Source organism: Carcharhinus amblyrhynchos, chromosome 1, assembly GCF_965287045.1.
Source record: "Carcharhinus amblyrhynchos chromosome 1, sCarAmb.v2.hapA, whole genome shotgun sequence".
In the NCBI taxonomy this organism is placed as follows: domain Eukaryota; kingdom Metazoa; phylum Chordata; class Chondrichthyes; order Carcharhiniformes; family Carcharhinidae; genus Carcharhinus; species Carcharhinus amblyrhynchos.
The window spans coordinates 111,819,491-111,963,669 of record NC_137324.1 but is presented as its reverse complement, the minus strand read 5'-3'; the positions used below and the strand labels follow the sequence as shown (position 1 = coordinate 111,963,669).

General features: G+C 41.9%; 1 protein-coding gene across 3 annotated transcripts; it reads right to left on the bottom strand.

Moving 5' to 3' along the window:
• Nucleotides 1-30,105: 30,105 nt before the first annotated feature.
• rasgef1ba (RasGEF domain family, member 1Ba) lies at nucleotides 30,106-93,727 on the bottom strand. 3 transcript variants are annotated; one of them, XM_080198882.1, is made up of 14 exons: nucleotides 93,528-93,727; nucleotides 73,190-73,372; nucleotides 68,818-68,940; nucleotides 68,067-68,204; nucleotides 58,362-58,574; nucleotides 57,213-57,287; nucleotides 49,108-49,203; nucleotides 48,851-48,953; nucleotides 46,253-46,332; nucleotides 42,961-43,056; nucleotides 40,224-40,319; nucleotides 38,554-38,677; nucleotides 34,832-34,904; nucleotides 30,106-32,919 (listed from the first exon to the last, which is right to left on the bottom strand). In XM_080198882.1, the coding sequence occupies exons 2-14, from the start codon at nucleotides 73,364-73,366 to the stop codon at nucleotides 32,895-32,897; spliced, it is 1,419 nt and encodes a 472-aa protein (XP_080055008.1). In that variant the 5' UTR covers nucleotides 73,367-73,372; nucleotides 93,528-93,727; the 3' UTR covers nucleotides 30,106-32,894. The 3 variants fall into 3 exon arrangements, with proteins under 3 accessions (XP_080055008.1, XP_080055017.1, XP_080054999.1); XM_080198891.1 differs by lacking the exon at nucleotides 93,528-93,727 and adding an exon at nucleotides 83,666-83,731; XM_080198873.1 differs by lacking the exon at nucleotides 93,528-93,727 and having other exon boundaries at nucleotides 73,190-73,378.
• Between the last annotated feature and the right edge of the window lie 50,452 nt (nucleotides 93,728-144,179).

The following is a 144,179-nucleotide window of genomic DNA, read 5'->3' as shown; positions in this document are numbered from 1 at the left end:
ATGATTGTTTTACATGCCACATGCCATAGTGGCATGGTGGTTGGCGCCACTGCCTCACAGCGCCATGGACATGTGTTCGATTCCTGGCTTGTGTCACTATCTGTGTGGAGTTTGTGCATTCTCCCCATGTCTGCATGGGTTTCCTCCGGGTGCTCCCGTTTCCTCCCACAGTACAAAAGACATGCTGGTTATGTGCATTGACCATGATAAATCCTCCCTTGGTGTGCCCAAACAGGCACCGAAGTGTGACGACTAGGGGATTTTCACAGTAACTTCATTGCAGCGTTATTGTAAGCCTACTTGTGACACAAATAAAAATAAACTAAACATGTAGTCAAATACATGTACTCTTTGCCCTGTAACTATTGATCTCCTGCCTGATTCCTAGATATAACATGTGACCCTAGCCACAGTTACTCTTCAACCCACCACATCACCCTCTGCCCCGTGGAACTGAATGTCCAAGTTCCATCTTCCTGAGAAGCCCCACTGCCCTCCCACCCCTACCCCCATCTGACTCATTCTGACAACCCCAAGAATCTACTCCTTATACCCATTCCAACAACCCTCAGACCACTTCATCTGCCATTGCTGAATCCTTACCTTCCCAACCTACCAGTTCCCACTGTCCTCTTTAACTGCCACCATCCCTTCCGATTACCAATTCCCACTGAATGCCCTCAGGACTCAGCAATTGATATCACAGACCACACTCCTCTGAACCCCTTTCCCTCCATACCCAACATGCACATGCCCCCTATGCCAGTTCACACTTACACAACCATCCCCTCCACCCACATTCCAGCACAGCCCTTCCAACCCTGCTGCTACACACCACCTCACCCTTTCCATGAAGGATGGGGGGAGGGATGTTCTGGCTGGACCTTCATCTGCATCACATTAACGGGATGCAAAACAGTTTCATGCTAAATTCTGGTGGGAATGGTGACTTGCCTCAATGGGTAGGAATGCACATTTTCAATGTCATCTTACATCAGTAGGAAACCAATTTCTAATTTCTGCTGCATTGTGTACCCAATCTGCCCACTCAACATTAAACCTGCCATAATGGGGAACTGGAAAATTCTGCCTTTAGCACTGCTGTAAGTCTCACATCCAGATATCACAGCTTGCACACATACTGTTGGCTATTTAACCATGATAGCCACTTCACCCTTCACATTGCAGTGACACACTTTGCCACCAGTCTTGCAGGATAAGGTATGGCATTTAATTGTCTGTGGTCAGGAATGACTGCATGGTCTCACCACATGGAGGAAACATTGCTTGCTATCGTTGGAGCAGCCATCTTTGAGGCTGGGGCCAGTGGTGAGCTGAATCCGTAAAGATGATAGTATCCCCAAACCTGATCCAACTTCTCATATCACATCTCCCCTTCACCCGACAATCTTTTCTGATTTACAAATTGTGTAAGACTGCCTCCCTTACATTCTGTGGCCCCTAACCATCATCCTATCCTTGAACCTTTCTCCTTTCAGATACCTTGAACTGCAATCTGGACAGGCAATGGCTGAAGAGTAAGAGATGGAAGAATAGGAAGACGTTGATGAAAAAGAAACATTGACATTCCGTCGTTGGCTTTGGGTACAAACAACACCTAAACCCAGAGTACTCAATTTCCAAGCTTTAATGTGCCAAGTATTGCCAGGTGTCCTGCTGATTCATACAGAAAATGCAATAGTTATAGTTAATTACAGCAAATGAGAAATGAGCAACTTTTTAATCCTTTATTTACATACATATCCACCAATCATAGCATAGCTTTTTGCCTTTTCTCATCCAATAGAAAACTGTCTCCTTCATTAGCATAACATATCCCCATATCTTGCTCCTTGGTATTTTGTATGGGAATATCTTATTTTCCATCCTCTGGTGAAGGCTGGGAAGGGGATGTTTACAGGACTTACACAAGGTGAAGATTAGCTGTTTATCCTGAATACACAAGCACTGGTTTCACTGAAGGCCTCGTATGTTAATAAGCATTTTCCATTACTTGGCAGAGTTTTTTGATAATTATGGAACCTTAACTTTCACAACTCTTTGTAACCTAACTTCCACAATTCACTGTCACATTGAGTCAGATACTGGGTGGGATCTTGCAGTTCCAGCCTGGAAGGATCCAGAAGCAATAAGATTCAGGGTTATCTTAATCTCTGCAGACTCTGGCAATGGTGTCCGTCCCCTATTCTGAGGGGCAGCAGCTGGGAGATTTCAGCGAAAGCATTCACAGTGATGTGGAGACATCTGGCAGGCTGTCCCTCATTGAGATTTGGGTAGAAGGATTGCTCCATGAACACACTGTCCTCCCGGAAAGGGCCCTTCTCCCTTCACCTCTTTGGGTCTCTGTCAGTGGCTTGTCCTGCTGTGTGCAGCCTCCACTCTCTCACTGTGCTGACAAGAGGAAACAAACTATTGCAGTCATGCCTGGGAGCAAACTCTTTGTGCAAAATTCTTGGACAACCTACTTCAACACTTGCCTCATCATCCACTGTGGTTTTTAACAACTTTTAGTAACTTTTAAAACCACCGAATGCATCTACAATTGCAGCAACCGCTCATTGAAATCAATCGGTAACAAATGTCATAGTGATTAATGATCTCTCTAAATGAATGTGATTGAAGGGTGGGTCCTGCTGCTCAATGTACACTCAGCTGTTCAACGTGAAAAGAGGATGTTAGCTGGAGTGTAGTGCTACAGAATGGCAGCACTGTTATCGAATCTGTGACACTTGAATAGAAATAATGTGCAGGGGCACAGGGAAAAGACAGGGCAATAGCACAAGATCATAGGCCAGAACTCTACCACTTTCGCCTGCCACGGAATCAGCGCGGGCGAAGGCATGACAATGGAAATCACTGTTGACCCTGGGCAGGAATTTCTGGTCTCGCTTAAGTAAGGCTGTAAAATCCTGCCCATGATGCTCGATTGGAGAGCTAGCACAGACACAATGGGCTGAATGGCTTCCTTCTGCTCTGTAACGATTCTGTGATTACATACTGATTGACATTACCGCCTGCATGCTTTGCATAATTCTGGTGGACACTCCCAGTACGCATTCGTGCACCAACAAGGCAACTGGTATGGTTAGTGCCAGAAGTGTGGACACCTTTATGGAGTCAAAATAGGACTCGGAGTATCAAAGAAATGGGGCTAAAGAGCTGAACCTTACAGCCAAATTTTCTTGTGTGTATTGACTCTTATAAAGTATAAGTGTTTTTAAAGCTTGATCTTATTTGTATTTTTTGCTCCATTATACAACCACTTGATGGCGAGAGAGAGCTCAGTATCACCTTGTATATTATTGGCTCAAAAACACATTTAGAAGCAATTTTTAAACTTGTAATTTTGTCAGCACAAAGAATATTTTTATTGCAAACTATTTTGAAAAAAAAAAGTAACATAATCTCAGCACAATGCTCTCTACTTTAGTTGGTTTGCTTGTGATTAATCCTAAACACAACAGGGGGGATTCTCCAGGCGCGCTCGCCTGAAAACCAGAGATTCCCACCCGACCTCTATGAACCTTTACATGGTCCTCCTCTCCCCACCCTCCATTGAATTCCAGCTGTGCACGGGATGGGAGAATTCCGGCCAACATTATTGAAATATCTTTACAGGTTTTGTGGAACTGAATGGGTAGCAATATTCGGCTTAACCTTTATAAATTGCTGATTAGATCTTATAATGTCCAATTCTGGATACTCAGCTTTAGGAAGGATGTCAAGACCTTGTGGTGGTTATTGTGGAGAATTACCAGATCTAAACCAGTGATGAGGAACTTCAGTTACATGGAGAATCTGAAGGAACTGTAATTCTGTAATTAGAATAGAACAGGTCAAAGGGAAATGTAATGATTATGAATTATTTTGATTTCATAAAAAAGAAACTGCTTCTACTAGCAGGAGGGACGGTAACCAAAGAACACGGGAGTGATTTGTAGTTTTATTCCCACTTGAAATAGGAAAACATGTGGCCTAAATAGTTTTACAAAGATTTCCCTCTACTGAATTATCATTTAGATTGGACTCAGCTTTCCAAACTACTGGGGCGGCACTGTGACACAGTGGTTAGCACTGCTACCTCACAGAGTAAGGGGCCCAGGTTCAATTCCTAGCTTGGGCCACAGTCGGTGTGGAGTTTGCACATTCACCTCATGTCTCCTCCGGTTTTCTCCTAGTGTCCAAAGATATGCAGGTTAGTAGATTGGCCATGCTAAATTGCCCTTTAGCATCAGGGAGACTAGCTAGGGTAAATGCATAGGATTATGGAGATAGGGCCTGAGTGAATTGTGGCTGTGCAGGCACAATGGGCTGAATGGCCTTCTTTTGCACTGTAGGATTCTATGATTTATTTACACTTTGGAAACCTTCTTTAAACTTTGGTAAGAACATCTTTCGTGTGTGTGTGTGTGTGTGTGTGTGTGTGTGGACTATTCTATCTTTCTTCAAAGATGCCTCACAGCATCAGGGACCCGAATTCGATTGCTGGCTTGAGTCACTGTCTGTGCGGAGATAGCACATTCTCCCCATGTCTGTATGAGTTTCCTCCCCTTAGAGTGGGAGGTGCTTCAGTTTCCTCCCACTCTAAAAGACATGCTGGTTAGGTGCATTGTTCATGCTAAATTCTCCCTCAGTGCATCCAAACAGTCTCTGGAGTGTGGCAACCAGGGGATTTCACGGTAACTTCATTGCAGTGTTAATGTAAGCCTACTTGTGACACTAATAAATAAACTTTAAACTTAAAAAAAATTAATTCAGTGTACTAACTGCTGAGGTCACTGTTACACCTTGATACACTACTATCTCATTACCGTAACCATCAACCCATTATTCTACAGGGATGCACCATTAGTTTTATGCAATGTGTTACGATCTGGAATGCTTTGCCTGAAAGACTGGTGGAAGCAGAGGTAATGATAACTTCCATGACGGCACAGGTGGTTAGCACTGCTGCCTCAGCGCCATAGACCAGATTTCGATTCCCAGCTTGGGTCACTGTCTATGCGGAATCTGCACATTCTCCCCGTGTCTGCATGGGTTTCCTCCAAGTCCTCTGGTTTGCTTTCACAGACCTAAAGACGTGCTGGTTGGACACATGCTAAATTCTCCCTCAGTGTACCTGAACAGGCGCCAGAGTGTGGCGACTAAGGAAATTTCACAGTAACTCCATTGCAGTGTTAATGTAAACCTACTTGTGACACTAATAAATAAACTACAAACTTTCAGAAAGAAATTCATATACTTCAAACACAAACTAAATTGTGCAGCTACGGGGTGGGGCGAGAGGAGGGCACGGCACTGATTAATAACTGACATATTAATGAAATGCTTCATTTTGAATTGTAAGATTCTATAAAGAATATTATCAAAAAGGATGAGAGATAATTCAAAAAAATGCTTTTGCTCCAAGGAAGTAACTTCTAAGTTTGCCTTCTGGTGGTGCAGAAGGAAGTGATGTATTCATGCTTGAGAAGCAATGGTTGTTTCCAGTGTAGTGACATTGTGATGAATATAAATTTAGACTGACCCACACTGTACAGTGTGCGTCCCATTGTAATCTTTCTAAATATTTCATCACCTAACAGCATAGAGGGTAATACTTTGACAATCTGATGCTCATTTGCTTTAAAGTTATGTATAATTTAAGAGTGCCGTAGGCTTGTTGGGTTGAGTCGAGGAAGCAGTGACCTGCATCAAAAGCACGTTCAGAATCCTTAACATTATGTGACATCTCAAAGCAAATCCTACAGCAAGTGCACCCAAATTCCACAGCGAGAAAATATAGATTGTTTGGTGGGGCTATGTGAATGAGGGTTTGTTATTGTGTGTATGATACTGAATTAAAGTTTTTTTAAAGTTTGAAGTTATTTATTATTGTAACAAGTAGGTTTACATTAACACTGCAATGAAGTTACTGTGAAAATCCCCTTGACGCCACACTCTGGCGCCTGTTCAGATACACTGAGGGAGAATTTAGCATGGCCAGTGTACCTAACCAGCACATCTTTGGGACTGTGGGACGAAACCAGAGCATATGGAGAAAACTTCCGCAGACACAGGGAGAACATGCAGATTCCACATAAATAGTGACCCAAGCTGGGAATCGAACCTGGGTCCCTGATGCTGTGAGGCAGTAGTGCTAACCATTGTGCCACCATGCACCACATAGTAGGCAGTGCAGTTGGACTAAGTGCATACTCAATTCTAACCCACATCATTGTGAAGCGTTACACTACAGTACAACAGAGCTATCACAATAAGACTTGAAATACTTAGTTGGTAAAAGGTAGAGTGCAATGCTCCAGCTGAACACTAAAGTCTAAAAATTGGCCCATGTCATTTTTTGGGGACAGATATTATGATCTGCCTGCTGCCTATTTGTGGAGGTAGGCAGCTCACACATTTGCCATTGCCTCCTCATTTACCTGTTTGTATTCTTGGAGTTAAGTAGGGCCTGAACACTCAACAGAAGGCTGGGCAGCATAGACCAGATGATGCTGTCAGCCTGCTCATCCTAAAGGCAGTCTGGTCCTTTTACAGTGAAGCTGAACTGAATCCCAAGAAGCAGCTGCATAATGCCGTGGCTGTGATTTGAAGAAGGAGACTGTAACATCTGGTCAGAAAGAGGCCTCCCGAGTTCAAGGATGCAGTAAAAGAGCTCTTAGTCATATTGATGGGAAAGAGGAGAAGCACCATAGTTCCACAGTGGGAGCTGGGGAAGGTGGGGGGGTCGGGATTAGGGGGTGGGTTAGTGGGTGCAGGCAGTGGGCAGGAGGCCCTCAGGGACCATGGTGAGCAGCTGTCAGCAGCACCAAAATAATTCCCATGACCACACGTGGATGGTCAAAGTTAATGAGTGCCACTCCACAGGACACCTCATACCTACTGCTGCACTAGCCACCACACCACTCAATGTACCACATCTCCATCACATTCTTCTTTAGCGGCTGCAGTAATCACCAAGCCACGTAATAGTTTTTGTAGGAGCTCAATAGAGCTTCTGAGCCCTCCACTGAATGTTATGGAGGGCAGTCTTCAATGAAGTGTGTCACCACAGCTACATCGAGGTTCCCTGTAAGGTCCCACTTGTGCTGATTTGCTGCATAAGGCCTTAGCCAGTGTGGTTGAGCAGTGCATAATGTTGGCACCCAACCTCTCACCCACTTAACAGCACTCTCTGACACTTAGAATTCATGCCTAACATCCAGATACTCCACCTTTTCTTCATACACCTTCAATACTACCAGCCTTATAACAACCTCTTGGTGCTTTCGTATAGATCCAGCTAGTCAGCCAAACATAGTGCAACACCATCACTGACATTCTGTCCCCTCCCTTGCAGGACAAGATGACACACAATAGGAGAGGGCAGAGTAGAATCCATAGAAGTGAAGGACCCCAGCCTCTCCTGAACCCAATGGAGGAGATGACTCACAGCATCTAGAGATTGAACAGGATTTAATTGCATCCAGCATTGCTGAGAACATTGAGGGTGATAGTATGCTCAGGTCTTATGCTCCTTATCAACTCCCTGCACACTGTCATCCAGCACACAAAGGAAGATAGTGACAGCGAGAGAGACTGCTGCTCAGCCATGTTTTATGTGGAGTGATATCCCTCAAGTTGTAAGCTTCTGGCAACAGACTATAGAGATCTGTTCCAGGAAACATCTCGCTATGGGAGCAGCTGGAAGTCTGCTTTGTGCACCTTAGGTGCGTGAAGAGAAACAGCAACCACTGGTGACCATGTCTTTAGTTGCCGATGCCCCACACTTGAGAATACTGTCCCTCCATCTCACTTTTCTACTTTAAAACACTCCTTAACACCAACCTCTTTGACCAATGTTTGGTCATCTGACCTAATAGCTCCTTATGTGGTTTAGTGTCACACTTTGCACTTAATGCTTCTGTGAAGCACCTTGGAACATTTCATTATGTTAAAGGCACTATATAAATGTACGTCGATGTTTTCTGGCATCCAGTTTCTCAGTATGCAGCATCATCAGTGTTCTCCTGTACGTGGTCTGATTGAGGTCTTCATCTGAATCCCCTGCAGCAGAACTCATCTGTGACCTTGTCGTCCGGGTAGTTGGTATATGAACTACCCTGTCCCCAGCCTGGCTCATGCCCAGAGACTCACCATGTGTTAATTCTGATTCTGTCTTACCCTATAAGGTCCATGTCATCTTAGTATTGAGCTGGTGGCTGCTAATGTGAGACTGTGCTTCTTCATCAGCTCCTCCTCCTGCCTCTGCAAAGGCTGTCCAGGAGCTGAAATACTCAACCTGAAGGGAATAATTGGGATGAGGAAAGGTTGGAAGTTGGGAAGATAGGGTGGAAAGTAAGAGTTACTTGGTGACACCATCTTTATCTTCCACTTGGTGTTACATTGCAGGATACTGCTAAGGAGGGAGTTGAACAGGAAAATAAGGCTGTCACCCACCTTCATCCTAGAGAGCATCACTTCTACCAAATGCCATGGGTAGCATTACCCCAATCCCAAATACAGAACACCATCTCCTCCAGCTAGCTCAGCGATGGTGTTGTGGAGCCCCCCAGTCTGTGTTATACCTCTTCCTGGTATTAAGGACAAACTTCACCTGCCAGTAAGAGGGCACAAAGGATGCCAGCAGTAATTGTGTTGCAAAAATATTTGGGTAATGTTTGAGTAACTGGAGTGCAAGTGGGAACTGACGGATGTGATGCTGGCAACAGTGGTAGGTGTGTGTGGATGAAGTGGACTATGTAGATGTTAAATATGAGTCCTGTGAGTTGCTGGGTGAGCAATGGGGGTATGGTGCATTGAGCAGTGTGGCAGGTTGTTGTAGGTATGAGATGTGCTGTGATCACCTTGGCCACTCATGTATTTTTTTCCTGCATTTCTACCACATTTATGGCAGACTCTAAGCACTTACCTCCTGGGTGACATGTTCCCATTCACTCATCAGGTCTTGCCTCGAGGGCTTCCTTCTGCCTGAGGGAAAGTTGTCTCCCTTCTGGACTCCACTGTGGTGTCTAGAGCTACTAAAGCAGCATCACTAAACCAGGGACCCTCTCCTGTGCCTAGTGAATCATCCATGAAGTGTTGAGCCATGTTTTCCAGTGTGTGTGGGCTGTCTCTAATAGACAGTGAGCCTAAAAAGGAGCAGGCTGCCTGGATTACATGATTGGCAAATAACACTGCCAGGCCCTCCTGCTGAGAGAGGCAACAGGCAGTTTTGGGATCAGAAGTATAGCATGGGAACAGCACGGCAGTTGCTCCACCAATGCCGTAATGAAGGGAATAAGGTGGATATGCCAAGATTGCATCATACTGACCTTGACTGCAACAAACATGAGCAGGTTGTAAGCAACAGTCATGCTTGACAAATAGGGCACATGAATTTCTAGCTGTTCAGAATGATAGTACTTCATGTCCAATGATAATATTATTTAAGTTGGAACATAAAAGCTTACCAGAAAGAAAATAAATCCCCACAAGTTAAAGAAAATCTGTTAACTGAATCAAATTTATTTAGAACTGCATATCCATCTATCACATCTTGGGCTAAGGACTGTCTTTGATGTGCTAAAAGAAATTGAAGGTTACATTTTCCACCTTTTTTTTCATATTTCAATTCCTGTATGTTTGATGTCACTTCAAAGACATACTCCAGGATATGTCTGTTTAATTGCCTTATCTTAGAATGGGCTCAGGTGGACATTTGTGATTCATCAGAACATACAGCAGTAATTAACAGTGATTTTTGTACCAGATAAAACTCACTTCCTTTGTGCATAGCTACAGATTGGATCAGCAATAAAAGGATCTCTTCAATGTTATGGACCTGTGTGGAATTCTAGGAGAGAGCTGCATTGGTCTGCATCCACTGAAGAATATTAACCACCAGACAGAGCAAAGAGTTCGGGTATTTGTGTTTGGATAGACACTGAGATGATAATGACAAATGTGAAAATCCTAGTCTGAACAGGCCCAAAAAGGCTGCATTTCTATTTCAAAAGGCATGTTCCAGTGATTTCTTTTTTCAAAATAATCCCCAAAACATTGGCCAGGATAAAGGCAAGCCAATAAATGTGACTTTGGTTTCTTCAAAGAACTTTCTCCTCAGACAAAAAAACGTTCATTAGTGAAGTATAATTAACTGAATTAAATCTTTCGTGGAGTGTGTTACCCGGAATAAAATTGCCAATATTAAGACGCGCAGATTCTTTGGCATGTGGCTCAAAAGCTTAGCCTTTGTCAAATAAAACTTTAGTTGTTGATATTCTAAAAATTTACCTGAAGCGCGTCAGACCAAAATGTGCCAAGCGTCACAGGAACTGGGAGAAGACGAACAATCTTTTGGCAGGTGATTCCCTCGCTCTGGCAGACAGCAAGAGTGACTTTAATGATTTCTTGCTGTAATAACAACAGAGAACAATCTTGACTTCAGTGCTCCCAGAAGTCATGCAATGTCTGTGTTTGTAAAGGTTATAGCAGCGTTATTCTTTATTGCCCCAGGCCCCTCTCTGATAAATGAAAGACACATCTGGTATCAGTTAAGCTTCCACATTGCATCGTATGTCTCAGGCGACGACGGCTATTGTTAAGCAAACAAGTAATTATACTGGTTTCCAGTGACCAGCTCAGCAGAGGCAGCATGTCAATAAAGAGTTCTAGCAGATGGCAGCCTTTGAGAATTTTCTGTCACCAAATAATGGCACATTGCTATGAGAGTTTCTGTTTATGTTGACCTTTTTGCAGGACGCAGGTCTATGCTATGAATATGCAATCACTGCATCGTCTGAAGTAAATCAGTCGAATAAAGCCTGTAGCACGTTTGACTTTGCTGTAATTCTGCATTCCAGCAATTTGACACACGCACTCCCGGGGGTCAAATGGCAGGACAAAGTAGCCATTGCTACAATTCTGGCACAGGAAAATACCATCAGCCTTGAGAGGTTGACAAATGGAAGAACAGTTACAACTGGGTCAAACTTGCAGTCAGAATAGATGAGCAAAGGTGCCCAAAATGCATCTTTTTCAATGGACTCCAAGAGTCAGGCAACATAAATAGTTGAGCAACATGCACATGTTTAACTGCAGAGGGCAAGTGAAGGACAAGAAGTGTGCTATCGTGAATCAATCAGGCTGGAAAGCTGCTGTCACTAACTACTAAACCCAATGTGCGCTGGGAGAAAATAGAAGCATAATCTCTTTTCATATTAAGTATCTATCTCCCCAGTCCTTCATGTGTGCACATATAACAGCAGAATGCAAATACAAACAGGATCTGAAATGTTCCCAAAATTCACATGAAGCTGTATGGGGTACGTAAGGACAGAGAGAAATTAACTAAGATTGATGTGTCGAGGAGAATAGTTACTCAATAGGTTTGGGGGAAATGGAAGTGTAAGCTCACTATAATAATGACACATAGCTGATTGGCTTAAGGGTTAAAGACTTGATTCATCTTAACGCAGTCTTGAAGGGCCTTTTGTTTGTCATAGTCATGTGATAATCAGAACACATGGGTACTGGCACGTAGGCACATGTGTAAGAATATATAAACACGTACAGCAAACTTTGCTCATTGAATCATCTCTTTTGAGTTGTATTCCAGTGTGCAACCTGACTGAGGTGGCTAAAGAGGGCACAGATTCAGAAAAGATGCCACAATTTCACATGATCTGGCCTTAGACTCTTCTTCAATCGAGAAAGTCAAGAAGGGACAGAGTCCACAGCAGAGTGCCTGCCACTATGGAGAGAAATGGCAGTCAGTGGCATCTGTCTCACTCCCAAGACTGTAAACCATCACCATAATAAGTTCAATGACCTAACAGGCTAGATAACAATCTGGTCACTATCATTTTTCTTCCCTGGACATGCTGGACACCAATATATTACTTAACTTCTAAAATTAATAACTGTGCAACTAACCCTTCATAATACATTATAGTTGGGGTAACAGGGTACACAAACTCAGGATCTTAAAGTATGACTACCTATTGAACTTACTGGCAGTTACTTACGATGTACACCCCAAAACCTATTCCTCTACTGGATCAAATTGGTTTAGTTTACATAACTCTTACATTAGCTCCCTCTCAGCATTTGACACAGGTTTCTCAACTGTTAGCCATTATCTAATTTACTCTATCTTGCTAGCAGAGAAAATGAGCACAATTCCCACAAGAGGTAGGCCACTTTTAAAGGGCAACCCTGATCTAAAACACCTCATGTCCTTGGAGGAGGAAGCACATGGTCTGCTTACTAGCATTCTGCTCTTACCGTGAGAGATGGTGAGCTGGGATCATAATGCCGGGCCAGATTAATGACTGGTCACCATCTGTCACTGTGGCATCACTGTGAAGAACCACATAACAAAAGCTTCCACCTCCTTCATTGTTACTTTAATCCCAAGGAGATAATGCTCAGTTTTACTTTGTATCATTGATTCCTGTATACCTACCAGAGCAAGGGGAGAAAGATGATAACAATGATGATAAATAGGCGGAACAGAGACGAACCTCCTCCTTGTGAACTATGAATTAAAAAAAGCTTTAATTCTCTGCAGATCAGGGAGTATCCATGGAGAGAAACACAGTTAATGTTTCAAGTTGACATGACCTTTCTTTGAAAGTTCAGTTGAAAGGCCATTGATCTGAAACATCTGAAACAACGTAGATATATATGACCATTCAATCAAAATCACTGTATCCATACAATTCCTACATTGCAGATGGAGGCATTCAGCCCATCGAGTCTGCACTGACTCTCCAACAGATCATCTAACTTACCCCCATGACCTCACACATTTACCTCAGTAATCCCCCTAATCTACATATGTTTCGACACTAAGGGGCAATTTATCATGGCCAATCCACCTAAGCTGCACCTCCCTGGATTGACGAAGAAACTAGAGCAGCTGGAGGAAACCCATGCAGATGTGGGGAAAACATGCAAGCTCTACATAGGCAGTTACCCAAGGCCAGAATTGAACCGGGTTTCCCAGCGCTGTGAGGCAGCAGTGCTAACCACTATGCCATTGTGCCGCAATAAGGATGGTGTGTAATTTGGAGGGAAACTTGGAGGTAATGGTGTTCCTATATCCTTATAAATGGTGGAAGTTGCAAGTTTTGGAGGTACTTTTGAAGATGCTTTGGTGAATTGTTGCAGAACGTCTTATAGATGGTGGACACTGCAGCAAGAGTGTGACACTGGCAGAGGGAGCAAACATTTAAGATGGTGAATGCAATGCCAATCAAGTGGTCTCCTTTGTTTTGACTTTGATCTCTAAATTTGATTCACCCATCTCCCTGGGCTGCTGCCTACACTGGCTCCTGGTTCAATGGCTCTCAATTTTAAGATTCTCATCCTTGTTTTAAATCCATTCATAGGTTGGGATTTTCTATTCCAGTTTGCGGTGGGCTGGTTTGGTGGTACAGGTGGAAAATATTATGAGAAGGTCTTAGACACATTTCCCACTGGAGTAAATTCAGGATGCAATAATTTCCTCCCCCCATCAGTGGCGGGCCATGTTTCCCATTGTTCAACATTGGGGAGGTCATTATACAGTCATGTGGCACTCAGAACTCCAGAGCATCAAGCTGTAAATTATATGAACCATAAGGGCTACCACTCACTGAATGTGCTCTTGGTTTCTGACCATCCTGTATCTGTCTGCACAATTCCCAGAGAGTGTGCATAGCTCCTACATTCTGAGCTGTTCTCATACCCCTGAAATCTTCTGGGATCCACAGACGCTGCAGGGACAAGGCCTACCCACTGAGGACATGGCTGATGATGCCTGCACAGAGTGCAGCATTGGCAAGATACGATAAGCCTCCTGCAGCAACCCACACCCTTGTCGAGCAAGCCATAGTGATGCTGAAGGTGAGATTCCAATGCCCGGTGCAATCTGGGGGAGCCCTGCAGTACAATCCACTGAGGGTGTCGCGCATTGTCATGGCCTACTGCACTTTGTACAACCTGGTGCTGCAACAGGGAAAGGAACTACTGCCAAAGGAGGAGATGGAGAAATGGCATGTCTCCTCCAATGAGGAGGATGTTGAGGGGATGAGGCTGAGGAGGTCCTCCAGGGTGAGGATGTTGGTCATGAGATTATGGCGATGTCCAGATGAGGCAGACAGGCTCACATCTGATTGATGGCAGTCCACATACCCTCTGTGATAAGGTTCTTGTTATGGAAACACAGTGGATAGATATAGCCCCTATGTTCCAGGAGGATGATGATGGCAGACAGCGGGGGCAGTCCATAGATTCTCACTGAGCTTCTGTGAATGTCTGACTTCTCCTGACCCTATGGCATCCTTTGTGAGCTGAACTCTTGAAGACCGTGTCACCAGAAACAGAAGTTTATGGGATGGGGGGTCAGCAGCATCTCAAAAGTGCAGAGAAAGCACTGGGAGAATGACCAAATTCTGTTACATCAACCAAGCGCCTTCTGGCAGACATTATAATTCCCATCGAGATACAAACATGACTGATGTGTTCAGTCTCAGTGGAAGAATGGCATCAAGGTTGAACAAAGCAAGGAAGAAAGAAAACTGAACTGAGAACCTTGCTCTTATCTTAAGCAGGAATCAAGTTTTCACTTCAGACTGACAGGAACACTGCTCAGCATAGCAAGGGGCCACAGGAAGGGTGAAATTAACAGAAGCTTATTTACAAAAGTGAACATCATGTCCAAGGATGCCCACACGTGTGCCACATTGTGCAATTACAACTTCTTAATCTTCCTTACCTACCGTCACGCCTTAGTGCATCCCCAATAGCAGAGATGGAGGCAGTCTGCTTGCTGCTGTACCCTGTTGTCTGTGATGATCTTCGCAGGCATCCTTTGGAGGGTCAAGACATGGAGAACCCCAGCCTGCTTTCAGGATCCTTCTGTTTGGCAGTGCCACTCTTTTCGGCCTTTGGAGCTGAAGTGGTCACAGGAAGAGGGGATTTGGGTTGGCAGGACACTCCCAGAGTGAATGGATACCCTGGGTGTGAATCAGCTGAACCTCCACCCTATTTGCACTATGGACCCCTGGCTGCTTCCTTGAGAAGGAGCTTGGACCAAGGCCTTTATGGCAGCTGCCATCCTAACAGTGTTGACTTGGTACTAGCGCTTAATATAAAAAAGGATAGCAAGAGTTTTTATAAATATATAAAAAGGAAGAGGCTGGCTAGGGTGAATGTTGGTCCTTTAGAGGATGAGAAAGGGGACCTAGTGGTAGGGGATGGGGATATGGCTAAGGTATTGAATAACTTTTTTGTTTCTGTCTTCACGGAGGAGGACGTGAATAATTTGCCGGGTGTTAGCGATGGAAAGGTGGTAGGACTGGAGGGTCTTAATGACATTACTGTTACTAGAGAGGCGGTGCTCGACAGACTGGAGGGGCTGATTGTGGACAAGTCCCCAGGACCGGATGGAATGCATCCGAGGGTTCTGAAAGAAATGGCGGAAGTGATAGTGGATGCCTTGGTGGTTATTTTCCAAACGTCGCTGGATTCCGGGGAAGTGCCGGATGATTGGAAAACGGCTAATGTTACGCCGTTGTTTAAGAAGGGTGCCAGGCAAAAGGCGGGGAATTATAGGCCGGTTAGTTTAACGTCTGTGGTAGGTAAAATGTTAGAATCTGTCATTAAGGAGGAAATTGCGAGGCATCTTGAAGGGAATTGCTTGATAGAGCAGACGCAGCACGGTTTCGTTAAAGGGAAGTCGTGTCTGACAAATTTACTGGAGTTCTATGAGGATGTGTCTAGGGCGGTGGATAGAGGAGAGCCGGTGGATGTGGTCTTTCTAGATTTTCAGAAGGCGTTTGACAAAGTGCCTCACAAGAGGTTATTGCAGAAGGTCGAGGGACATGGAGTTGGGGGTAGGGTGTTAGCGTGGATAGAGGATTGGTTGTCAAATAGGAGGCAGAGAGTTGGCGTCAACGGGTGCTATTCGGATTGGCGGATGGTGACTAGTGGAGTGCCCCAGGGGTCGGTGCTGGGGCCTCAGCTTTTTACCATTTATATAGATGATCTGGAGGAGGGAACTGAGTGTAGAGTGTCGAAATTTGCTGATGACACCAAGATTGGGGGAACGGCAAATTGTGCGGAGGGTGTGGAGAGTCTACAGAAGGATCTAGATAGGCTGGGCGAATGGGCCAGGAAATGGCAAATGGAATTTAATGTTGGCAAGTGTGAGGTGGTCCACTTTGGTAGGAAGAATGGTAGGAAGGACTATTACTTACGGGGCGAAAAACTGCAGCAGGCGACGGTGCAGAGGGACCTCGGGGTCCTTGTGCATGAGTCGCAAAAACCCAGCTTGCAGGTGCAGCAGGTGGTCAGGAAGGCGAATGGGATGCTGGCCTTCATAGCGAGGGGGATTGAATATAAAAGTAGGGAGATCTTGCTGCAGCTGTATAGGGCATTGGTGAGGCCGCAGCTGGAGTACTGTGTGCAGTTTTGGGCGCCGCACCTGCGCAAAGATATTTTGGCCTTGGAGGGAGTGCAGAGGAGGTTTACTAGGCTGATACCGGAATTGAGGGGGTTGAGCTATGAGGAGAGGCTGAATAAACTGGGCTTGTACTCGTTAGAGTTTAGAAGAATGAGGGGAGATCTCATTGAGACGTATAAGATGATGAATGGGATGGATAGGATAGAGGTGGAAAGACTCTTCCCGCTCAAAAAAGACAGTAGGACTAGGGGGCACAGCCTCAAGATAAAAGGGGGACGGTTTAGAACGGAGTTGAGGAGGAACTTCTTCACTCAAAGGGTGGTGAATCTCTGGAATTCTCTGCCCGTTGAAGTGGTGGAGGCTGCCTCGCTAAATATTTTTAAGACGCGGGTTGATGGGTTTTTGATAAGAGAGGGGATTAAGGGTTATGGGGAGAGGGCAGGAAAGTGGAACTGAGCAGCGACAGATCAGCCATGATCTTATTGAATGGCGGGGCAGGCTCGAAGGGCTGGATGGCCTACTCCTGCTCCTATTTCTTATGGTCTTATGGTCTTATGGTACATTGGCTTTTGGTGCTATCACCTCAGTCTGAAAGTGGATGGATTTCTCCATCGAGTCTCACAAACTGAGGAGTGCACCAGACATCCTCTTCCCTACCTTGTCTTTGGTTGTGAGCCTGAGGCTACTCTAGAACTAGGTGCCACCGAGGTGTGTGCCTCTGTGTGTCACTGAGGAGGGTGAGGGTGTTTCTCCTATTTCGGGGTCTCAGAATTCCTCTTCCACGCTGCTGTCGGATCTGGCTCATGGACTGCTTTGGTTGCTTTTCAGATGTGCCTGGGAAAGAAAGGAGAGGTCATGGCAGGGGTCTGAGGAACAAGAGACATCGCTCTCAGGTTGGTTGTCTTGTGGATGTTGCAATGCTGGATTCTGACTTGGTTTATTGCCACCGAACGCACAGGAAAGAATCACACCCTCATTGGCCAGCTGGATGGCTCTCTTCTCAAAGTCCATGAGTTCTGGCATCTCTCCATCTGTCTGGGGTCTCTCCCTCTTGTGGGCCAGCTTGTCCTGCATGAAGGTAGGTGGAGAGAGTGTAAGCAGAGGATGCATAGCAGGGCAGATGATAAGGATGCCTGGCATGTGCATGGATGGTGAGTGGAACCAGTGAGAGGATGAGAACAAGACTCGCGGCGGAGATGAAAATGTGTGTGAGAAAGTGAGTGGTAGTGTCCCTTGAGCTGGCATTGAATGTGATGTGTGATGGGTCTGTGAGTGTTTGAGCTGTAAGCAACAAGAAGAGTGACTAACCCTAGCAGACCAGAGGAGATCATTCATCATGTTGTGGCACTGGATGGCTGTCTTTTACTGCAGGGTATTGGCACTACTGCCATCACCTCCCATATTGGATTGGTGACCTTACTCGCAGGTCTTTGCCCAGAGTGTGTGTATAGGACATCGTGGTGGGCTTCCTCTGTACCTAGCAGACATTCGAGTGGGTATTGGCGAATTTGGTGCAAAATGTTTCTGGATCTTGCAGTCATGATTTCCCAGTAAAATCTAAAGATGAACCATCCACACAATGCTCATGAAGAGAATTTTGGGTGTTTTGGTCTTATCTTTTGCATTCACATACTAGGCTCCACCATCGTTAAGAATAGGGATGTCGTAGAATCTTCTTCTCGCATTAGTTGTTGAGTTGTCCATCTCGGCTCATGCTTTATGTGGTAGGACTTCATGGCTTTGATCTGATCCATTTGTTGTGAGGTCACTTGGCTCTCTATGGCATGCTGCTTCTGTTGTTTAAAATGCATCCAATCCTCTATTGCAGCCACAGCAGGTTGCTGCCTTATTTTCAGCTATCCTAGTACTCTTGTGCACTCATAATTGGATCAGGGTTAGTCTCTTGGAAATTATAATGGTAGAATCAGAGCTATAGCTTATAGATGATATTAGAAGACAATTCTGTGCTGCTGATGGCTCACAAAGCCTCGTGGGTGGCCAGTTTTGAGCTTCTAGATCTGTTCTGAAACCTATTCCATTTAGAACAGTAATAATCCCGCATGACACAATGCAATGTGTCCCCAGAGTAAAGACAAATCTTTGCCTTTACATGACTGTGCAGTAGTGTCTCTAACTCATATATGATGAGGGATAAATGCATTTAAGACAGGGACAGTTGTGAGGAAGAGGTCAAATGGTTTTCTCATGACTAGGCTGCAGGCCCAGTCCAACCACAACTTACATTCAGGACTCAGGGGACAAGGTCAGTAGTGGAGCTACTGAACCACTCTTGGTGATAGACTTTAAAGACTTCTACCCAGAGTACATTCTATGCCTTTGCTACTCTCAGTGATTGTTAATGTCATGGTGTTCAACATGGAGAAGCTTGGATTCATCAACTGAGAAAAGATAGAAAGTTTCCTTCCCTAAAGGACAATAGTCAACTATTTGGATTTTTTATGATACTCTGATAGCTTCATGGTTATGATCATTGGTTACAGCTTTTCTTTCAAGGCTTATTTAATTTTTTTTAAAACATAATTCATTTTCATGCTAGTCTAAGTTAGGTCTGTATAATCAGAATGAAAAATGGTTGACAAAGGACGAGCCGTTGATGTCGTTGAGTTGTTTAAGAGTTACTTAGACAGGCACATGAGTGGGTTGGAGATGGAGGGATATAGGAGATTGTTTTCAATAAGGTTCAGTAGCCTTGGAAAGTCCCTGGGAATGTATAAGGATGTGGATGATACTAATGTTTTTCTCTTTTAATTCACAGGTGCTTTGGTCCGCCTTGTTGTCCAACGAGGGGCATACACGCAATGGGTTGTACGAGGGCTGCTCTTGGTTGTTTCGAGAATAGCCTTGTACTTCATGTCGTTAGTGTACGCTTAAACTGGACCAGATGCTGAGCAACACAACAGCTCAGTGACTATCACTGTTTGCTGTGCAGACACCTGGATTTGGGCCAGTGTCTGTGGGAGTTTGCGCATTCTCCCCGTGCTTGCGTGGGTTTTCTCCAGGTGCTCCGGTTTCCTCCCACACCCCAAAGATGTGCTATTAGGCTGATTGGTGTAATAAATTGCCCCTAAATTACTTTTCCCTCAATGTGGAATGCCATAAGCATAGATAAAGGTCATGGGTGGAGGGGGGACTGGTAGTGTTAAAATGGCGGCGTGGGCTCATTGGGCCGTAGGGCCTGTTTCCCAGGCTGTTTTGTTCTTTGTTCTTTGAACAGGAAAGTTAGTTGTTCTTTGCTCAGTAATGATTAAAGATTCTCCACTTTCATCAGGCTCAAAACTCTGGTTTTGCCAGCAAAAAATAATAGCTTTTGGTCAGACTGGAGGAAAATTCTAAAAAATAATAACTTGAAGTTCCGTGATACAATGAAATAAAGCAATTGGAAGTCAAATGGATGTCAGCATTTATTGTAACCTCCCCTTACATGAAAACATTTCTAAAAAAAACTTCAATCACATAAGTACACCACAAAGAATCTGTGAAAACCAATGCACTTCACAGAAATGTTTATGTTGGTCCAGCAATCCTTGAAATAGTAATGTTTACATTGGAAATTTTGCAAAATAATCTATCCTAACACAGGAAGATTCCATCTCTCCAAGAACATAAGATCAAAGGAAATAGGAACAGGTGTAGATCATACTGAACCCGCTCCTTCATTCAGTGCGATTATGACTAATCTTTGGTCTTCAGTATCATTATACCCTTCCTTAATTATGGAAACCAAAACATTGCACAGAGCTCTTGGTGTGGCCTTGCATGATGGTAGCAAGGATTCCATCGTTTTGTACTCCAATCTCCTTGCTAAGAAGGCCAACATGCTGAGATTAATTATAGTATTTACAACTACAAAACTTGAGTATTGCTGAAAAAATACATTTTGTCAAAGTTTTCATCTTGCACTCATCAGGACAATCGAATACCAATGTCAGGAGAAGCAATAAGTTTATATTGTATGAGAAAAGAATGCTGATTTAATGGCAAGTGGACTCTAATTGGTAAAGATATTGCCATGTAGGATGCATCAGTTAATGGTGATTGATAATTAACTGCTAAGCATTGTTTGAAAATTTAAACCGGGCACATTGATTCTGATTGGTTAACTCATTGCCCTTAGGAATTAACCAGCGAATGGCTATCACTTATTTTGTTTAGCTGAAGTACGCATGATGCATGTACATTTTTTTTTCCATGTATATTTATATCTATATTAATACATGTAGCTTCCAACAGATGCAAATGTGTAACACAGCGAGTCCAGCAGACATTCATAAATTGTTTGTCTGTGTAATTTTTAGCATACAGAGGAATTTTTGCAAATGTTGTCCAATCACTGAATCATATCTAATGCTGGACTTTGTGTTTGAGTTCTGCAAGCATGGGTTGGTTGCACCTTGCCCATTGCAAACAGCAAAAGGGAGACAATGGGCCCTATTTTGCCATTTTGATTCTAAGTGCTGGGTGGACCTGAAACTGGGAGTGTTCCAGATCCATCTTTTAGACCCATTCTGAGGCACCCCCATACACACTCTGCCTGCAAAAATATCAGCGAGTCCGAATCGCACTGCACAAGCTTGTAGGTGGGGCTTAACACACCCAAAACCCTGCAGCTCTGATCGGCATCTTCAACTGCGCACGTGCAGAAAAAAAAGATAGAATTCTGCTCCCCTGCCACATCCCTCCTGGGCCAGATAATGCCTCCCCCAGCCTGCACAGACATTGACCGACCCCCATGACATTACTGAACCCCTTATCCTCCCATTCCCCTGCCACCCAGACTGATTATGGGCCCCTCTCCCTCCTTATCCCCCCATTTATCTCAAGCAGAGTGATCCACCCTTCTCCTCCCCCAACCCCCACTGATCTCAGGCAGAGAGCCATCAGACGTAGGCACTTACCTCGTCAGTAACTGGGGCCAAACGGACTATTATGGAGCATGTCTGTGTCGCGCCAATTCCAGATGGGTGAATATGGTGGTAAAGGGGGATGTGCCGGTGAAGTTAGACATGCAGCCCACTAAGTCAATTTAAATATATGCAAATGCATTTAAATGGCCGTCACACCTGTTTTGGGTGTGGTCTCAATGACAGCCATTTTTAGGTCTTGGTAAAGGGGGAACCGGTGTGGAGGTGGGTGCGGATCACATTACTCGCCTCACGCTCGACTTTACCAAGTTTTCACAACCGAAAATGGGGCAATGTGATGGTAAAATCGGGCCCGATGACATCCATCCATGAGATGATAGTTCCTGAAATCACACCCAACTATCTTGGCACCCAGTGCCTGCGGCACGGAAAGTGACTGTCACCCTCAACTCTTCATGCCTCATGTTCCAAGTAAGATCCTATAGATAAAGCTTGTCACAGACCTACTCTGGTGAATACTTTCATGCATTTGAAAAAGGTTGAGGATAGCTGGGCAGAGAGAGCAAGAGGATTTTCAGCTATTGTGGGCTTCCCAAAGAGGATGGAGGTTTCTTCCCATTCAGAGCTCATGCCCCACGTGGACTCCAACATTCACCATGGCATACAAACACTCAGGAAACTTTGCCAGATCTGCAGGTACATCCCATTAAACAGCCAGCATTTGCTGCCTGGAGTTCAGCATCTTCCTGGTCTCCAACATTCCTCTGACTGTCAGAGGCCTGGGGACTCTCAATCTCTGACAGATGCTCAGGCAAACGTGACATGACTTCCTCAATATGTGCAGTCACCTGCACCAAAGCTCTCAACCTGATGAAGTGTGAGCATCTGAGGTGGTACAAGATGCAGAGCAAGGATGTGACACTATATCATCTAAGAGTCTTCCTCCTCTGATGTTAATGGAGGACAATACAGATCTTCTACTGGTCTGGAAGATATTCCATCTGATGGATGAGAAATAGTTTTAAAAATCCATAAGCATTAAAAGTTCAGAGTGGGTAGCTGCAGCTACATTCTGCAACTGGACGTAATATGATTCCAACTTTTACTGATGCAAGAACATAGCGGAGTCGTGGAAATAACCTTCAGATTTTAACTATTGCTCTCCTTTTCTGAGCTTCTCCACAATCAAAAGTGTACCTTTTTCACCCGTCCCCTTCTCTGAAACTGCAGCCTCTTCTCAACCAGAGTTGGAATATCTTGTTCAAGTTTGTACAGGACATTGGTAAGGCCACATTTGGAATACTGTGTGCAATTCTGGTTACCCTATTATAGAAAGGATATTATTAAACTAGAAAGAGTGCAGAAAAGATTTACTAGGGTGCTACCGGGACTTGGACTGGGTTATAAGGAGAGGCTGGGTAGACTGAGATTTTTTCTCTGGAGCATAGGAAGCTGAGAGGTGATCTTAGAGGTCTATAAAATATCAAGGGGCACAGATTAGCTAAGTTAGTCAATACCTTTTACCAAAGATAGGGAAGTCTAAAACTAGAGGGCATAGGTTTAAGGTGAGAGGGGAGAGATACAAAACTGTCCAGAGGGGCATTTTTTTTTCACACAGAGGGTGATGAATGTCTGGAACAAGCTGCCAGAGTTAGTAGTAGAGGCGGGTTTTTTGTCTTTTAAAAAACATTTAGATAGTTACATGGGTACATGGGTATAGAGGGATATAGACTAATGTGGGCAGTTGGGATTAGCTTAGGGATATTGAAAAAGGGGCAGCGTGGACAAGTTGGGCCGAAGGGCCTGTTTCCAAGCTGTAAATCTCTATGACTCTATAACCAATAGATCTCACTCAATGCATGAAGGCCATATGTTCTCCTCCATCAAAATCAGCACAGCCAGATTCGGGACACCACCACCATACAGTTTCCTTCCAGAGCAGATGATATGGCAAAGGTATACATCCTCTCCCCAGAGTTACTGGTCCAAATCCCTAACACATAGCAGGACTTCCCCCTCTAGGCATACCTGCCATCTTGCCTGGTCCGTTGTAGAGTGCAAGACAACCTGGTGACTGAAGGGTTAACCCCTTCCAGTGCCATCCAATGTGAACCCACACGAAACATTCATTCAAGATGCAAAGGTGTTTCCGTACTCAGACTTGCAGGGGCTGGTGTGAGAGATTGAGACAGCGTGGGGGGGGTGGGGGGGGTGGGGGGGGGTGTCGAAGTTGGGCCTACTTGGGAAGCCATATCAGAGGGCTGGCGACACAGGAATCGCGGGTCTGGCCAGCAATCGAGCTGGTCAGCAATTGGGAGGCCAGCAGACACGGGTCACAGAAAGTTATTGGGCAGCAGGATCAAGGAAAATCCAATGGCTTTTTATATATATATAAAGAATAAGGGAGAGGTTTGGCCCACTCAAAGACAGGGAATCTATGCGTGGAGCCACAGAAAATGGGTAAGGTATTAAATGAACACTTTGCATCAGTATTTACCAAAGGGAAGGACATGGTGGGTGATGAATCTGGGAAAGGGTGTGTAGATAGTTTGAGTCATGTTGAGATCAAGAAGGAGGAGGTATTGGGGTTCATGAGAAACATTCAGGTAAACAAGTCCCCAGGATGGGATGTACCCCAGAATCCTGAGAGAGGCAAGAGAGGAAGTTGCTGGGGCCTTGAGAGAAATCTTTGTATCCTCACTGGCCACAGGGGAGGCACCAGAGGATCGGAGAATAGCCAATGTTGTTCCTTTATTTGGGTAGCAAGAATATTTAGCAAGGTATTTACAGGCTGGTGAGCTTTACGTCAGTGATAGGGAAATTATTGGAGAGGATTCTTTGAGACAGTATTTATTCCCACTTGGAAATAAGTGGATGTATTAGTGAGAGACAACATGGTTTTGTAAAGGAGAGATCATGTCTCAGTAACTTGATCGAGTTTTTCAAGGAAGTAACGAAGATGATTGTTGAGGGTAGGGCAGTGGATGTTGTCTACATGGACTTCAGTAAGGCCTTTGACAAGGTCCCTCATGACAGATTGGTGCAAAAGGTAAAGTCGCATGGGAATCAGAAGTGAGCTGGCAAAATGGATACAGAACTGGCTCAGTCATAAAAATCATCGTGTGGAGATGTTGGACTGGGGTAAACACAGTAAGAAGTTTCATAACACCAGGTTAAAGTCCAACAGGTTTATTTGGTAGCAAAATCCACTAGCTTTCGGAGCGCTGCCCCTTCGTCAGGTGAGTGGGAGTTTTATTCACAGGCTACGGAGGCTGAAGGGAGAGCTGATAGAAGTCTACAAGATTATGAGGGCCATGGACAGAGTGGATAGTCAGAAGCTTTTTCCCAGGGTGGAAGAGTCAATTACTAGGGGGCATAGGTTTAAGGTGTGAGAGTCAAGGCTTAAAAGAGATTAATGAGGCAAGTTTTTTACACAGAGGATGGTGGGTGCCTGGAACTCACTGCTGGGGAGGTAGTGGAAGCTACAATAGTGAGTTTAAAGGGACATTTTGACAAATACATGAATAGGATGGGAATAGAAAGATATGGTCCCCCGAAGGATAGGGGGTTTTATTTCAGTCAGGCATTATGGTCAGTGCAGGCGTGGAGGGCCAGAGGAACTGTTTCTGTGCTGTAATTTTTGTTGCTCTTTGTTCTTTGTTCAAACAGCCAGTATCCATGACACCCCACAAATAAATGAATCTCACCCTCCCCATGAAGATCCCACTGGGGTCCACCCCTTGGCATAGGCTGGCATTGCCAGATTGGCACTGCCAGGGTGGAATAGGCATGATACTAACCTGGCAGTTTCAATCTGTGCCATGGGGCATTGCTAGGCCACTGCCTGGCCATGTCCCTCTCCCCTGGGAACTATCCTCACCAGTGTGCCCCATGGGGGTTTCCATGGCAGGTTCACATCTGGGTGAATCTGTTGTAAACTGTGCCAATGTGACTTTGAAAATACCAGGGGCTGGGGTCATTATCTGGTAAGGCAGCATGTTAATGGATTAAAATGCATTGAAAAGTATGTAATTCAGGTGGAACCTGATGATATCACTGGCGAGGGGCAGAGATAATCCAAAATCATAATCTTGCTGTCAAAATCTGTGATTCCAGATTTTGAGACCGCCACTGGAATTCCCATGGATAGCGAGTGGCTCAAGATCGCCCCCTACATCTTGCTGCTTGTGGCAACAGACTGCTTCAGTATCTGAAGAGTCTTGACTGGTACTGAACACTACAATTTTTAGTGAACATTCCCACTTCTGACCTTCCGATGAAGGAAAGGTCATATTGAAGCAGATAACTGGGTCTAATACAGCACCGTGAGGAGCTCCTGCAGCCAAGTCTTGGGGATGAGATGATTGGACTCATAACAACCATAACCATCTTTTTGTATGCAAGGTATGACTCCAACCAGTGGAGGGTATTACCCCAATTGCCATTAACTTAAATCTTGCTGGGGCTCCTTGATGCTACACTTGGTCAAATGCTGCCTTGATGTCAAAGGCAGTCACCCTTACCTCTGAAACTCAATTTAAGTATTTAAGAGATGTCCACAGTTAATGACAGATAGTTCACAAATTCCCCCGCAGCAGAGTTCCAGAGACAGATTACAAGTGCACAAGTGGAATAGCTAAACAGAAAACCAAAGTAACGGTTGCGGGTAGGTTGAAATAGCTTTTGAGAGTTAACAAGATTAGGACGTACCCTAATAAGAAACTAATATTAAGGTGGGTATAATCTGTCACCCATTTAAGGGATCATACGAAGAAAAATAGGTGTTGAAGAGGAAAGAAAAGTGACTTGCAAAAGGAATTGAAATGATGGGACAGATTAATGATTCAAATTCAGAGGTATGACGGTAATGTGATGATATCATCAAAACCAGAGATCATGGGCAGAGTTCTTGGGCCATGCTGGACTAAAAGCCAGAAATTCCCACCCAGTTGTCAATGGTGTTTCACACTGTCCGTAACCTGGACTAAAATTCCAGTGGCGGGTGAGATGGGAGAATTCTGGTCCATATTGGAGTCCAAAGAGTGTGGGCTTCAACAAATCTGCAAGTGTGAAGGGGGCATATTAATAATATTAAAATGTATTGAAATATATTTAAATCAGGTTCACAGAATGTGAACCTAATGATATTTATGTTTGGACCAAGAACTATAAGATGTGAAGCTGATTGGCCTGGCTGGAACTTATTCTTTCAGTCCCACAACATGAGGTTTGCCAGATTTAATGTTGCATCTCTAAAATCAAGTCACAGAAGGATTCATCTTTTTGGCAGTATCCATCTCCTGCTCTGCAGATCACTATGCGTGTTGGTTCCTCAGTGTAAATGGGAAAGATTAGCTTAGTGCGAGAATAAAGTAAATTTGTTTCATTCATTTCTGCTTCAAAAAAGTAGAATTACACAGAACCTACAGTACTGAGGGAAGCCATTCAACTCATCAAGCCTGCACTGACAACAATCCCACCCAAGTCCCATCCCTGTAGCCCCACAAATTGACAGTCCTAATCCCCTTGACACTAATGGGGAATTTATCATGGCCAATCAACCTATCCCACACATTTTTGGACTGTGGGAGGAAACCAGAGCATCCAGAGGAAACCCACACAGGCAATGTGCAAACTCCACACAGTCATCCAAGGCTGGAATTGAATCCAGGTCCCTAGCACTGAGGCAGCACAGCTAACCACTGTGCACCATGCCACTTTTAAATAGCCTCTTTTCCTTTCTTTTCTTTGCACAATTCCTTAAATGGGTGATAGATTAAATCAATCTTAGTGTTAGCTTCTTAAAAGGGCACTTCTTAACATTGTTAACTCTGAAAAGCTATTTCAACCTATCCAAGGCCATTACTATGGTTTTGCGTTTAACCATTCACTTATGCACTTGTCAGTCTGTGTGATCTGTCTCTGAAGCTCTGCAATGGAGTAATTTGTGAATTATGTGCCATTAACCATGGACATCTCATAAATATTTAACATAATTTATCATTGTGCCTATTTCCACTTCTTAACAAGAAATCAAAACTAGATTCATAAGCATCCATTGTCCTCTGCATTTGCTCTGTTTGTGTTGTTGAATTTATCACCACCGCAATTTGCTCTTCATGTCAGTTCATTTCATCTACTCATCAACCAACTCTATTATTCCTTTGTGAGTTATTCCATTCTACATTTATGAGCCAGTGTCAAGTCATACAGCCTCCGTGTTAACCTCCAGCTGTCAGTGCTGACATCGTTTTACCACAAGACCTCGATCTGCCCCATAGCTTTCAACAGGGCAATGAAAATCCTGTCTCTTTTCATCTTTTACAGATGGCATAGATTTTCCTTGCCACCTGAGCATTAAACATTGGCTAGGCAGAGCGCAAAAAGACTATATTCAGGAGAATAGGATGCCATTTACAGAACCCTTTTTCCTCCTTAAATTCAATTCCTAGCATTTGACCCTTCCTCACAAAGTGTCTATTAGCATTTTAGCTGATGAGGCTTAGAGGCAGATAATGAAACTGAGGATCTACCCCCTTTCACAAATCTAATCAGCATCTCCAATTCATACTTTGTTATATACTCCATCCTCTAATCTCCACTGGAATGTCCACTTGCTATTCCAACACTAGGGTTTGCTTTCCACGTTCATGCCATACCTTTTCTTCTGAATAACTCTCACAAAGATTCAATATCAATCAGTCCATCCAATCTCTTTCTTTCTGCCTACAATCTGGCTTTGCTTCTTTTCAATTTTTATGGTAGGATGGAATTGGTCTTATCTTTTATTTTCTCAGTTTTTAAGAATTGATTTGAAATTTAATCTGGCTCATTTCCCACCCCTCCCCACCACCCCCAACGCCACAAATATCAATTGTTGGGTAGGATTTTGTTGTCCATGGTAAGTAGAAGGCACAAGCTGTCCATTCTACTGTCATTATATTGGCATTTGCACCAGACACTCTTGCCCTCCAAGGAATGCAGCATCTTCAACACAGCATTTGGTATTTATCTGAACAGATTATTGTGACTCAGCCAAGCAAATGAAGATTGTGAATGATCAATAGGAAGCAGGAATTGCACTTGGAACAGCAAATTTGATGTTGAATCAGGTTTAGGAAATGAAATAAAGGTTGGGATTTTACATGTCGGTGGAGGCACGTTGCACTGGCTGGGTGTCAAGCCTGGCACAGGTGGCCATTCAAACCCCAACTGTATTTTGCAATCCTTCAGCATTGAATTGTCTGCAGTTGGGTCTTTCACCTTGTTAGGGGTTGAGGTTCAACACACCCTCCTCCCCCCAACCCAAAGAGTGAGAGCTAATCAGGTAACCAGCAGCTTTTCAGCACCATTGGGAATGGTGGCCAGTGCTAGGACTGCAAACAGCCAGGAACAATGGAGAAGGCCTCAAAATAAAGGCCAGTTTGTGGGGCTCACTGATGCCAGTCAGCCAGGTTCTGGAGAGGTGGAGGATATCGTTCATGGGGAGGTGACGGGAGAGGATTGGGGTGGGGGGGTTGGGGGGTGGTACTGGGGTCTTCTTTCAGTGGACACATGCTTTGCTTTTAGGGAGGAGCTCACTGTAGGTCGCAGAGTTCCCCAACAGGAGGCGTTCACCTGACGTCCACAGACTTCCAGGATGTACCTGGTGGTCTCACCATGTGGTGAAGTGCCAACTTGTCCCTGGTAAAATACCAGTAGCTGCAATTGGTCTAAGAGTTGACAAGCCGTCTGCCACTTTCTGTGCTGCTGGTAAAATGTCAGCTGCAGTAGGAAGGCACAACCGCCTTCTGGTCAGTTCCCTGGGACCTCCCTATTAAATTAGGCCCATTGTGGGAAGTGTTTATTTTAAATGACATGCAGGAACTGGAGGATTGAGTAAAATGCTCTGAACAAATTATTTAATCTATTTCTACTGTGTCCGTTTGACACCAGCACTGATCCTTCCACATTCAACATCTTATGTGAGCAAAACATGGTTATTTTTAATATTAGAAATCTCTGCGGTCAGAACACTTAACAACTTATGCGTTCATGTGATCCACTTTGACATAAATGCCCTGCATTCATTAAAGAACTTTAAAAGCAAAAATGCAACAGATGATGAAGTAATAGAAAATATCTTGGGATGAGCTGATACTTGATTCACAGCCAAGGCCAAAGTGCCAACAACACTATTTCAGCAAATCAAACCAGCTACTTACTTTCTCCGCTGCTGGCTGCAAAGGAATTTTCAGCCATTCAGCCTGCCTTAGAAATGTCGAAAAATAAAATCAGGAATAGGTTATTCGACACTTTGATCCTCATCTGCCATTCATTAAGATCATGGCTTAACATCCAACTCAATAGCCTGATCCTGCCTTCCCCAGGTATATTACATTTTCAAATCCAACATCAACCTAGTCCAAAGGTTGGACTGTCTCCCATAGTCCAAAGATGTGTGGGTTAGGTTGATTGGCCTTGCTAAAATTTCCCCTTAGTGTCCTGAGATGCATAGGTTAGAGGGATTAGCAGGTAAATATGTAGGGATGTAGGGGTAGGGCCTGGGTGGGATTGTGATCAGTGCAGACTCGATGGGCCAAATGGCCTCTTTCTGTACTGTAGAGTTTCTATGATTCTATGATTAACATGATAAATCACCTGCTGCAAATTCAATTTTTTAATGTCCAAATAGCTGTTTAGTAATAGCAAATGGTTGCTGTAACTAAGTGAGAATAAAAACACGCAGACACCTTTTCTGTGAACATTTGTATATAGAAGCCAGTTGTTTATTCCTTGTATTACGAGGGAACAAAGGCATTATTTTCCACTCCATCAAGTAGCTACAAATTGTATGAATATCTACTACTGACTGTCTCCTCCACACTCTGATAGCTAAGCTAGGATCAGCACCCTAATATACCACCAGTTGTAAAAAGAAACAAGAAGTCCAATTCCTTTATTATAGGTTTGATAGGAATCCATGAGCTACCATGACTAAAAGGACTTGTGAATAGATACTGAAATTGTTCTATAATGTATGATCTTGTCACTCTAAGAATGCAGGCTCAAAACAAAGGGATACTTCATTGAAGCACAAAATTGTTCATATGACATTTCAATCTGCTAGAATTCAGAATAAGTCAACTGAGGATTCACATATAAACCAAAATAAGTTACTTTAATTTTGGATCAGTACCTATCTGCTCCCTACGTAATGTGTTCAGACAATTCAACATAAAAACTGATCGCAATTCTTAACGTTGGTGTAGATATTTATGTTCATTTAATGTAACCTTGGCAGAAAATCTAACTCAGTGCTTTGTCCACAATATGCCAATAACATCAATTGGCGGCTCCAGCCTTTTGCTTAATCATAGCATTCCCAACTCCTCGAGTCAGAGTCAGGGTTTGGAGCCTATTCTAGGCAATCTAGTGCTTTGGATGCTAGATTGACATCCAGTGGTTTGTGACTTGCGCCACATAGTCTGTGAGTGCCTACCAAATTCCTGCCATGTAGGAATAATTGTGCCCATTGCCCTATGGATATACATATACAGTCATAAATACTCATTTGCTGGGCAGCATGGTGGCACAGTGGTTAGCACTTCTGCCTCACAGCTCCAGGGACTCAGGCTGCATTCCAGCCTTGCGTGGCTGTGTGGAGTTTGAACATTTTCCCCATGTCTACGTGGATTTCCTCTGGGTGTTCTGGTTTCGTCCCACACTCCAAAGATGTGCATGTTAGGCGCATTGGCCAAGCTAAATTGTCCTGAAATGTCCCAAGAAGTCTAGGTTAGATGAATTAACCACAATAAATGTATGGGATTACAGGATAGGACGGGAGAGAGGACCTAAGATAGATACTCTGTCAGAGAGTTGATGCAGACTCACTAAGCAGGATGGCACTAGAATGATCCTATGAAAAGCATTCTGTGCTGCTGCACAACATTGTCAAAGTCAGTATGCATGATCTTTCTCTATTACTTCAGTAATCTGTAGGTTGAGCTATGCCAAAGATCCAGTATAAAACAACTTCATTTCCACACTTGGTGAAAGAAGAAAACCTTCATTATTTACAAAAATTCCATTTGAATCACTTGATTTTTAAAAAAAAATCACTTCTAAGCAATCTTGACACTGAAAATACATTATAACGTACACATAAAAGTATAAATTATATACATACATAAGTTAACCACAATATTGTGACTGTTCTTATAATTTTTTTAAAAAAAGCACAAAAAGATAATGGCAGGACAAAATACCTGCAAAATATCAGCCTTCATTCAAATGGCTTACAAAAACATGTACATTATCTTGTCAATTCCATTAGTGAGTCACTAGCATCTAAACATTTCTGAACCACATCTTTTCTTTTACAGTCTTGTGATATTTTTCGTGATACATCTGGAATGAATATTCTTAAGTGCTTACATCTACTGAAAGCAAGTCAACAATGTCTAACAAAACAAGGTATTGCACAATCCTAACGTTGATGCAATTCACAGAAGAATGCATTTTGTAGGGGTGACTGACCACCTACAACTTTATCAACGAATCTGCAAGTCTTTCTGCAGATCAAGTCCCTGTGTTACTTCTGCTTATAAAGTACAATATTGTTCTTGTGTCAATCTTTTAGTGTAAGCATGTGAATACTACCAAACATTTAAAAGCAACTAAACTGCTCTTTAATTCTTACATATGGTACAATAATGCATTCTACCATTTCCGTTCTTTTGTGTTACTTTTAATCTTACTCCAAAGATGTGCAATTAGGTGGATTGGCCATGCTAAATTGCCCCGTAGTGTCCGAAGATGGTGTGGGTTGGGTGGATTGGCCTTGGCACAGGGTTATGAGGATGGGGCGAGCCTGATGGGATGCTCTTTCGGAGAGTTGGTGCAGATGTGATGGTTTGAATGGCCTCTTTCTGCATTGCACGGATTCTATGATTTGAATGTGTTAAAAGCCATTCAGAGGTGACTCAATGTGGAATGTTTCTAAAGTGTTCTATGTAAACAATTTAGTCACGGATATAACTTGCTTCTCATATCACACAAATCTATTGCATTCCAGTACTATATTTCGGTGGCCAATTTCATGAATGTCATTATATTAGCAATCCTTTTTCTTCCAGAATACTGAGTTGGCTAACCAGCAGCCAACTCAGGGTTCAGTTTTTATCAGTAGACCGGGTGGAAACTAGCACCAAGTTCTGAGTTTCTGTCTATGACTTTATGAAACAGCAGAGAATAACCAGCAGTAAAGCCCAGAGTGCAGTCGGCAACTTGAGAGTTAACACTGAGGTGTGCTAACATGAGCACACTCTCCAAGTTCAATTCATAACGTATTAGCTAATAACAAGCTGAATGAGAAAAAAAGACACATTTGATTCCAATCTGTGACCGATGATATATGGACATCCAATGTTTGTTTTGCTCCCACTGAGATGCATCCTCCTTAGTGTTGACACGGGAGTTCTAGACTACTGTATGTCCAAGTGTCTTGTCCTCAGAGGTCAGTTATTTCAATCAGCTTAGATCTGGGACCAAATACAGAGTGGTTTATATCCATGCTAAACCCTGGTTAGAAGTGCTGATCTGAAAAAAATATACATTGTTTTGACTGCATAATCAAATAATTGAATAGTGAAATAAGAACTTAGAGAAACAATAACAATTTTAAATTTGTGATCGCAGGAAACAGCAGAGTAATCTTGTCACCAGAAAGCTGTTCAAACTCTCCTCAGCAAATCGGATAGCAATTGAATATCTATCAGATTTAAAACAAAAGATTTCTGACAAGTTCTAAACAAGCCCATAAAAGTGCAATGTGACAAAGGCCTCACTTTCTACTTTCAGTAAATTTAGGTCATCCAAAATTCCCAGGCTGTGTTGTATGTGGCACAGTGATGCAATGGTTAGCACTGCTGTTTCACAACATGAGGGACCCAGGTTCAATTCACCCTTGAGGCAATGTCTGTGTGAAGTTTGCACTTTCTCCCCATGTCTGTGTGGATTTCCTCCAGATTCTCCAGTCTCCTCCTACAGTCCAAAATGTGCAGATTAGGCTAAATTGGCCTTTAGTGTCAGGGGACTAGCAGGGTAAATATGTGGGGTTGCTGGGATAGGATATGGGTAGGATTGTTGTCGGTGCAGGTTCAAAGGGCCGAATGGCCTCTTTCTGCATTGTAGCAATTCTATGATTTTGTAACACACACTAAGTCTCGTTCACCTATCACCCTAGTGCTCGCCCAGATACACAGAATCCTGATTAAGCAATGCCTTGTTTTTTAACTCTCATCCATGTTTTTAATTTGCTCCATGGATTCATCCCTTGTTCTAACATTAGGCTGGAGGAGATTACAGAGAGGGGAAGGGATCACAACCTCCCAGATATCTGTATTCCTCCAATTCAGCCCTGATGAGCATCCCTAATTTTAATTGCTGCACCCTTAGTAGCAATGCCTTTAGCTTCCATGGCAAATCCATCTAACCTACACATCTTTAGACAGGAAGGGGAAACTGATCATGGCCAACCACCTGACCTGCACACCTTTGGAAATCGGAACACCCGGAGGAAACCCATGCAGACATAGGGAGAACGTCCATACAGACAGTCACCCAAGGTTGGAATCGAACCCAAGTTCCCGGTGCTGTGAGGCAGCAGTGCTAACCACTGTGCCAAAAGTTTAGCTGTGGAATTCCATCCTTAAAGCTCATTGTCTATTGACTTATTTCTTCCTTTTAAAACCTAACTTTTTGGTCATCTGCTTTAACATTGCCTTATGTGGCATGGTGTCAAATTTTGTTTGATAATGCTCCCATTAAGTACCTTGGGTTGTTTTACATGTTTAAAGATGTTTTACTGTAACAAATTGTTGTGTATTTTCACAGAGTGGATCAACATTGCAATCTTGAATTACATGGCATGAAAGTGTTACACATCATGAAAACATGACATGTTGAAGCCAATGTGTTGGCAGATTAATATAAAAATAATACTGTTTTGTGAACTCGGGAGTAAGTATAGGGTATGAAGTTTACCCACTCCTGTTTAAAGTCTGGGTTTTTCTTCCACTGTTTTATTTTCATCAACAAACACATTACTGATAGTTACGAGCTTTCTGATGAAGCTCTGCACTAAATGCAGAGTGGAACGATCTTGGGCAGGCAGGACCCTTTGAGAATGCCTGCTCCATACCATTGCCGATAAAGGGATTAGTCTGCGTAAAATCCATTTGCAAAGTAAATGCTCGATTTCCTTTTGTTTTCAATTTTTCAATCTCAAGTATTTGCTCTGGTTTGGCAAACTTTCAGTGGAGATTTAAAATAAAAGCACACAATCACTAAGTAAACAGATCAAAAACACACTGATCCCATTGATCCTCAAACAAAAATAAGTAAAGGGAAATATGTAATTATCTAGGATTTATAGAGGGGTTTAAGTATAGGCTTCTCTTTGTAATTACCCACAGACTAAAATTGTTGTTTCATGAGGTTTGGTGTCTACCTTAGTGTCTTCCACCTCTCCTTCTCAATATGGTTCTCAGGGCTTTCACTCTCATAGGATGCCAAGTAAAGTGCTGAGGAGAAACAGAAGAAATAATAACACATTACTAATGGTACAATTTCAATCTAAAACAAAACTTGCCACTTAAATTTCTTATTTATCTTAGACACAAATAAGCTGCAGCACTGAAAAATGGGCGGCATGTTGACACAGTCGTTAGCACTGCTGCCTCACAGCACCAGGCACCCAGATTCGATTCCCAGCTTGGACAACTGTCTGTCTGGAGTTTGCATGTTCTGCCTGTGTCCACATGGATTTCTTCTGGGTGCTCTGGTTTCCTCCCACAGTCCAAAGATGTGAAGATTAGATGAATTGGCCATGCTAAATTCTCCCTCAGTGCACCCGAACAGGCGCCGGAGTGTGGCCACTAGGGGATTTTCACAGTAACTTCATTGCAGTGTGAATGGAAGCCTTGTGACAGTAATAAATAAACTTTTAACTTTAGAGGTCATTTGGCTCTTGTACATGTTCTGATGCAACTCTTCAACAACTCTTAGTTCTATCTTCAATTCCGTTTTCATGCCATTTCTCTGTATCCATCTGCCATGGACACATTCACATTTAATCCATTCTGGAACGTAATCCTCCTAAAAGTTGCAAGGAGCCAAGGTGCTTGCTTTGTTCTAACATTAGTGGCACAGGGGTTAGCACTGTTGCCTCAGAGTGCCAGGGACCTGGGTTTGATTCTCGGCTTGAATCACTGTCTGTGTGGAGCCTGCACATTCTCCCTGAGTCTGCGTGGGTTTCCTCTGGGTGCTCCGGTTTCCTCCCACAGTCTGAAAGACGTGCTGGTTGGGTGCATTGGCCATACTAAACTCTCCCTCAGTGTACCTGAAGAGGTACCAGAGTATAGCAACAAGAGGATTTTCACAGTAATTTCACTGCAGTGTTAATGTAAGCTACTTGTGACCCTAATAAATAAACTAAACTAGTGCAAAGAAAATAGTGTGAAAAATATCTTACTGTCCACCTCTCTGGGTTTTAGAAACAAGTTAAACTTGATCATAATTAAGAGATATAGCTTGTGACATACCCAAGGGTTTGTGTCCATGGTGACAGACATTTCAATGAACTAGTGAGCTCTTTGCTTTGATTCAGTGTCCCAGTCGCTGTGGATCAGCAGAAACCTGAGCTTTAAATGTTATGTATGTTTGACAGTTTTACATAATTGGGAAAGATTTTAGTTTGGACTGTATTTGCTTCAATTTGAATTTGAAGGACAATGGGAAGAAAGTCTCACTTCCATCTGCAGCAGTACTTTAGTTTTCCTGGCTCCATGATCTACATAGAGGGGAGTATGTGAAGATGAGGGTAAAGTAAAGCTGGTGATTGTTGTCCAGCCACTGGACTGGCTTCAGTATTATTAGGAGAGGTTGCAAATTGAAGGGTCTCTATTATTTACTATCTGAGGATGTATAAATTTAGTATTCTGTATGCAGTGAAATCTATCATTAATCTTTATAGATGCTGTTTAATCTTTATGTTTAACAAAATAACTTAGACACAATTATTTCTCAGTGTTTATTCTGATGTTATTCAAAGGCCAGAAGAATATTAGAAGGCTTATGTAATTTTCAGCAAGCAAATTGCAAAGACTAGGGTGGTTTGTTCAACACTGGGCTACTTTACAATGGCAGGCATTGTGCGTAAGGTCGCATGTAGATTCACACGGATCAAGGGCTCCCTTATGAGAGTGATTCTTAACACTGAGTACATGAGAGATAATTGGTAAGAGCCTGAAATTTATAGCATGCAATTCAGACATATATCAGTGCAAAAGTCCAGATTAAAACTCTGCGCTTAGATCCTTTGTTTGAAACTGAGGGTAGGATGTAACATTTTAAGGGTAACCATTTGTAAACTGAAACCAAATTTATTTCTGAGTGCAGAGAAAAGTAAACGGATGGGATTCCCCAGCCATTCATCCCGACAGGATTCTCTGGTCCTGCTGCGGTGAACGCAGATTTGGTAATCCTTACTTGCAGCAGCAGCAGGTCGTGAATGGCTGGAAAATTCCAGCCAATATGATTATAAATCCTGATGCCTCTGAGATTACAGTCTGAAATATTAGAGGGTAAATGCTTAATGAGTTTATATGACATTTCTTTGCTATTCTAACACTCATGTTAGTCCATTTAAAATGAAGACATAGAAACATGGAAACTCGAACCAAGAATAGGTCATGCCTGCGCTGCCATTCATTATGATTACGACTGATCATCAATTTCAGTACCCTGAGCCTACCCCCTTCTCCCCATATCCCTTGATCCCTTTAGCCCCAAGAATAGAAACACGAGAAAATGTTGATGCTTTATAGCAGCAAGCTAAATGCAGCTAATGCAGTGATGCATTGTAAGTGACACAGTAGCATGAATAGGGAGAGGAATTAAGACTGGTCATGGACAAGATGGGCCAAAGGGCCTCTTTCTGAGCTGTATATATCCGTGACTCTAAAATGGATAAAAGTTCTGCTAGGGCTACCAGCATTTCAGGGTTATATAGTCACCAGATAACCAACTCACTATATGTAATGACGCATATTTCTGTTTCAACTGTTCTAATGGATTATAGACTTTTGAAAAGAAACTTTAATGCTAGGAAAAATACAAGTTACAATTTGATATTCTTTCATTAATCCTAGAAAATCAGTTTTATCTTTCCAAACACAATTTGTAATTTTTTTAGATCCTTCAATGTATTAGAATGTCCCAAAGTGCTTCATTAGTGCATTATCAAACAAAATTTGATAACGAGCAACATAAAGATACAAGGCAAATAACCAAAAGCTTGCCTGAAGTGTTTGCCTAGATTAAGTTCTCAATCTCCAGGAATGTAGCTTTAACTAGAACCTTCTGAGTCAAAGGAGAGAATGCTACCACTGAGCTAACAACTGCTCGCCAAGTATGGTGAAAACATAATCAAATGTTTTTCAATGGAAAAACACAGAACAGATGTTCTCTGAAATCTAAACATGAACAATAATGTGTTAGAATCATTGTATTTTGTGGGCATAGGAATAATTATATTTCAATCAAACTTACATTATTGCCATGCACAGTGTCTCAGGCTGTAAAATTAATGAAACTGATGGTGCCTGCCAAATTTGTGTGGTGGTATGATGATTTAAAAGCTAATAAAACTAAATTGATTCTAGAAGTTTTCTTCATCGAGCTCAATGCTTTTGATTTTTGGGTTTTCATTCACTTTATATTGAAGTGACTGAGAGTTGCTTTAGAATTCATACATCACCACATGAACAATTCACTAATCCATTCTTTGCCACTAGTCCTGGTAACATGCTCGTAAATCTTCTTTGCACTCTTTCCAGTTTATCAATGTCTTTCCTGTAACAGAGTGACCAAAACTGTATACAATACTCCAAATGTGGCCTCACCAATGATTTATACAACTGTAACATAATATCCCAACTCCTAAAATAAGTGCCCTGACTGATGAAGGCCAGAGTGCTAAATGCCTTCTTCACTACCCTGTCTACCTGTAACGCCACTTTCAACGAACTTGTAATCTTAGGTCCCTCTGCTCTTCAACATCCCTCGGGCCTTACCATTCACTGTATAAGTCCTATCCCGCTTTGACTTTCCAAAATGCAACACCTCACAATATCACCTCAATGCATTTTTCCAATGTATCTAATGACTTACTATCTTCAGAGAAGACAGGAGCTGTGAGGAGATATTGAAGAATTTTGCGATCACGCTCGAAGGGGCACTCCACTTGTTTCCAGGTCATAAACTCACTGACTTGCTTTGCCAGCTCCCAGAATTTCTAAAAGAATCATAAGTAATAAATTAAATAGTTTTGTGCAATGGTTTGAACTATAATCTTAGAGAATATTAAAGTGCATGTCTATATTTCTTGCTGCTTTTAAATTTTGTGGGCATAGGAGCCCTTGAACCAAGAAGGTCACAGCATTCTGAGCAGCAAAGGAGAACGTGAAAGGTAAAGTAACCATTAGACATTCAAATTTAGTATTTAAAAAAATGTGTGGTTGACAGGAAAGAAGATGGTAATTTACCAGCACCTATTATTGTGAGGTGAAAAAGGATTTCTTGTAATGAATTTGTGGTTTGGACAAGCAAAGTCACAACATGCTGGAAATCAGGTTCAAACTCCTCTTCCACTGTGTTTCTAATCTCTGTGACATTGTGACAGTGAGATGCCAGGTAAAGGCCTGATTAGCTGGTGAATCAATACACTCGCTAAGGGAGTGTTTCAAACCACTGCATTATCCAGTCTTTCAGCTTTGTTTATTCCTGATATTTCTCTAGTGCTGCAAAATATTGCATATTGCCTGCAGAGTTGATAATGAGGTCAGAATTCACAGAATATTGTTTAGAATAACATGCTCTTGTGTAAATTCTTAACATTATTAAAATGATTCTTTCCATAGTTTTAATGGAGTCAATAACACATTTACTCTATTGGTTTAACATCTTTGCTAAGGACAGGAATTTAGTACCATCACATTAAGCAGTCATGTGACAGCAGCCCTGGTACTGTCTACCCTTAAGTTCCTTCTTGAAGAAATCAATTCCTGCTCATGGATGCTGTTCGTAAACTGTCAGGGACAAGCAGAAAGATGCAGTCAAGGGACAGCGATAGGGAACAGATGACTGCAGACTGAAGCAGCAGGGTTTAGCAAGGGCAAACAGAGAGACAAACAGGGGACATTAGATAAATAAAATATCAAGAGAAAGATATAGTTAAGAAAGAATAGTTTAGCAGAAGATTTCACAAAGGCAGAAACATCCCAAGGACAATCAACTGAAATGAAGACTCATACACATGTTGACACACATACCAATATCAGCTACATAGGAAGCAGTAGGAACGGACCAAAGATTAAGGTGGGAACCAAAAGGATACAAGATATTTCAGGGTGTGTTACATGTCACATTAATTGTGGTAAATAAATAAAGATCAATGAATAAGGGACAAGCTGGAGAGGGGAAAATCGTGGGCGGGATTTTGCAGCCGCGCGAGCCCCAAAACGGAAAATCCCACCCGAGGTCAACGTTCCTTTGCATGGTCTGCCCCCTGACCACTCTGATTCCTGTGGCTGGACGGACAGGAAAACTACCCCCCCTCCCCCTTTAATTCACATCAGCCAGTGATGGATTGGAAAATGATCCTTATAGTGTTAAGCAGCACATTGTACAATGGTTAAAGAGCAGCTGTGAATGGCATGATTTTGCAAAGAAGTGTTTATTTCTTCCAAAAACTCGAGTTTGACTCAATTTTTCAATATTTTGCCTCTTGGTTCTTCTCAGTAATACTTCAGAAATGGACAGGCAACATCAGCATTACTCACCTCAAAATTGACATGACCATTCAGCAAACGATTGGCACAACCCTCATTTAAAAAGTAAATATCCTTGATTAATAGACTGCAGAAAGGAATTACAATCTGTCAAAAAAATACAAATAAGTCTCATTAAATAAAAATTGGTTATAAGCTTCAGTTGAGGAGCATGTCTTTTAGTTAAACTATTAATTACACATTTTGATAAAATCTATAGGAGTATTTTATTACTCAAGATGCAGCAGATCACAAGGTGAATGTCTGATAATGGATTGCCCTGACACTATGCAAATACTAACTGGAAACCACTTAATACACTTGCATGAAATTTCTTTGCCTGTCACATTAATGGAGATATTGGGTGCGATCTTAACCAGCCCGTCAATCAGCAAGGCGAGTCGGGAAAATAATGTGAGGCCAAAACTCCGATTCACACTAATTGCTACCTTCCCAGCCCTGTTTTCTGGGTGAAAACGGCTTCATGCCCTGAGAGTGCCTGGATTTCATATTATTAGGGAATCTGGCACAACTGCTTTCCCCCTCCCGGATGCGAGATGTCACGCTGGCAAGAATCACTACTGTTCTCCACCAGCGGATGCCAGATGCCATGGCCACACCAGGGGAATGGAGGCTATTGAAGCCCCTGGGTGGTTGGGAGCCTGACTGGGCAGTGCCACCTGGCAGTGTCCATCTTGCACCCTGGCAGTGCCCACCTGCCAATGCCCACTTAGGACCCTGGCAGCTCCCACCTGGCACCCTGGCAATGCTGTAGGAAGAAAGAGTATGCAATCAGCCATCTGGATGCGGAATTGGGAGTGGTCGTAGGGGGAGAATAAAAATTCCCAGTAGCTACTGATTTACCCTCTTAATAAACAAATGATTTAAGAAACTAGACACTTTGAATTGATTACTCTGGACAGTATATTCATTCATCTAGCATTAACGTCCAATTTGAGGGATGACTGATAAATAATGGAACAGAATTTGTGATGAGAATAACAATGATGCTGTCAGCGCTCATGTTATGATGGAGGCAATTGAACATCAACTTCTGGAGCTTGCATATGCACAGTGAATTGTTTTGCTGTGGGAGATATCTTAAACTGAAATTTTGGGGTCCTCTGAAGTTGGCAATGGAAATGGTGGGGGGAGGGTGCAAAAATAGAAATGCAAGACAACGTGTCAATGTCAAGATGTGTTCCCAGTGCTGGCAATAATCAGCAGTGTGGGGGAAGGGAGGGACGGGAATCGTGTTCTTCTCAAATGAGGCTAATTAAAACTGTTTAAAAGTTCATAGGAATCTGTAAAGGTTTGCAGCCTATAATTTTAAAGGAGTGCAATGGGTTCCCATGCCTTCAGGACAGATTATATGATGGGGGTGTGAAGAGTGAGGAGACAGTCATTACTGTCCCAGGGCACAGCAACAAGCCCCAAAAGAAAGTCAGCGGGGCATTCTGTGGAGGTTCAGTGATGGGGGTGGGGAATGCCCCTGGTGCTGTGCAGATACAATCAATTTTCGGCATTCATCACGTAAACTTTGAACAGAAAAGACATTCTCCTGCCATGACAAGAAGAGTGTTGAGGAAGGCTGCCACAATTTTGGGCCCAGTAGTGATGAAATCTCCTATGCCACTTCTCCCTAACAGCTTCCAACGTTAGACCCAGGTCAGTATTGATGGAACAACAGCCAGCCCTACTCTGGATACCAAGCCTCTGACTCTCACCTTGGTGGCAGGCTTTGACACAACCTGATCTCTCAATCAGGGCAAACAGTAGCCTCAGTAAAAGCTGCAATGGGGATGGTTAAATGAGTTCTTAACTTTAGCTGACCTGCCTCCGTTCCTGCTGGTTCTGAGCAGAAAGGAAACTTGACTGCGTACCAATGAAGGGCTACCCATGTGGAATATACAACTTTAGTCAATTTCCTACCAGAGGTGGATTTCTGATCCAAAAATAAACCCTATCTCCTTTCTCCCATCCACAATGGAAGAATTTGCTGCTTGTCCTGCCATAGCCTGCACAATTGGTAGTCTCTGTTGATAAGATATGGCACTGAAATGTCTGCAAAGATGTGAACCTGTTGTATATGCCCACTTCCTCTGCACTAAAACTGGTTGAAACATTCAAGCTGGTGCATTTCAGGGTAAGTGAGATTTATTGGCCCAATAGGTAATAATTACTTTCGCACATCCCCTCTGACCTGAAGATTTCTTTTTACAATTGAGGAGTCTCATTTCTTCAGAAGGGGTTTGTTCGTATTGGAAATATGTTTTAAAAGTTGACATAATTCTTCATAATTTTTCTGCCTGTCTCTTTGTCTCCTTTATTTCTTTCCCTTCATTTTACAGCATTTAAACTCATCTTTCCTGCTTTATGCTCCCTGGTTTCGACTCTGCCGCATGTCTTATTGATAATTAGAACATTACAGCACAGTGCAGGACCTTCAGCCCTCAATGAAATTCCTCAGTCTGCTGTTGGTTACCTCATTCACAGACAAAGCAGAACCCCTACAGATGGCATTGTACTGAAACAGACCGTGGGTCAGGAAATCACTGCTGACAAGCCCTCAAAAAGGTCACTGAGTAGCTGTCAATGAGTTGAATGGCAAATTTCATTCCTTTTTCATTGAGAACAGAATCCAGCTCAATAAATTCAAGAATGCTCTGTTCATATTTCTAAAACTCCTATCAGAAGTCGCAAGACCCTACACTAGTGTTATTTGTAACCACGTATATATATCTCTTACCTTTTCCCTGGTACTATGGGCTGTCATTGATCTTTGAGCGGCTCCTCGTAGAGCTGTCCTGTAGTTGTAGAAATTACTAGAAGGATCCATCTGATGCTGAGGATTAGAAAAGTACATTCAGTGATACGTATATCAGATGATGTGGAAATGCTGGCATTGGACTGGGGTGGCACAGTAAGAAGTTTCATAATACCAGGTTAAAGTCCAACAGGTTTACACAAGCTTTCAGAGCAGTATTCTTTCATCAGGTGAGTCACATCAGAATTAACAGCCAGAATTCCCCAACCTCGCCTGCGGCTGGGATTCTCCAGCCCTGCTGAATGAACAAAGAGTTGACAGAGCACCAAATTCTTTATTCTCGTTGGCAGTGGTGGCAAGAGGAGACTGGAGAATTGTGACCCACATTTACAAAGTATATTCTAACTGATTAATCTGAAAATACAATTTTATTTTTTCTAATTAATAAGCCTCCTATAAGGATCCTAAAGGTAACAGAACAACATTTATATGAGTTGGGTCAATCTTTAGTGGAGAAATATAGGAGAGCAGCTTTACACAAGTTTCCAGTCATGACATGTCATGATTTTCTGATTTTAATTGGGACAATTTGGTGATCATAAAGTACATCCCAACAGATAATAAATTGAGATAATAAATTGGCAAGAGAGAAAGTACAACCTGATAAACCAACTTAAAGAGCAATTTTGACATTTTCAAGCTGAGCACAATATATGGAACCTAACAAAATAATAGTCTTTGCTTTAAACAAGGAACTAAAATTGATGTGAAGCATTCGCTGTTTTAAAGAATGTAGCTAGTGAGCAAACTTTACAAAAAAAAAGTTGAGTGTTGCACGTACAGGCAAACATTTGTAAACAGTGATCCCAGAAGCTTATCCTAGTGGTGTCATCTCCAACTATTAACTTATTATTATGCATTTTATTTCAATTATTCAACAGTGTTGTCAAGGGTCATGGTAGATGTGTGTCGGAAATATGATGAGAGGCAGACAGGTAGCGTAACAGAAAGGGACAGTGAGAAATATGAACCAGTCGGATTCTTTTGGCTTTTACAGCAACAAGGATGCTTTCTTCTGTTTCCAAATCCATTTGCACTTTTGAGTTTAAAGTTTATTTATTAGTGTCACAAGTAGGCTTATATTAACCCTGCAATTAAGTTACTGTGAAAGTCCCTTAGTCGCCACACTCAAGGTACACTGAGAAAGAATTTAGCATGGCCAATGCACCTAACCAGCATATCTTTCAGACTGTGGGAAGAAACCAGAGCACCTGGAGGAAACCCACGCAGACATGGGGACAATGTGCAAACTCCACACAGACAGTGACCCAAGCCGGGAATTGATCCTGAGTCCCTGACGCTGTGAGGTAGCAGTGCTAACCACTGCTGCCCCACGTGCTGCCACTTTGCACTTGGGATGACTGGGAGAGGGAAGGAGGTGACCAGGGCTAGCCATCCAAGTTAGAGGGAGGGGGGAGGGTCAGGATTGTCCGGATGAGGGGTCAGTGAAATCAGGGCTGGCCAGGGATTGGGAGAGAAATGGGACTGGCCCAGGGAGATCCTGGAGGTCTGCCATCATTTTTGGGAGGGATCATAAGTCCAGCAATGGGGGTGCTTGTGAGGCTGGTCAACGATTGGACTGTCTGGCGACAGGGAGGCTGGCAATGTGGTACCACTGCCCTGCGTTGAGAGATTGGCGCATGCACAGTGACCCGCTCAGCGCTATGCTGCTGGCCTCTCCAGCAGGCATAGGCCACATCCACAGATTTCCAAGGTGAATCAGGCCAGGGCACTCTGTGATGTACAGAGTGTTGGTGATTCATTCTGGAAATCACACTGAAAAAAACAGTGTGACTTACTCCCATTTTCCCAAACAATGGGGACTTAGAATTTTTTGGGAGAGTCCTGGCAGTGGTTTTTAGTGTAATTTTCTATTTACAATAGCATGGTGATACTGCACATTCTTCATATTGTCACACAATTGATATTCTTTGCCCCGTTACTTAAAGAAAAACAGAAAATTTTCTGTTACATCAATTAACATTATAGGGCAGCGTTTTCTATCCTTTAGGTGCTATTGGTAATCCGGGTCCAAATTGGAGTAATTTCTGAAGTGAAGCCGTGTTTCAAGCTTTCATTCAAACTCACTCGCATAGTCACAGGGATGCCATCTTCCTTGAATCACTGCAATTAGGCCATATTTTAGGACAATGTTGTTCATTTTTGTCTTGTATTAATGCATATTCCTTTTGCTATTTGAGAGTGATAACATTTGTTAATACAGCGGAAAATGGGTTTCTCTCAAAAAGTGAGATTTTAATAAGACTACTGAGTTCATCACTGGTGAGCAACTCAATTTAAAAGAAAGGGAAATTATTCTCAAACAAACTACAGAGCCATTTATTAGTTTAATTAGCATATTGTAGTCAGCTCCTTAGTAAACTAAACATTTAATAACTTTATAAAACTTACGAGTTACTTGAAGGGTCAGAAATGACTGCGATGAATTAATCAGGGAGGGTTGCTAGGGGAGATTGCAATGATCATATTTGTCAATGTTTTTTAAACCAGAGGGGAAGTGCTGGCCACCACTTCCACATTTGAAAGGACGGCCTCTATGTTCTTTGCAAAGCCCCCATGAAAACTCAAAATGCACTGGACCTAACTCATGCTTAAAATCCCCTGATCCTTTGCACCAGCTTTGGCCAATTACAGAACAATTACTCTGAATAGACCAGTGTAACCGAGTGAAAATTTAACCCATACATTTTGACTGAGAAGTGATTTTAGCGCCACTGAAAGCGGCTTGGTGGCACAATAGTTAGCACTGCTGTCTCACAACTCCAGGGATCCAGGTTCAATTCTGGCATTGGATGACTTCTTGTGTGGAGTTTGCATGTTCTTTTGTGTCTGTGTGGGTTTCCTTCCACAGTCCAAAGATGTATGGGTTAAGTGGATTAGCCATGTTGGGGTTATGGGGATAGGGGTCAAGGTGCTCTTTTGGAAAGACAGATGGACCAAATGGCCTCTTTCTGCACTACACAGATTCTAAGTTCAAAGCATATATACACTGAAACCAATAAAACACATGGTAGATTATAAATATATTAACTGATGTATTTCTGTGATGGTAGATGATGAAGACAAATTCATTCATCGAGTGGTGCCTAGTAGCTTTATTTAAATTTAAATGATCCTTTTTGTACTATAGTCATACACTTCTCAAACGATAAATGTGTGAAATTGGACTACAGGTTGTACCAGTAGTACTTACCTCAAGGATGTCAAACTTGGCCGTTTTGATTTTTGCCCAGGTTTTCTTTAATCGAGAAACGGGGCTCATGTTCATGCCAGCTGAAAAGAGAAACATTAAGATCCCCCTTTTTAGTTCATGCACTGCAGAAGAGAGAGCTTCCTCAGTCACCAAAATACATTCAAAATTCTTGAGAAAAGAGAGAGAGAGATTAACAACACAGACTCTCCAGGAAAAATTGAGATGTACTTTGCTGATAATGGCTGGGATTTTCCACCCCATTCCCCCAGTTTTTCAGCAACAAAGGTAGCTCCCCACCCAGAAGGTAAAAATAAACAGTAAAACGGGGAAACAGGAACAGTGGCCTGAACTGGTCTTGTATACTTTAAAATGGAACACCAGTGAAATGGAGAAATAAGAACACTGGTTCAAAGTAATACTCTGAGTTCCAGGTTCAAATCCCACTACTGCTGATGGTGAAATTTGAATTCAATAGAAATCTGGAATTAAAGGTCTAATGATGACCATGAAAGCATTATCGATTGTCGTAAAAATATCCATCTGGTTCACCAATGTCCTTTAGGGAAGGAAATCTGCCATCCTTACCTAGTCTGGCCTACATGTAATTCCCAAGCCTCAGCAATGTGACTGATTCTTAATTGCCCTTTCAAGTGTAATTAGGGATGGGCAGTAAATGCTGGCCCTGCCAGTGATGCCCATGTCCATTGAATGAGTAAAAAAAAATCTAATTTTCCTTTTGCCAATTCACCATGCCCCAATCCCACTTCTGATTTGCAAGCTGCAAATGGCTCAAGCATATACCTCCCACCTTCCCATCATCTCTGCACCACAACCTTAGTATTGTGCCCTTATTCATTCAGATACCCAACAATGGCATCCTTATCAGGCTTCAGAGGAACTCCAAAAAAGGAGTGCTGATGAAGACACATCACCATCACTTGATTTCACACTCACAGGCACTCACTCCAAACCATTCCCCAAATGAAAATAAATTGCAACCACCATTCATATATCACATACATTCCCTGGGCCCACACACACATTCGTACGGGTGGTAGAATAAGAGGATACCGTTATGGTTTTTTTTACAGTTTGTGAAGAACATAAAGCAACAGAAATATGGTTAGCTGTGCTTTGGCTGATCTCAAAGCAGCAATTCCACATTTTGTTCAACTCCTGGGTGTAGTTGTATTGAGCAGATTTCCACATTTTATTTCCAAAAGATCTTGGTTTTCAGTAGATTTCTCTTCTCAAGATTGTTACTTTGCAAACTGGGGCACAATACTTTTCAGAAAGAGAGAGAGAGCATTCCCTAATTTCTCTCCTACTTGGTAACACAGGACAGAATTTTCCCGTCCCACCTGCCAGGCCATACAAAGATCCATTGACCATGGGTGGGATTTTCCCGCCATGGGGTTGAGCGCAGTTGGAAAATCCTACCCAGTTTCTTAAATGCTCCTGCTAGCTGTATATTCCAGGGAAATCCCATTAGTCCACGTGTGTTGCAATCTTTTTTTTAGAACAGGTAATTGCACTTTGATGTCAGAAGATCCCCCTGGTGTCAACAGCTGGAAAATTCCAGCCATATTTTGGAATATTTTTCCCTGTTAAAGCACAGGTAAAACATACAAAATACCTACTACCCCTGACCCTCCTGGAATAGCAATTACACCAGCCCTGTAAGTTCAGGAGCCAATTTTTTTTTATCATAGTCTTGTATTTAGAACCATCACCACACTTCTAAGCAGATTTGTCTTCATTCAGCCTTTTTAAGTTTGCAGAAATATGATTATCTGTTTCAGCTAGTGGTCTAATCCACATTTATTTTATTCTATTGAGGGAAATAATTATTTCTAATTTTAAACGCTACTTTATTTTTATTTCCTACAACTTAGCATTCACAGTCCAAACTGAATAACTGACTTAAATAACCTTTTTATCATTTTCCACTGTTTTGAAACTTGGATTGAGTCTGCACTCAATTATTTCTGAATGAAAATAATCAGTTCATCGAGTCTGCTTTCGTAACAGTGAGCTCTCAGGCCTCAAATTATCCCTGTCAGTCATCTGGACCGTTTCCAATGCATCAATGTCACCTTGAAAGTAAGGTGCTCACAATTTCAAAATGTTGTTTCAGATGTGGTCCAACCAATGATCTATAAAATGTCAGTATAATTTGTTTTGACTGATTCTCAAATGCCCTTGAGATATAGCCTAGTACATGATTAGCTGTGTTGATAACATTGCATTAACGTAACTCAGAAGACATGAGTTGTACTGCAATGCTTTGTTAAGAGTCCCCAGTGTCAAAGTTATTGACAATTTACATCTGATAAGCTAATGTGATACATCCTTCTAGATTTAATAGATGGTTGCCCTTTGTTTTCCTGTTATTTTCTGATCATTAAGCTCATATACAATAGCTTATCTATAGCTGGATGTTCTGATTGTTAGGTGCCAGGGCTGTGCCTGATTACAGCTTAGAAAGCATATCACAGATAGATTTTACAAATAATTTTGCTGGAATTTAATGAGGAGCTACCAACTTGATTGATCTGTCTTATATGCATTTAATCTCGGTTTATGAGCAATACTCACAAATAATTGCCATCAAGGAATTGAAGTTGCCAATGTTGAAGCACTCCCGAGCTACATCAATGAAATATTCTATTACCCGTGCCCTGTGTTTCTTCTTCACCGGCTGTGAATGACAGATGAGAAAATTGGATTTCAGATGAAACAGTACCTTTCGCTAAAGGGAACTGACAGTGGAAATGCATAATAATGAGTGACAATTATTGTGACAGGCACAGAGAAACAACTCCAATGTTGAAACGTGGTGAGACTTGACTCACCATGCAGATCTCTGTGGCTACCAGATAGCTCAGTCTATTAAACCACTCAACATACGCTTCCAGGTTACTCGTTTTCTTCAGATCATTAAAACAGGTCTGAAATAAAAGTAAAACAAACAGGTTTTCACACAGAAGACATAGAATCAGAATACTCCCATCCCATTTCATAAATAAAAGCATAGCAATCCTTATAAAAACATGCCAGCATAAACTGTTAATGGAAAAAGAGGAGCAAGTGTGAACAAGAATGAAATAGATAATCCTAAAAGTTGATTCTGGCACATTTATGAAAGAACATCATGAAAGAAACAAGTGGCATCCAAACTCAACAGGAAGAGAACAAAGAGCATGAAGCAGAAACACCCTAAGATTAAAATCCTCTGAAATGATGTTCAGAAGGGAAGCATTTGAGAAACTTTCAGGAGAGCATGAAAGCCCTATGAGCAAAAAGACAAGTGAAGCTGATGGCAAACTGCCACACAACCCAAACACACCCAAAGAATAGGTTTAGAAATATTCCTTTCTCCAAGTTACAAAGCCAATACACACAGTAGACAGGGTAAGCCTGTCCATCTCCTTCCTTGCTCCAAAAGCCATTTCAAATTCACATTGAATTCAATTCACGGCCCCCAGAGACATACAAAATCCAAGTTGACAACAACAGGCATTATCTGATCACGGACTTGATCTGATGACGCTTGAACTTAGCCAAAAAGCTGAGAAGAATAGATCATCAAATTTTGGCACCCCTAAAATGAGTCACCAAGAAGCATTTCAACTGTGTCCCTCCCCAACTTAGCTGAATTTTAGGCTGGGCCCCTCTCCCACTGAACAGGATTTTAGCTGAGCCCCACCTCCACCCCGAGCAGGATTTTGATCCAACCCAATGCCTCACTCATAAATAATATTGTCATCCCAATCACAACATGGGTTTCCTCCGGGTGCTCCGGTTTCCTCCCACAGTCTGAAATATGTGTTGGTTAGGTGCACTGGCCATGCTAAATTCTCGCTCAGTGTACCCGTATAGGCACCAAGGTGTGGTGACTAGGGGATTTTCACAGTAACTTCATTGTAGTGTTAAGGTAAGCCTACTTGTGGCACTAATAAATAAACTTCAAACTTAAAATGCACGTAGAATGCAGTCCATTTCTGTTTACGATATATCTCTCACTCTCAATCTTCCTGCACCTAACAGTACATAGGTCAGACTTTCATCTATTTCTGCAACTAATTATTCCTGGAACAGGTCACTAGTCTGTCTCTGGGGTTTCTAACTTGAGGGCACCATATCGATATATATCAATGATTTAAGCTTTATTGTGGGGAAGTGGATGATAAAAACATTTACAGGATACACAACATTGGTTGTATTGATCATGAGGAAGAAAGCTGTAAACTGCATCGATTGGTGAGGTGGACCTAGCTGTAAGGACACAATGGAATTCAACCTAGAAAAGTGAGAGGTAACTCATTGTGGAGGACAAACAAGGCAAGTGAATACACTAAAAATGGTAGAATATGGAGAAGTATAGAGGAAAAGATGATTTTGTAGTGTGTCTCCACAGATCCCTGAAGGTGGCAGGGCAGCACGGTGGCACAGTGGTTAGCACTGCTACCTCACACTGTCAGGGACCCAGGCTCGATTCCCAGTTTGGGTCAATGTCTGTGTGGATTTTGCACATTCTCCACATATCTGTATGGGTTTCCTCTGGGTGCTCCGGTTTCCTTCCACAGTCTAAAAGACATGCTGGTTAGGTGCACTGGCCATCCTAAGTTCTCCCTCAGGTGTCAGTGTGGCAACTAGGGGGTTTTCACAGTAACTTCATTGCAGTGTTAATGTAAGCCTATTTGTAACACTAATAAATAAACTTAAAAAACTTTCACTAATGAATAAACTTTAAACTGACAGATAGATAAAATGGTTAAGAAGGTATACAGTGTACTTCCCTGGAGGGTAGGAAAAGGGAAATTATGCTAGAATTGTGTAAATCACCATTATTTAGACTTCAACTGGTATCCTGATTTGTTCTCTTCACCACATTAAAGGGTATGATCACAATACAGAGGACACAGAATAGCTTAAGGAACCAGGAATGGTGAATTTTAGCTATGAGGATAGATTGAAAGGCTGGGGTTGCTTTCTTTGGAACAGAGGAGGCTCAGGGAAGATTGAAATCTGATGTCAAACTTGGGTTTTAAAAGCCTGCAGACGAAAGAATGAATGGAATAGTGAGGAAGATAAGGCATTTAGCATAATTTTCAGGCCCTGGAAAAGAATGTGTTTGATTAGGAAGCTGTTCAACAAATCTTGATTTCAGCATTGCTTTTTGAAAGCAGAATTTGGACCACCCAAGGATTAACTCCTTGCCATTGTAAATGAGGCATCAAATATAGTTTGTGCCATTAGCAGCAGGTCAGTTTTCCAAAATTCCTGTCATGTCGGTACAACCAAAAGTAATTGGATTTTGAATGGCGCCTCCAAACATTTTGTAAACTTGTTGAACATCGCGCACTATGAATCTCATCAACTAAGTCATTATTCCATTCTATCGAGTTTCAGTGCTTGACAAAAGGCAACATTATTTGCTGTGTAAAGTTCAACATTGCAGTTCATGAGATATCATATTCCCTCTGTAAGAGAGGTAAACAGATTTAGTGTTCTGCTTGGTGCAGCGTAGAAGCACTATGATTATCAGAGTGATTGCCCAGGATTTAATACTTTGCATAAATTGCACATCTTGATTTCTTAGTTCTGAACTTTGTTTTAAATAGCGGCAGATTAATGCTATTTTTAACAGCACCACTGCTCTTTTAATTAATTCTCTTTCTCTTTAATCATAGCCAAAAATAGCAGCACAGTGATCTGCCAGGGTTTGGCACAGCATTTAATGGGTGGAAGCTCCTGATGGCTCCAGAAGTAGGCGGCCAAGTCTGCTCATGTGCCAGGAAGCAATTGCAAAGTAAATCGTAAGTGCGGACGACGGGCATGCGCTCAATGGCCAATCGTGTGACGGGGCAGATTTTCACCTGTGCCATCAGCTGACTCAATTTCAGGGCTGGGGCAGAATTTTCCTGTCCCGCCTACCATGGAAATCATAGTGGGTGGGACAGGACCATGCAAAGGCCCACTGACCTCGGGTGGGATTTTTCAGTCTTGGGAGTGAGTGCAGCCAGAAAAAACCCACCCTGAAGGGGCTATAAAAGCCCGCCTCCTCAAGCAGCCAATCTCTGATGGCTGGGAAAATTGGTGCCAAATCTGAATGTCAATTCACCACCTGCAGGGTCATTTGGATTATTTTTCAGTTTGCAGCTCCCAACCTCTCAACATTTGCCATCAAATATCCCCCATCACACACACAAGTGTGATACACAGAAGTGGACAATAATACTCCAGCTGAGGTGAAGCCAATGTTTTATCCATGGCTATCCATGGCTAAAGAGGCCAAATGGTATGATAGTTAGTGCATGCTACGGTAATTGGGTACCATTTCGATTGTGTGGCCTGGATGTGACATGAGAATCAACAGGAATGAGGGGGGTTAGGTATCTCTTTGACATGTCAAACTCTCCATTTTGTCATGCAGGAGAAGGAGACCTTCAATGCCAGGGAGAGAGCCAAGTCTAGATGAGGAATGACTAAGCTGAAGGTTTTACCATCCGGTGAAGCGGAAGCCCTGGAGAGTGCGGGGAAGCAGAGCAGCTAGTTGGTTGCAGATGTGAGGCTGGAGTCAGCCAGCAAAGTGAACAAGGCCCCAGTGTAGTTTTGAGACATTAAAACATTAGTGAAATGTGCAACCTTGTGGTTTCCTTAAAGACTGAGCTGCTTGATGTCCTTATTTTTGTTCACCACTATAGGTCATTGCCAGAGGTAAAGAAGGCTAAAGTCCATGGTGCAAAGCAACAACTCTACTTCTGATGAAGACCAAGAACACCCGGGGTATGCATCATCATCTGCCTTGCAGTATTCCTCCACTAGCTCAGTTATACTCACGAGGCTTTCCAAGGGTCTGCGTATAGAATAAGGAGCATGTACAGGAAAATAGCCCACAGGCAAGAGGCCTTCACTGAGATCCTGGTGGAATTCTGGTGTTAACTACAAAAAAGTCACTGGAGATGCAGAGATTGGCAGGGGAAAACTCGGCAGCGGTGTTAGAGGCTATGCAGAACCTTGTGTGCATGGTGTCCAAACCTTGTGAGTGCTTTGCTTTCTCCAAGAAGAGGTGGACCCTCAAGCTGCCAGACCACTGCAGTATGTCTATCAAGGTCATCACATGCAATGGAGAAATGCTACCAACAGCCTTCCCTCTCACCAGCTACTGCCTTCAAGGTTACATCAATGTGTAGTGGGAGTGAGCAAGAAATTATGAGAGCACATGATGGTACGGATGTTGGAACACTGTAAACATATGCACAAGTTTATATATCATATTGTATGTTGGTCATTGAGTATTATGTGTATTGTATATTTTTAGGATGTCCTCATTTTGAGGGCACACTGTACTGTCATGCTTCATGATTGGCATCATTGCTGAATGAAGGGTACTGAGGGACATCTCACTTGTGCTGGCAACAATGGGGCAGTCAGTTAGAGTCCTGTCTTTATTGAAAGTTAATGTGTGTTGTGTGATTTGTATTCTGAAGGCAATGCTGCATCACTGAACATGCAGTACCTGCTGGTTTTCCCATCAATGACAGGCCACGGAAATTGGCCAAGGTTATGTACGAGTGTGAGGAGTGATGTGCTGCTTGTGCACTCATGGGCCTGCTAATGTGAGCAAGGAGCAGAAAAATGCCTCAATAGCTTCAGCAACTTTTGTGCCTGTGTGAAGCTAGTATCCTCGAGAGCAGTCATCTCTTTTTACCATGTGTGATAAAGATCGACTCACCTTGGCCACCTAGGGGATAGTGGATGTGGGCAGTGAGGTAGCTCTAGACAAAGGCTGGCAGAGATGGGCACACAGTAGGCACAGGTTTGCAGGTACCGATGGTAATGTAATTGGAAAACGATTAAAGATGAAGTTGGCTCTGACAACACTGGCACATCTTTACAAGTCTCTGCCATTTTGGAGGAGCCATGATATCTTTGTTCTCTTCCTCATATTCCTTTCTCTCATCATCATCATCCGAGGAGATTCACATTTCCTCCATGGCCTCACATGACAATTCCTGCCGGTTTGTACTACAACGCTGGACACAGCAAACTGGGACAATCCTGGACACTCTGTGTTGTGTGAATTGCAATGCTACACCAGTCAAGGCAGTGGAAATATATTTTCAGATTGCTCTATAGTTGCCCTGGCCCCTCTGTGTGTTGCATTGTGACATTCCTCTGTGGAGCTTTGGGGATAACGCAATGGTGTCATGAGCCACGTCCTCATGGGATAACCCCCATCACTCAGGATCCAACCCTCCAATAGGCTGTGGTAGCTGGGAGTTCCATGAAATGTATGAGTCAAGAGAACAACCTGGGAAACAAGCACGAGCCTGCTCAGTTGGAAGTTGAGGGAGTGAAACTCTTTCCTTGTGCAGACAAGGCCATTCTCTGCTGAATCCTCTTCTCCACTGCCTGAGTTTGCAAATAAAACTGGAAGTATCAGACCCATTTTGCAAATCCCCCAAGTAAACAGTGTGAAGAAGGCAGGCTTTGCTTCATTCATAGGGCAGTTGTACTTGACCAATGGGGAAGCAAGAGCCATCCACACACAGAACTCGTCCCGTTCCACAATGGCTTCCAGCTCATCTCCTGTAAACTCGAACTTTCTTAGCAGCCATACTGACAGACACACACAATATGACCCTGCAGCCCAATTACCGCCATCCTCCCTCTGTCACCTTCATGCTTTTTTCCTTCATCCCAACATTAGCCTGTTCTTTTCCTCAAGTATCCAATATCCTTGACCAAAGTCAGAGATCCTTAACCTTCCATCTCTCATCCTCAACCCTCCCTCTCACTCGACATCCCTGCCGTCATCCTGGAGCCTTCCCCTTTACGCAGTTCAGTAACCTTCAACCTTCCATTGGAGACCAGTGATCAGTCCTCCCTTTAGCAGGACCTACCCAGCTTCACAGCTAATGTCCCTTCCCTGATTATTTAAACTAGAATATGTGGTACAGCTGCCTCCCTTGGACACAGAGGATTACAGCGTTACAGTGATGGACCCCACCATATAGGCTGGAACCTGGCTCCCTCCAGACACCTCCTCCACCACTCCAACCTCCACACATGCCAATGCCATGCTGTTCTGCCTTCTAAGGACCTGAGTGCTGCCCCTCTCTTGCCAGCACAACTGTTGCCCTGTTTAGGGAGCTGACCACCAGCATCCTCTCCCCAGCCCTTAGCCTTGCCTTATTGAACCTCCCAGTTTTTCCTCCCATATGCTGCTGATTTAGACAAAGACAAAATCCTACCTCAAATCCAAGGATTGAACAACCTTGCCTGGTGCATGCCACTTTTAAACTGAGGGGGAAAAGGGGCACAAGTTTCCTGTGAGCCCCTGATTTAACCTTGATGGTTGGACATAATTTGGTCCTCAATGAATGCAAATACACAGTTCTCGCCACTGAGCAAGGTGGTTCCCACACCACTGCTGGCACACCACCTACAGAATTTCTCAAACTCAACCCAATGTGAGGAAACTCGACGGCTTCCTCTGAATAAATTCCATCCACCATGTTTCCCACTCCTTCAAACCCCATTAAATATTGTCCAAAGTGTAGTATTTGCAGGTTGAGGGTTGCATAATCAGGAGTTTTATGTTGAAAACAAGTTTGAAATAAGTACAGCTGTTTACAATTCTGCAGGATGCTGTGATGTGTACTTTCCAAATTCAGGGGCGCCCATTAAAATTCACCAATGAAAATGGTTAAGGAAATAAAGAGAGAACACGTTCGACACACATTTTCCCCTCCTGTTTTGTTTCCTTTTCTTCCTGAAGCCCTGGTTTGTGTTGCAGTGCGGTGCCGCAGGCGGATAGCTCAGCAGACTGACCATTGTGGCAGACCAAGCTTCAGCTGTTCATGTCTCAGACTCTTTATCCGCATTACAGCCTGGTAGGATCTTTAACTCTACCCACTTGCACCTTCAGCAACAGTCACTGGACAATAAGCAGGAGTAAGAATCATGGCTTTTTTCTTTTGTCCCATTACTAAAAGATACAGAGACAAAATGCACCCCTCATTGCCACTGCCCCTGGTCGAGATAAAGAAACAGTGACTGAACCTTTCCTGGTGTCTTTGGCTAAATGTCACGTTGGACTTTGCATTTGCTAACAGTCTTTAAATGGGAGGTATTTTATCCATACATGTCTGACCTATCAGAATGATGAATATAAAGCAAAAAAGATCATTTGACATACGAGACCTGTCCCGATGTTAATGGGCGAGATTCTCCAGCCTCCCAGCTACGTGTTTCCCGCCGGCGAGAGGTGGCGAATTGTTTCCTAGCGGAAGGATTCTCTGGTCCTGCTGCTATCAATGGGAATTCCCATTGATGTCACCCCACATCAGCGGGGAACCCGCGGGTAGGAATGTGCTGCTGGCGGGACTGGAGAGTCCGACTGGCATGAACAGCTGGAGAATTCCAGCCTACTTCTTTAGCAGCAAACATAGAAAATTTGCAACGTGGAAGGAGGCCATTCAGCCCATTGCACCTCTGTCAGGAGGTATCTATCTTTTTCTTTTTTGTTATCAAATATTTATTCAATTCTCTTTTTAAAATGTTCATAAACTCTCTGCCTCTTCATAGCCTGAAATGAAATCAAACTCTTATTTTCTCTTTATTATCCTTTCTGGTTTACAATGGGGCAGGGATCTTACTCTACACTAAAAGGCTGCTTGTGGCTTTGTGGCAAATGGAGCAGGCTCTATATCCTGTCCTGGGAGGATTTTCCTTTGTCAACACCTCAGTTCAGAAATGAACAGAGATCAAAAGTTGCTTGACAAGGGTGTTCTGTTTGAAATGTTAATGGAAGTAGATCAAAAATGGCAGAAATGTTGAGATGAAAAAGAGACATTAAAAGCAGGCTGTAAGTACAACTGCTGAGAGGCACTTGAGCTGAAGAGCATTGAGGACAGTGTTAGTTTGTAATCACAGAGAGAAACCGTACCTTGTTGTTGTCTAAAGTGTCTTTGTGCACAAAGGCTTGAACAAATTCCTCAGGTCCAATATGACTGAGTCGTTCCTGCAGAAATAAACTCAATATCAATGGCAAGCCAAACTTAATACATCAACATGCTCATATTTTATGAACCATGAATGTTTCCTAATTATTTTCAGATTCTTTTTCTTGAATCAGGGTCAAAAGATTGCGTGATGTCACCTGTGGGCTAATGTAAAACTATACAAAAATTTAAGCTTGATCTGTAAACAATTAAAAAAAAATCAGTCTTCACAAATATAAGCCAAAAAGCAGTTCAGTTCAATCCTTCCTCATGTAACTTATATCAGCTGTCATGTAACACATCTGAAGGTTGCTCTTAATATGGGCAAACAGGGCTGGGATTCTCCGCTCCCACTGCAGAGAGTGGAGGTATGCCTGAGCACCAAACTCCACATTCTTGCTGGCAGCATGGTGCACTACCTGGGCTGGAATAAAAGAGACTGTGATGGACCAAGGCCAGTGGCAGAGAGTTGCAGGTCATTGTGTCATATGGGTCTTCGGGAACCACGTCTAAACCTAAGCAAGTCAGCTACCAACGATTATCATCCCAACCATTTCCCCACTCGAGATAAAATGGGTTGTGAGCAGAACTGCTCCCCATCTGCTTGCTTGCCATCTAATGGAGATTATGTAGCCCCTCCAAAATTGCTAACCCCACCCTATTTGAATTGCTAATCTCCTGTGCTAATTTACTGCTTCATATTTTTGAGCCATCTTCATTGAATTAATTCAGTCTGCGGTGATACTTAATGTTGCTAAATAAACAGGAGGGTACTGAGCTCCAAATGGCAACATTTGAGTTTGCTATTTCAGGAAACATCAACACAATATGCAATTGTAACAATCATCATTTACACACTGTAACCATGATGTTAAATGACTCTTATTCCCTTCTAGATCCACACACTTCTCCACAAAACCTCAGTGAACATAAACCTCCAAAGCTTAGGGAATAGAGGCTTAAGTGCTGAAAAAATGAGTCAAAAATACCATAAAAAATTTAAAAAGGACAAAATGCAGAAGCTTTTTCTTCACTTTTAAACAGAACCCAGTGGTTTATTAAAATACATAATAAAAAATGTAGGAAGCACTAACCAGTTCTACATGTGTAAGCTGCTGAGCTAAAGTGTATGGATCACTGCAGATGGTCACTATATCTCTCTGAATGGATTGTGGCTTGGTCTTTAGCACAGTCAGTCGGTCTGTGACGGATGCATTTAACTTTGAGAGAACTTCTTCGTACTGGTTAAGGGTAGCAAGCTTCCGAATCAGATTCTGAGTCACCTGGTGCATAGTTTTCCGATGTAACTGCCACAGAAAAGAAAAGAACACATAATCGTAAAAGTCAGTCGCCAGATAATTCTACAAGACGTGAAATACTGCGGATGCCAATGCCTCATTGAGGCACGTAAACAAAATATTTCCTTCACTGTTCATAATTGAAAAGATCATCTGGTTAACGTGCAGAACTCCTTGTGGATATTTGGAGACGCTTGCTGGAAATTGGACGGACTTGAGTTGAAGGGTGTTCTACCAACCCCAATACTTTATCCCAACCTGAATAACCTATCAACAGCCATTATATATATGAAAATGGCTTCTTTATAATGGAAGGTTACTTGGAAACATGAAACTGAACCGCCGATCAGATGGGCTTAAAGGGGAGGAAATTGATCAATTAAGATCAAAGAAAGAACTGTCATCACTCCTCAAAAACGGCTTGGAGAAGTTTCTGATATCTGGAATGGGGATTGGGTTAAATTATGAGGAAAGTTTGCGCAGGCTGTGACTGTATCTACTGGAGTTGAATGAGAGTGATCTGAGAATAGAATCCCTACAATGCAGAAAGAGGCCATTTGGCCCATCGGGTCTGCACCAACAACAATCCTATCCAGTCCCTATCCCCTTAATCCTGTGTACTTATCCTGCTAATTTTCCTGACACTAAGAGGCAATTTAGCATGGCCAATCCATTTAACCCGCACATCTTAGGACTGTGAGAGGAAACCCATACAGACACGTGGAGAATATGCAAACTCCGCACAGTCAACCAAGGCTGGAATTGAAGCCGGGTCCCAGCACTGTGAAGCAGCAGTGCTAACTGTGCCACTGTGTCATTCTGAAGGGACAGCGTGGGTGCTGAAAAGATGTGTCCTCTTGTTAAAGAGACTGGAACTATGGGGCACAGTTTAAAAATAAAGACTCTCCCATTTAAGATTGAGATGAGAAGAAATTGCTCTCAGAGGTTGTGAAACCTTGGAACTCTTTTTCAGAGATGGCAGGGTCAATCAATCTTTTTAAGGCAGTGGTTGATCAATTTTTGACCAACAGGGGAGTCAAAGGATATTGGGGCAGTAGGAATGTGGAGTTGAGGCCACAATCAGAACAGCCATGATCTTGATGAATGGCGGTGCAGGCCCAAGGAGCTGAATGGCATCCTGTTCCTAATTTGTGGCCAGAATTCTCCGAGCTCACCTGCAGCTGGGATTCTCCAGTCCCGATACTGTGAATGGAGATTTGCCTGAGTGGCAAAATTCTCCATTCTTGCTGGCAGCTGGCATTCTCGCGGAGTGGTGATGAATAGCCGGATAACCCAGCCCAGTGTGTTCACGTGAATGGTGCTGCCACAGTTCCTCCTGTGCTGCCTTCACTCTGTGGCAAACTTTATAAGGGGGCAACTCTGCAGTCATACATAAATATATTTCTAATAAGTGCCAAATTACAGATTTTGCCTCGAGTTTAAAAATATAACATCACTAAATTGTACCTATTACACTGCATCCTAATCTAATCCACTATCTGCATAAAGTTAGAAAGAAATTTGCATACATTGATTGTTAGATATTCATTGAAACGATATAAATCTGCTCAACAGTAGGAATCTGGGGAAAGAATTCCACTGCTGTTCCTTTAGTGCATTGTAAAAATGCTTGTGATTCTCGGATGCTTCTGGTGACATTTTTGAAACATCCAAAAAGAATACATTTACATGAGAAGTACCTCAAATGAATCTTCACAAATACTTTCTGGATGTCCCTAAACAGACTAACTTACGCCTGAGCAATTTTCACAACAAGCAGCAATGCCATCAGGAAGAAATGTGTCACATTGTTAAATTGATAACAAACTAATGTTTGTGTGGAGAAAAGACTGCAGTGTTATTTTTGGCATTTTTCCCCTCTCTTTCCCTTCATTACTTGTCTAATGTCCAGCCATCTGTTTGCTCTCACTACTGCAGCAACTGAGAACTACTAAAGCTCATCACAGCCAATGGTGAGCAGGTTGGAATGCTGACCTCTATCAGAGTTCAAGTCTTTCCAACTGCAACTAATCTAAAATTATAATGCCGGTTTGCTTGAATAAACGGTGGCATTGAGCTTGGGCTACGAATTAAATACCTGATATCACAGAATTATTGTGCGCGTACGAAAGGCAATGGAAAACTCCACATGATTTCATGAGTTTTCTCATTCGTGCAAGTCTTTCAAGCTACAGTATCTAATAGTCTTGTATCTAATAGTACTTGTAGGCAATACAGCAATGGCTGTACAAATGGTTTCATTAAATAATCCACGCACCATTTTACTTTTGCCCAAAGGCAGGCATAAACTTTAAGTGTATTGTTTTCATAATGACAGTATCACAAAATAACATGATTGTGAACAACTGGGGAGAAATACAAACCCCAGCATAGAGAGAAGCATGCTTCCATTTCTGTTTTTCTCTCCCCCATCATTACTACTTACTTGCAGCTGAAAAGAGGTCAACATAGATAATCCTGCTCTGTCAAGACATAGTGAGATAAAGCTCCCTGGGCAACAAGGGCCATTGCTATTGTCTGCGGGGTGCACATCAGACAGCTGATTGGAGTTGTTTTTGTTGACAAAGATCAGGATGCAATCAGTCAGTCATTGTGCAGCAACTCGTGTGAGAGAAATTATTTGGAGGAGAGTAATTTGGTTCACCACAAGGTAGCACCAAAACTGAATCAGACTTGAGAAGCACTAATAAGATTAAGTGTAGTGTTTAATGGAGGCGATGGGGACTTGCACACTGGCTGGAGAGAGACAGTAATGTTGCCTCTTTTCAGAAAGACCAACTGAACTGGGCAGCAGCAGGTCTTCCCCAGCATCAAGGAAATCGGGGGTTGGGAGCTCTGTGCACAGCAAGGAAGCGGTGACTGCTGCTGGTATGACAGCCACCTGAGGCCACTGATGGATCGCAGGCCACAGAGGAGTGACGATGAGAAGGTAGTCACAGAGTAAGGGTCATGGCAGAAAAGGGGGTTACAGCCAGGGCACAGAACGAGACCCACTCGGCCCCCTTTATGATGCTGGATCTCGATCAGGTACTGTGCCTTTGTATGGGCCCACACCACTCCCATCCTCCCCAGGGGCAAAGCACACATTAGCTTGTTGCGCTCCCCGCATGGTAAGCCCCCTGCTCGCCACTGCGTTAATACAAGTGGCAGCCAAATGAGGTCCTTAAGTGGACATTAATTGCCCACTTAAGGATCTCAATTCATAATGGGGCAGGAAGGCCTTCACGTCACAGACATAATCATGGTTAGGGGGATCAGTTAGCAGGGCCCCCTCCCATGTGATGTCCCCGCTACCAAATTCACCAAGGGGAGGAAATTAAATATTAAATTCTATCCTATGAGTCAAGAAATCAAAACTAATATTAAGCAATGTAGCTCCTAATGTTCAAATACCACCATTACACAAATAGCATTTAAAAAGACACAGATTCTATCATATGGCTTCAATAGAAATAGAGCAATTTAAATTAAAAGCTAACTGAATAGAAGAATTAGAGAGAACACCGTAATATGATTAAGCATTGCAGCACAGCAGCTCATTGTCATTGTTTCCCAAGTTCCGACCCCCATTCTGTTCAATTTCTGATCTAAGCTGTGCTGGACACAGGGACAGGTTTGAAAGCTGGTTTGAAAGCACGGGAGGCAAGCGGGATCCAACAAGTGGCTTGCTCATTGTCTATCCCTATCCCTGCCACAACACAAGAGGGAGTAGCATTTGGTGACCTGCTCACCAGTGGACCAAATGATATCTTTAGAGGGCAATTAATGCCCACTTGGTCAGCATTTAACCAGCAGTGTAAGAGGCCCAAGCCAAACAGGTGGCAAACCACCCCCACCCCCACACCCCCACCCCTCAGCACCATGGCTAAGCTCTAATCATACTCTGGGTTGCTCCATTGGATGAAACGGCTTATGTGTCTGACCCACCGAATCCTTTATGATTTTGAACACCCATCCATCAACCTTCTAAACGGGAAGGAATAAAACTTTATATGAGCTGTCCTTATAATATAACTTTCTTTCATTTTGTACTGCACAGCATCCCTACTTAAGTAATGGAGCAGCATATCAAATTTTCCAATTCGCAGGGATAACTCCAGAATCTGGAGCGCTTTGTAAAATTATGAATAATACATTTGCAATCTCCTCAACTATTTTCTTTCAAACCCTGGGGCAGAATCCATTACTTCATGGAGATGTGTCTATCACGCTCATATCCAGGTAATTATTCCACTGAACTCATTTTTCAGACTGCCTTCTACCTGAGATATTCTGTCCTCTTCCTCCACTGTGAAAACAGGGGCGCTCTTGGCTCCAAGCTCACTGGTCAAGATCCAACAAAACCCAAAAGTCTCCAACCTTCCCTGCCCCTCACTGGCGATGTAATCAGGTTCATTCTCACAACAGGAGTGAACCTGGTTGAAACACACTTCAATACATTACCATATTAAGAAAGAACCCACCATGTTTTAAGGCCGAGACATTTTTTGAAACCTCGCTAGGTTCACTCAGCTGTGAACCTGTCATGGGGATCCCCTTGGGAGTGTAAAGGTGAGTACAGCCCCTGGGGGAGATGGACAAGGTCAGAGAGTGTTCTGGCAATGTCCCCTGGCACCACTCCTTGGCACAGTCTGGCACTGCCAGATTGTCATGGTGCCAACCTGTGCCATGGGGCAGCGCCTGGGATGGACCCTAGTGGGAACCTCATGGGGACGGGGGCGGGGCAGGGGGGAATCATTTACCAGTGGTCGTGCGGGCAGGCGGGGGTGTTGGGTGTGGGAGTTGGGATGCCAGCAATGGCTATCTGGGTGAGGGGCAACAGTTTGATATTCAGGGGAGGAAGAGAGTGGGGTGCCAGCAGTGACTGTGTAGACGGTTGGGGGTGGGGGTGGGGGGGGGGGCAGAGTCGGAGGAAGGGGTTTGCTGTTCAGGAAGAATGGGTGAGGGCGCACTGACTGCTGGGGAGAGTTGATGGGAGGGGAGTAGTGAATGCTGGCTCCAATCGCCAGGAGTGAATGCCAACTCTGATCAGGCGGCAGGGGGAAGCTCTTGAGACCTTTGATTTGATTTGATTTATTATTGTCACATGTATTATCATATGGTGAAAAGTATTGTTTCTTGTGCGCTATACAGACAAAGCATATCATTCATAAAGAAAGAAAGACGAGAGTGCAGAATGTAGTATTAACAGTCATAGCTAAGGTGCAGAGAAAGATCAACTTAATGTGAGGTATGTCCATTCGAAAGTCTGATGGCAACAGGGAAGAAGCTGTTCTTGAGTCAGTTAGCACATGACCTCAGACTTTTATATCTTTATCCTGATGGAAGAAAGTGGAGTTGAGTTTGTCAGAGGTACGTGGGACCCTTAATTATGCTGGCTGCTTTTCTGAGGCAGCGGGAAGCATAGACAAAGTCAATGGATGGGAGGCTGGTTTGCATGATGAACTGGGCTACATTCACAAGTGTTTGGTGTGGGGTGGTGGGGGGAGTTACTTTTTGGTCTGATCTCCAAAGAGAAACACCATTTTTCTCACAGAAGCCAGCACTTAGCCATCTTTTGGTAAGAGTAAGATTTTGCCCCAAATCTACCATGTGCTTATTATCCATTATAATCTCAACTAGTCCATCTTTAATGCTCTGTACCACTCCCCAGGGGCTAAGTTGGATCGCTGTCAAAAACAGATGTAGAGTTTGTGATGTGTGGTTTATGTATGCCTGTAGAGTGAGGTCATCAAGTAGAAGCCCATCAACTGAAGCTGCACTACCATGGAGACTGAGAGGTAATTTAACCCCTTGGTGAGAATCTTAATTTACCATTTCTATCCCTTTATAAGCCTTGATAATTTACCCACGGAATATTACGGCCAATTCCTATGGCTGACATCTTTCACAGATGAGCTTCACATTACTTTAAATGTGAATCTATTCACATGTGTCCTATTGCAATCAATTTGGAGTTTGGAATTAACCTAGACTAATAATTTAGAGACATGAATGCAAATCCCACCATGGCAGCTGGGGAAATTAAATTCAGATTAATTACATAAATCTGGAATAAAAAGTTATTATCAGCAATGCTTGGTCATGAACCAGATTGTCATCAAATCCAACTGGTTCACTAATATCCTCAGAGAAGGAAATGTGCCATCTTTAACTTGTCTGCCCTACATGTGACTCTGGACTCTCAGTAATACCCTTTGAAATGAAGCTGAATTTTACAGAGAGCAGGGGAGGAGGGCTCACTCTCTTAACGCTACATTGTATAATGTCCCACCCCCAAACCTGCATCGTACTTCTGGATCACTAATTTCTTTAGGGAAGGAAATCTGCTGTCCTTACCTCATCTGGCCTACATGTGATTCCAGAGCCACAGCAATTTGTTTGACTCTCAATTGTCCTGTGAAATGGTCTAGCAAGCCATTCTGTTGTATCAATCGGGGCAACTAGGGATGGGCAATAAATGCTGGTTAGCCAGCGATGCCAATGTCCCATAAAAAAACATAACAAGAGTATTATAGAACAAAATATGATGCTAGCCCACATAAGGAAATAGGACAGATGACCAAAAGTTTGGTCAATGAGGTAGGATTTAAGGAGTGTCTTAAGGGAGAAAGCAAGTAGAGATGTGGAGAGGTTTAAGATGGGAATTCCAGTGCTTTGGGCTTATCAGCTGAAGGCACATCCACCAATGGTGGAAAATTAAAATCAGGGATGCTCCAGAATTAGAGGAGTGCAGGTATCTCGGAGGGTTGTGTGGATGGGCGAGATTACAGAGGCAGAAAGAGGGTCAAACCAAGGATGGATTTGGAAACAAAGGTGAGAGTTTTGAAGTAGAGGTATTTTTTAAGTGGGATACTATGTGGATCAGTAAGCAGGGGGTCACGGATGAAAGGCTTTTGGTGTAAGTATGAGTTTTCCATGATCTCAAGTTTATGCAGAGTAGAAAGTGGAAGGCCAGATAGGAACGCACTTGAATAATCAAGTCTGGAGCTAGCATAAACACGAATGGGAGATTCAGCAGCAGAAAAGCTAAGACAGGGGTGGAGGCGAAGGATGTAACAGAGGTAGCCATGGATGGTCTTAATGATGGCAAAGATTGATGGTTGAAAGTTCATCTCAGGATCAAATGATCAGGCAATCTGGTTCAGTCTCAGGCAGTCGCCAGGGCGATGTATGGTGAGAGGGCAGAGTCTGTGGCGGGCATCGAAGATACTGCTTCAGTCTTGCCAATAATTAACTGGAAAAAATTTCTCCTAGTCCAGTACTGGATGTTATCAAAGCAGCCTGACAATTTAAAGACATGGGACGGGATTTTACAGCCTCGCTTGCATGAGACCAGAAAATCCCACCTGAGGACAACGGATATTTCCATTGTCTGCCCCTCGCCCGCTCTGATTCTGTGGCAGGCAGGGTGATAGAATTGGGGTGATGGAGGGATCGGGAGAGATGGTAGTGAGGTAGAGTCAGGATACACGTGGAAACTGATGTGTTTACAGGTAATGTCATGGAGGAGTAGCATGTAGATGAGAAATAGGAGGGACACCATTGGTAACAGTGGAACAGAGCAGGAAGAGTTGAAAGTCATATTCTAACTATAGTTAAAGATAGAATAAGTTGAGTGCAGTCCCACCTAGTCGAACAGTGGAGGATGTTGGAGGAGAGTGCTCTAGTCAACCATGCCAAAGGCTAGAGGCGAGATAAGAAGGACAAGAAGGAACAGATTACCTTTGTCACAATCACATAGGATGTCATTTGAGACTTTGACAAGTGTCTTTTTGGTACTGTGGCAGGGGCAGATGCATGATTGGAGGGTCCAAACATTAAGTTCTGGGAAAGATAAGCATGAATTTGGGAGCCCCATCCCCCTATAGATGAATTAGAAAAGGTAAGCTAGGGCAGGTCAATATTTTGAACACAGACAATGTGGCATGTTAACGCTGTGATACAGTTAAGAAAAATATGGTTCTAAATCTAGGATTGCACTTCAGCCCATGGTCAGCACCTCTGGTATGAATCACCAACAATCCATAAGTGTTGTTTTTTATTACTCACCTTCCACTGCAAACCATGTGCCATTTCATGCTTCTCAAAAGCATTCCTGTGTTTCATTCAATGGCATTTTGTTTCTAAGAATTAAGAATTTTAAATCCAAAAATGAGTAGTTGTGGCTGGTCAGATGCTAATCTTTAGCATTTTTAGCCCATCCACAATTGCCTATTTATGGTTTAAGTGGAGGCAGGAACAAGAGACAGGCAGATAAACTACTGCTGGGACGTGAGACAGTAGAATCATAGAATCTGAAGGAGGCCATTCAGCCCATCAAGTCTGCACCAACCACAATCCCACCCAGGCCCTATTCCTGTAACCCCACGTATTTATCCTGCTAATCCTCTGACTCAAGCGTTAATTTAGCATGGCCAATCAGCCTAACCCACACATCTTTGGACTGTGGGAGGAAACTGGAGCACCCAGCGGAAACCCACACAGAAATGGGTAGAACGTGCAAACGCCACACAGACAGTGAACCTGGGCCCCTGGTGCTGTGAGGCAGCAGTGCTAACCACTGTGCCACCGTTCCACCAATTTAAAATATTTTAAAGAAACAGCCTCTGATTTGACAGTGACTGGCCAGGTTTCTCAGGCCTTAGAAAACCAGACAGCTGAAGGGAGGCGAGGGCAACTTTAAGGAGATGATAAGTACCTTTACAGCATTGCTTGTGGGCCAGCAGGGGCAGGCATATGTCCCCCTAACTCCCAAACCTTTTTGGATTTTGGATTTAAAATTCTTAACTCTCAGAAACAAAATGCCATTGAATGAAACACAGGAATGCTTTTGAGAAGCATGAAATGGCACATGTCCAGGCAAAGATCCCTCCTAGGGTTGGGGATCAGATGCCTGAACATCACTCCTGGATCCGAGCAAAAGCTGTTCCTGTACCCTGGCTGGAGTCCTCCCTCCTTGGCAGAACAGGAAAGCCCAAGGAGATAAGTCACATGCTTCAAACCATGTAAGTTCACATCTAAAATTCCACTCCTCCCTCTAATTTTGTAATCTCCAGCTGTAAATGTCAAGGCCAATATATATCTCCAAGCACACACCAAACTGATAAACATGCAGTTAAATACTTAATTACTAATGTTATGCTTCAAAACAAGATGATGTAAACCTGAGTCTAGACTTTCTTCAGAAGTAAGAAATAAATAAATTAGTTTAGCTGGGTTTAATCATAGGTGCCTGATGCTCCTTGCAAAATATGGTAATTATGGCAATGCATAACTGACATAATTAATGATAAACCGTGTGGATATGAGCTATAAATCTGTCATCTGTTTGGATTCAATTCCCATTTCTTCCAGTTATTTGTTTTATTTGCTCAGGTTGGTGTTTCCTTTTACTTTTCACAGAAAGCACTATTAATTTGCCATTAACTATTCCTAATAATTCAAATATAGACGAGCTGCTGTTTCCAAATAACTAACCTCATCCAAAGTGGTTATCTTGTGTGTCATGTCCTTTAAGTTTCTCATCATCCTTTCGTCTCGAAAATCGTAGGGAAATGTCTCCGTCCATTCAGCCAACAGCTGCACTATTTTTGGCGCAAATTTTCTTATTTTGGCCTGCAATCAGTCAGAAAATTGGATTTAATTACAACAGATTTAGGAACATAGAAACTAGAAGCAGGAGTAGGTCCTTCCAGCCTACTCCAACACTCACTATGATCATAGCTGATCAAATTCAGTATCCTGATACCCCCTTCCTCCTCCCATCCTTCGATCCCTTTAGCCCCAGTCTAATTTCTTCTTGAAATCACACAACATTTTGGCCTCAACTACACTCGGTGATAGTGAATTCCACACATTCACCACCTTCTGGGTGAAGAAATTTCTTCTTTTTCGGTTCTTAAAGGTTTATCTTTTATCCTCAAACTATCACCCTTAGTTCTGGACAGCCCACCATTGGGAACATTCTTTCTGAATCTGTCTAACCCTGTTAGAATTTTATAAATGCAAGTTAGCATTTCATCTGTAGGACACTGGCATCGTCTAATTGTGAGACATTAAACATACTTTCTTTCATTAAAAATTAACAGAAGAAAATCACTTACAGCACATAAATGGAAACTGTATTCCATTAATTATGAGAGGAAAGGCTCAGAAAAATGTTCTTTTATTAGTGTTTGCAAAATCATCAGTCTCCAGGCAAACAGAAAGTGTCCCTTGACAATCTCACCTTATCTAAAATGGCCTCATTCAGTCTCTGTTGCTCAATGCACATGAGGCAAACCTTGGCGAGGAGCTCATATGGCCGGATGAAAAGACGAGAGCTGAGCAGGAAGGTAAATACATATGTTCTCTGCAAGAGAAAGACAAGGAAAGCTCACTCTCAGAAATGAATTGTGTTTAACTACTCTTGGTCCAACTGCCTTCATTTGGAGGTAATGACGGCAGTTTAAACTGAGAAGAATGTGAAGGCTTTTGCTGGGTGGGAATGGAGTGTAAAAGTCTCAGAAATCTCCTTCACCACCCAAACCAGCCTCAAACCTTCCTAATTCCAACTGTACTGAAGCTGCAAGATGATCAGGCAGCCAACCTGATTCAAGGGGGTAGTCTGCAACTTTAGATATAACAATAATAAGGCTAATTTTGAATTTAACAGCAGTCGATTAGGTTTCCTGAATTGTGCAGGTCACAAGCAGCACCCTCAAGGTGAAGACTTTGTGGAATCAGGAAATAATTGCCTTCACACTTACCCCTTGGAATTCCCATGTAGACAGGTAACGCCTGCTTGAGGAGCCTCCGTAGAATGTACTCCCTTAAATGTCCCCCTGGACTAGGTCGCCAAGCCTAGATCACTCCTCCCACCAGGCCCTGATTTCCCCTGTCACCAGACCCTGATCCCTTCCATCATGTCCTGATGTTATCCCATTGCTGACCCAACACAAGATCTCAAATCCCTTAACCATGACCTCAAATTCATACCTCAACCACGCCCTCCATCCACAACGGGGCTGTGCTCTCATGTGTCGCAATCTCCCCAGGCCCATGCCCACCAGAGTTTGACTTTGAGCCCCACCCACCCACCCAAAGGTCCCAATCTCCCCCATTCACTATGAACAGCAGCTCCCTCCACCAACTGTGGCCCCCTCCTATCCCAGATCGAAAACTGCCACCCGGGGACTTAGCTGCTGCTGCTGCTGTTATCAGGGATCAGCTCTCTGCCCAACTGAAGCCCCAGCTGACAGGATGGGGAACCGATCACTAATGTCAAAGACAAGCTGTTGAGATTAAACATCTCAGCGGCAGACGAAGCAGGAGGGGGCATGGAAATCCAGAATGCCCAGTTTCCCCAGTGTTGTAACCGGCCTTGCTCCTGCAGGTCAGTTCAGGGAAAACTACGCAATGATACACAAAGGTGGTTGCACTCAGTATTCTTTCACAGAAATTATAAAACAAACAAACTACTAGCTAGTTTGGGTCGGCACAGTGGCACAGTGGTTAGCACTGCTGCCTCACAGCACCAAAGACCCAGGTTCGACTCCTGGCATGGGTCACTTTCTGTGCAGAGTTTGCACGTCCTCCCTGTGTCTGTGTAGGTTTTGTCTGGTTTCCTCCCACATTCCAAAAGACATGCTGGTTAGATGTATTGGTCGTGCTAAATTCTGCCTCTGTGTACCCAAACAGGTGTTGGAGTTTGGCAACTAGGGGATGTTCACAGTAACTTCATTGCAGTGTTAATGTAAGCCTACTAGTGACACTAATAAATAAACTTTATTAAGCCAAAGTCTTAAAAACGTAGATCTTGAAGGAGTTAGAGCATACTGCTTTTTTTTTCTCTTTCATTAATCAATTCACCATACCAAACTGAGAAAGTGGGGGATGCCATGCCCGGGGTCCAGACCTCCTTTTTAAATTTCTGTTTCCCTCTGTTGAGAAAGGTCTTGCACCAGGTTGCCACAATGGCAGTGCAGATTTCAGTAACTCTTTGCATGCAGAATTGCAGGTACGAAGCTGTCATCTATTACTTATCAGTGCCACAGCCCATTGGGGTTTCAAAACATGCAAATTTCTCAGTCATCCCTGGAATACAGAAATCGCTGACTAGGCCCAGCTGTAATTGCCTTGAGAAGGTGATCGTGACCCACCTTCTTGAATAGCTGTTGTCCATGTGATGTAGTTACAGTCACAATGCTGGTAGGAAGGGAGTTCCAGAATTGACCCAGTGACAGTGGAGCATTAGCAATATGGTTCTCAGTAAGGATGCTGTGTATTTCGGAAGTTAGCGCAGTGGGCCAGGAGATGTTCACATCAGCCGATTCGAGGGTTTGCATGAGCATTCGTGCCCCAATTGTGTCTCCCGGTGCCAGAATTTCAGCGGTGTCTGCTCCGCACTGGAATCTGGTGGGGAGACTCAAAGACTACTTCCATGGTCATTGTAATATAATCTAAATACAATGAGTGGGCCCAGGACTGAATTCTCTGGGCCCATTTGCCTCTTCCTACCATCCCCTCCCCCCCCATCCCCCGCCAGAGTGTTTTACTCCAACGGGGATTACAGTAGCTCCCCACTTTCAGGGAGCTAGCAGCCTGACCCTGCTGGACTGAAGAGGAGGCAATCGGAGCCTCCCCAGAGGATCGGGCAGTGGGAATGTCACCAGGGCATTGGCACCTTGGCAGTGCCAGCCTGTGCACCTGGCACTGTCCAAGGGGACAGTGGCAATACCCAAGGGGCACAGTGCCATGGGGGTGGGGCCTCGTGGGAGGGCCTGATGGGGTGGGACCGACAGCGCAATCGGTGGGGTGGACTGCCTGCTGCCACTCTGCATAGAGGTCAGTGGGGGAAGCAGAGGCCAGCAATCGCGGCCATGAAGTGGCGGAGAGCCAGTATTGCAGGGCTGGCCAGCAATTGAGCTGGCCGGTAATCAGGAGGCCAACAGTGCGGAGCCTCTATGTATGTGCTGATCTCGGCATTGACAGATTGGCACATGTGCAGTAGCCCGCTCAGCGCACTGATTTCAGCCTCTCCAGTGGGAATAGGCCTCACCCCCTGAAATTTAATGATATTCACATTGGTGGCCTCTGCAGTGCACAGAGTGGGGAATTCTTCTCTCAACTCCCACTGAAAAAAACAGAGAGATTTACTCCAGCTTTCGCACAAATTGAACACTTAGAACTTATTTGAGAGAATCCCTTCAAGATTTTTGAGGATGTAACTACCAGAATAGATAAGTAGGAACCAGTGGGTGTGGACTTTAGAAGGCCTCCAATAAGGTCTCACTCAAAAGGTTAATAAATAAAATTAGAGCACGTGTGATTGAGGGCAATATGTTGGTATGCATTGAGAATCTCTAAAATTTAGACGAGTAACAGATGATCTTACTAAAACATACAAAATTCTTACAGGGCTCACTTGTAGGATGAAGGAAGGACATTTTCCTTGGCTAGAGGGTTTAGAACCAGGCAACACAATCCCAAAGTAAGAGGTAAGCCATTGAGGACTGAGGTGAGGTGGAATTTCTTAACTCAGAGGATGGTAAATCTTTGGAAGGGGCTGCAGTGGCTCAGTCATTGAGTATATTCAAAACTGTGATCAATAGGTTTCTAGATATTAAAGATATCAAGGAATTATGAAGATAGTGTGGGAAAATGGCGGGAAGGTGGAAGAGCAGCCATGATCTGGTTGAAAGGTGGAACAGGCCCAAAGGGCTCAGTGGCCAACTCCTGTTCCTATTTCCTTTATTCTTATGCAAAAATACTCCAGTGAAACGTTATGATATGAGTAATGAAAAATTAATTCTGTATTTGTTGAACAATTGAAGTCATTCTCTGGTATTAGTGCCAATATCTAAATCACAAAGTTTGCATTTGTTGAGCTGCCACTGAACATTTATGCTTCATGTGTATTAATAATACAGACGTGCTGATTTGCAACCTTCATTCTGCATTAATTAACATTCTACTCTCTGCAGGACATCAAAAGCAGAACTATAGGTAACTTCCTAATTATCTTTTGATGATCATATAGGGAGGGCCAAAAGGGATGTTTTTGATGGAGTGCTGAGCTCCTCTGCGTCTCTGCAGTTTCCAATAAATTTCTTAATCATCTTGTTGTTGATACACTCTTATTATTGTTCCCCCAGCATAACTCCCAAGTAACCCACATGCGTGAAAAATATTCTGCAAATCATGCTCCAAAAATATTTACTACTTTTGTCTCCAAATCAAATGTTTGCACTGCTGTCCAGAAGATATCAAACAACAGACAGAAAAGACTCAAGGCAAAATTCTCAACTTTCCTAATAATCCGGCGTGCTTTGGGAATATGCAGTGACGATGTGCTGGACTCCTGTTGGGCGAGGAATTTTCTATTCTTTTTACACCAAAGCTGTTTGCTGTCTGCCAGTTTTACTAAAGCTGCTAGCAGAGAAGGCAAAGCATTCTGGCCACCTTGGCTGCTTCACATCTTCTGCTTTGATCCATACCAAAGGCCAAATTACCTCTGTGCCATTGTGCCACGGTGACACTTTAACAATCTGTTGGCATACATTTTTATGCAAAACAATTCCTCTGTGAAATATATGCAGACACAGTTGAATTATACATACATCAGGATAGTAGTCCACTGTGGGCACAAGGTGTTGGATCAGTGCCTCCAGAGACCCTGACACAAGGTTGTTGTCATGGTAAAACAGACCTCCACAATTCTCCTCCCTGGATGAGTACAGGTGTCGGCTGTAGCCACTGCTGTTGAACATTGCTGCAAAGGTTGGTGTTTGTGGCATGCTTTCCTGCATTTCAGAAAAACAGAGAGACAATAATTTATAAATCAATGCAGGGTCAGGTTGTTTATTACCGATGTTAGAGACATGCTGAGATTCCTGTGAAAACGAAGCCCAGCTCACAATTCCTGGCAGCTAACATCATAGCTATCATTCTCTATAGTCCTACCTATGGCTGCCTCATTTTTCTGACTGCAATCTATTTCTCCTACTCTTGCCAGGACCACTTGTCTTGCCTTTCCCAACCACCACATGTTATTTGGAAGGGGAGTAGCTGAGCCTAAACTAACTTCCCTCACGTACTGCCAATTCACAACCTTATCCTAGGACTTGGCCGAAGAAATCCTTCCTTCCCACCACATCATGGATAGGGAGGGGGCCTCGGAGTACTTTCCTCCTGCTCCAATGTTGCACTCACTAACCTTATAGTGCAGGCTTCCATTTCTGCAGATGTCTGCCAAGGTGCCAGGCTCTAGATATTTTAAGCTCCTCTACTGTCCAGTCATCTCTTGTGTGCTACGTGGGCAATGGTCTGCCGTAGCACTGTTGAGGCACTGAAAGGAGGAGCAACGTTCCTCAAAAACCTGACAGGTAACCACTTAGCAAAAGGTATAAACTTTGACCCAGGGACCCCCTGGGCTGGGGGTTCCAAAGGTGACAGAGCATCAGATAGAAGTTCCACCATTAGAAGGTCAATTCTGTTCATTGGTTCAGCCTTGTCCCCAGGTGAAACTGCTTTGTAATAGCAGAAACCGTACACACGCACTGAATTTCAATCAAATCCAGTATGTACAGTGAGGCTAAGGCGCAAGTTGGCAGCCTGCAACCCAACAGTGCTCCCTTCCCAATCTGTACTCTTTATTTAAATCACCTGCCAACCAGACCAGATACCCCACAACATTTACTTCTGGTTGAGAATACCTAATATGGCCAGATATTAAAAAGTAACATTGAATAATAGCAGAAATGCATTTCATGCAAGATTTTAGCTCATTCAAAATCCAACCACTTGCAGAGTTAAAATCACTGGCTACACCATGTAAAAGTCATACCCTTGACTAAAGCATATTCATCTTTCACTCTGAGGTTTATTATATCTAAATTGTGGCATATTTCTAGGAAATGCAGTTTATTAAACATCACACCTTGCCTGATGGATTGTAAACTGAGAAGACTGGGGCTATACTTATTGGAATTCAGAAGAATGAGGGGAGATTTTATAGTAACATATAAGATTATGAAGGGAATAGATAAGATAGAATTAGGGAATTTGTTTCCACTGGCGGAAGAAACTAGAACTAGGGAGCATAGCCTGAAAATAAGGGGAAGCAGATTTAGGCCGGAGTTGAGGAGGAACTTCTTCACACAAAGGGTTGTGAATCTGTGGAATTCCCTGCCCCGTAAAGCAGTTGAGGTTATCTCATTGAATGTTTTTAAGGCAAGGATAGATAAATTTTTGAACAGTAAAGAATTAGGGGTTATGGTGAGTGGGCGGGTAAGTGGAGCTAAGTCCACAAAAAGATCAGCCATGATCTTATTGAATGGCGGAGCAGACTCGAGGAGCCACATGGCCTACTCCTGCTCCTAGTTCTTATGTTCTTAAGTCCTGTTGGCTTTTTAAATGTATTTTCAAACATGCCAGCAAAATCACTGATAAACCTAATGATAATAGATGAGTTGATCTTGCTATTGGAAATCTTTCAAAGGTAATTTGTCTTAAATGGTGTTCCTGTAATGTTCCTCTAATAGTTCTAAACCTGACTTCAAATGGAACACCGATGCTTTAGTTAAGAAAGCCCACCAACACCTCTACTTTCTCAGAAGGCTATGGAAATTTGGTATGTCCGCTATGACTCTCACCAACTTTCACGGATGCACCATGTGAAGCATTCTTTCTGGTTGTATCAGAGCTTGGTGTGGCCCCTGCTCTGTCCAAGACCACAAAAAACTACAAAGGGCCAAGAACGAAGCCCAGTCCATCATGCAAACCAGCCTCCCATTCATTGACACTCTCTATACTTCCCACTGCCTCAGAAAAACAACCAGCATAATTAAAGACTCCACGCACCCTGGACATACTCTCTTCCACCTTTTTCCAATGGGGAAAAGATACAAAAGTCTGAGGACGCATACCAACCGACTCAAGAACAGCATCTTCCCTGCTGCCATCAAACTTCTGAATGGACCTGCCTTGCATTAAGTTGATCTTTCTCTACGTCCTAGCTATGACCATAACACTACATTCTGCACTCTCTCCTTTCCTTCTCTATGTATGGTATGCTTTGTTTGTACAACGTGCAAGAAGCAATACTTTTCACTGTCTACTAATACAGAGACAATAATAAATGAAAAAAATCATTTCTTCTCGTACAATGCATTGTCACACCAGCAGGTGTCACCAGCGAGTAGTTGTGTCCAGGCAAATGGTTCTGCTCCAATGAGTACTGCTTCTCAGCTATGTCACCAAGGAGCAGAAACAGGCAAAGGCCAGATGCTTCTTGAGAAGGAGAGGCCAGAATTAAGAGTAAAGACTGGGAAATCTTGGAAGGCGAAATTACATTCTGGAGTTAGTTGGGATGAAAAACAAAGTGAAAATGTAATCCCAAAGCATTGCTTTCAATTAGATCATGAGAGTAGAAAAATGGGACAGAAAGTCAAAGTCAAAGTGGTAAAGGACACGATTAGGACTGTTATCAACAAGGTCTACTTCAAACAAAAGAGATCAACACATGGAATGACTCTCAGCTATACTGACAGAGTTGACCAAATTACCTAAAACATAACTGGATGCTGCAATAGGTAGAATTGAGGATTTTTGAGTGGAAGAGTGAATTAAGAAGGATCTTCCTCATCCACAATTATCTTTTAGATTGATCAAGGTTGGTGTCGGGCTGGGAACATATTGTTTGTCTGACCTTTTGAATGAAACAGATGGCCCAGAAAGACCGTAAGCACAGATTAGATGGAAAAGTTAGAAGGTTAAATCATGCTGCCATCACTTTTCAATTCCTACTATTCATTAAAACTTGAAAAAGAATGAAGATCTGGGCTGTGATTAAGTAAAATGTTGCGCAACAAATTGGAATGGATTTGAATAGTCACAGTCAGTGTCAAAGTCTTTCTTCATTCTGTATTTCCTAATAGGTAGAATCTATTAGGAAGGAGACAAACCAAATTCTCACTGAAGCTCCAGGGAGGAACTGGAGAAGGCCTGGAATGGACATGAAAATTGCAACATGGTTCATGATTCAAAGTGCTACACAAACTTGGTGCTATCTAAACATTTTTATGATGGCAGCATGCTGCAGATCCCGAAGTTCATGTGAAGCTAGCACCACGTCAAGCTAGCCTGCACAACTTAAAGGCAATCTGCAATTCTTAAAGGGAAATGCTGAAACTGGGTAAAGAACCATCTTTGTGCAGGGGTACGAATGAAAATAATGTGAAAGGCCAGAACCTGTGCTCCAAAGTTCAATGATGCAGCACTGGAGAGCCTGGTGAAAGAGATAGACATGAAGAAAGACATCCTCTTCCTTCAGAGGCCAAGGAAGACAGATGCTACTATGGAAGCAGGGGAGCAGATTGTCTTTGTGGTCAATGGCAGTAATCTAACCCAAAGAAGCTGGATACAACACTACAAAAAGTTCAATGACTTCACATGAGTGATTCATCTCAGTGATTACATCTTCCTGTGCCATATCCTTACAAATGAACTTCTAGCTGTACGCACTTCTCTGCTCACATTCCCTTCGCTCACCCACAACACTTTCCATCAATCATGACTCACACCCAACATTCATAGGTTTACGTCACCCTCCCACGCTCAGCACCCCACATAATGCCAACTGTTCATCTGTGTCAGGCATATCACCCAAACATGTTGCTTCACACTCACTGACACACTTCCCTCTCTCTTACAGGACTAGGTGGCACATAACCCCAGGCAGCAGTGGACAACCACAAAAGAGATGATACTGGTCATTATTGGAACTATCAAGACAGAGACTAGTGGCTTATGGTGGGTCTGAAACCATAGAGGATGTCATTACAATATTATCTAATCCACCTTGCTCACATCCCACCTTTCCCTCATCCCACAAGCTCTTGTGATTTACAAACTGAAATGGTGCGAACATGCAACTATTGCTTTTCCTCCCTCCTCTAACCATAACCCTATCCACATGCCTGTATTCTTTCACATATCCAAAAACTGCCACCTATTCAAACACTGGTGTAGGAGCGAGCAGCGCAAGAAGAACAAGCATCTAATGAGGAAGAAATATTCACTCTCACACTGGCAGTTACTAGCTCAGATATGGGAACTATACCTACTTTAGAAGTTAACAGAATCTGCTGGTGTTGAGTCACCAGACATGGATACCCTATAACCAGGGTGGGGGAAAGGGCTGGTGCCAGTTCTACTGAGGGTGAGGTTCCTCATGAGTTCTGCTGCAAAGGATCCAGATGGGCACTCCAATGGCATGTACACAGAGATTGACAAGCCTGCCAAGAAGCCTGACGTCATTGTCATGGAGGAGTCTGGCAACAACTTGGCAAAGGGTTTTGCACAGAGCTCGCATCTGGCAGCCCATGTCTCAGCTTTCATTGGAACAAAAGCAGAAGTTATTGACTAATACAAGGCTGCATAGAACCCTACAGTGCAGAAAGAAGCCCATTGAGTCTGCACCGAACACAATCCCACCCAGGCCTTACCCCCATATCCCTACATATTATACCCACGAATCCCTCTAATGTACTCATCCCTGGACACTAAGGGGCAATTTCTTAGCATGGCCAATCAACCTAACCCACACATCTTTGGACTGTGGGAAGAAACCCATGCAGACACGAGGAGAATGTGCAAACTCCACACAGACAGTGACCCGAGCCAGGAATCAAACCCAGGACCCTGGAGCTGTGAAGCAGCAGTGCTAACCACTGTACTACTGCGCCGCCCAAACAGTAGAAGCTCAGACTGAGGTCATGAAATCTCCTTGTTGCCATGCAGGTTCAAAGCAATGCCATACTGGCAGCAAATATCAGTTCTCAAAGGGCCATGCAGGTTCTTAAAACAATCCAGCAATCCGTCGGGCGATTTCAGTGAGCAATTAATAGGCAATCACATTGCTGTGGATCTGGTGTCACCTGTAAGGTAGACCAGGTAAGGAAGACAGATTTCCTTGAGAAAGGACATAACCTTTAGTGGTCAATGAGGACACAATGAACTGGCCTTTCTGGCATAAAGACTTGTCACCTTTCTTTTGTAGCAGTGTACAGCAAACAGGGAGATATTACAGATGTTATCAGCTCCAACCTGGAAGAGTCCCAATGCCAAGTAGTTCAGGCTCAGGGTCACCTTCACCACCGTCCTTCCTCTGAAGTTGCAGGCCTGATTGTAAGAGGTGCGGAGGTCTGACAGTATCTCCAACCGTAAAATGCAGATGAAACACACATGGTTCCTGGTTTCGACGAAATGTTCCTGGAAGACCTTGGGTGGATAAGACTTTCTGCTAAGACTCTTCACTCCTCCTCCCTTCGCGAGCAGTTTGTCCTCTTCTTTGCTGCCTTTGTTTCACTTTCCTCTCATGCTGTAGCCCAAAGTGCTGCTAACTATAGTGGCCATGACTGAGAGAAAGTTGCTTTCAGTGCCTTTGAATTCAGAACCAAGTGCAGCACCTCTCCATTTCAACTTCAGCAACTTTAACCAATTCTGCAAATCGCCAAGCACTTCTATAAATTCAAATAGGCCAAGTAGAAATTAATGAGAACTAACCTGTAAATTGTTGATGGTTCCCTTAAACAGCATTGGTGGGGTGGAGGTGGGGGCTTTTGGCTGGTTCAGTTGTACAGGGGGGGTGTCAGCTGGGCCACCTTGGTCAAAGATAGTAGAGCTGGTGTCAAATCAGAGTTACATGCTGACTGGTGTGGCAATCTGCATATTCTACAAACTTCCAGCTTATGTAGTCTTGTTGTTGGCGTATGAACTTTCAAAGGGCTTTTGGTAAAGTGCCCCATATTCAGCTATTTAGCAAAACTGAAGTTCAGGGGATAAAAGGAGCAATGACAGAACAACAGCTAAGGAAACAGAGGGCTGTGGTGAATGATTTCTTTTTGGACTGTGAGGTAGGTACACAGTCATGTTTCCTAGGATTCAGTATGAGGTCTGCTGCTGTTTTTCATAATTACTGACTTGGACTTGGGGATACAATTCTGAAACTTTCAGACGGCACAAAACTTGAAAGTGCAGTAAACAGAAACAGTGAAAAAATGATGGGTGCAATCTTACCTGCCATTCACGCCATGCTCCCACTGCAGAGAGGTCAGAGAATTTGGCAGCCAGCCAAATCTCCGTTCACTCTAGTGGGATGGGGAAACCCCGCTGGCGTGAACGGTGATAAGATTCTGGCTGATGATTGTTTCCAAGAAGACATAGACATCCTGGTCAAATGAACAGACACATGGAAGATGAAATTCGATGCAAGTAATTCTTCAATTAACGAGAAACCTGGGGTTGTTCATGCACAAATCTTTGTCAACGCATCTTAATAAAGCATTTGGGATCCCACGCTTTATTGAGGCACAGAGTACAAAGACAGAAAGTTTTACTAAATCCAAATAAAGCAATAATTCGGCCCCAGCAGAGTATTGTGCTCTGTGCTGGGCACGAAACTATAGGAAGTGCTTTGGAGAGGAAGTATAAGAGATTCATTGAAATAGTTCCAGGCAGGGGCTTACAGTTACATTTATAGACTGAAAAAACTAGATTTACTCTTATAACAGGGAAGGCTAAGGGGAAATTTAATGTGTTTAACATGATAATGGATTTGGATACAGTTAATAAAGCAAAACCGTTCTAATGACAGAAGGATTGATAACCTGAAGGCAGAAATTTGAGATAAGTGACAACAGAACCAGAGGTGATGTGAAGAAAAGCGTTTTTATGAGTGATTAGGATTTGGAATGTATTGCCTGTTAGGATGATGGATACGGATTCAATAAAAGCCTTGTGTAAGAAATAGTTTAAGTACTTAAAGGAGAAAAATTAGCAGGGAAATGGGGAAAGGTGAGGAGTGGAACTAACTGGGTTGCTCTTCGAATGAGCCAGTGCAAGTTTGATGGACTGAATGGTCACCTTCTGTGCTGCACAATTTTATGATTCTATCAATATTCTTTGAATATTATTGGTCTTCTAAGGAATTAACACTACCTCCTATTTTGATATCGTTGGCAAATCTCAACACCACTCTCTCCAGGCTTATGTTCAAATTATTGACCCCAGATCTGAATTTTATGTGACACCACTACCCACTTCCAAGCACTGTGAAAAGCTACTGTATATTTTTACTCTCTGTTTTCTCTCTTTGAACAAATTTTAATTCAATTTGCTTTAATCCCCCTGGTTCTTTATCCTTTAATCTTCTCTAGTAATCTCCCATGTGTTACCTTGTCAAAGGCTTTAACTAAGTTCCAGTTCTTGACATACTTACTTACTCCATCTATCATGCCTTTCATATCTTCAGCAATGATTTAAGATTTATGTAGCAAAAATATAAGATTTATTAAACATTCCTGTTGAAGTCCCTGTCAGCTCCTCATAACTATTTTCTCTTTATCTAGCTAAGTGATAGTTTCATTCTTCTTAAGAGCCTCCACCACAGATGTTAAAAGAAATGAACCCCATAATTACCTGGATTACCTTATCTCATTCTCATGTTAGAAAATGGATATTAATTGTAATGCTGAGATGTCTCCACAATTAATACAGCACTGAAATATAATTCCTAGGGTCTGAGCAATACCTTCCCTCACTAAAATCAGGAGATGATATATTCCATTAGGCCTCAGTGCTTTGTCCTTCCCAAAAATAACTAACTTATCTAAAGTATTATTTTTCTGCATTATAATGTGGCTTACCTTGCTCTGAAACACTTCAGGATTCACCTCCTCTCCAATATCCCCCAATCAATACGAAGCACCTACTATCACCATCACTTTTGATCATCTTTTGTAAGTTAGCAATTCTCACCTTTCAGAGTTCCTGCCTTGGTTTTAACAATTCTCTTTTTATTGACGTAGTTATAAAATATTTTTCCATTTATATTATTTTTAAAGTATTTTTTCTTACTCCATCTTATTTTCCTTATCCCATTCTTACCTCCTTTTTTATTTTTCATATTCTCCTTTAGTTATTTCATTAACATTACGAGATTCATAATCTCCCTTTAATATTAGAAATTTAAAAAAGAAATCTCATTCTTTATTCCTGGTGATCTAAAATTACTAGCAATTTCATCTTTTTAAAGTTTTTTAAAAATTAACTTAATGGGATGTGGGCATTATTGGCTATAGCAGCATTTATTACCCATGCCTAATTGCCCTTGAACTGAATGGCTTGCTAGGCCACTTAAAAGTCAACCACATTATTGCTGATGGTGTCTCATGCAGGCCAGTCCTAGTGATGGCAAAGTGGCACACCGTGAATGGCAGCACAACCTCACAGTGCCATGGACTCTCTGTGTCTGTGTGGGTTTCCTCCAAGTTCCTCCCACGGTCCAAAGATGAGAAAAATGGGTGAATTAAGAACATAAGAACATAACATAAGAAATAGGAGCAGGAGTAGGCCATCTAGCCCTTCGAGCCTGCCCCGCCATTCAATAAGATCATGGCTGATCTGTCGTGGCTCAGTTCCACCTTCCCGCCCTCTCCCCATAACCCTTAATCCCCTCTCTTATTGAAAACCCATCAACCCGCGTCTTAAAAATATTTAGCGAGGCAGCCTCCACCACTTCAACGGGCAGAGAATTCCAGAGATTCACCACCCTTTGAGTGAAGAAGTTCCTCCTCAACTCCATTCTAAACCGCCATTGACCATGGTAAATTGCCCGTAGTGTCAAAATATGTGTAGGTGAGGTGGATTAGTCATGGTAAATGCATGGGGTTGCGGGTGGCCCTGGGTAAAATGCTCTTTCAGAGAATCAGTGTACATTTGTTGGGCTGAATGGCCTCCTTCTGCACTGTAGGAATTCTATGGTTAAATGGAATTAGTGAACCGGATGGATTTTTACAACAATCGACAATGGTTTCGTGGTCATCATTAGACTTTTAACTCCAGATTTTTATTAAATTCAAATTCCACCATCTGATATGGTGGGATTCAAATGGTGGGTCCTGAGAGGTTTCCTTTGGGTTGCTGGAATACTAATCCAGTGATAATACCATTATGCTACTGCCTTCTAAAAAATATACTTCTTCGGTGCTTTACAAATCCTTTTGTGTTTCGATTTCTTCTTCCATCTCACCATTCTGAAATCTGCCCTAATTTAATCAGGTGTTTTGGTTTGTCTGCAAATCTTTTCCCTTTCAAGTTGAATCTGAAGCATTATTATATTATGGTTCCTACTCCCAAGGGTATTAATCCACAACCAGCTCATCTATTTCATTCCTCATAATTAGATCCAGCAATGTATATCCCTGCCCTTGTAGGCCAATTAACATACTGTTTGAGGAAGGAGCCATGTACATGAATTCTATTTCATTTACTTCCTTAATTCTCAATAATCAGATAGTTAAAATTTTGCAGAGTAATGACTGTTATTCTTAATCAGCTCTCCAATCTGACTGCAGGTTCCTTTTTTGATTTTCTTCCGACAGTCTGTGAACACACCCCACCTAAGTGATGTTAAAGCAAAGCCTTGTCTGCATTCTTAAGTAGATGTAAGAAAATCCCCTGGCACTAGTTTAAAGAAGAATAAGGGAGATCACACCAGTGCTCTGGCTGCTACTTAGACTTCAATCAATCCCACAAAAATAGATTGTCTGCTTGTTATCACACTGCTGCTTGTGGGAGCTTGCTGCACACAAATTGGTTGCATTACAACAGTGAGTATTCCTCAAAAGTACTTCATTCGTGGTGTAAAGCAATCGAGACATCCAGTGGGCATGGAAAGTGTTACACTAATATAGATCTTTTAATATAAAAAGCTTCAGTTATTTCCACGTCTACTTCAATATTCTCTACATCATGTATCATTACCAATATTGTCACTCTGCCTAGACTTTCACGTTTATGTAATCCTTCCTATTATATCTAATTATATTTATTTTCCTTTCTTCTGCAAATTTTATGCCAGTTTCTTTCATGGTAGATTTATGAGGCTAGGGTTTTTAAATAAAGTATTCTCCCCAGTTTATTTCCCAAACTCTACGTGCATTGTAAATCAGATATTTTTTAACATTTTCTTTTATCTCTTTTAAAAGTACTTTTCCTTTTCCAATCATTTCACTGTCTAAGCCATTCCTTACCTTGACATCTGCCTTTCTTTGTTCATAATGAGTCCATTTGATTCCACTCTGTAGCAGTGATTGTAACTCTCTTTTATCAGCAGGAACAAAGCAGGACAGCAGTTAAGTGGAATGGCTGCATTTCTCACCCTGATCTGTGATTTTAACGCCGCTGGTTCTGACGACAGATGAAGTGGAGGAGTCATTACTAAATGCAAATCACAGTCCCATGATATATAATTTTAACTAGCTCCTAAGTGGGCTGCTTGCTGGGCTTCCGGCTCACATTATCTCAAACAATTGCCATAAATTCTTGTTAGGAGTTCAAAATTGTCCCTTATATCGTCCTTCTTTTTTTTGCATGAGTAGTATCCTCGTAAAAATCTCCTGTCACTATCAGTTAGGTCTGGGACAGATGGGAACATTCCACATGGATGTTAAATGGTGAAATAGAGAATAATGAAAAATTTAAACTTGTAAAGGGGGGAGGGTACTGGAAAAATAAAACCAACCAGGAATAACTAATAGTGAACAGGGAGTGAGAGGAGGCAACAAAACATCAGGGATTTTGATTTAATTTATTATTGTCACATGCATTGGGATATAGTGAAAGTATTCTTTCTTGTGCTCAATACAGAATACATAGAGTATAAGGCTATGTGTTCATAGAATACCTAGGGTATAAGGAAAGAAAAAGGTGCAAAATGTGGAGTTACAGTCATAGCTAGGGTGTTGAGAAAGATTAATTTAATATAGGATAGGTCCATTCAAAAGTCTGATGGCAGCAGATGTTCTTGAGTCGGTTTGTACGTGATCTCCAACTTTTGTGTCTTTTTCCCAAACGGGAGAAGATGGAAGAGAGTATGTCCAGGTGCTTGGGGTCCCTGATTATGCTGGTTACTTTTTTGAGGCAGTGAGAAGTGTAGACAGAGTCAGAGTCAATCAATGGGAGGCTGGTTTGTGTGATGAATTGGGTTATGTTCACAACTCTTTGTAGTTTCTTGTAGTCTTGGTCAGAGCAGGAAGCATAGCAAGCTGGGATTCAAGCAGTAAGGAAGCATTTCTATGGTGCACTTGTAAAAGTTGATGAGAATCATAGCAGACATGCCAAATTTCTTTAGTCTTCTGAGAAAGTAGAGATGTTGGTGGGCGTTCTTAACTATAACATCAGCGTGAGGGGACCAGGACAGGTTGTTGGTGATCTGGACATCCAGAAACATGAGGCTGTCATGTAGACAGGGACAGGTCCTCCATTATGCTTCCTGAAGTTGACGACTGGCTCCGTTATTTTACTGACATTGAAGGAGAGATTATTGTCATTAAATCTATCCACCAGATTCTCTATCTCTTTCCTGTATTCATTGTTTGAGTTCCAACCCACTACGGTGGTGTCATCAGCAAGCTTGAAAATGGAGTTGGAGGGGACTGTGGCCACACAGTCATAGGTGTATAAGGAGTATAGTAAGGGGCTGAGGACACAGCCTTGAGGGGCAGCGTGTTGAGGATGTCTGTGGAGGAGGTGCTGTTGCTTATCCTTACTGATTGTGATCTGGGTTAGGGAAGTCTAGGATCCAACTGCAGAAGGAGGTGCCAAGCAATAGGCCACGGAATTTGGAGATGTGTTTTGTAGGAAAAATAGTGTTGAAGGCTCACCTGTAGTTAATAAATTGTTTGGTTCACACTGCTAGCTTTATATTAGCCTCTCTAACTATTGATTTCCCTATTACTAATTTGTGTCTCATCTCCTCCACCCAACTCCAATTCTTATGGTAGTCCAAAGATCTTATTTTTCCATAGAAAGCCAAAGCATCAAATTTGAGAGCATAAATTGGTCTGGGTGCACTGATTCTTTCACATATTTCCCCTCCCTTGGATAGAACCCATCTTTTCTCCTCCACTGCCTGTTTTCTAAAGCTCAGTGCTGTGACTTCCCTTCTAAATGCTTGCTCCAAAAACTTCTGTTTCTCCCTGATATACCAGATTTCTCCAACTCCACCTCAAGTGATTTTGAGCTTAAGCAATACAAGTCGATGACACTTCCCTCAGACAAGCCAGTAACTCGAGTGATTTTAAAAGAAAACAAAGTTATGAAGATATTTGACATTCTTCTATTTGTTTTTCAGGGTAACGTTATTTCAAAAATTGCCAAAGTAGGGCACACAGATGCTAGGTTAAGAATTGTTTCAATACCGTGCCAAGCATAGCGCTGTATACTCAGAACTTATCTATATGGCTATAAATGGAAGCTGGCTATTGATTGTATGGTTCTGTGGTACACACAGTACATGGCACAAATCCATGCAGATAACCCAAAGAGTTCAACTATTCACTGTTTCTAATTTTGGTTCACCCCAGTATCAGTATCAGTGAGTGTGCTACTTCTTTTATCCAAATCTATGCTTTTACAATAGTTCCTTGAAAAACCTTTCAACTTGCACTTGAGCCACATTACTTTAATAATGACTATCAGTGTATTAGTATCAGTATCATCAACAACTGTCTCTTAATACAGTCTCAATTCAGTTTATAAGCTGTTAGATGGATTCTGCAGGAGACTATGGTGTGATGCTTCTTGCAATCTGGCCTCACAACGATCGTATTCAGTTCAGTCCAAGGCTGAGGGGTTTCAGAAATAAATGATAATAGCAGAAAATTACATCCCTACTGAGAGGCAGAAATAGAGGAGTAAAAGAGAGTGCATTTCAATCTCCTGCAGACCCAATTAATCCCTTTCATAATGCCATTAAAATTTACATCCAAATGAAGGATGTGTCTGCTGATGTAAAGTCACATTGCCAACATTCACATCTGCTTTATCTTGTGCTAAACTTTTTATAGCAATAGATGCAAAGTATAAAAATAACTTACACTAAAATATAATGTAGCATCAAAACAGATTGGTAGTCCAAAGCAATATTCAAATGTAGATGAATTTCAAGAGAAAATAAAATATATTAGAAATGCATTGGATTTCACAACACACGTTTGGGAGCAAATAAGTGAGTTTGTATTTTTTTTTAATTTATTCGTGGGACATGGGCATCACTGCCTGGCCAGCATTTATTGCCCACCGTTAGTTGCCCTTGGAGGGCAGTTGAGCATTAAACACATTGCTGTGGCTCTGGAGTCACATCTAGACCAGACCAGATAAGGACAACACAGATTTCCTTCCTTAATGGACATTAATGAACCAGATGGCTTTTTTCAACAATTGACAATGGTTTCATGACCATCAGTGGCTTCTTAATTCCAGATATTATTGAATTCAAATTCCATCTGCTGTAGCAGGATTCAAACCTGGGTCCCCAGAACATTAGCTGAGTTTCTGGGTTAATGGTCTAACGATAGAACTAATAGGTCATTGCTTCCACTGTAAATGTGTTAAAAGATTATTGCATGCAAATATATAAAATTATTATGGCTAAACAAAATTTGAAATGCAGTCCTTTGGACCCTACTATTCTACCCATGCTAGTTTATGTCCAATAGTTTATCTGATGAATACATCATACTGTAACAAATTTCCAAAGTTGGATCCAATGTATTTCATGCAATTGGATAACCTTGATGTAGGCAGAGAAATCTGTTCTTGTAGTGTCGCTTTTCTTTTACACAGACTTACATTGATTCACTGGAGCAAGCAATGCGGCAGGCCACTACCTTCCTCTAGGGAAACTGTAGCACTGCTAAGCAAATTTATTTCTCCCCTGTACTTTTCATTATTAAAGGAGCCATAGTCATCCACCCCAGAACAGGAATTTCCCAGTACATTAGATTGATTTCTTTTCATAGATTTAAACAGGTAGTATAATTAGCAAACAAAAGACTTACATTTATATTGCATCTTTCATGACTTCAAGACATCCCAAATGGTTTACCATGAAATATTTTTTGAAGTGTGGCCGCTGTTAAGATATAGAAAACTCAGCAGCCAATTTGAGCATGGCAAGCTCCCATAAATAATCCACTCTTAGTGAAGTTCATTGGGAATAAGTATTGGCCAGAATACCAAGGATTACTACCCTGATCTTGTCTTTGTAGTGCAATGGGATCTTTTATATTCATCTGGGAGAGCAGACAGGGATAGATAAAAAAATTGCTGGAAAAGGTCAGCAGGGCAGAGCTGGTGGGATTCTCAAATCTCGTCCATGGCCGCCCTGTGGCAAATAAAAATGGAAAATTTAGCATTCCACCCAGAACTTCATCTTTCAGCAGCACCAGAGAATCCCAGACACAAGCGAGCATAGAGGTTTCTGGTGAGTATCTATGGAGAGAAAAAGAGCTGATGTTTCAGGTCAATGGAAGGTCATCTGGACATGAAACACTAACTCTGTTTCTCTTCACAGATGCTACCTGACTTGCTGACTTTTCCAGCTCTTTCTATTTTTATTTCAGATTTCCAGAATCCACACTATTTTGCTTCTATATTAAAGTAGACAAGGACTTGGTTAAATTCTAACAACAGTATGAGATTTATATTAAATGGTAAAAGCTGCAGTCTTTGGCAAATAGACAAAATAGAAGTAGAATTCATCCTTAGAGGGATTTAAGTATAAATATTTTGTGTTTGAGTACATTCAGTTTTTCTGACACCAGATTATAGTTATAAATAAAGAAGTGCAAATACGTGTTTGATAACTTACAAATGATTAAATTTATGCTCACCTTCTGCTAATTAATTCAGTAAGCAGCTGGAAATACGTGAAAAATATAGCCAACTGGCTCTGACAGTATACCTTTTAACTCCTTCTTAACCTCAAAATTGGTGCATTTTGATACGAGAAAAGCCGGGATCATTTCTGTCCAACAGATCACTTATCACATGAGGGAGAATTTGGGGGAAATGTATTAGTGCACTGAATGTGATGAAATCATTAATCCACTATTTATAAATGGGTTTATGAATTCCCCACACCTACTGCACAAGACATATTTACCTCACTTAATTAACAATAAAAACTAGAGATACAACCTGTTATTGCCAGTGTGAACTTGTAAACCTACCTGATAATGTAGTCAAATATTAGACACAAAATAGTAGCTAATACCATCCATAAGGTAGCAAAGAAAAATCCATACGGAATTCCAGCATCCTAAAGCAGCAGGCAATTCTTAATTCATTAACTACATCTAATTTATTTTGCAGTAGTACATGACGACATGGAGTTTATTATCACTTCGTTTTGAGACCATCATTTATCTTGGGAAGAATGAGCTTGCCCACCTGTAATCAAGAATTGTGACCAACTGAAATTTAATCATTCAGGCAACTCTTGTACAAGGCATTCGTGGGTAGCAAAATGAAACAGAAAATGAGAAAGCACAAATGAAAAATGATAACCAGAACTGCCTTGAAGATGAAGTATGCAATGTTTTAAATTATTGGTTTGAGATTGGGAGAGAGTCCAACAAGTACTTTTTACTCGCAAAATTTCCTTCAGAAAATGTGGTTTCCCATCTGTGTGTGCTATTTTTAAGTATTGCTCTCATTAGGTCCATAAGTCACATGCCAGGAACTACTGATTTGGGTACAACCAAAAACATTGATGTCTGTGTAACCCAGTAAACCAACAGCTTGTTATTTGCACTGCTTGCATGGTACATTATTTCAGCGTAGGCAAAAACCTGTGACACATTTGTAGCCAAGAAACTGTTGGGATTGTTTTTGTTTGAATTTGTGCTGATTATAAATACTGAATTTTAAAAAACACACACCAATTATGCACAACTTGGTAATCCTATTTTATCGATTTCTTAGATACCATACTAAAGCTGAGCATTATTTTTATCTCTTGAGCAAACTCCACAGGCTGAGACATAACTCTCCTTCCCAATTCTGTCTCCAAATTGCCAGCAGCTCATGAGAAACAATGGATCAGATCTCCAGACAAAGTGACCACAGACCAGCCTAAATCAACAGCTGTGCATTAAAGTTGGCATCACGCTGTTATAAGGCAGCACTTTGCATTGACCATTGTCAGAAGATAAGAGTGCTTTATCCACGGATGCAGAAAAACAAGAATGCAGTAAAATGGTAGGGTTACTAGTATACCAATATCTTTAATCATCAACTTCGACAAATGATATATTGCCTTGAATTAGTGAAAATAATCATGTTTTCTCACACTAGCCAAATTAGAGATACATCAAGAATATCAGATCACGTATGGTTGCATCAAGACAAACTATGGATGTCGAAAAGTGAAAATCTTAATTAAGTCAATATCAATTTTTGTGGTCAGTTCTCACAGTAATCCCCCATTACATTCATTGAAAATATTAATTGTGTCTCCTCTGCATAAAAATGTGACATACATCTGGCGTGACTACCACCCATCTCAGTTTAAATTCAGTTTTAAATTCATAATTGTAGTTGGTTCTGACTAACATATAAATGCCATAATAATGAATAAAAAGCTTTATTCTGTCTTAGTGGTTCACATAGCAGTGAAGTTTGCCCTGAAGCAAAATAATGGCTGCATTGGTAGTCTCTCACCAACAATTCTCCCTCCATATTCGAGTCCTATCATGTTTATTATTGTCTAATTTGGCATTAACAGTACAGTAGCTAAGGTCCTAGTTCACAATGCAAAACTATCTATTATTTAATGAAAAAGAAATCTATGCATTACAAGGAGTATTATTTGATAACTTGTTTTATCATGAGCTAGTTTTATTTTGTTAGGACTCTTCGATTTATGGTAGGAAAGCTCAGATAGCCCAATTTCCAAAAATAATTCCTTGCATTCTTTGAGAGAACAAGAAAGGGTTCAGAATAACATACTGAATCCCAGCATGATTAAAGAAGTGAAAGACTTGGGCTTTGTCCTTTATGTCCAATAATGTAGCTTCACCACTCAAGGTCATGTTGTTATTAACAAACAGTGAGTTTGCCCTCAAGGAGAGCGGGAGCACTGGAATCATCCATTGAGTCATCCCAGTTATTCTAACACTTCTTGGCAGCATAATGGTGTTAACTAAGGCTGGCATAGGCCCAAGCTTTCTGTATCATTCAGGTAAGAGTGCATGCATGAGGAAATATTTAATAAATGGGAGGCAAATCAATGATAAAACAAAAATTCCAATAGCCTGGTAATCTACTGTAAAAATAACTAGGTCCCAATATTGTCTGCAATGGATTTCTCTGCATAAAGCTGTATTCTCTGTGAAAACTTTTTTGAAAGTTGGAGAAGTAGATTGATGAAGAAAAAGTAGTATTTGCTCCTCAGAAAGCTAGTTAATGAGGATAAGGTTTGGAAGTAGACAGCAGGAATATAAGTTAAATGGTTAAACCTATAGAACCCAAGGAATTAAGTGCTGGGGAGTCCTATAAATGTAATTAATTGATATTGATAGTGCTGTATACAGTGTTAGTAAGAAAGCTAACTGTATCCATTACGTGTGGCCAAAAAGATATATTGACAATTCCAGAGGTGAAATTTGTGCATGTACCAAGCATTGGCAGGTCACAGCTGGAATACTGTGTGCAACTCCAATCATTGTATTACAGCATGGATATTCAAACATTGGAGGCAACACAATGGTAAACCTCACTGATAATCAGCCTAAAGCATATGAGCTAAGGAAAGGCTAAGGAGTCTGAGATTATGTACCATGGGGAAAGGAAAACTCAGGTGAGATACTAATAGATTAGATCAATGGAATTCTGATTATAAATTCAGGAATGCCACAAACTCTAGAATCAGGCTCATAGGCTCAAACTTAACAGAGGAAGGAAGCACAATTCAGATCTAACCATCTCACAAAAAATGATGAACATGGACTGCTCAGGGAGACAGTAAAAACCACTGACATGGAATCATTAAAGGAAGGATTAGATAAATGCTTTAAGTATTTTTCAGTCCAACCAGTTGGGCTGCAGAGTGTTTTCCAATGTAATACTTGCCTCTGAGCTCAATTTGTTTTACCTCGTTATGTGACAGATTACTTTTTCTTGAGATTAAACCCAGTCCTTTCCAATTTACCCTGCGCTCAGTTGCCAGAAACCTGTATACAGGGTGGATCTGAAAACTGGAGTCTTCTACTTGCTTTGAGATCTGCTATCAGCATTTTTTAAAAATCCACCTCAACATGCATTCACTGATGTACTTACTATAACATACACATCAAAGATGATTTGAATTAGTCTTGGAGAATATGAGCAACAAACATAGCTTGTGTTTGAATATTGCCTTTAGCGTAGAAAAGATCCCAGGGCACTTCACTAATAAATCACAGGGATGCTTAGACCAACACAAACATAAATGATATTCATATTGATTTAAAATATATAAATGGGAGTTTACATATGGAAAGATACAGAGGGTTAAGCATTTCTAACAGTATAACATATATCCAAATTATGTTATTGTATTCTACTTTTCCATATGATCATTACAAGTTATTTAAGTATAACTGAACTCAAGAATATTGGTAATAAGGAAAAAAAGATGCATAATAAGGTGTATAATAAACTACAGATACAAACCCATGCAATTAATAGAACCTCTGGAATATGTTGTCATCCATGGCATGCTTCCAATCTCGCTTAATTAGTCTTCAAAATACACAGGCTTTCATATAGAACGTCAGGTATTCAAGTTTATAGTTTAAATTAAGTTGTTATTACTAATAAAAAATATTGTTGTTCCGCTATGCGTAGTTTACTGTATCTCCTGAGATTTGCTGCACACGCTGGTAATGATTAGAGGGTGGCTATATAAAGTGGCGGGAAATTGTTGCCACAGTTCTTTCTAACATCGTATTCAATACTCAGAATGTTTATTAACTCTTAAATTACTGCCCTCAACCGTGTGTTATATTTGGTTCATTCAACAAGAGAAAGAAATGTTTGCATTTTATTCAGCATCTCATCACATATCTCGGACGTATTCCAAAATGCTTTCCATACAATGAATTATTTCGGAACTGCAGTTGCTGCTGTTACGCAGCCTAATCTGGCAACTATTTTACACACCAGCTTACTGAGAAATACAATGAGATGAATAAGCAGTTAATCTGTTTGTGGGTTATGGTTAAGTGAGAAATGTTGGCCAGTCAACCAGGATAACCTCTTGCTCTTATTCAAAAACAGTGCGATAGATCTTGTACAGTTCACCTAACTGGCATGGTATCAGTGTCATTCAAAGCATACTACCACCGACAACGTAACCCTCCCTTAAACACTGCAATGGAGAGCGAGCCTGGATCCTGGTTTGAACCCCCAGCCTTGTGAGTTAAAGGCAAAAAGTGCTACCAAATCAACAGAGACGATGCAAAATAACAGTGCAATAAATATTATGCAGAATATCAGAAACCACGCTTGTGTTTCGTTCTGGCGTCTACAATCCAAAATGAACACAGACTTGGCATTGGTTGTGCTTTTGGAATCGATTTTAATTATTTTGTTATTGGGCTATTTATTTTAAGCACACGCCGTTTACTATTTTCCCACAACTTGTTCTGAATTCATTATGTTGCTGCAAACAAACACAAGGAAATTTAAAAATCCTAATTCTGTCACTCCAAAACAAATGCCAATATTATAGATGGTTGGGGGGAGGGGGCACACGTTGACTTTTTTCCTGATGTGCGCATTAGAAAATACAACTGTTGCTGACCAGACTGTCGGGAGAATGTCCTCTCATGCCTGACCCACCACAACACAAGCATCAGACAAGAAGCTCTGGATAAGCCTGAAATGTGCATCCTGCTTTGTGTTGCTCGGCTTTCCTTTCCATACACCCACACTGCACACAGCAATATGAACATTTTAGTTATTGACCAAATTCACCCTTCAGATCGAATGCAGATATATAAAAAATAAAGAAAGAAAGCCCACTTGTCCTATTTCATTCAGTCCTTAACAACAAGGGCAACATACCTTCAGGAAACGTGCAGCAATAAGCAGCGAAGAATTGTCACAGAATTTCAAATCTCCAAGGGGTCAGGGGGACCAATGTTTCATTTCATGCAGACACAAGCTCCAGTTCCACGGCTGATTTCCTCCTGACTTCTCGTAATTCGGAGCACCAGTTTACAGTCGAGCTTTTACTTTCAGCTTCGCCCACAGTCAGTCTTCTACTGAGCTCAGCCCACTGCGACTGCTGTTGTTTTTGTTCAATGCACATGTGCCTGCTCCCGGCTTCCACCCACTTGAATGACACACAAGCGTTCAAATGAAGCGAGTGGCGCTGGGCTAAGCAGAAGCCAAGCCTTCTGAAGGATGTCAGCATTTATGTTTATGAGGAACAGAGCAGCTCTTGCATTCAATATCCCCCCTCTCCCGCCGCCCCCCGGGGGGTCATTATTCTGAGGGTTGCTGCAGCTTGTCTATACTAATATTAAACACTTAAAAAAAAGCCCAAGGAATATTGAGAATTATGTACTGTTCAGTGACTTCATATCAGTATGTCGCACAGTGAGTTTTATATTTGCATGTAAATCTGAAACATTCTTTTGCGCATATCAGCAGGAATACATTTTCACAAATATAGCAACTTTAATGTAGAAAACACCGGGGTTAGTTCACACAGGCAGGACAAAGATCTATAAAATAAAGAGGACACCCAGTACAAGGGAAGATAGAAGATGGTGCATTTAATAATGGTTATCTTGTTCAAGAAACATGTTTACAGCCTAAAGGCTGAACTGCAGAGTAATAACATACACTGAAAACATATACATGGACTAAGCAATTAAGTTAAAAACATGGAATCATGTGACAAACATGAAGTGGCGGGTGGGATATGAAAGGAAGGAATAGTGAATTAAAATTATACTAAATCTGCAAACTTATACATCATTCCTATACTACAAATGCTGGAGGACATACAGATTTCATCATTTAAGTCCTACATTGAGAACCTGAACCATGTAAGGACGAGGGCTTCATTGGAATATTTCCACCTTCCATTTTACAAAGTTGAATTTGGTCAAACCTTTGAGATGCTTCGATTTCGCTGGGCATGGTAATGGAACTACATGGTGGACCTACATTGTTCTGAGGATGCGTACATGTATGTCCAGAATGCCACATCATTCACTGCTGCACCACATTCAATGTACCAGAGCAACAAAATATCATTCCACAGCACATAATGAGATCTGAGAAATGCTCTCAATGTGAGCACCTATTTCTGTGTAAAATAATATAATTTTGAACTCTGGAAAACATTAGACATAACATGGTGGCAGCAGTGTCTGTGGGTTAAAGCAACACATTATAAACAAGTTAAATTCTTTATTCATTCGTAGGACATGGGCTTTCCTGGCTGGCTAGCATTTATTGCCCATCCTTAGTTGCCTTTGAACTGACTGGTTTGTTAGGCCATTTCAGAGGGCAGTTGAGAGTCAACCACACAGCAGTGACTCTGGAGTCACATGTAGACCAAGCCCGGTAAGAATGATAGATTTGCCTTCCTAAAGGACATTAGTGAATCAGATGGGTTTTTCTGACAATTGACAATGGTTTCACGGTCATCAGTAGATTCTTAATGCCAGATATTTTTAATGCTGAATTAGACTGAGAAAAAAATGAGTTGAAATAATGAGAGAAAAAAACTGAGTGAATTATGCAAAAATAAAATGGTCACTGCCACAGCAATAAACACGCAACTGAGCAACATTTTTAAGCACCAAATTTCTTTTAAAACTTGCATTCATTAACTGTGAAAACATTTTTTTAAACTCAGGATGATTTGAGAGGCTGGTGTCACATCCACATTTGAAAAGATTTTTTTAAAAAAGTGCAGATTAATATACAATAGTTTTCTAAAAGGTGCAAATGAAAACAAAAGTTCAACGTTATCTTTTTGTGAGTAAGAGAAAGGTTTTGATATATTCAAAGCTGGCAAATGAGTGAAGATGGCAGTAAAAACCCAGGCAAAATTTTTGAGAAGTTCACACTCATCTCTGGCCAAAGTCAATCCATCGGATCAATCAGCATGAATTTCAGAGCCTAGCGAGGAGCCAAGTGAGCCTGTTGACAATTTCTTAACACGATTAAGGAATGTAGCCAGAAAACGTAAATTCAAAGAAATGGATAGAAGGTGATTTCATCTAGGACTCTACACACTCTAAAGTACAAGAATATATGATCACTGTATTACAGATTAGAGCACATAAAGTCACAAGTAGACAGATAAAGACATTGACTGCCCAAATAGTTAGTCTTAGTTAAGTCAAGAGAAAGACAGCTGGATTGATACAGTGAAGCAACAAAAAAAAATGCACACCAGACAGAGAGAATAATGTGCAAGACCCATGAGTTCAGAGCCAAATGCAGACAAGTGCATTGTGAAGGTAGCAATATGCCAAGACTTCCCCTTTGAGCAAGTGCAGCATGCTGCAGGTGGTCCCCAGTGTGGTAGAATTTCTTCCCAGGCTCCATACCATGACTTTGTTTCTCTTCCAACCATGCTATGTGCCTGTCTTCCATCAGTTTTTCAGCTTCCTGCTTTTCAGATTTCCTCTATTACCACTCCAGCATTCTGCACAGTTTTCTCTTATCTCCAATAAATCAGTCTCTGACTGATATAGTGTTAGGCTGCATCCAGGTCATCAATTTGCTGTCTGAAATCAGCATTATCATCTTTTCCTTTTTCAGGCTCTTCTATTTGAAGCAGGTGCTATTAAAGTTTTGATCTGAGATTCTGATCCTCCCTCTTGGATGCCTCTTCTAACTGTACAGAAGATAGTTTCTTTTCAGTATATTCCTTTTCACCATGTCATGCTAAGTGAAGGTGTCAGAATGCCAATTCTTTATGATGGAGTCAAGCTAAGTCCTGTAAAAGTCCCAGCTTTCTCTGAGATAGAAGTTCAAAGATTCAACAAAGAGTTGAGAAGTTTCCTTTGTGTAATCTGGTACATGAATTATTTCATACTGCACATATCAGAACACAGCATTTATGAGAATTGATTAATTAAGATGTTGAGTGTCAGTTGTCAGAGTCACAAGAGGGGAGTTTTAACAAACTCAAGGAAGTAGTAAGCAAGGAGACAAGTATTTCATATTATGAGAGAGAGAATCCTGTCATTCTGCAACTAGATGCTTCTACAAAAAGACCTGTCACAAGAGGGAAAACCAATAGCATTTGCCTCCAAAATTCATCTGAGACCAGGAAATACCATAGAAAGAGAGCTTCTGGCAGTCGTGTCTGGATGTGAGAAATTCCATGTCTCTCTCTATGGGAGAAAGTTCATAATGCAAAGTGATCATTGTCCCCTGCAGCAGATCTACAAGAAAATTCTGTGTGAGCCACAGATTACTCTGTGCTAGGCTGCAGAGATAACTCTCAAGATTTCAGAGATACGATTTAATCTCTGAAATACAAGCCAGGGAAAGAAGGTGCTGGCAGATGTGCCATTTCAGTTGTCGACACAGGAAAAACATGAAATAAAAGATCTAGGTATAAAGATCCAGCACTTAGTGAATAGCCACTGAAACTGAGTCAAATTAGGGATGACAGCAAAAAAGATGAAGTTATAGATGCTCTCTCAGCAAGTGATTCCAGGATGGTCTGATAAAATGCAGCAAACACAGCTAACAATACTGCCGGACTAGTCCATCAGAGATGACGGGGGGAGTTTTCCTGTTCCATCCACCATGGGAACTGTAGCAGGAAAGGGGTTACCATGGAAAGATTCGTTGACCTCAGACGGCATTTTCCAGTTTCGGGGTGAACACGGCGAGAAAATCCTACTCGACACCTCACTAGAAGATGGGATTCTGTGAGCCAGATCCAGAATAATCATATTCAAAACAATGCAGAAAGAATCTCTCCTGAAAATACGTGAAGATGGCATGGGCATGGAGAAATGTAAGCTCAGAGCCACATCAGCTGTATATTGGATAGGCATCTACGAGCCACTGAATGAATGGTGCCACATCAGTACAGCACTGTAGTCAATGTACCAAAATAACAATGTATCATCCCATAGACACAGACAATACATTTGTCAGTTTTCGAATATGTGTAAAATGATGTGATTGTTTCGAACTTCTGGAAGCCTGAAGACTTGATCAAGCATAAGATTTTACCGGATTTTTGAAGGTAGAGAGAGAAATGTGGCAGTAGAGGGGTTTAGGAACAGAGTTCTAGGGACTAAAGCTGAGGCGGTCAAAGACTTTGCCACCGATAATGAGCTGAAGTGAGAGGGTTATACAAAAGTCACATGGTCAAAGGCTGGAGAGGCAAAATGGTATGGATAGCTGGATGGATGGCTTTGAAGTTAAGTTAAAAATTTTCAAATGCATTTGGGGTTAAGGGTCAATGTATCTCAGTGAGCAAAGAGGTAATTTGTGGGACAGGACAGTATTAAGGGAGCTGAATGTTGGGAAAATGCAGTTTCTAGCAGGAGGATGGATGTCAACAAGAAGAATCAGGCCTAACTTTTATGAAGGGAAAAATTTGTGTAATTGGTTTATTTCAGGCCAGCAGAGTAATACTGATTGCATATGCAATGTAACTTATGGACATTGCACATTGTAATGATTAATTACTAGATTTAATACAACTCATAGGCATTACACATTGAAATTATAAATTACAATGAGTAATGTCTATAAGTGACTTCACATCATAGGCATGCAACTGTTGACGTACAGGACACCCTCCATGAGCTCCCAATGTAAAGAAGTGCACGTACGAAGAATCGATGCTAGTGTACACCCATGAGTATCAAAGCCGAGTACCACAGCCTCACAGAGACTGACGTTCCAAAAACAAGAACATTACAGAGCTGAAATTGAATAGTTTTGGAAGTGCAAAGACAAAAAGACTTGATGAGTGTGAGTTCAGAGGAGATCTGCACTGTTTCTTCCCTTCCAGCACTTGCATTACTTCTACTGATGTCCGCATTATAGCAGTGCTATTCCTCGTGAATAATGCTTAGCCAATCTGCCGACATAAATCTGAAATAAAGCTACAACAGTACTTTTTCAAAAAAACTAAGCAAACTGCAATCAAAGCAATAACATCTGTGACTACAAAGTTTTTGTGCTGGGTTTGCTGTTTCCCCCTTTTTGTTAGGCAATCTGCGTGACATGCGTACAAATCCCACCTGACAGACCATGAAAATCACCCTGTGAAAGGCAGTAATTTAGCTATTGACAGACCCCATTTACTCTGACATCTGCCAGTTCTCTTCAACACTTGAATAAGCATTACGACATTAAGCCCACATACACATGCTCACTTTAAAGTTAGGCGCTGACTTTTTTTGACAAATCGTCTAAGTTCAATCCATAAACCATGCTTTACTAGCCTCAGCACCCAGCACATCATTTTGTTTTCTACCCCTAATGCATGCAGTTTCTGAAGTCTCCAGAAATTATATTATTGTTTGTAACAATGCTCAAAACTATTTCAGGCCATTAAAAATTTCCCTTTCAAATAAACAGCTGAGATCTCAGGGTTTCAGCATGGTTGTAACAAAAGATATGCAAATATGGTATTTTAAAGCACTGTTCTTTCACAAAGCAACTGCATCGGATTTTGGGCCATTCCTGTAGCTCTCTGTTTGAGACATAAGGGACCAGCTGATCATTATTAACCTGGCAGGTGGGGGATGGCATTTTGATGGAATGAGTAGATAAAAAGTAGAAGAGTTTTTAAAAAAGCTGGGGTGAAGGAAAGTTTAAGTGGGGGATCTTTTGCTCAGTGTACGTTCCACATTTTCCTTTAGGTTAATAATAACAGTTGTCTATTAAATATCTGAAAAGATCTTAAAGTAGGGAATGCCTTGCAAAAGTCTTTCAAATGTGTCATTGGACATTTCATTCAAAATGTAGCATTAAACAAATCCTGACTATAGAGGCTTTCAGACAACATGGTACCTCAATATAATACCCTGGGAATCCTGATATCAGATTACTGAGCACTTGATCTAGCCTAGCTTCAAGAAAAGTTATGATTGCAGAAAGATAGAGATATTACTTTAAGCTTCCCTTCTGTTTCAGTGTTTCAACTTCATGAATCACATTACCCAATACTTCCCCATCCCTACAGCCATAGTGAAGTCCAGAGTAGTGCGTGAGAGAAATTCTTCCTCATGTTTCAGGTGTAGAAGTTAAAGGTTGACCTTGTGCCTCACTGACCTTCTCAAGCATGGGTTTAATGCCTAGCACTTCAGAAGGAGTCAATTCATAACTGATTTACACCAACATTTTAGTACATCAGTATAAGCTTTGCAAGGTAATTTGAGGCCTCCATAAAAGTCCAAAGGCAAAACATTCAAAGAGATTTGAAAGTTTAGAAGGGAAATCAGATGCCACTTAACTCCAGATTTCACTAATCTCTTCCATTACTTTTATGGAGTTCCAAAATAGACTTGTGTTCGAAATTAAGCATGAACAGTAAATGTACAGGGATTGAGATTCTGAAGAGTTTTCCCACTCGTCGTCTGTAACTTGGGCAGAAGACTTACGGAATTCTTATTAAAAATCGGCTGCAGAGGAGAACCTCCCAACTAAACGAGCTAGAACAAATTAAATGGGCAACATTGTATTTTGAATGTTGTCACTATTCTTTTGTAGATAACTGCAACAGATAATTTGCACAAAGCAAGTTCTCACGATCAGCAAAATTAGATAAATGGACAGAAATCTAGAGTGGGATTTTCCAGCCATTCACTCAAGCAGCAATCTCTGGTCCTGCTGCAGTGAATGGAGATTTGAACACCAAATCCTCTGTTCTCACTGGCAGCAAGGCCTGAATGGCTGGAAAGTTCCCATCCTGATCTTTAGTGGCATTGGTTGAGGGAGGAATGCTGGTCAGGGCACTGGGAGAACTACCTATTCTTCTTTACATAGTGCGATTGAATTTGATGCATTCATCTAAAACTATCAACAGAACCACAGTTTAACATCTCATCAAAAAGATTGCATTCCTGACAACGCAGCACTCCCTCAGGACTGCAATGCCAGCCTGGATAAGATGTTCAAATCCAGAGACAGAGTTTGAATCCATGACCTTCTGGTTCTTTGTAATATGGACCATTGGGAATATTTTTCAAAAATGAAACTCTACTTTCCTCCATGTATTTACAAATAAATTCTATATATGTTCACAATCAACCATTGGTTTATTGTCCTTATGTATCAACTATCAGCATTGACACTGACATTGGATGGTCTGATGATTCCATCTCAATATCAGCTTTAATTACAAATATTACCCCCGGTCAGTCTACTCCCCACTGCAGTATCACTCCTGGCAGAGTCCTTTTTACTAAAGGAAGCTATCTTGACTGCTGTATGCTGTAGATGGGAATTCTTGTGAGACCCAGAAATCGCACCCATGATGAGCAGCAGCTAGAAACACTTAAAGCACAGTAAGATAAACAGGAAGGATTGAAAAAACCCTTAAGAGGGTGAGGAATTGGATGGGGCACAATTGTCCCTTTGAATTGAAGAAAATAGGAGAAATTGAAGAAAATTGGAGAAAATAGCCTCCATATAGCCTTTATGAACTGGATATGGGAGATTAACCTCCCGTAAATTTCAGGAAATTATAATTCAGTTTGTCTGCTGAAATGTGTTTGTCACATACAAATGTCACGTTTTGTTTTCCCCTTTGTGAGAAAATTGTGTTGGACCCTAAAAATCACTGCTAACTGCCGTAGTCTTAAAAATTACTTTTCCATCTCTAATGTCCTTTACATTCACTTGAAAATGTTGTTGTTTCCCAGATCTGTTTCCAGCTTTTTCATAATTCCCTGTTTGAATTTTATTGACTACAGCTCAGCCTTCAACACTATTATTCCCACAAAACACATCTCCAAACTCCGTGGCCTGGGCCTCAGCACCTCCCTCTGCAATGGGATGCTGAACTTCCTAACTCACAGAGCACAGCCAGTAAGGATAGGCAACAACACCTCCTCCACGATCACCCTCACACCGATGCTTCACAAGGCTGTGTTCTCAGCCCCCTACTATACTCCTTATACATTTATGACTGTGTGGCCAAATTCCCCTCCAATTCGATGTCAAGTTTGCTGATGACACCACTGTAGTGGGTCGGATCTCAAACAATGACGAGACAGAGTACAGGAATGAGATAGAAAATCTGGTGAACTGGTGCGGCAATAATAATCTCTCCCTCAACGTCAACAAAACAAAGGAGATTGTCATTGACTTCAGAAAGCGTAAAGGAGAACATGCTACTGACTACATCAATGCAGATGAAGTAGAAAGGGTCGAGGGCTTCAAGTTTTTAGGTGTCCAGATCACCAACAACCTGTCTTAGTCCCCCCATGCCGACATTATAGTTAAGAAAGTCCACCAACTGTCTCTACTTTCTCAGAAGACTAAGGAAATTTGGCATGTCAGCTATGACTCTCACCAACTTTTACAGATGCACCATAGAAAGCATTCTTTCTGGTTGTACCACAACTTGGTATGGCTTCTGCTCTGCCCAAGACTGCAAGGAACTACAAAAGGTCATGAAGCAGCCCAATCCATCACGCAAACCAGCCTCCTATCCATTGACTCTGTCTACACTTCCGCTGCCTCAGCAAAGGAGCCAGCATAATTAAGGACTCCACGCGCCCCAGACATTCTGTTTTCCACCTCCTTTCTTCGGGAAAATGATACAAAAGTCTGAGATCACGTACCAACCGACTCAATAACAGCTTCTTCCCTGCTGCTGTCAGAATTTTGAGTGGACTTACCTTGCATTAAGTTGACCTTTCTCTACACCCTAGCTATGACTGTAACACTAGATTCTGCACTCTCTTGTTTCCTTCTCTATGAACGGTATATTTTGTCCACATAGCATGCAAGGAACAATACTTTTTACTCTATGTTAATACATGTGACAATAATAAATCAAATCAAAATCAAATCATTGAGAAAGAAATTTGCTTGCATCGTGCTAGTGGCATCAAGCAGATTTGAATCAATTCCCCAGGGGCAGACAAGATACAGGTAACAGCCTGCATTGCTGCCTGCCCTGGAGAGTGGCGCAGTCTGATACACAAATGAATTTCTTCCCTAAATAGAGACATCGTGATTCTGGCGCGGTATCTCTTGCTGACCTTTATGTAGCTTTTGAAACAACTAACCACACCATTCTTCTCCGATGCCTTTTTCAATTCTCAGCTCAATGAGCTGCCCTTGCATGATTTCATTCATTGTTATCTCATCAAAGCCAAAACATCTTCTTCAAGGATCAATATTTGGGTCTCTTTTTCCTCATCTGTGTGAGAACATTATTCCTTGGTAATGGTCAATGATTGCAGATTTCTTGCTGACATCCAACTCTACCTCTCCATCAATTCTCTCAGTCCTCCACTAAGATCCTCTCCTATAACCAAGTAGCACCAAAAACATTTGTAGAAACCCCACCCCCATCCAACTGGGACTGTGGTGCAACTGAGATTAGCAAATCCAGAAGCACATTCTAAGAAACAAGCCTGGACTTCCCTCATCTGCATGTCAAAGCTAATTCCTGCAATGTGCTCAAACAAAAAAAGAAAACGCTAGAAAATCTCAGCAGGTCTGGCAGCATCTGTGGAGAGAGAACAGAGCTAATGTTTCAAGTCTGGATGACCCCTTGTCAGAGATGAAGACAATTGGAAATAGAATGAGATTTATACTATTATACTGAAGAAACATGTTTCATATTATTTTCAATCTATCAGATTCCTAAATTCTGATCAAATGGGTTTATTTCAGATAATATTGAAGGAAAGCCCTGGATTTCTAGGGAAAGGATTCTTCTTAATCATGAACTTCTGGCACGGTAACGATTTCACAGTGCAGCTATGTTTCCATAATGTTACTTCATATGTTACAATGAAGTGCCATAATTTAGTACGGAAGGCACTCAAGAGCAAAAGGGAAGTTGTCTGCAATTTCACTAAGCATTGTATTTTCTAAGTGGCTATCTGTCACTCAGTTCAAACAGCATCACTGATCCAATTAAACCTATCTAACGACCACACCGGTTCATGCAGGGATTAACTCTTTCAATACAAAAGATGAACAAAGTTGAAGTTGGAATTCAAATGCAGATATGATGCCCCTAATCAGGAACCTTGTCCTCTAAAGTTTGATGTAAAGACACTGAACGTTATGCAGGAATAGAAAGTAGATGAAGTGCAGTCTTCTTTGATGTTATGAGCGCCAGCAAATAAAGTCATAAAAAAGGCCAATTCTATTTATCGATCCACACAGTGAAAGAGCTAAGAGGAAATTATAAATTTATACAAGACAATGGTTAGGAATATTATTTTCAGTTTCAGGCCCCCCATTGTCAAGATGACATTAAAACCATAGACAATACACATTGTAGATTCACCAGAAATAGGAAACTATTTTGATGAGGTGAGATTTGAACCCTTTTTGCTGGAGTATGGGAATCCAAGAGGAAATTTAATAGCTGGTTTTAAAATTGTAAGGGGCTTTCATTCTGTGTATGGAGAAAGACATTAGGGAAAATAGCTCAGCCCAGGGGAATTGAAAGTGAACAGGTCAATCATCTGTACTGCAGGGATCTGACGCTGCACTTCTTGGCAATACATGAGGCAGCCACCTAAATCATATGGGCATCACCTACATGTTTGTAAATCGGGTTTTTATTTCATTAATAACAGATAGCCGCAATCTGAGCAGGGTGCCCACCGCAACCTCCCCATTCAATGAGAATTTTTCTGAAGGCTGAAAAGGCCACAGAAGGTAAGTTTAAGTTTATTTATTAGTCACAAGTAGGCTTACATTAACACTGCAATAAAGTTACTGTAAAAATCCCTGAGTCGCCACACTCCAGCACCTGTTCGGGCACACTGAGAGAGAATTTAGCATGGCCAATGCACTTAACCAGCGTGTCTTTTGGACTGTGGGAGGAAACTGAAGCACCCGAAGGAAACGCACACAGACACAGGGAGAAAGTGCAGTCTCCGCACAGATGATGACCAAGAAGGGAATTGAACCCGGGTCTCTGGTGCTGTGAGGCAGCAGTGCTAACCACTGTGCCACCGTGCTACCGCATGTCGTAAATGTCTTAAACTTGAGGAATCAGGGTAGTTTTGGTCCCAAGATGCCCCCATAATCCCACCCATAACCCTACATTCTTATGAGATTCTGCTGGGAATCCTTCTCCATCATTTACCTCCTAGTCATTGGCATAACATTTTCTAACTGCCTGCCATCAGTTGCCTTTTTCCGTCTATTTTTGCGTAGCATTTAATCTGCAGGATGTGGGAGACCACCGGGTGCAGAAAGGCACTCTTCCTCAGCATCGAGAAAAAGTGCTCCTCATTAAAATGGTCTCCTCCATTTATTTTAGCTCGGGATTTGATAAGAAAAGATCATTAATTTAAAAGAACCGTAAGAAGCACAGGGAAAGAATTTTGAAAAAATATCTTCACGCAGAATTATTGAAGCTGGGAATACTTTACCATAGGGAGAAAATCAGGTGAAGGGGGCAAGAGCTGATAAATATTTAAGCCAGAGAATGACTCAATGTTTCTTGGAGAAAGCACAGGAGTGGGATTCATTTTGGAAAGCATTGGCCAAGAACCAGCATGAGCCCAATGAACCAAATGATTTTTTTCTGCATTGAAAATCTGTACACGTTTAGATTAGGAGTGGACAGGCACCTCAAGAAATAACTGTCCTTGTCCAACAGAGCCTGTGGTTGTCCCGAATAACTGTAACTTTGTAAAACTGGTGCTAATTATTTATCATTATCACATGACTCAATTTCAAATTAAAACACATTAATCATGTTGGCTACTTAACGCAATTCAGTAAATAAACATCCTTTATTTACAGATTCAGAAGCTCTGCTAATTTCAGCCAAAGTCAGTGATCTACAGGCAGTTTCAATTTGACGCTTGTGTTGTTAGCAATTACAGGAAGAATTCAGAAAGTCAAAACTTCATGCAACTTTGGGTGCTATGAGGTTAGGTGGATTGGCCATGCTAAATTGACCCTAGTGTCAGAGGGATTAGCAGGGTAAATGTGTGGGGTTAAGGGAATAAGGATCTGGGTGGGATTGTGGTCGGTGCAGACCACAATGGGTTGAATGGACTTCTGCACTGTAGCGATTCTATGGTTCTATTCTGTTGCATTGTTTTTACCATCCAAATCATTTGACTGCCAAATCATGTTAGCAAGAACATAGCATGTGGTAGAAGCCACACTCAGGCATATGGTCAGATGAAAATCTAGAAGCAGTTTCGTCTAATGAGCATGAATAAGAATTATGATTTTGACTTCCAAAGAATATGCTATCCTAATGTAAATAAATCCACTTTATACTGCAAAATGTTCTTATCCTGAGCTAATTAATTTGGATAATGGATGCAGCCCAAGCTAAGGCTTCCAACAATGGATGGATGTATCCTTGGAGGCTTCATCACATGACCTCTCAGCTCAGTCAAACAGCATTTTATCAGTTTCCAATATGTTTACTATTAATAAGCAAAAATATTCAAAGAAAATCTTTAAAAAATACACAGATAATTTAGTGTTGCTGTGATTGTTCTCCTGTGTTGCTCACAGAAATGTGAAGATCATTAATCTTTAATTCTTGGAGACAGCAGGACAGACTACCGCATGCTATCATAAGTCCAGCAGTCAAGAATTACCCCAAAATCCAAATGCCTATACCCCTCTGCAAAATAGCAATTACATCAGAAAGCAGCAGGTATGATAACGTTCGCACAAATTTAATAATCTCAATTATTTAGATGTTTTCATTATTGAATAACAAATATCCAAAATGCATTTATATTTGTAAAGGATATTTAGGAAGATGCAACCTCATTTTTTAACATTTAACTTGCTGCAGTAAATGTATTTTGAAAGAGTGAAAGTGGGAATTGTTTAAGTCACTCTCGAAATACATAAAAAGAGATTTTATCATTGAAAGTAGCACATTTCTCTGAAACAAAAATGCAGTTAGCTTTGGTTTAATGGCTCAGGCACCCAATATTTCACTAAAATCCATTCCTGAAACTGGCTAACTTCAATCGCAGTGAGGCTGCAAATCAAAACATCTCCCTTGCTGGGCAGGTCAAGGACAAAGCACCCCAAACGGAGCACTTACAATTGACAAAATATAAAATATCTGCTCTGCTTGTGATCAATTTTAAAAGTAATCTATCCTTGGGACCTTAAATTGAAAGATGGAAATACTGAATTTTAATTATCCCAGGATGCAAAGTCATACTTAAACCTTTCAAATTAGTAATTAAAATGATTATTTCAATATAATATATCCATAAATTGACTGCTGGGGATTTCCATTAATTAATTCCTAAAATCTGTACACTGAAGAATCAGAAGTACTGAGTCTTTGGGACTGGTACTTGATTAATCACTTGTCAATATAGATAGGAGTTCTTTTGATCTCATAATTTGCTTCGTCAAAATAAATTAAACAAAATCCTTACACACAATAGAAGGCTACAAGATTATACTTTAATAGTCTGTTAATAGTCCATATATTGAAGGAGAAACATAGCGCAATGTCACTACTACATGTCCAATTTTTGTGAAATAAAATACAGACCACAGAAATATTTTTTAAAAAAGGATTGTTATTTCTTATTTTACCCAGTGGTACTTACAACAGGAACTAAAATGTATCCCGGCACTGCTGTTATGCACAAGCATAAGGTCAATGTTTCACTGGATTTAAATCACCAGAGGCAATTTTAACTTGGGCAATAACGTATAACCAGCGATTGGATTCAGACATTATTTGTATATCTCCCCAATTTTCATTTCCATTGAGGTCAGGCACTTGTCGGACTCAGAAGGCAGCCTTATTATTACATGCAAAATGGAGTTATGTGATAGCATTAGAATCATCGCAGACATCAGGCTCATTAAAACCTGTTGAAGAGGAGGCGGAGGTCTTAGAAGCTGTTTCAAACTTACCTTTATGTGTAGCCAGGAAGGGCAGTCATCCTCTCACTCACTTATCCCTACTCTCCATCTCCCACCTGCATGTCCCTGCTGAAACCACTAACCCTGTGACTTACCCAACTGCTAGAGGCCAGTGCAGAGAGGCCACCCAGTATTCATTCACCAGCAATTGGCCAATTGTCTCCACCCTTTAGAGTAGGCAGGTATCTGATGGATGTAAATATTGTTTATGGAGTTAAAAATGCCCTAGTCTCAAATTCTCAAATTGTTGGGGGAAGGGGAATGGGGGGGCGGTGGTAAGGGGTTTGACTTTTAAGTCAATCAGTTTAAACTGTGCTCCCAGTTATAATGCCTCCCTCATGACACTAACAGAGAAATGATCCATTGAACAGAGTCAAGGATCCTCACTGTGATCAACACAAAAAAAATCATAAAATTCATGTTTTAAAACTGCAATATAAGATACATGTGAAATGCTTTTGTAAAGTGCTAGGTAAAATTTCAGGCATGCAATGTTTCAAATGCCACACAAATCATTTTTAAAATGTAGCTCTTGATTTTCCTTTGACAAATGGTACTGATTATAATGATATTTCCTGTGTTGGCCAAGTGAGGTTCATTGACTCAAAGGTCCATTTTTCTATTTGTAGGGGACATTACAAATGGAAGCAAGGTTTAAATTGATTGATTTAAAAGTCAACCCCCCACCACCTCAACAATTAAAAGCAATTTTGCATTTTGATTTAATGCCAACGAAAATCTTTCAGGAAAAGACTTGCTGTGTGTTGTTGATAGATCAGTTTGAATCATGCATCAGTGGAACACAGGCATCATTGATAATGGATGTGATCATTTTCCTTTCTTCAGTATTGGAGTTTCCCATCCTAACACAGAACCAAAGTACATGGGAAAAGCTGTGAAAATGTGACCGGGGCTCATATCTAGGATTCCCGTCCCCATTTCCATTGTCAGTAGTCTTCATCTATTTGGAAAAGAGTCGAGTTGGGAGTTTGCATGCTGCTGTCTTGACATTTTCAAAGTGGGCATTTTGGAACTTCCACGATTCTATTAGAAGCTGGTGGGTTTTGGTAGCTGATGTAAATCACTCAAGCAGAGTATTGTTCAGAACCTTTGTTTTGAGGCAGAAACCCAATGCAAAATGTATTGCCAACTTCACATGTCATTACGGAATGCTGAAGTCTAAGTTGTATTTGTTTGTGAGAGATGACAATGCTGTCATTTGAAAAGATAAGTGACTACTAAATAATGTGGTTTTCACGTTGTTACCTCTGACAACTCGTAAGCTGTCAAGGAAAAGACTAGCACCTTGAAAGTGAAAAAGTATTGATCATCAGATTGACAACTATATAATAGTGAAATGCTATCTAGCCCAATTTGAATGTGAATGTGGAAAATCATTTAAATACATTAGTGTAGGTCATCAAATACAGTGTTTTTTTCATTTAATAATATTAAAATACTATCCCAGTTTGAAATCTAGAGCTGATTGTGTGAAATGTCCCATTGCTTATATTTTCCTTTGACATTCAGCTTAGCTATCTGTTCACAAAATCTTTAATGAACAGTTCAGCAATCTGTTTAGCTATATCAAAGCTTTGACAGATATCCAAACTTCTGGCTGTCTTCAAAGGCTTCAACAGATTCTGTTCAGCAAGGTTTGTTTACACGGTTGTTCAGAGAAATATTAGCTTGGGTATTTTCATAGGCTTATGAACTTCTGAATGATTGTTCACTGGATGTTCAAGTAATGTTTGCTCATTTTTACAGATGTATAAGCTTCTGAAGAGGAAATTGGTTTTAAATGAATTTACAAGTAATATTACATAGAATCACAGAATCCTTACAGTGCAAAGGAGGCCACTTGGCCCAGTGAGTCTGCACTGACAGCAATCCCACCCAGACCCTATCCCCGTAACCGCACATATTTACCCCTCTAATCCCTTTAACCTATGCAATTTAGCACGGCCAATCAACCTAACACGCACATCTTTGGATTGTGGGAGGAAATCAAAGCACCTGGAAGAAACCCTACGCCAACACAGGGAGAATGTGCAAGGTGGGAATCGAGCCCAGGTCCCTGAAGCTGTGAGGCAGCAGTACTTACCACTGTGCTAACCACTGTGCTACCGTGTCACTCCAAATTTGTTTATTTTGACTTATCTATGAACTTTTCAACGTCTTCCAGATTTTATTGTAGGATTTTGAGTTAAGTTTATGATGAATACTAGGCATTTGTTTTGGGGGAGTGTGGAGAGGAGGGTTAGCTCAAGAGGAATGAGCTGGTGAGTGGGGTAAGGATGAGAGGGTAAGGACTGACCTGCAGAACTGAACCAATATCTCTACAAAGAGAGCAAGCTTTTTACCCTAGCCACCTTAGCATCAGCCTTTTCCAGCACTGCCTGGCTGCAAGGCAGCCATCTGATGAGGCCATCTTTGCCTCCACTGGATGAAAACCCCATGTTCTGGGTGAGATACAATCCTGATACTGAGAAAGTTCCTGGCTCTCAGTTCCTACTTCCATGATGAAATCTTAGTCTCAGTGTCAAACATGAACCATGTTGAGGCACTGAAATAATTTGTACATTTGTCCAGGTGTAATATGTGATTGTAGCATGACTCATGGACAAGCACTATAATTCCTATTTCAATAAAATTATCATATGTCACAAAATGTTATTAATTTGCGAGTAAGAAACCAAGAATAGAAATGCCAAGAATCCCATTTTCCTTCTTTATACCATGTAATTTATGCATTAAAAAAGCTAAAAATATAAAATATTTTATGGAGTTTATTTGATCAGCATAATAAAATGAAGGGTAATATGTGAAATGTGTTATTATTATCATCTGATTAGCTTTCTATATGTTCTGCACTTTAACAGAACAATGAATTTCTGTACTTGGTGCTGCTATCCAATGTGACTGTGAATACATCTGACTATGTGTGGCAGCTATAAAGTGTGCTTGCTGATTGACTTGCATGTTAGCATTTGTATATGGTCAAGTCCACACAAGTTCTGAGTAGTTGAATCAGATTTATGTGCGAACACATTAAATGCTGCATTTATTTTGCATAAGCTGTGCTATTATTTTCCCCATTCACAGGACTCTTTCCAAGTGTGTTCCAGAATTTATTGTAAGTCTGTGACATCATCTGAACAGGGCATTCATTTCATTATCTGTACATTTCCTCTCAGCGTGACAAATCTGTGCATGATGACGGGACTTCTATTAGCAAAGATGGGAAAAGATTGATTATTGATCGTTCACTGCACGTTTCTATGAAATGCAGCATTGCCAGCAGCCAGGCTAATCAACGATTGAGATGCATCTCAGGAGTATTTGTCTGTGAGATAAATGTTTATAGTTAGTTCTTTTAGCACAGCACCTTTGCACACTGGATGAGTATTCATGAATTTGCACTTGTTAAATTGTGTGCCTGGAATGTTAAAGAAGAAGGTTGGAAAATCAGTTGGGCCTTAGGATTCCTACCTGCCCTCACGGCAAAAGTAGGGCGGAATTCTCCCAAAGTATTTCTGTCATAGTGGCTAGAAAAGAGGAGTGATCTGTTTTGGTCTCCTTGGCGTTCTCCACACTGCCATTCATTGACACTTAGTACACGTCACATTGCCACCACATGAAACACGCCATTATGGAGTCTCCAGGCGCATGACTTGCCTGAGATGGCCACAGCTGTGCGCTGTCAACAAGGGGAGCTTCATTTAAGCACCAATGCTGCATTCACAGCCAGTCATGCCAGAAACATTGGTCTAATAATGGAGCAGCGAGGTTGGAGAATTCCCCCCTATAATTCTGCAGTACTAACACGAAAGACAAACATTCACCCTGGTTATTCAAACAAGCTATTTTAGCCTTGTATGGATGTCTGGTGGGACCACATTTGCAATAATGTTTGACATTTTGGCCATCCTACCTTCAAGAGGACATTGGTAAGAGTTCACAGAAAAGTGTTACTAATGATTTTGAACCTAGGGCTTTCAGAAAGGGGAGGTGAACCAATGTGGGAACACTCCTGCTGTAACCATGTTGCGAGTACTGTGGAACTCCCAGATAAACCACGTAAAAGCTATCTTCGCAGTTCTCTCAGGATTCCCATGGGTCTGTTGCTGAAAATATGGTTGACAATTTGGGCAATTGAGTGGAAATTCACCTTCATGGAAGACTTGCAAAACTCGATTGGCTGCCATTGGATACCATAAGTGGAAGGGAAACACAAATCCTGTTTTTCAAAATGCCAAATAGAATCAGCATGCATGTTTGGGAAGCGATTGTCACATAAATGAAGGGGACTTCTTTCCCATCATTTGGAGACCTTGTATATTTAATTTTTTTTCTTGAGGAAAGAATAGGTGGCGTTATACTTTAATTGGGCTGTTACCACTTGAACTATGAAGACAAAACCAGAATGCATGAGTTCAAAATAAACAAGGCTGAAACAAAACTAGAAAATACTACCCCCCCAATCCATCTGCACCCCCCCCCCCCCGAAACAAAAATACTTCTGGATATGTGACTAAAATTCTTAATGACAACAGCTGGCATTGTGTCATTTAGTTCCTTCAGGAGAAGAAGTTTGATAAACATCTGGTTGGAATTGAAATTGTAGGTTTTAGTGTTAATTATAGATTGAAGTAATTATGGTTCCTGAGCTACAGGGGCCAGTGGGATATTATCTGTGGAGTGCTGACAGCCAGGGTCGATGGCACATCTCAAAAGCATGGAATCAGGAGGTATTTAGGCAGAATTATCCTTCAGGAGATTCAGTGGGTGGAGTTGAATCCATAATAGTGCAGATTATAAACGTCTGATGGAAGGGCTGGAATATGGGTCAATGGCCTCTTCCCAATGTATATATTCTGATGTTTTTTAATACTTAACATTATGATTCCAGGCCAGACTCCCAAACGATACCCACAAATTTGTTAAAATCTGATTAGGGACCAGTAACTTTTTTTTTAATTGAAGTAGACAAAATTAGAAATTCCAGTTGCTTACACTGAGAGTAAAGCCACAAGATTCCATGGTTTTGAATATGCAGTTTACCATACAAAAATCAACAACAAACAGTCAATACTTTATCTTATTCTCTGGCATACAGAATTAACATGAGCTAACCATGAATTAACAGACAAACTGTGGTTGGATACACCACAAACTGCACATTAAATGGCAGACACAACTAAGTTAGGTCCCACAAATGTATCAGCAACCCACCCAGATGTTAGTCCTCACTATGAGCCACAAAAGTCTTCAAACCTCTGTTGTCTTCAAGAGGAATTTTTGCTCCACTCCCAACTGATCCTAAGCTGACAACCCCTCTACTCCAACCGAGCTCCATGAGTAAAACCTTCACTCAAAACTCACACTAGACTAGATCGCTCTCAAATCTGCTCCCAGATCCAGCTTTCTGATTCTCTTTTCCAGATGAGCTTGACTACCACTGAGACTGCATTTCCCTGTAATGGCCAGGCTACAATATAGTATCGAAACACAGGCACAGTGCCGCTAACAACTGCTTCTGGGTCTCTGTGTGAGCCAGACACATCATCAGCATGGAGTGAATGGCAGCACTTCCATTGCCTGGACTCTTCTTTCTGTCTGTTGTCTACCGGTTGTTATTTACTCACTGCAGTCCACTAATCTTTGAAATGACCTGTAACCTGTGCTATCTCCCAATACGGTTATGCCCCTGTACCTGGGCAGGATGGAATGTATCAACCTTTGGTACATTTTGCACTCCGAACATTACAACCTCCAATCACCTGAAGACCACTCTAACAAGTGTTACCTTACAAAAATACCCAAAAACCAATGGCCTGAATTTTCAGGATGGCGTCCACCATCCTGAGAGTTAGAATCACCCTCCCTGATAGGTCCCATGACACTCTTTGAAGATGAGTGGGATGGTTTGTGAGACCTTGCTGTATGCAAATTGGCTGCCACATTTCTTAGGTTATAACCGCCACCACATTTCATAAAATAGTAGTGGCTAGGGGATGCTTGGGGTACCTCCAATGCCATGAAAGGCATTGTATGAATGCATGTCTTTCTTAACTTCTACATAATATTGAAGTAAGTTCCCAACAAATGGCTTTTTATGCCATGGATGTCCATTTGTGCATGAACTTTCTTTTCTGCTCTGGTATCACAGATTCATTTCAAAAACACCTTGTGCACACTCACCCTCTCCTTGTCCAATACTCAGGTGCCATGGAATTAGGAGCATTCATTTAAAACATGCCTTCAAAGAATTAAACTGGAGACTTTAAATGTTAAAATAAACAGATAAACTGGGCTAAAAATTAGGATAAATTGTGCCTCTTTTTCAGCACTGCAAATAGCCTTAGAATAGAGCCAGAAGTTGGAATCTCTGGTGCACGTGCACACTTTTGGGGCAAATCATGCCAGATTCTAACTTGGTGAGGGCACCAGCACGAACATGCTTGTTGACCACAGGAATTATGATCAGGTTGTCATCAGTCTGCAATGCTGGTTTTGGTGCCAACACTCGGGTCAACGCTCTTAAGCTTGCACAACTGAACAAGTTTTCATCAGTAAGAAAGGATTCGCACCAGTGCCATTTAAAGGAACATGAGTTGCTTACAGGTTAGCTGCTGGTTGATTTCTTTATTGCTGTAATATCTCCCCTTTGAATATTAGAATGCATAGACATGATAGCAGCAATCTAAGCATCCACTGCCCCACATAAACATTGGAACATCAGCCCATGCTTTCTGACCACTGGCTTTCAGGCAGGCTTCCTAATGGCCATAGATGTCCCATCCGAGCTGAGTCCTTTGCAGAATAATTCCTATATGACCTTGTTTTCTGCAATCTGACACCTGCTCCATCTTAGTCTCATGCCCCAGCAATATCCCACTCATGCCCAGTGTCTCATCTCATGCAGCCCTGACCTCTATGCTGTTCTCTAAATATTACGGTAAGAAGCCTCACAACGCCAGCTTTAAGTCCAACCAATTTATTTGATAGTAATCCCACAAGCTTTCGGAAACGGTGTTCCTTCATCAGGTGTGTGGAAGGTTCTGATCAGAGAAGGGCTTATAAAGACACATCTATCTATATCAGGTTCTCTACATCATGGATGTTCATTTGTGCATGAACTTTCTTTTCTGCTCTGGTATCACAGATTCACTTCAAAAGCACTTTATACACACTCACCCGGCAACACCGGCACCTCTACATCATGACTCTAAATTATACGCAGTGTGAGCATCTGAGCCAAGGGAAGTCAAGGGAGGGACCCTCTTCCTCTTCAGTGCCTTCTTGCTCCTCCTCCACTTCCTGTCCAGTTTACACCTTTTTGGGTATCTGAGAGCAGAAAGGCAGAAGGGTGAGATTGTGATGTGGACAGTGAGGGAAATAAGAGGTGTTTACCTACATCATCTGCAGCTTGCAAATCAGAAGACAATGTGGGATGAGATGAGAAGTATTATGTCTGGGGATACTGTCATCTTCAATCATTTAGCCCAACCATTGGCCATGGCCTCAGCTAATGCTTATTTTAATAATGATCAGCACCATCGCTTCTGAAGACCAATGCAGGCATGGCAGCACACAGTTGACTTGTTGTATGTAATACAATCGCAAAGGTTAACTATATACCACAAACCCAATTCCTATTTGGGGGGGTGGGGGGGGTGTGGTTATTAAATTTAACCCTCAATGTCCAAACAGAATACAGTTGCTGGGCCACTCTTCACATAGTTTTACATGAACGGGAGAAAGTTGTTATAACTGAACTTCTATGGGGCCCTACAACTTATAATTTATTGTGTAGTAAGAATCCATGTTCAAATCTACCACCTCCCCAGTTTCCATCACCAGCCCCATCCCCCCAGCACTCTGCTGGTAGTGTATTAAATAAGAATAAAGTGTTGATATTGCTGCAACCTAGACTAAATCAAAGTCCATTACTATATTTTTCAAGGCTTCTTGTTAATGGCAACATTTCCAGTGACTTCTGATCTGATTCTTCCTGCCCAAAACACACTGTACAATAGGTTTCCACCAATCACAGAGCTAGAGCAGCCACGGAATTTCCCACTTAGAAGGTGCCAACTGTACTCAAACAGGAAATAAACATTTCTTAAAACTCAGCAGTTTCCTTATCTCTTGACAACCACAACATTTGGCACAATAACTATCATTTCAATCATTTGGGAATACTGTTCTGGAAACCATCTGTTTGTTATCTTTGTAAACCCAGAACATAATCAGATGTGAAGTTTCTCCTCTCACTGTCAGTAAACATATTTTTGGCAGTGGAACTCGCACAACTTTTACTTAATAGGTTGACTGACAGCAAAAGAACCAAAATGTCAACATTTTCCCAGCTGTGTCAATGTCTATCCCCAAGGTAAGTGAATGGTGAATCACATTAACCCCTGGTGTACCATGCTTGACAAATGGGTAAAGGGAATGACATAACTCTGAATTCAAAGTTTAAAGTTTATTTATTAGTCACAAGTAGGCTTACATTAGCATTGCATCGGGGGCAATTCTCCCATCGCAACCCACAAATTTCCTGGCGGTTCGGATCGGGAAACGCACGTGTTGGCCATTTTGCAGGATTCACACATAGGTTCCCGACACATGCGCGTCTTCCAGAGCCAGAGAGCAGGCGCAGTCAGGACCGTGCTGGAAACCAGCAGGAAGAGAGGTAAGTGATTTTAATATGTTTTAAATGCATTTTTAATCTATCTTAAATGTCATTATCAGGCCTGGCACAGAACTTGCTGAGCCCAATATCATCACCCACCCTGCCAGGAGTATTTCACTCCAGCAGGGTTTAAAGTACAGTGAAACCCCAATTCTACGTGCCCCGATTTAGCACGAATTTGGATATAGCACAATGAATCATTGGACTTTTTTTGCTCTTTCCAGGGAACTGATTATCTATTTTTAGTGTAAAAGGCAAGGGAAAACTGTAAAAAAAGGAACTCACTGTGCAGTCCCAATAATTGGATCTGCTGAGATAGTGAATCATTTAGACTAGTTGCGCAAAAACTTCACAAACGCCATAATCCCTTCAACAAGTCCATGTGCACAGCTGCCTTCTCTTCACCAGAATATGTTCGGATTATATGGAAGAGGTAAGCACTGCGCGATCTCCAGCGCTTGGGATTTACAATTGAGAAAGAGTATTTGCGATCCAAGTGCCTCCGACTGCCAGGTCTCCGTGCCACTATGGCAGCATGCAAATATACACCCACATGGGTCGGGAGGCAAGGAATATAGGATACCACCCTGGTAACACAAAACCAATCTCTCATTACATTCTCACTTCTGGCGAAATCCAAAAAGGTGGATAAACGATGGGATTACTGCAAGCGCACAGGCTAAACTCAAAGAAAGAAGCTGGGAGAACCTTTAGCTTTACATATGCTGTTATCACCACATACACTGCTAGAAAGAAAATTCGGAAATTATAGTGGGACAGATACACACGTATGTAATAAAAGCAAACATTTTTTCTTCAACCTTTTTGGCATTCAATGCCGGTTCTTATAAAGTGGAACTCAGCATGAAAACTTGTAATGTATTAACTATTACTGTTTGCCAGTGGAATGCTATGCCACTGGCAGAATGGTGTCTTTTATAGAAACAAATTTATGTGAGCAGGTTCCATTGTAAAATTTGACCTACATCTTGCACTGAATATGGCGGCGGGGGCACCTACAGTTCTCTTTGTTATTATGGAATAAATTGGACATCGACTTCTGGAGTCCACACATATGCAATCATGAAATTACAGTAGAATTTACGCTGGCTCATTCACAAGCTGTACTACACCACGTCGAGGATCAGACTGGCCTTGGAATCGATGTAAGGGAGTGAAGTTAGTGTACATACCCACTAGTTCCTACTGAATGTGCCCAAAAACTGTTAGAGCTTGTGCATTCAGGTGTAAGTTAATTTTTAATGACGGGATAAGATTTTTCTTTAAAATTTAATTTGATAAGCGTGAAGTTTCATTCCTTCGGAATTAGAGTGTTGGATGTTTAAAACAATAGAAGAATAAATAGTACTTTTTATTTGACTATTTTATCTCGCCCTTTCTCAATCTATTTCCCCTCGCTTTATTTTGTTCATCACGCATGCTTTTACAAACCTGATTTAGCGCAACGCCACTTTTTCGCGATAACATTTTATGGACCCCAGCCATTGCATTATAATGGGGCCACACTATAGCTCCCCACATTCAGGAAGCTCGCAGGACATCCCGCCGGAGTGAAGCTGGGGGGCAAGCAGGGCCCTCAAGGGATCGGGCGGCAGTGGAGTGGTGCCCCCTGGATATGGGCATGCTGGCAATGCCAGCTTGTGCACCCTGGCATTGTCCAAGGGGCACGGGCAGTGTCAAGGGGTGGGGCCTATTGTGGGCGGGGCCTATTGTGGGGGGCAGTGTCAAGGGGGTGGGGTCTATTGTGGAGGATCCCACTGCCATTCTGCGTGGGGATTGTTCTGGGCTGGAGGGAGGCTAGTGATCAGGACGGGCTGGGTGGTGGGGAGGGAGTGCTCTGCTATAGGGGTTTGCCTCAGGGGGGAGGTTGGTCTGTCAGTGGTGGGGGGGGGGTGGTTAGCGGGAGGAGTTTGCTGTGGTGCGGGATAAGGGTATCGCTATTGCTGGGCGGAGTCTGGGGATCAGGGCGCTCCAGGACAGAGGGTCAGGGCTGGCCCAGGAATTGACGTGGGGGCCATGATTGGGCCGTGGGAGGGCTGGAGGGGTCCTGGGCTGGCCAGCGATTGAGCTGGCCAACAAACAGGGAGTCTGATGGATTAGGGCCACTGCGCATATGCAGAGTTCCAGAACTGTCAAACTCCAGCATGAATAGGCCCCACCCCCCCAGGTTTTTAATGAGATTCACGACTGGGACCTCTGCAGTGCACAGAGTGCAGAGATTCAGGTGAGAAGTCACTGAAAAAACATTTATTATCTAGATCAGTTTTTTGCAAATTCAACACTTTTGGGAGAATCACCCCCTGAAGTTACTGTGAAAATCCCCTCTTCGCCACACACTGCGCCTATTGTGGTACACAGAGGGAGAATTTAGCATGGCCAATGCACCTAACTAGCATGTCTTTTGGACTGTGGGAGGAAACCAGAGCACCCAGAGGAAACCCATGCAGACATGGGAAGAATATATGTACTCCACACAGACACAGTGACCCAAGCCGGGGATTGAACCCGGACCCCTGGCAGCAGTGCTCAACACTGTACCACCAGGCTGAATTCAGTCCAATGTTGAAATAGATAATTGTCAAGAGGAGAAGCCATAGTGACAAAACAACTGCATGCTTGTGCTGAGCCATGGACTGTTAAAATAGTTAATGTCCCTGAGATTCCCTTAATTCGTAAATTCCCAATTACAAGTTAACTCACTGGATAGCAGGTGTAACACCTATACTATGGCATTAATCCTCACAGACCAAGAAATTCCTGTTCCATCCTGAGATTACATAAACCAAGCCACAGAAGTGGTGCAGCTCCATAATTTGCGTTGACACCCCAATGCTGGAAAGAGCAAAAAAAGGGTTCCAGTTTTTGGCACTTTTCAGCTTCCCAAGCTGTCAGGGGATATTGGCAGAAATCAGTGGCAATCCCCCACAAGCCCCAATTTACCCACCCAATGAACAGCCCTAACCCCACACCCCCAGTGACCTGCTCTGATTGCCCCCTCGCTCCCGCCCCCACCGATCCCACTTGCAGACCGGCAGTGGGTCACCAACTATCACCAATCACCCCCAATAGTCCCCACCCCCATTATGGTCCACCCCTCTGGCTCTGCCCCCTTGGCACTGCCTGGTACCATGTGGGCAATGCCAGGGTGTCAGGCTGGGGGAGATGCCAGTGGGCCTGGAAGCTACGATTCCGAGCCCAGTAATCATATGGAAATGTCAATTTCTGAATGATCAGTGGGTTTGGAATGGTAGTGGAAACATCAATTTCTATATGATTAGTGGATCTGGGATGGGAGTGGAAATGTCAATTTCCATGTGATGATCAGCTCCACGCTGATTTCCAGCGCTGATGGCGCTAAAATATAAAGGGCCTTGGAGACTCACGACAAGCCGGACACCAGTTGTGAATCTCGCCAAAGGCCCCCATTGTTGGCCCAGTCAAAATCCCAGCCAAAGTGGGAATATTACACAAGTACCCTTTCAAAAAGACTAAAATGATAATGTGGTGGGACCTAAATAAATTTGTTAGGTTCTACTAAGGTAGAGAGATATTACTAAATCTCAAATACCTGGGTGGCATAGAGGATCAATGCACACTATTGGCATCAGGATTTGATTCCAGCTTAGCTTGAGGGATTAGAAACCCCTCTGTGTACTCCTATTTACTGTGATGTTAACATTTCCTTTGATTGCCTTGCAGTTTTGAAATGAAATCAGAATGATTGATTTGTTTATGACCTGCTTGTAGGCAAGCTGGAACGGCCTCAGATTTTGCTGCCACCGTGCTTGCTGTACAAGTTCAGTGTAACTCAATCTTCTGCGCCTGATTGCGTCCTGTAATGTGACTTCTTTTCCTGTGACCAGCAGCGAACAGGAAATCAAATCCAAAACAAAATACATTAAATCACTCCTAAAAGTAGCCTCCTTCATATTGAAAAGTGGTTTCATTCAAACACATTATTTTTTTCAATACATTTCAGTGAAATCTAAGTTATTGCATTTGTTTCAGTTCCTGTTTTCCATCCCAATGCATGTACATGTCCTAATTAGTCCTTTGTTCTTAGTGCAAACCTTTGAACGCTCAAGCAATAAGTTTAATGCATGGATAACAGCATGTACTTGCAGTAAATATAATGTAAATTATCTTCTACCAGAAAAGCAAATTTTTCAGTGCATCCTTCAGCAGTGACTTGCATGAAAATCTGTACAGTTTGCCTTTCTTGTTAATATTTATATGTCCTCAAAATTGTTAATGGAAAGTCCTTTTGGGGGCCCGCAACTAAATTGCCAAAATGGGCTCTTTGTAGCTATAGTTCCATGTCAGGTGCACAAAATTTCTACACTTCGATGTATTGTAACTTTCTGAATTTTATTTCATAATCCTGTCAAGGCCCTGGCAATAGTGCAGGAGAAACTAGACAAGAACAAGAGCTGTATTAAAAATTTATGTTCCCTTTTCTTTGCTGGCAGCTGGTCAGTTTGGAAAATCAGCCATGGAAGGCTGCAGCCAGGGACCCTTGGCAATTGAATTGTGGGTCATGCAGCAAATTAGGTAAAGCAAGCAAATCCTGCTCCTCTTGACCCACAAGGGGTGCAATGAAAAGCACATTGAAGCAACCTGCCTTCATTTCACAATCAGATTTCCTGAGTCCTGGGAAATCTGATCGATTGATGTTCAATTTAAATCAGGCTCCAATTATACTGTGGGACTCTGATTTAAATATGCTAATGATGCATCCACAACTCCTAGATTGGACATCGGCATGCCTTGCTTCCTGCTGTTATAGGAATGCCAATGGTTCTACATGGTGGGTTGGGTTTAACCTTTCCCAAGTCACTTTTGGCCCTTCTGCCCACCATTAACAGTGGCTGGGGATGTCGGGGGTGGGGGGGGGAGCAGGTTAGGGATAGGGGGATTCTGGCAGGGAAGGCATAATATCAAGGCTATGGTGTAATTAGTTGTTAAATTAAAAACGTATTAAAAGCAGATGTCTCGCAATGTGTGTACCACACCACATTCTGCCATTCATGAAATACTTCAGTATTGGAATAAGATGAAACACATTTTCTCTGTAATAACTCCATGGAGGCGAAGATTCTGTCACCAAGTTAGTTTATTTACATCATACATCTGCACACAGCCAGCTCTCCAGTTGATCCCTGCTTAATGCAGGCTGGGAGGCTGACACACCTGCTTTAAATAGGGAGCATGAGGTTCCCTGATTTAACCATCACTTAGGACTCATCAGGTACTTATTTTTAGGTACCACCAAATTAAACTAAATCAAATTAACTTAGGGAAGACTCATCAGGTAGTTCATAATCTACCAAGCCAAACTCATTGGCCTGGCTGAAGTCATCACATTCCCCTTGACTGGATGAGAGCAGATCCAACAACACTCAAGAAGCTCAATACCATTCAGGACAAAGCAGCCTGCTTGATTGACACCCCTTCCACAAACATTCACTCCCTCCACCACTAACATACAGTAGCATCTATATGTACCATCTACAAACCCATGACTACAACCATCTAAAAGGACAAGGGCAGCAGATACATGAGAACACCACAATCGAGAAGTCCCTGTCCAAGCCACTCATTTCCCTGACTCGGAAATATTTTACCGTTCCTTCACTGTCACTGGGTCAAAATCCTGGAACGCACTCCCTAACAGCACCATGGGTGTACCTACATCATATGAACTGCAATGGTTTGAGAAGGCAGCTCAACACCACCCTCTCAAGGGCAATTAGGGATGGACTATGAATGTTGGCCTAGTCAGTGAAGCCCACATCCTTTGAATTAATAAAAAAAAATCCATGGATAAATATTCAGCCACTCATACAGCCAGAGATTATGAGTCCAATTGCCCAGAATGGAACTAAATCAGAATGGGAACTTATGCAAGGGAATACAGTTTCAAAAAGTAGAAATGAAAATAAGTGAGCTAATGTAAGGTGGAAAGATTATAAGAGAGACAGATACATGTAGCAAAATAGCCAGCCAGGAAAATAATACAGGGAGCAGATGTCAGTGCTGTTGTAGGCAGAGGGAGCTTGGAATCTTACAAAATTATTCCAGAGGCAGACATGACCCAAAACATCGGCTGAACTAAACCCCAAAATAGAGTCAGCTAATTCTGAAAAATCCAATACCTGATTTGGGCTGAAAACTCTCCAAGTTCCCACTTAATTGAATGGTAAAGGATAAAAGAGTAATGTCCCAGGTGACCTTATCAAGAACATATATACGTCTACATATAGCTTGCTTTTTTTATATAGAATTGACCAAAAATTGTTCATTTCTTGTACAAGTCAGTGATCTTTGCGATATTTCGAAGAGTAAACAGAAACACATTTTATCTCATAGTCTTGAGGTCTAAGAGCCATACCTAATGATATTGCTGTACTGAAAGTAACAAGCACTGAGCAAAGGCTGCCAGAAGTCAGATTTATTGGATATTTCCGGATCTAACCTCACAGAAACATTGAACTGTTAGTCATGGAACTGTTAGACCACTTCCCAGCTAGTATATTTTTTGAACATATTTATGTGCATATCTTTTATTTCAAGTTTTTTTTCACATTTTATGACACGAACATGAGATACAGCCTGAGATACACCTGGAACCAAGGGCAGATGTCTGGGAAAGAAATGGGAGTTAGAGCCTACAAAGGCACTGAGGGTATGAATTGCTGTATGCCAGCACTGTCAAATAGACATGTAGGAAATTGACACCATGCCCAATCTGCTTTCCACTGAAGTTCCGGAACAATACATTCTGGAGATTTATTTCGAGATCTCACTGTTGTGTTTATTTGGCTTGGAATTAGATTTCTTGGCAATATTTTCCAATATTGATGCTGGCAAAGACCATGAGTGGAATTGTCCCACAATTTGTCAGCGATCAGCTGAACAGCCGTGCTTTCTCTCCAGATTCTCTGGTACTCAGTGCACAGAGAATCTGGGGGCATGGTTTGTTTCATCACTCTGGTGGGGCAGGGCCTGATAGAGCCAGCAAGCCTGGCCCCACATAGATCAGCGTGCATTTTTAAAGGATGCCCCGATCTGCACAAAACGTAAACTCCCACACCACTCCACAGGATATCAGGGTGACCTTCTCCTCATGGGTATATCAGCTCCCCAGCAAGCACCAGGGGTCTCATAGGCATCACCACAGGCATCAGAGAGACCCCCTCCCCTTCCCATCCACAAGCATCGCTCCCCAACAAGCCCCCCCCATCCCCTGGACAGACATCCCGCCCAGAAGGCATGAGGGTATCCACCACTCCACATGTATCAGGACGTGCACCCCACAACGTATAATGGGAACCCCAGCCTGTTTGGACTCGCCGGAAGGCCCACCCTGGCATAGCCAGGTCAGCACTGCCAGGGTACCAGAGGCAGAAATTTCTATTTCTTTGCCGGGATATTGGAGGGGGTGCAGGGAAGAGCCAGAACTGAAATCTTGCTGGCGCAAATCCCATTTTTGGACTCTTAAGAGATTTTGTAACAATGGTCCCTCTGCTACGGTGCAGAGGGACCTGGGGGTCCTTGTGCATGAGTCGCAAAAACCCAGTCTGCAGGTGTAGCAGGTGATCAAGAAGGCCAATGGGATGCTGGCCTTTATCGCGAAGGGTTTAGAATATAAAAGCAGGGAGATCTTGCTGCAACTGTATAGGGCACTGGTGAGGCTGCAGCTGGAGTACTGTGTGCAGTTTTGGTTGCCGCACTTGCGCAAGGATATTTTGGCCTTGGAGGGAGTGCAGAGGAGGTTCACTAGGCTGATACTGGAGATGAGGGGGTTAGACTATGAAGAGAGACTAAATAGACTGGGTCTGTACTCGTTGGAGTTTAGAAGGATGAGGGGGGATGTTATAGAGACGTATAAGATAATGAAAGGGATGGCTAGGGTAGAGGTAGAGAGATTCTTCCCGCTCAGAAAGGACAGCAGGACTAGAGGGCACAGCCTCAAGATAAGGGGGGGCAGTTTAGAACGGAGTTGAGGAGAAACTTCTTCACTGAAAGGGTGGTGAATCTCTGGAATTCTCTGCCCGTTGAAGTGGTGGAGGCTACCTTGCTAAATATACTTAAGACACGGGTAGATAGGTTTTTGGTAGGCAAGGGAATTAAGGGTTATGGGGAGAAAGCGGGAAAGTGGAACTGAGCCATTTCAGATCAGCCATGATCTTATTGAATGGTGGGGCAGTCTCGAAGGGCTAGATGGCCTACTCCTGCTCCTATTTCTTATGTTCTTATATTCTTATGCATGCACAGTTGTTAAATCTTGGCCCATGGATACATACCAAAGGGTAAGCTTTAAAACAGCTGGCAGAGACCCTTGGGCTGCAGTGGATATAAAAATCTACTATTTCTTAAGAAGACCAGGGCAGCTTTCAAAGAAGCAGGTACGAAGGATGACAGTAAAAGCCAAAAGACAAACAGCTAACATTCGTGAGTGCTTCCTCCCCAGAACTCCTCTGCACCACATGAAAACGCTTAATAACCTCCCCAGAGCAGCCAAGGTGAGCAATTTGCTTCTTTTGAACCTTCCTTGCTGTCTCTTTATATGTGTGTCACTCCTTCATTTATTATTCTTAAGGTACGAGAGGAGTTAGGAACCATCAGGAAGCTCTGCTCTGAGTCTGTGTTATACAAACAGGCTTACAGATGGTGATAGATTGTTAAAATTAGCCAACAACTCAATATCATTGCATCATGTGACTATCAGGATTGTTAAAGGAGGATTAGTTGGGCTTTGGTCTTTTTAATCTAGTTATTCCTATAATTCTGCATTAAAGTTGACTTTTGGCTTCCGAAGACTCCCAGAAGTCAGTTTGTAATAGAATGCATGTCCTTCTATGTTTCCTCACTAACTCATTACCTACTTAAGCAGACATCTTCTGAGCTACCATCAAAGGAATGACATGGGCTATATTGTGCAGGGTTAACTTTTAGGTGATTTTCTTCCCCTTATTCCGCATGTCTCTCTCATTTCTCCTATTCCTGCTCTATTTCCGTTATGAAGATAGGATCCATGGTAATAGCTTCATCACAGAGGCTGGGAAGCAAATTATTTCACTGCCAGAAACTGCTGAGAAGCAGTTTTAAGAATTTTCTCAGCAGTATAGCACTCTAAGCACTCCGGTCTGAGCTAACATTTAGGATTATAAGTATTCAATGTCTGTGAATGCAATATTTCACTGATTTCATAAATTATCCATGTAACTCACCCCTCTTTCTTGTTTACACGACTAATTTGAATCCACCACAGAGCTGATTGTTGTAAATAGCGGACAGCAGCTTTTGTCCTTATTATTATATCATTTGGACACCTATGCCAGATTTTTATTGGCACGCCCAACTCGAAATTAGGGCGAGTGAGGCTCGCAGAACAGCATTCTCTGTTGGCCTCAGGCAGGATCTTACGAGCCTTGAGCAGTTGAGGTGGTAAAAACCCATCACTAAAGTTTAAAGTTTATTAATGTAACAAGTAGGCTTACTGCAATGAAGGTATCGTGAAAATCCCCTGGACCACTTTGAGGATGATGCATCTCCTGCCAGCAATGAATTTTACTGCAATTTAGCTAAACTTACAAAAAAAAAGCTGCAGATATAGGAAACGCAAAACAAAAAAGGTACAGTTTTAACCTGGTGGGAGTGCGACGATTTTAAGTAGGATGCCAGTTTATACCCCAGGCTCCCAACCTGAACCTTCCCATAAAGGTTAAAGTCAGGACTAAAATTCAATTCTTGTTCTATTGCAAATTAGTGTTCATCCTGTGGATCTAAGTTAAAATGGCAAATTCCAGTCATTTCTGCCAGGGCTATGCCGCATCTTCCCTGAAATGAAATCCTGTTGAACAAGGCTTGTCTTTGATAAATAACCCTAATAATGGTTGGTGGTTGATGGTGATCATGAAGTGAACCCCGTAAACGTACCAGTGGAATTTTTTAACTCCATAAATGATAACTAGCCCTTCTTTTCAATTTGAGAATCTCTCAGGGTCAGTTAAGGTTCTTGATGCAAAATCTACAGGCTCTTTTACACCGTCTTCCATTCTATAAGGCAAAACTGCCTCTATGTCAACTGGCAAAGTATCACACATCAAGATTATTTCTCTTTTTGGGTCGAAATGGACTGGCAAATCTGAAGATTGTAAAGCAAAATTAACATTGATATTTTTTAAAAAGTAGTTGCAAAGATGCCAGTAATGTTGATAGATTTGGTATAAACTGGCCATAATAATTAATCATGCCCAATAAAGATTTTAGTTCTAATACATTTCTAAGGGCTTCCTTTATGACTTTTACTTTTTCTTCAAGAGGGTGTTGTCCCTTAGCATCAAATTTAAATCCAACGTAAATGACCTGGTGGGCCTGAAAGGTACACTTCTCTCTTTTAAGTCACGAATTGCCTCTTTGAATCTCTTAAGCACCTCTTCAAGTTTTACTAAATGCTCTTCTGGGAAAACTCCTCTTTTGAAACATTATCCAGGTATGCCAGTACTTAGGGAATGTCTTGCAATAAACTTTCCATAGTGTGTAAAAAAAATGCACGTGCTGAAGACACACCAAAAGGTGACCAGGTGTATTAAAATAAATCCTTGTTGGTGTTAATTGTGCCAAATGTTCTTGAATCCTCATCCAATTCTAATCCATGCCCACCAATTCTAATTGGTGGGCATGGATCATGTCTACTTTTGTATATGTTGGGCCTCCTGCTAGCTTTGCATAAAAATCCTATATTGTTGAAATTGGATATTGGTCCAGCTTGGCTGCTTGATTGACAATTAATTATAGTTCTCACAAATTCAAGCAGTCTGATCCAATTTTAGTATAGGGGTGGCACAGTGGTTAGCACTGCTGCCTCACAGCACCAGGAACCCGGGTTTGATTCCCAGCTTGGGTCGCTGTCTATGTGGTGTTTGCACATTTTCCCCCTGTCTGCGTGGGCTTCCTCCGGGTAATCTGATTTCTTCCTACAGTCCAAAGATGTGCGGGTTAGGTGGATTGTCCATGCTTCATTGCAGTGTTAATGCAAGCCTACTTATGACTATTAACCACATTTTAACTACTTTTAGGTGTGATGGGTACGGCCCATTAAGAAAACTGTAGTGGCCTTATGACTCCTAATTTTTCCAAACATGTGAATTCTGTCTCGATTTTTTTTGACGTAAGGCACTGAGCGAACTCTAAAAAATGTGGGGGTAGCATTCAGATTCATGTAAATTTTAGCCTTGACTCCCCAAATTCTGCCTAATTCATTTTGAAAAACTTCAGGGTATTTTTAATAATGTTGATGTGAACTGCCATTGGCTATACTGAAGGCATTTATCCAACTTAGTTCTATGTGATATAACTAATGTCATTGCATGAGACTAGACCATGGCCTTTTGTGACAATAATCGGTAGTTGAATATACTGGTGCTGATAAGTCACTGACTAAGTTGTAGTTCTCAAACTTTTTAGGATTTCTCTGTATACATGGTCAAACTAGCTGTTGTACTACTTAACTTTAGAGGTTTAACTCCTGTGATCAAGATGAGATCAGCCATGATCCTATTAAATGCCGGAGCAGGCCAAGGAGCTAAATTGCCTACTCCTGCTCTTAGTTCTTACGGTTCCTGAAGGTATTTAAATGTCTGCTCCCCTACGATGGCAATAGAACCACCAGTCTCCACTTCTATATATAGTGGCCCGTTTACCAAGGGTACTATTACTAAAGGATCTGATTTACTGCTTTGGACATTATTCAATTGAAATATCTCAGATTTCTCTTTTGAATCATTTTCTAAATTATGCACTGGTGTCCAAGTCTTATATTTTTGATTAAGCCAGATGTATTCTGTTTGACTTGGCACTTAATTCAGATGTAGCTTCTCCGATTGCATCCAGAACAGATAGAATCCCAGAATTTACATTTTTCCCGGAGGTGATCTCACCTGGAATTCTTCAGAATTTCTGGTTTGTTAACCTATTTTCTTTTTGTTCAGACCCCTGCCTTACTCATTGAGGTTTTGCTCTGTTTCTTCTGCCCTCTCAACTCTGCCCATCCGACTTGCCGAAGGATTACGCCATAGATGATTCACCTCACCTGTATGCATTCACTGTAACTCGAGAGTGCCTCTCTCCGCACTCTCAATTGCCTGAGCTATCTCCATGGCTTTCTCTAAGGAAATCTTATCCTCTGCCAGTGGCTTTATTTGTATGTTTAAGTTAGTTATGCTGCAAACTAATCTGTCTCGTAGCATGTCACCTAGCGATGGTCCAAGTTCACATGGCTCTGCCAATTTTCTTAGTCTTGCCATATATGTCACAATCATCTCCCCAGGGTCACTTACTGCAGAATTAAACGCAAAACGCTGAATAATGATAGACAGTTTGGGGTTGTAACGATCCTTTACCAAAGTTATAATCAATCCATGTGGGCTGGGGGGGGATGGATCAGCAGGAGAGGGCAGCAATAGCGGGGGTGTGGGTGATTGTCCACAAAGGCAAGCAGTAGCGGGGGAAAAGTGACTGACAGGGCTATTGCACAGACGAGAAAGAACTGCACATGCACAATGGCGCCGTCTGCTGCAAACTGCCCACTTTCAGTGAGCTCAGCCCCTCCCCAGTAGTGGGAAAGAGAACTTTCTTCATGTTTTCTTCTAAGCAAGGTAAGGTTCAATTTTTAACTTGCCCAAAAAAAGCATGATTTTCTTCCTTTTTCACTCTCGTTTGGCACTTAGATTTTTTTTAGCAAGATCACCTCCTTAGTATTCAAGGTTCTGGGGATGTCAAATTCTTAATAAGATATAAGACTGAAATCTATAGACCATAAACAGACCTTTTGCTTATTTACTTTTGTAATTCCATTAGTGGTGAAGAAATAGTGGAGTCCTTCAATATACTGAACACAATGTTTAGGTTCTGAGTTAATAGGATCAATTTTCCCAGAAAGAGGCATTTTAAAAAATGTAATAGACTCTCTCTCTCCTCAATTTCAGGAGCTGCTGACTTCGGTCCCGATTTACCTCATTGCCAATGTAACAATTGCAAAGATCAACAATTACGCAGCAGGTGAAAGTTATTAAATTGTTGATTCAAAGCAAACTATGTTCAAGGGGGGACAACAAAGACTTCCTTACTCTTTGACATGTGAGGGTCAACAGCCAGTGTTCAAACACCGATCTCCAGTTGCTGCAACGCGAGCTTAGACTCATGCTCCACCACCGCACAATGCGAGTTTGGACCTGTATTCAATTGCTGCTCTGTGCTCTCAAATACATGCTCAATCACTGAATATTGTGTTCTGCCACGTTACTACATCTCCTATCCTTCATAGAACAAGAGTTCACAAACAATATGACCGGTTAAAATGTTTTGGTGTGCCTTGGTTGAAGGTGAAGTTTTATTTTATACAGGGCCAAGTGCTCTTTTTTTGGACAACGTTTTATTTTCTTTCTGCTAGATGTAACTTTTTCACATTAGCTTTCCAGTACATAGCTTGACAATGTAGAATGCAGCCAGACCCTTGGTTTCTGAAGTGTAAAGTACTTGTTATGGCTATTGTTACAGACATGAAAGGCTTAATTCACACCACCCTGATTTCTCCTCTCTGACAGCCATCCATAAACAGAAAGGTGTTTTCATTGATTCACCCTTTAGAAGTGGTGCCATATTTCCTAACCCCACAGTTTTAGCGTAATCCAATTTTCTATTAATAGCCCCACAGCAAACTCAAGATAAAATAAACTCAGAAGGATAGTTTACTTGCACACATTCAAATGCAGAAAGCGTGTTGCAACATGGTCCCTCGGTTGAAAACTGATGCTGTACAGATTTGACTTTCACATGATGAGATAGGCACATGGGGATGCATCTGCCTTGTAGGCAAGGGTACAAAAGTTTCAGTAAGCAGTATAGATGGGGCCAGGTATTCAAACCCAGGCAGAGCCAGATCGACAGTCACTGGCAGGCATAACTTTAGCCATTTATAAGATCTTTGTCCCTTTTTAAAACATTTTATAAGCAGTCATGAGAATATTTATAAATGGCCCCAATAAAAGATGAATAAAGAAATGAAAGATTTACAGGGCAAAGACCGCAGAGAAAATATTATTTCATATGTGTCTAGTCTCCAGAATCAAAGTCCAATGACATATTCCTTCACAGAGATGACAGGTTGAAAACTAATGCTGTACAGATTTGACTTTCACATGATGAGGTAGGCACATGAGGATGCATCTCCCTTGTAGGCAACGGTACAAAAGTTGCAGTAAGCAGTATAGATGGGGCCAGGTATTCAAACCCAGGCAGAGCCCCTTCTCTGCTCTGCTGCTAGTAAAATGGTAAAATGTTGGTCTGAGTTTTGCAGCTCCACAAGGCACTATTACTGGTTGCACAAACTAGGTCCAGATCACAAAACACCCACCCCACCACATTATTTTTGACAAGGCATGTGCATTACTTGTCTGGATCCCCGAGATGATTAAATATCCCAGCCACTTAAGAATTGAAAGAAAGATGTGGGGTCCTTTGCCCTAGCAGACTGGTAGATTCTGGTTGGCCAGCCTGGAAATGCAGATAGACTTTATATAGTTCTCTTTGAATTTGGTTTTTGCAGTACACAGTGGGAGTGGGGGGGTGGGGAGGAGGTTGTGGCATTGGGGTTGGTCTTTAGGATCTCCAGAGGAAATAAGGAGGACTGGCATGACAGCTCCTTTGATCGACAGTCACCGGCAGGCATAACTTTAGCCATTTATAAGATCTTTGTCCCTTTTTAAAACATTTTATAAACAGTCATGAGAATATTTATAAAAACATACAATGCAATGTCTTGATCCTGTCACACTATTTAAAGTTACAGTTTTGTGAGTATACTTTATCAAAAATATTTATTCAATTGAATGCTTAAACATTAAATATTAAGGACAATTCTGAAGAAATGATGGCAGGGAAACAATGACCTAATTTATCCACTTTGTGTAAAACTAGTCCTCCCACTGTGCTGATGAAAATACCATCACTTAGTGCACTGAAATCTGAACCTTTCCCTTGTCTCAATGTTACAACTTGAAGCAGCACCACCGCCTTATATCGATGTAATATTACCAACATATGCTTCTGAAAGTGGAACCCCACAGTCATTGAAGTTCTCCATAACTTGCTCTGTTGTAACATTTGGACTCTGATCACTTGCATCACAGTTTGATTCTGATTACAAGAAAAAGCAGCGCAATCATTTCAGAACAAAAAAAACTCAGAAAGAGCTTTGCCACAAAAGCCAATTATATTTGATATTTCCAAGCTTCCTACAGAAAGGGAAAGTTCTGATGCTTTGAAAGACAATTTTTCATGGCTCATAAATCCCTCCTGGGTTCCCCTTTGGCTGCTAAGGCTGCAGCAGCTGTTATTTTGCGCACATATGTGGTGTGTAGGTGTAGCGGCTTTGGAACAAAACATATAAAAAAAGTAACCAGACAGGAACAGGAAAGTGAAATCTGTCCATATATGTTAAAACTTTAATAGAAAAGTGTAAAATGTTCATTACATTACCAAGGCTAATTAGTGGCATTTAACCCCTCCACTGGGTCACTTTGTTTATTGCAATGGCCTCATCACCACACAATCTTCTGACAGCTTTGAATCTGCTCTTGAAGGTTGCTTAGTTACTTTATTTGAGATATATTTACCTCCTTGATGACCAGACATCTATAAGTTGTTGTTGAATTAAATTCTTCAGTTTTGTATATTGGGGTAATTTTCAATTTACTGCAGCCAGCAGAGAGACTTGGCCATTTAGGGAGTGTATGAGCATATTAGGTACATTTTCAACATGTTTAATCAACATTTCTGGATTATTTCTATAAAAGATAGATGGAAAAACAGGTACTGCTAATGTTGGATTTTTAAAAATAATTGGGCAGTTCTTGCTGGAAAAATAATTAGAATGTAATGCTTAAGTTACTGGTGGGAAGCCTTTCAATGTTTATCAAAATTTTGGTTGTATTGTGCATATGATTTTCCACAGAAAATTAATCGCATTGCTGCCCAAATTTCTGATATATGTTTCCAGCAGTCAGGAGTTCCACTTGTAACACAATGTCAGAAGATTAAGCACAAACAGGAAAATGCTGGAAAATCTCAGTAGGTCTGACTGCATCTGTGGAGAGCGAATAGAGCCAACGTTTCAAGTCCGGATGACCCTTCTCCAGAGCTCTGACGAAGAGCAGCTCTGGCAAAGAATCATCCAAACTTATAACATTGACTCTATTCTCTCTCCACAGATGCTGTCAGATGTCTTCAGATTTGTCTCAGATTCCAGCTTCCGCAGTATTTTGCTTTCATCTTAGTCAGAATATTAACCTTGCCTGAGTGACTTACTACTCCATTTCATAGGGCAGACCAGGTAAGAATGGCAGATTCCTTTCCCTAGAGGACATTAGTGAATCAGATGGGTTTTTACAACAATGATTTCATGGAGCAGGATTTTACAGCCTCACTCAAGAGAGAACAGAAATTTCCACCTGAGGTCAACGGATATTTCTGTTGTCTGCCTCTCACCCAATCCTTGGTGGGTGAGGCAGTAGAATTCCGGCGATGGTTATCATTAGACTTTTAATTCTAGATTTTATTGAACTCCAATTCCATGGTGGGATTCGAACCCGTGCTCCTAAAACATGGATCTCTGGATTACTAGTCCAGTAAAAATACTAATGCACTACCACCTTCACAAGTAATTTCAAGTCTGTCATCCATTCCTCCCCAGACAAACAGAAAGTGCAGTGTTCCAAACCAACAATTTTGTTAGAACAAATATGTGAGATGTTCGTTAAAGGATAGAAAAATATGCAACTGATTCAGGTACTGTTCTATGTGAAACCTTACCTCGTATAAGATGAATACGTTGTCCCTTTTGAGACCAGTTTCAAATTTACCAGGCTCTGTCATTACGTTGTTGATAATCACACACTTTTTCCTTTTTTACTTAGAATCATAGAATCCCTTCAGTGTAGAAAGAGGCCCATCGAGTCTGCACCGACAACAATCGCATCTAGGCCCTATCCCCTTAACTCCACATATTTACCATTGTTCCCCTTGACACAAAGGGGCCACTGAGCATGGCCAATAAACTTAACCCACACATGTTTGGACTTAGGGAGGAAACCCACATAGACACAAGGAAAATGTGCAAACTCCACACAGTCACCCAAGACCAAAATTTAACTTGGGTCCCTAATTCTGTGAGGCGGCAGTACTAACCACTCTGCCACCATGCTGCCCCATGTTAATTTATGTTAATATACACATTTCTTTGCATATTTTATGGTGTTCTCTTATGTTTGAATTTACATTTCATGCAATTAAGTCCAACAGCCATTTTGCAACTCATGTTTTGCATAGACCAGTTTCATTCTTTTAAATATCCTCTGTTCTGATCACCTACCCATTACTTATAAGTGGTGCAAACAAATGCTTATCCAGAACTAGCTGCTGCAAAACTTTATTCATTTCATCTCCCAGGTGTATGCCAAAAATGCAAACAATGTGCAATTTACAGAGCTAAGCAATCTCATAACCCAATTGATCAGATCTAAGCTCTGTAACATCCAGTCATGAATGGTGGTGGAAAATTAAACTACTGACAGGAAGAGGAGGCTCCGTAAGTATCCCAATCCTTAATGAAGGGCAGGCTAGCACATCAGTGCAAAGGACAAGGCTGAAGCATTTCCAACTGTCTCCAGCCAGAGGTGTTGAGTGGATGATCAATCTCGGCCTCTTCCTGAGGTTCCCATCATTACAGGTGCCAGTCTCCAGTCAATTCGGTTCACTCCACGTGATATCAAAAAAACACTGAAGGTACTGGATCGTGCAAAGGCTTTGGGCCCTTACAGCATCAGGGCAATAGTACTAAATACTTGTGGTCCAGAATTATTTGCACCCTGGCCCAGCTGTTCCTTTCAGCTACAACATTGACATCTACCTGGCAATGGGAAAAGTTGCTCAGGTATGTCCAATCCACAAAAAGCAGTAACTCAGCCCCTGACTCCCCAACACCATTTACAAATCGTAAGGTAGGAATATGATGGAATGCTTTCTAATTACCTGGATGAGTGCAGCTCCAACAGGGCTGAGGCAGGCCATGGCAAGGCCATAGTATCCTGGCCACTGTCTCCCATGAGAGGCAGATCCATCTTCTGCACTGTACCTCAGTAATGTCTGGATAGTTGGATCTAACTGCATATTCTTGCAGCAGGGTAATGGTATCTCCATCAGCCCCTTTTCCCTTGCAAGCCTTGCTGGACTTCAACCCCTTCAGGGTGTGCTGGTTGGTCTTGTGGGCAGAAACGCTAAAGATGACTCTAACCATCTGGCCTCCTCCCTTCATCTGATGACGAGTATCCATCTTTTGGCTTGCTGAGGTACTTACTTGATGATGCTGTGTTCAGTCTGGAATTGCCTCTCTCAAGAAAGAAGCTTCCGTACTCACATAAGATATGAGCAATATGGTTCACAGGGTAAGCAAGATAGTCCAGAATTACTCCTATATCCAGACTCCTTGCTTCACCTTCAGCCTTGTATCCAACCTTGGATTTATAAAGTGCAAACTGTGTGTTCCCTGCCTGCCCGTGCAGCTTGTGCACCAACTATGAAAATGCACAAATCTCTTAAACCTGCAGCCCATTGCATGCATTTTCACCTGAATTGGTGCTCTAATTTGCATGAGGCAGGCTGCTGGTATTCAAGCAGTGAAATATCACAATGCGGCATTGTGATGTCGGGAACTCCTCTCCTCATCGCCACACTCTATTTCCCAGGACATGAGGATGCCAGGTACGCACATGGGTGGCATAAAATTCAGACCATGCCGAAGCACACCAGTGCAAGGAATTGAGTCTATTCTGAAGGATACAAGCAAAGTGCTGCACTAGCTAAACATGTGCAATGAAATTAAAGGCCATATTAGCTAGCTAGTGCAATACATGTAATGAGTATCAGCCAAGCAAGTCACTACTTGACATCCTAGGCAGACTATGGATAATGCTTGTATTAATTATCTTGTCACAGATGACTACTATTCAGTCAACTGGAACTTGGACCAGTTGACGTCAATGGCTAGCAGTAAGATTGTAGAGCACCTGAAATCACAGCACGCTCATCATGGCATTCCTGACATTGTGATGAGTGAAAATTGCCTTCAATTTATAAGTGGAGAATAAGGGCACTTCATGAATGATTGGGAAATTCAGTATTAAAAATCATCCAGTTAAATGGAAAAGCTGAGGCAAAATTGAAAATGACTAAAAAGATCACTAAAAAATTGGCTAGATCCAGCATAGTCACATTTAAAGCAATCTTAAAGTGAAGAAACACATCTACTGAAGGTGTGGAAAGTAGTCCAGTTGAGTGGCTAATGTCACATTACACTCAAACTACTCTTCTAATAGCTAAAGCTCTATTGAAGCCAGAAGTAGTGAAGGATTGTGATAAATTTCGCTGCCAAGTCACTGCCAGAGCTGACAGTTGGAGATCTGGTCAGAGCTTTAAATGCACTCAGCAAGTCAGCTGATTTTGCAACTCAAGATCTGTTTAGAAAAGTTGTCACTTTGGCTGTGCACGGAGAAAGTGAATGACTAGATCTATTGTCACAACTGCAGACATCTACGTGCAACTACAGAAGCTGCTCCTTCACAGCAGACAGCTGATGAGGCAGGTCTGAATTTGCCAACTGAATAAGGAACTGAGCAACCATGAGTCCCAGAGGTCAACCATTCATCAACAAATGTAATAGAGCAGCAGCGACAATTACCATAGTAATAATACTCACTATGGCAACAACATTCCCCACAGAAGCAATGTCACCTCAAGAGCCAACAGACACCAGATGAAGAGCCAACAACAACTTGCACACATTCCATTAAAAAGACCTGAACACTTCTCACTACTGCTGTGAGTAGCTTAAGTTGAGAAAATTCACAACTTGCTGTTCCCATCTCGGAAAAATGGCCCCTGAGTGTCATGAACTTCACTTTAGGGTGGGGGAGATGCATGGGATGAGTGTGGAATACAGTCAAACCAATACAGGCTGTACAAAGGCCTCTCTGGATTCTCTGGGGCTTTGTCCCTGTCGTGTTACAAGGTTTTAGTCCACATTCCTCCAATCACATCACCACCTCTCCCCTTCCATCATGGCTCTTTATACCCACATGTCAACTCATCTAGTATCCACCTTGGGCAGATCTCAGGAACTATGTGGAGATGAAATGAAATAAAGTTTAAAAAACTGAAATCAGATTTGACTATGTAGAATTGATAGTAAGAAAAATCCCATTCATGAAAGCTCATATGCTATAATTTTGCTTTCTAACTTCCTACGTGGGCTCTTGACAAAAACATTTGAAAATCCAAATTCACCACATCCACCAGTTTCCCTTATCAATTCTGCTAGGAACATGCTCAAATAATTCCAACAGGATTTTCAAGCATGATTTTCCTTTAAAAAATCAGATAATTATTTTTTAAATGTCCACTTATCGCATATTTAGATTCTAATATTTTCCCTACTACTGATATCAAGCTAACAATTTTGTAGCTTCCTGTTTTCTTGCTCTCATTTCTCAGACACTAGGGATACATTTGCTACCTTTCAGTCTGCAGGCACTGTTCCAGAATCTATAGAATTTTGGAAGATGATCACCAATGCATCTATTATCTTGATAGACAACTCTTCAAATATTCTGTGGTGTAGACCATCAGGTCCCATGGAATTATTAAGTTTCAGTGCTATTAATTTCTCTAATGCTACTTTTTCACTAATACTAACTTCCATCAGTTCCTCATTCTTAGAATCTCCCAGTTCACTATTTATTGTACCCTCCTCTGTGAAGATAATCACAAAGTAATTGTTTAGCTTCTCTGCCATTTCCCTGTTACTCATTATGAATACTTCTTTCTCTGCCAGTAATGGACCCATATCTGAATTTAATAATATTTTTCTTTTTACATATCAATGAAAACTTTCAGTCTTTTTTTTGCTGATTTATTTTCATATTTTATTCTCCTTTTCTTTATCAGTTTATTGGTCCTCCTTTGCTGAATTCTGAACTGTTCCAGATCCTCAGACTTACTATCTTTTGGCAACTTTGAGCTCCTTCCTTTGACCCAATACAAAGTTTAACTTCCTTAGTTAGCTACAGTTGACTCACTTTTCCTGTTGTGTTTTTGTGCCTTGACGGAATGTATATTTGCCTTAAACAATGCAGCCAATACCTATCTTCCAGCATACCATTTAATATCATTTCCAAATTCTCCACAGCTAACTTTGCCCCTCATACCTTCATAGTTTTATTTTGTTTAGAGTTAAGACTGTATTGTTGAATTGAACTACAGTGTTTTCAAACGTAATGGAAAGTTCCACTATACTACGGTCATTCTTTCCTAAGGGTTGATTTACAACAAGATTATTAATTAGCCCTCCCTCATTGCATAATACTAGATCTAAAATAATCTGTTCCTCATTATACTGCTCTAGAAAACAACCTTGTGCACATTCTGGGAATTTCTCCAGAGCATTAGTTCTCATTAGACTTACCCAGTCTATATGTAGATTGGAGACTCCCATCATTACTATATTACCCTTGTTTCATGCACCTCAAATCTCCTGACTTGTATCGTGCCCTACATTAACCACTGCTGTTTAATGGCTTATTAACAACTCCTAGTAATGTTCGCTGCCCCTTGCTATTTCTTATCTCCATCCAACGGATTCTATGTCTTTTTCTTCCAATTGAAGATCCTCTCTCACTAATGTACCAAACTCATACCTTATTATTAGCAGTATCCCAACTATCTCCTTTTCCTTTTACCTGTCCTTCCTAAATGTCGAATATCCTTGAATATTTAGTTCCCAGTCTTGGTCATCCTGAAGTCAGGATATAAAAGCAATTAGGTCATACCCATTTACTTCTACTTATTCCATTATTTCTACCTACCTTGCTGAGAATGCTGTATGTATTCAGATAAAAGTTTCTTTAATCCTGCCTTTTTAACATTATTCCCTATTCTGACTCCATTTGATGCTGGCCTTTGTTTCTGCTGCCTTCCCATTTTATTCACTACTTTTGTTCTTCCCATTATCAAATTTGTTTTTCTTTTTATCTGAATTCACTTTGCAACACTTCCCCCACCACCTCCACCAACAACCCCCTTTCCCTCCCACCTATTACGCACCAACCACCACCTCAACGAGCTTGTTTAAACATTTCCCAGCAGGATGAGCAGTTCTCCCTGTGAGAAAGTCAGTCCTGGCCCTGCTAAGGTGTAACCCATCCTCCTTTTACAAGTCACATCTACCCCAGAACCAGTCCCAGTACCCCAGAAATCCAAAGCACTTCCTCTTGCACCATTTCTCCATCCGTGTATTAATTTGCTCAGTTTTCCTCTTGCTATATTCATTCACATGTGATACTGGGAGTAATCCTGAGATTACGGCCTGACTGTACTGCTTTTCAATCTCTTTCTTAGCTCCGTAAAGTCTGCTTTCAAGACCTCAGCCCTCCTTTTATCTATGTCACTGGTCCTAAGATGGACCACAATCTCTGGCTGTTCACTCTCCCCCAAAAGAATGTCCCACAACCAGTCAATGGCATCCTTGATCCTGACCCCGGGAAGGCAATATACTATCCTAGAGTCCCATCATTGACCACAGAAATTCCTATCTATTCCCATAAGTATTGAATCTCCCCCTACAATTGGTCTTCCACTCTTCCTCCCCACCTGTGCAACTTGTGGTGACCAAGCAGTACTCTAACTTGTATTCATATTGTTTTCTTCCTGGAAAAAGATGGCATTTCACAAAGGAAATGGAAAAGTCAACATCTCACTCTTTTAAGAACATAAGAACATGAGAAATAGAAACAGCCGTAGGACATATAGCCTCAAGCCTGTTCCACCATTCAAAAATTTTCAGTTGATCTTCTACTTCACCTCACTTTCTCCTCCCTATCTGCATAAGGTACAATTTTTTGAAGTGTTTGAAAATCTATCAATCTCCATTTGAATCTATTCAATTATGGGGAAGAGAGGTCCAAAGACTCCCAACCCTTTGAGAAGGAAATTTCTCCTCATCACAGGCCCAAATATCCAACCTCTTATCCTCCAACTGTCCAGCCAAGGGAAACAGTCTTTCAGCAGCTAGCATCTCAGATCCTCATAATAATTTTATACATATCGATGAAATGACCTCTCATTCTGCTAACTCTAGAGCCAAAAGGCCAATTCTATTCAATGGCTGGAATTTTACCAGAATCAGGGCAGGCAAGGCTCACAGAACAAAATTATCCAATGGCTTTTGGTGGGATTTTACAAGTTTCGCCCATCTTCCTTTTACAAGTCACATCGACCCCAGAACCGGTCCCGGTGCCCCAGAAATCCAAAGCACTTCCTCCTACACCATTTCTCTATCCATGTATTAATTTGCTCAGTTTTCCTCTTCCTATACTCATGAGCATGTGATACTGGGAGTAATCCTGAAATTTTGGCCTGAATGTACTGCTTTTCAATCACTTTCTTAGCTGCCTAAAATCTGCTTTCAAGACCTCATCCCTTCAATTCAAAAAAAATTTTGAATGGTGAAACAGGCTGGGAAAGGTTTAAACAAGTTGGTTGAGGTGGTGCTTGGTGGGCTTCTGTCAGGGCTTGTTTAGTTGGAAAATACAGGATGCAGTATTTACGGAGCCTGACTCTGCAATTTTCTGATTAATTTTGGAGTCCTGAGACTGGCCATTGTTTAAGTCTGCAGCAGCAGGTGAAACAGAGCTTCCATTTTGAAGACAATGAGCGAGCCATTTGCTGAAGTTGAGGCAAGGAGGCCATTTTAAAATGAATGAGAGAGCCTAATGCTAATCACTCAAAGGAACCTCCATTGAAATGCTTAAGGGGTGTCCTCAAAACATCCATAAAGAAGTCAAAAATTTCAACCAAATTTCATGATAATCAACCAAAATGGGAGAAGGCTCATTTGGAAAGGCACTGAACACAGAGAGATTTCTTTAGGAGCACAAAGAGGCAAAGTCAAGATGGTAGAGAGAGCGCAAGAATCTCCAAACTGCTCATCTGTTTGACCCTCCAAGCAGCACCTGCCACACATGTGACACATTGAATTTATCAGCCATCTCAGAACCAACTAAACCAGAATGGAACCAAGTTATCCCTGAAATGAGGGTCTGCCTACAAAGGGAGAGAGACTAGTTAATGGTATCTAATTTGAATTCAGACAGTGCTTCTTTTATATTTTGATATTTTGCAAGTTATTTCAGCTGGGAATACACGCTACACATGTATGGTGCAGTATTTCAACTGGTACACTGGCTTTTCCAAGTAAGAAATTTCTAAAGGAATCTAACTCCAGATTCCGAGAGGAACCTATATTTCACTTAGTTCTTTCCCTTATAGTCATGATTTCAGGCATGCAACTACAACTTTAATTGAGGGCTTACTGTATGGAAATGTATTTGCATTCCCAACAGACCTTGCCAGTTGAACTTGACAAACATGCTTTTAGTTGCTTCATCAATTCCTAGTCAGTTCAGCGGCAGGAATTGACATACTAATTTGCAAAGAGTGAGGGATCACCTAGAGGAATTTGTCTAAAATACTGACCCCAAGAAAGTTATCAGGAGTAAAGTCCACTAAAACACAGGACAGGTCATTTAGATTAGAATAGAGTTGCAAGATTGAGTTATTTATAAAGTAATATATAAATACAATGCAAGATAGTTTTGCTAAGTGAAGGTGAAATATTAATGACGTAGAAGAAACACAAAATGATACTTAATACCAAAGGGGAGTCAGACATCCTGCCACCTGCAGGACTGTGTTGTGAGAAAATAAGGCTAAGAAATTGTTTTCTTCCATGCCCAACTTTAGATTCAAAATTCAGAATAAAGGAACAAAGTTCTAGGCATGTTCACCACACCCAATCACTCCGAAAATGCAAACAGAGCCTGTTAGAAAGAGATAGAAATGAAAGAATTATGTTTAACTGCTAATATCATTCAAATTCTAAAAAGCCCAGCATGGTGGAAAAGTGGTTAGCACTGCTGCCTTACAGCTCCAGGGACCCGAGTTCAATTCTGGCCTTGGGTGACTGTGGAGTATGCACATCTTCCCTGTGTCTATGTGGGTTTCCTTGCGGTGCTCCAGTTTCCTCCCACAGTTCCAAAGATGTGCAGGTTAGGTGGATTGGCCATGCTAAGTTGCCCTTGTGTAGGTTAAATGGATTAACCATGACAAATGTGCAGGGTTACGGGAATGGAGGGAGGCACTGGGCCTGGGTATGATGCTGTTTCATAGAATGGGTGCAGACCCGATGGGTCAAATGGTCTCCTTCTGCACTGTAGGGATTCCATGGTTCTACGGATTTTTCACAAAGTGGCAATCACTGTTGGATTGCTGCTATGTGTGTAACTTTAAGTGCCCAAATACAGCTCTGCATTTCTGGTTAGGTCTTCTGAGCAGCTACTCCAGAAGTGCAGCGTGTGCAGTCCACTGGAAAACTCCACCGCAGCAGAGCAGGGTTGGGGGTAGACAGGACATGGCCCTTTTTCATAGCACCAAATGTTACATGGTTAGTTTAAATGCCCAGTATGATTGCTAGTGAAAAGATGGATGAATGAATGAGTGAATAGTTAGTATGATGGGGTGGGTAAGTAGGTGAGGCCATTAGCTGAGGTAATTGAATAAAGTGGATAGGGTGGTTGGTGGGTTGAGTGGTACAGTGGCAGGTGAGTAAGGTGTGTAGGTGGGTCAGGGGTTAGTTGGGTCAGGTTGGGAGAGGTACTCAGGTCAGGGATAGTCTGGTCAGGTGCAGGGCAGTTAGCTGGTTGCGGGCAAGTGTGGTTGGAAGGAGTGTTGGGTCCAAATAAATTTCCTCAGGCATTAAACCAAAACAAACAAATTCTATCAGTAAATAAACACACTTCTGATTGCCACACCAACACTATAAGGTTATGCAGAAGCTTTGATATAATGGTAAAATCCTGATCAGATGGATGCTGACTTGAAAGTGCGAATGAATACTAGATATTAAAAAGAAGTCTTTGGAGAGGTTGAGTAGAATCCTTACAATACTTTGCCATGAATACAGAAGTACACGTGCCTTGTCACGAGCTGATACTTTATCAGTTATACTGTGACCTGACCCTCCACTGTGAAATCTTTGTCAAAAGCATCACAACAGCCATCTGGTAAAGCAAAGCTCAGAGATCGATGAGCCCACACTCACTGTCCAGATACGTCTGTAAAGTTGAAATATTTGCTTTTAATGTTTAATTCTTCCTGTGAAAACATTCCCATGAGTGACTCCAGGTGTGTGGGTCTGCTTGGATTCTTAACGAGTTCCTGAACCTTTTGTCCAGAGTTTTATCATAATTGACTTAATCATGATGATTAATTCATGATGATTGGCCACGATAAATTGCCTCTTAGTGTTAGGGGAATTTGGAGGGTAAATATGTGTGGTAATGGGGATGAGATCTGAGTGGGACTGTTGTTAATGGGCCAAATGGCCTCCTTCTACACTCTGGTTTCTACAACACATTTTCAGGCTTTGACATAAAGCTGAATCTTTTAAAATTCCTTTTTACAGGATGTGGACATGACTGGCTGGGCCAGCATTTATTGCCCATTCCTATCTGCCCTCCATTTCAGAGGGCATTTGAGAGTCAACCACATTGGTGGGTTCCGGAGTCATTAAGACCAAACCAGATACAGATGGCAGATTTATTTCCCTAAAGGGCATTAGTGAACCAGATGGGGTTTTACGACAATCAATTCATGGTCATCATTAGACTTTTAATTCCAGATTTTTATTGAATGCAAATTTCATCATCTGCTGTGGTGAGATTTGAACCCAGATCCCCATAGCATTACCTTGGATCGCTAGTCCAGTGATAATTGCACTGTGCCACTGCCTTCCCTGAGATAGGCATGCTGCAATAATTGACCCAATTTTATAGTTAGCAGAGAACAAACTGCAGCAATATTCATTACACTTACATTCACACACAGACCTTCTATAGAGTTATGCAGTGGAACTTGCAGTGAATAGAAAATGTGCTCCTGCCCACACCATGATGGAGCCATAAGATTCTGCCCTATATCTCCTGAGCTAATCAATTGCAGAATTGGTATTGTGGCCTGTGGTATCTTAGTGAAGATGTGTTGGTTTGAATTCAATGTTGAGTTCAGTACTGAAAGCAAACATAAAAAAGATGGAAAGATGGAATTAAGAGAGAGCTCCAGTTTGAAGTATTGCTGGGTTTTTACACTCTGCTTGCTACCAGCATGTTTCAGATGATGCACATAAACAGTTGACAGAAACCACCAGCCTCCATCATGTTTTGTCTTGGGTTCGGGACTTATATGGGGTTTCTTTAGGATTTGCCTGTTGCCCTAAGTTTGCTATCATAAGCATGCTGGTTAGGTGCATTGGCCTTGCTAAATTCTCCCTCGGTGCAGCCAAACAGGTGCCAGAGTGTGGCAACTTGGGGATTTTCACAGTAACTTCATTGCAATGTAATGTAAGCCTACTTGTGACACTAATAAATAAACTTAAACTTAAAACATAGGCTGTTATTTGTAAAAACCACATTTGTTTATTTACAGATCTCCAAACAACTTAGTACTCAACAAGATGATCAACCAGGTTTTAGATTTGTGACATTACATCAGTATCAGGTGCTCCTGAGGTAATCCTTTATTTTATAGTAGAAAGGACCACATGTTTTCCCACCTGGAGCAATGGGCACAGGTGACCCATGTGTCGATTATGACTCCTTGTGTACTCTGTTCCAGGCAGTGACTGATTGATGATAGGTTCTCCTCCCACAGATTGGGAAGAGGAGACATCCCCACTTGACCAA

Bases quoted from the DNA above. Each gene is read 5' to 3' on its own strand.
- rasgef1ba (XM_080198873.1), bottom strand. From the start codon at position 73,378: ATGCAGGAAAGCATGCCACAAACACCAACCTTTGCAGCAATGTTCAAC. The intron at 68,205-68,817 runs GTGAGATTGTCA...GACTGATTGCAG, and splicing joins ATGAGGCCATTTTAGATAAG to GCCAAAATAAGAAAATTTGC. The intron at 40,320-42,960 runs GTAAGAGATATA...TTTTTTTGACAG, and splicing joins CCCATAGTACCAGGGAAAAG to ATTGTAATTCCTTTCTGCAG.